The sequence below is a fragment of the Arachis ipaensis genome, chromosome B3, assembly GCF_059453495.1.
Source record: "Arachis ipaensis isolate K30076 ecotype BB chromosome B3, ASM5945349v1, whole genome shotgun sequence".
Taxonomy (NCBI): Eukaryota; Viridiplantae; Streptophyta; class Magnoliopsida; order Fabales; family Fabaceae; genus Arachis; species Arachis ipaensis.
Window position 1 is genome coordinate 33,630,649 of NC_142438.1, and position 144,179 is coordinate 33,774,827.

Consider the following 144,179-nt stretch of genomic DNA (forward strand, 5'->3'; position numbering starts at 1 on the left):
TGACCCTAAGGTACAATCAGAAGCCCATCAAAAAAATTTTTGCCACAAACGACCTCATACTAATCCGAAATGACATCGGAGTTCAAAAGTCAGGCGAAGGGAAGCTAGCTGCAAATTGGAAAGGACCCTGCAAGATCGTCGAAGTTTTAGGAAAGGGCTACTACAAAGTGTTCGACCTGCAGGGGCGGGAACTCCCGAGGTCGTGGCACGCATGCAATCTGAAGAAATTCTACAGCTAGGTAGCATAACTTGTTTCCTGGTGTCCTCTTTTTCCAACCTTAAGATTTTTTCCCCTTAAAAAATGGTTTTTTCCGAAGGGGGTTTTAACGAGGCACTATAGCAAGGGTTAAGAGTAGTAAAAAATCCTTAGTAGAAAATTTATGTAAAGGAATTCTTCGTTTATAAAAATGATTTCATTTCTTCTTCAAAATTTTCCTATAAAAACACTTTAATTTAAACTCGATAAACTACGAAAATCATTGTCCGACCTAAAATGGTCGGCAAGATGAAGCGACGAGGTACAAGTTAATGTAAGAAGTTATATAAACAACTCATGACAACTGACCTTAGAATCAAGGCGGAATAAAAGCGAAGTGTAAAAGTAACTTAGTAAAGTATGATTAAATGAAGTCAGAACTTATAAAAGGAAAAACTATATAAGCAAGTAAACAGCCTTAAAAGTTGTCGAGGTATAGTCCCCAACTAAGTAGCTATATTAGCCAAGAGCTAGTTCGGAAAATAGTTATTGGAAGAGCCAAAATCATTATCAAAGTGAAGAAAGGTTCTTTATATTCTAAAAGTGTTTGAAAAACAACTTAAAAGCAAAAGTAATTTTGTCCAGAAAACTACTAACTATTACAAGTAAAGGATTAAGGTCCTCCCCAATCACGGCATCCGTGCAGGAGGGGTCGGAGGGTGAACAGAGACCGGCACAGCAGGAATGGCACCAAGTGGTGAAGGAGGGAGCTCGGTGCTAATAACTTCAGAAGGGACCTCGGGAGTCTGAGAGGTCTGGCCGAATTGAGCACCCAAAGATTTCGGGTCAAGCAAAGCCTTCTCCTGGTCATCTTCAGGGGCCAGGAAGATCTTCTCGTCCACCACAATATTATCTTGACAAAATAGAGAAAGATCGGCCACAGGAACAAGGATTTTGACTTGAGCCTTCAGGTTAGCAAACATCTCGTCCATCCCATGGGCCACAGACTTCTCAAGAAGAGCATATATTTCTTTGGCCTTCTCTAGGGCCTCTGAAGATCAAGCTTCTCCCCGCAAGCTTGGAAATACCTCTCATCCGCCTTCTTTTGGTAGCCGTAGCTGCCTCTGCCTTCTTTATCCGAGACCGAGCTTTCTCTAGGTCGGATGTTAGGCCGTCCCTCTCCTCCTCCAACTCCTTCTTAATTCTACTAAGCCTCTCCACCTCAACCCGGGTAGCCACTAGAGAGCCGTGAGTGGCACTGAGGGGAGTCTTCTGCAACTCTTTGGCCAAGGACGTACATACTTCCGCTATCCGAATTCAATTTCAGGCCATAAGTTGGAGATGATTCAGAATAGCCACATCATCCATGCTGATGCAACTATGAGGGAGAATATTTCTCTCACTCCAGGCAAGCTCGTCAAAACTTTTATCATAAATACTCCCCATCTTCAATAGTTTTTGCCTTTTGAGAGGAGGCTCTGAAGATGAGGGAGAAGGAGGAACAACAAAACTCTCTGGAGGGGAGTCGGGAGGGATGAACCGACTTGAGGGAGTAGGAATGATTTTCTTTTGGGACGAAGTATCCGAGTCCAATTTCTTTGGAGAATATCATACCGAGGTACCCCAAGTTTCCTTCTCTTGAATGCTTCGAGCCACGACGTTTTTTCTGGTCTAACGCAGTTGTTTCATTGTTACAGACTTCGGAGCCATGTTCTCAGCAAAACAAAATAAAAGGCACTGTTCCGAGGGTTACCTGAAACTGGAGGTCGATCTCGGATGAGATCTTCTGTACTGGTCGGAGATGGCGTGTCTGGCTGGCTGGTGGCGGCCGGAGATGTTGTGTCCGACTTGTTGGACTTGCTGCACTGCTGATCCTTGGTCACCGGAGGGTGGGGGGTACCTACAAGAGACTCCGATGCTTAAGTTAGCACGGGTATTAAGCAGGTTTTTTGTAGAATCAGAGTATGAGTTATACATGGGTGCTCCAGTATATTTATAATGGTGTGATAGTGACCTTTTTAGATAAGATAAGTTAGTTATCTTATCTTATCTTTATCTTTTGAGTTGAGGTCAGCTTATGTTCAAGGGAACCGCCCTTATCCTTCTAGGCTTTGGCTGCCTTTAGATTGGGTTGTGTCCCTCTATTTGGGCCCTTATTGGGCCTCTGTAGCGTTTTGGCCGAGCTCTTTGAGAAGAGGTCGGTCATTGGCCAAGCTCTTTGAGAAGAGGTCGGTCATTGGCCGAGCTCTTTAAGAAGAGGTCGGATAGTCTGACCTGAAGAGATCGGTCGGCTTGTCGCTAAACATCCCGGGTCGGACATCTTGACCCAGAGTATAAACAGTGCCCCTGCTTGAGTTCGATCTTTCCGTGAGATTGTGCTTTCAGAGCTTCGATCTCTTTGGAAGTCGTACTCAAGCATCTGTCTGGCTTGTTTCTTCATTGCTTTGCAATCTTTTGCAGATTTTCTAGAGGTTTGGTACTTCACAGTCCAACCTCTTTTGAGTAGTAGTGTGGGTTTTCTTCCCTTGCCTTCTGGATCGCGCCTTGCTTTAAGTTTGTGTTGACAACCTTCTGCTTTGGCGAAGTTATCCCTGTGACTTGATATCTGGACTTTTAGTGACTTGTCCAATGACTTTTTAGTGTTCTTTATATAGAACCTTTTTTAGTCTTGGATGACGTTTGTAGCCCTGTTTGAGATTGTGCCTTCTTTGAGTGGAGTTGTATCCCTTTTAGCTAAACATGTTTGAGCCTTAAGCTGTTTTCCAACCTTTTGGCTTGTTCTTTTTTGAGATCGTTCTTGCGCCTCTTCTTAGTTGACATCGACCTGTACGACTTTTCCCCTGCTTGAGTTCGGAGCTTTTGATCTCTTTGGGGAAGTCGCGCTCAAGCATCCTGACTTTGGTCGATCTTAAGTAGTTTCTCCTTGTGCAAGTTTGGTGTTGCCCCTTTTTTTAGTTTGCTGAGAGGTCTTTTCAGCCTTCTTCCGACTTTTTTATCTTCACTGCTCGGGCTTTTTAGTCATAATCCAACAACTTTTTAAGTAGTGTTCCGATGGGGAACCTTTTTATAGTTTGTTTGGATGACTTTTTAGCGCCGTCTTTGAGGTCGTGCTTTTTGCTTTTTAAGTAATGTCTTTTTTCAAGAATTTATACTTTTCAGCGAAGTACTTCTAGCTTTCCTCTGGCCGTTCGTGAGATGTCTTTGTCCCCTTTGTGGATCTTTGTAGAGTGTCGGTACTTTGTTGTCTGACCTCTTTTGATCACTTCTGGTTTTGTCCACTTTCTGCTTGGTTGAGGTGGTCCTTGGGGCTAACTTGTCCGAGGACTTTTTAGTGTTCTCGTAGAACACTTTTTAGTCATTCTGAACAATTTTGATAGCCTTGTCATGGAGCCATGGCTTTTTGGGCGAAGCTATGTCCCTTTTAGCGCATGCTTTTCGTTGGTCCGACACCTCGTGTCGATCCGAGCTGTAGCTTTCGCCGGTCCGACTTCTCTTATCGGTCCGATCTGTAGCTTTCGCCGGTCCGACTTCTTCTTGTCGGTCCAAGCTGTAGCTTTCGCCGGTCCTACTTTTCTTGTCGGTCCGAGCTGTAGCTTTCGTTGGTCCGACTTCTTCTTGTTGGTCTAAGCTGTAGCTTTCGTTGGTCCGACTTCTTCTTGTCGGGCTCTTCTAAGTTACTTTTGTAATCCTCTTTCTTGGACCTTGCTCAGGTCTCTTTCAGGGATTACTTTTGTAACTTTATGTTTTGGGACGACTTCATCATGTCGGGCCCTTCTAAGTTATTTTTGTAATCCTCTTTCTTGGACCTTGTTCAGGTCTCTTTCAGGGATTACTTTTATAACTTGTTTTTGTAGGAGACCGACTTCTTTATGTTGATCTCTTCTAAGTTATTTTGTAATCCTCTTTTTTGGACCTTTGTCAGGTCTCTTTCAGGGATTACTTTTATAACTTGTTTGTAGGAGGTCGACTTCTTCATGTCGTCCTCTTCTAAGTTATTTTTGTAATCCTCTTTCTTGGACCTTTGTCAGGTCTCTTTTAGGGATTACTTTTATAACTTGTTTTTGTAGGAGACCGACTTCGTTAGGTTGATCTCTTCTAAGTTATAGCAATTCCTCTTTTATAGGGTTGGCCAGACCTCTTTCCAGGGATTTGCTGATAACTTGGGTTGACTTGGTACGACTTCTTAACGTCAGCCAGTCTTTAAGTTATTATTTAGCAATCCATAAGACCTCGTCAGGTTCTTTTTTCGGATCACTTTCGATAACTTCTTTCATTATTCTGTGTTCATCTTTGCCGATTTGTAGAGGGTGGTTTCTTTCTTTGTTTGGTCGACCTTTAGATGAATCGCGTTTTCATCTCTATTGGTCTTTATCGTGATCGTGCAGTGAATCTGTTTTTCACTTTCCGCCGATCTGTTGCTTTATAATCGGACGATGAATGCTTCAGATTAATGCGTCTTGGTATAGCAGTAAATTTTGTTTTCACTTTGTCGACCTTTGTCGAAATCAAATGATGAATTCGGATTTCATCGTGGTCGGGCGGTGAAGTTGGTTTTCACCTTGCCGACTTGTCGCTTTTGTAATCGGACGATGAATTTGGTTTTTATCTTGCCGACTTTGTTGTGATCGGGCGGTGAATTTGGTGTTCACCTTGCCAACCTACCGTAGTCAGGCGTCTTGGTAGGAAACTTTTTAGAGAATCTGCAATCTTTTAAACAATAAAATGAAGATAAGAGTGTGTACATGTTAGTACTTACCTTTCTAGGTCGGGCAATCTTTTTGGATCTCGGTCTGGCACCCTTTTTAGATTGCAGGCATGCCATGACCTTGGTAGCTGTTGCCCCTCGAGTTCGGACAGTCTGTAGTAGCCTTTCCCAAGTACTTCTATGACTCGGTAGGGTCCTTTCTAGTTTGCTGCCAGCTTTCCTTCTCCAGGTCGAGTTGTTCCGATATCATTTCAGATTAGGATGAGATCGTTGTTGCTAGATTACCTTCCGATTGTATCTTGAGGCCATTTGACATTTTAACGCTTCCTCCCTAATCCGAGCTCTTTCTCGGACTTCTGGAAGTAGGTCGAGTTCTCCCCTTTGGATTTGGGAGTTGACCTCTTCATTGTAGAGGATCATTCTGGGGGATCCTTCTTTGATCTCTATTGGGATCATTGCCTCTATTCTGTAAGCTAATCAGGAAGGTAATTCCTTCGTGGTGAAGTGTGGAGTTGTCCGATATGCCCAGAAGACTTATGGGAGTTCTTCTGGTGGGGCTATAGGGAAGTTGGCATGCTTTTGATGTAAAGCTTTGACTTTGTATTTGGGTTTTTGCTCTGAAGAACTTTGGTTCTTTCTTTTGTTTGAGAGGTGTTCGGACTGTTTGGGTATAGATTGTCGACTTCTTTTCTCTGTGTTCTTGCCTTGTTGTTGCCTCCAAAGGGTGCCCTTGGACTTTCGTGCGAGTCCTGGGGTTTCCCTTTTACTGCCACGTCTGTCATTTGACGTTCTGCTATTATTGTCCGAGTTGTTTCCTTATTTGCCCGAGTTGTTTGGTAATGATCCCATAGTCGACCTATGTCTTTGAGATGTCTACTAAGATCCCGGACAGCATGTCTGATTAGCTGGATTTCATAGTTTTAATGCATGTTACTGTGGCTGACCCTGAGTACATCCCTTATACCGCCTTCGAGATTGACTCGTTGTGGTCTTGTAATGTAGCCTGGATGAGGCTTCTGTTATTGCCCCCTAATTTGGTGTTGGCTAGTTTTGAAAATGCATCAGCTCGGGCATTCTGCTCTCGAGGTATGTGTCGGACCTCATATCCCCGAATTGTCCGAGTTGTTGGTTTTGAAAGTGCATCAGCTCGGGCATTCTATGTATCGGACTTCATTTTCCCCGATTTGTTCGAGTTGTTGGTGCTGACTGGTTTTGTCCAGGGTCCCCCGAATTGTCTGATATGTTCTTTGGTTTTGTCCAGGGTCTCCCGAATTATCCGTGCTGTCTTCTGTAGGATTCTTCCAGCTAAGCTTGTTTTCTGTAGGATGCCTTTTATGGGCTGGTTGGTCCGAACTCTGATAGTGTGAGCTTTGAAAGTATGGGTGGAGTCGTTGAGAGGTGAGTACGAGGGCGTAGGTGAACTTTTTCTATCTTTTGATAGTTTAGTTCGGCCCCTTGTAGAGCTTTGCTGATGAAGTAGATGGGTTGTTGCCCACTTTCGTCTTCTCTGACTAGTGCTGAGGCTATTGCCCAACTTCCTACTGCGAGGTATAATATGAGTTCTTCACTTTCCCGAGGTCTGGTGAGAATGGGTGGTTGCCCCAAGAATTTTTGAAATCTCGGAAGGCTTGTTCGCATTCCGTTGTCCTTTTCAAACCTCTCTCTCTTCCTTAATATACCTCTTTGAGGTATCTTTCGCAAGATGATTTGGAGATCAAACCTCCTGCGAATCCTCCATTTATCATATGAACACGTCTCTTAGGGGGGTGAGGTAGACGTTCAACTTGTCCGACCTCTTTGGTGTGAGGTGGATGTTCCACTCGTCCGACCTCTTCGGTGTGTGGCAGACCTTTAACTCGCCCGACCTCTTTGGTGTGAGGTGGACCTTCAACTCGTCCGACCTCTTTGTTGTGAGGTGGACCTTCAACTCGTCCGACCTCTTTGTTGTGAGATGGACCTTCAACTCGTCCGACCTCTTTGGTGTGAGGTGGACCTTCAACTCGTCCGACCTCTTTGTTGTGAGGTGGACCTTCAACTCGTCCGACCTCTTTGGTGTGAGGTGGACCTTCAACTCGTCCGACCTCTTTGTTGTGAGGTGGACCTTCAACTCATCCAACCTCTTTCTTGTGAGGTGAACCTTCAACTCGTCTGACCTCTTTGTTGTGAAGTGGACCTTCAACTCGTCCGACCTCTTTTGTTTTTGATTGGGCGAGGTGGTGGGATCTTCTCAGTGTTGCATATTTCTCAGTAAACCTCCACAAGAGACACCCGAAGAGGGGTGTAATTACGGTATTTTCTAGGCTTCCCAGGTTGATCTTTTTTCTTGGACTCTTTATCTTTGTCCTGTGGTGGGTTAGGAGAATTCGGTTTCTGAGCTCTCTCCTAGTCGAGAGTTCTCCTCCATGTTGATGTATTTCTCTACCCGTTTCTGTACTTCGTTTAGAGATGTTAGGTGCTTCTTAGATATTGAGTGGCTAAAAGGTCCTCCTCATAGGCCATTGATGAGACCCATGATATCTGCTTCTGTTGGCAGACTTTGTATGTTCAGGCACGCTTTGTTGAATCTTTCAATGTAGTTGCGAAGACTTTCCCGATCTCCTTGCTTGATCCCTGGCAAGATTGGAGCGTGTTCGGCTTTATCCTTCTGGATGGAGAACGTGGCCAGGAACTTTTTTAGCAAGGTCGTCAAAACTTGTGATGGATTTTAGAGGCAAACTGTCGAACCACTTTATTGCTGTCTTCGTTAGGGTAGTCGGGAGGACTTTGCATCGAATGGCATCCGAGGCACTGGTGGGATACATTATGCTTCTGAAATTGCTGAGATGATGGCTTGGATTCGATGTGACATCGTACGGCGTCATGTCGGGAGCTTTAAAGTCCTTTGGGACTTTAGCTTTCATGATCTCCTTGGTGAAGGGATCTTTGTCCTTGTGGGAGTCGTCATCGTGACTGGGTTGAATGGTTTTGGCTTTGAGATCAGTCTCAGGCTTTTAGGAGCTTGTCCTCTAGCTCTCGTCGTTGCCTAGTTTCTCTCTGGAGGTTTCTCTCAGCTTCTTGTTCCAGCTGTTTAAGGCGATTCTGTTGCTTACGGATAGCTTCCAAAATTTCTGTGTTTGGGGGTTGTTTATCTTCCCTGTTTTGAGGTGTGTCTTTGGAGGTGGCGTCCGTGTCTTTGTGCGGCGTTCTGTCCTCTAAATCTGAGTTGTGGTCATTATCCTGTTCGTCCGCCATGGTGATGGGATGACTTCCAGGTTCTCCGGCAACGGCACCAATGTTCCGAGGGTTACCTGAAACTGGAGGTCGATCTCGGATGAGATCTTCTGTACTGGTCGGAGATGGCGTGTCCGGCTGGCTGGTGGCGGCTGGAGTTGTTGTGTCCAACTTGTTGGACTTGCTGCACTGCTGATCCTTGGTCACCGGAGGGTGGGGGTACTTGCAAGAGACTCCGATGCTTAAGTTAGCACGGGTATTAAGCAGGTTTTTTGTAGAATCAGAGTATGAGTTATACCTGGGTGCTCCGGTGTATTTATAATGGTGTGATAGTGACCTTTTTAGATAAGATAAGTTAGTTATCTTATCTTATCTTTATCTTTTGAGTTGAGGTCAGCTTATCTTCAAGGGAACTGCCCTTATCCTTCTAGGCTTTGGCTGCCTTTAGATTGGGCTGTGTCCCTCTATTTGGGCCCTTATTGGGCCTCTGTAGCGTTTTGGCCGAGCTCTTTGAGAAGAGGTCGGTCATTGGCCGAGCTCTTTGAGAAGAGGTCGGATAGTCTGACCTGAAGAGGTCGGTCGGCTTGTCGCTAAACATCCCGGGTCGGACATCTTGACCTAGGGTATGAACAGGCACCTTAGTCAACAAATCACAACTAAAAGTCACAAAGCTAAAGGTTGGAAAGCTACCTATCTTGGACCGGAGATGACCAGGGTCTCCTAGGAACCTTTTCGTATCTGTTCTGAGGGTTACCTGAAACTGTAGGTCGATCTCGGATGAGATCTTCTGTGCTGTTCGGCGCTGATGTGTCTGACTTGTGGGGGGTGGCCGGAGCCACCGCGTTCGACTTGTTAGACTGGTAATGCTGCTGATCCTTTGTCACCGGAGGATGGTGGTACCTGCAAGGGACTCCGATGCTTAAGTTAGCTAGGGTATTAAGCAGGTCTTTTGTAGAATCAGAGTATGAGTTATAACTGGGTGCTCCAGTGTATTTATAATAGTAGAGGATGACCTTTCTGGGGATAAGATAGTTATCTTATCTTATCTTATCTTTGAGTGAAGTCATCTTATCTTCAAGAGAACCGCCCTTATCTCTATAGGCTTGGGCTGCCTTTGGATTTGGGTCGTGTTCCTCTATCTGGGCCTTTATTGGGCTTTTCTGGCAATTTGGCCGAGCTCTTTGAGAAGAGGTCAGTCGCCTTGTCGCTAAACATCCCGAGTCGGACAGCTCGACCCAGGGTATGAACAGTGCCCCGGCTCAAGCTCGGTCTTTCTTTTGAGGTCGAGTCTTAGTTTTAGGACTTCGATCCTTCTCTGGTGAAGCCGAACTCGAGCATTTTGTCGACTTCTTCTTTGTAGAGTTCTCCTTTGAATGCGGAACGTTTTCTTTTGAATTTTTATTCTTTTGAAAACGCGCGTCTCCTTGCTTTGGGAATGCGTGAGGGTTTAATAACCTCATTAATTCTTTTAATGCTCCGTTTCTTCGTTCATTTTGAACTTTTCACAAAAATGGTTTCTCTTCTCTGTTTCTTTGCTGTAACTTCCCCTTTTTCTTTCTCACTTTCATTTTTTGCCTGAGACTTGCATTTTCGCGTTTCTCTCTACGACGCCATTTGGTGATTGTTGGTGCTTTCTTTGCTTTGAAAGGCGATTCCGGATTTTTCCGTCTTTAATTTCTTCGAAGCTTTCTCCTCTTTCCAGGTTTGGTTCTTCTTTTCGCTTCTTTACTTCCTTCGTCGCTTTGCATTCGATTCTTAGTAAAGTTTTGATTTTGCTTGTTATGCTCGATTGTTGCTGTGATGCATGTTTTTCTAGTTTTTGGCCTTGTGTATGCTCTTGAGTGGGTTCCCTGTCAGCTGAGGATTTTGCGTGTTTGTTTTTAGTGCTCCTCTGTATGTTGTTACTGAGGCCTTTATGAACCTGTTTGCTTTCCCCAAAAGATTGCTCCTTTGATGACTTTCACTATGTTGGTAATTTTGCTGATGAATTTTGTAGAAAGTAACGATTTTTCTGGTGGCTCGTTTTGATTCTAAAAAAAGGTTGCGTCTTTTGGTGATTTTTGATCTTGTTTTGATGTTGATAGCTACTTTTGATGGATTTTTTAATTTTGTGGCTTTCTTGTCGGAGTGTCACTTTTGTTAAAAAGGGGTTATCTTTGAAAAAGGGTTATCTTCTTGTTAGGAGGTGTAGAGATGTAGGCTTGTAGATTTTCCCGAGTCCTTGTTCCATAATTACCTCCAAAGGATGCCCCTGGATCTTTGGTGTGGGTCCTGGGGTGTCCTTTTTGCTGTTTGTTTTGCTCTTAGTCATATTTGTCTGAGCTGATGGCCGAGCTGTTTATTTAGTAATTCCTCTCTTTTTTTTCTTTGTTGTAGGACTAGTTGACCATGTCTTCCTCTCGCAAAAATATTATTGAGACCTCCTCCAAAGTTCCCGAGGGCATGTTCGATTGGCTGGACTCCTTTGTTCTGATGTGTGTTTCTGTGGTAAATTCTGAATTCTGTGTGGAGCTGAGAAAACATCACAGGATTTGTAGTAATCGGAAGCAGGAGAAAAATTATGAGCTAGTAGCACCTGATTCTGATGAGAGGGTCTGTTTCCCTACTTCGGTCCAGGGGGAATGTCCTTTCTTTTATGCCTATGACTATTTCTTTAGTCAAATGAACATTACCTTTCCCTTTACTCCCTTTGAAACCAATTTATTGGGGTCATGCAATGTGTCTCCATCCAAACTTCATCCGAATTCATGGGGTTTTGTTAAGATTTTCCAGTTGTTGTGTCAGGAATTAGATGTTAAGCCTTCTCAAACTCTCTTTCTTTACCTTTTCATTTTGACCAAGCCTGGGATTTCTGCCAAAAAAAAGCTTCTTGGGTTTCTTTTCGGTCTGCCCAAGGAAATAAAGTTTTTTCGATGTATGATGAGTCTTTTAGAGACTTCAAGAATTATTTCTTTAAGGTTTGAGCTGTTGAAGGAGCTCGCCCCTTTTTTTCTAGATGAGAATGACAAGCCCACATTTCCTTTAGAGTGGCAAAAGAATATTGTAGTGTCGAGGTATACGTGGGAGATGTTGGACGAGGTCGAACAGGTATTTGTTAATGTGTTGGAGGAGAAATGGGGACAACCTCCTTATCTTGACACAAAAAGGTTTTTAGGGGATCCTTCGCTTCTCCGAACTGAGCTAGATAGTGGTTGTCTTATCTTGTTTTTCGTTTTGTTTCATTTTTGTCGAGCTGAGCCTTTTTTCTCTCAATTTGTAACTGGGTTTTTGCTGTGTTTTTTCCAGAGATGGTTAAAAATAATGATTCCATGAAGGCCTTCAAAAAAGCGAGGAAGGCGACTGCAGCCCTAAACATCTCGGCCAAGGTGGCCGGGGAAGGATCTTCTCATGCTTTGCCCAAGCCGTCGGTACCGAGCTCTCTTGGATCGAGGAGGATGATTCCTACTCTTTGGGTTCATTTGGTTGATCCTCCATAGCCTTCTACTGCCACCTCTTCTCCTACCGGTGCTTCTCCTCCGAAAAAACAGAAAACAGCTGAGCCCTTTAACCTTGATGCCCCTGATTTTGATGCTGTTGAGTTTGTGGACCAGTAAATTGGTCCTTATGGTACCATCTGGAGTTCGACCGGATGGAAGGTTTAAAGGAGGAGCTCGAGGTGAAAGTGACCAAGTTGGAGAAAGAGTTGGAGGGTGAAAAGACTAGTGCTATTGCCTTGGCAGCTTCTGCAAAGTTGGCTGAAGACACGACGTTAAAGCATAAGGAGAGCTATGTCACGACCTGTTGGAAAATGATGCGTCTCAGGGAGGATTTAGAGTCTGCCCGAGCTAATTATGCCGAGCTCCAGGGTCACCTTGTAGGCAGTGTAAATGCTGCTTAGGAGAACCTGAAGGAGCAGGTTCGAGTTCTTGCACCCGAGCTCGACCTTACTCTCTTCAGCTTGGACAATATTGTGAAGGATGGTAAAATTGTCCCTGATAACCCTGATAATGATGATGTCGAACCTCCTTCTGTGCCTGCCGCCAAAGCTTCTGTTGCGCCAACTTCTTCAACTCCTTCAGCTGAGGTTGGTCATCCTGAGTCAGATTCCGATTGTCAGGTCTTGAACCGGGATGATGGGACGGTAGATGCAGTGCCTCTTCAGACTCGTCCTCCTTCACCTCGTGATGTTGTGACTGGGAACTCTTTATGATTTTTTTTAGATGTTTTTGTATACGGTCCGGCTTGTGGGCTTTGGACTTTTTTATGTTTTGTAATTCATGGTATCTAACTGCTGGACACCTTTAGTTGCTTTTCTGTTAGCAACTTATTTTGAAAAAACAAAGTAGTTTCTCAAGCTCTTGGGGCTGACTTTTAGTGGCCTCCTGAGTTATTGTTATTATTATATCTTGTTCTTTTCATAACATGTTTGTCTACACTTGTTTGATATCTTTTAGGTTTTTGGGAGTGTTGGAGCCTTGTTGTCCGACCTCTTTTGATTGCCTTTGTATTTTCATACTTGTAGCTTGATTCTTTTGAGGTCATGAATATTTGGGTCCAACTTGTATGCCGACTTCCTCACTTCGGCCTGAAGTTATTTCTAGTAATCCATTTTCTTTGGACCTTTGTTAGGTCTCTTCCATTGATTTACCTTTAGCTTTGGCATCTTGATCGGGCCGACTTCATCACGTCTGTCCCTTCTAAGTTATTTCTAGTAATCCTCTTTTTGGACCATTGTCAGGTCTCTTTTAGGGATTACTTTTTATAACTTTGTTTGTGGGCTGATTTCATCATGTCGGTCCCTTCTAAGTTATTTCTAGTAATCCTCTTTTTGGACCTTTGTCAGGTCTCTTTTAGGGATTACTTTTTATAACTTTTGTTTGTGGGCCGACTTCATAATGTCGGTCCCTTCCAAGTTATTTCTAGTAATCCTCTTTTTGGACCTTTGTCAGGTCTCTTTTAGGGATTACTTTTTATAACTTTTGTTTGTGGGTCGACTTCATCATGTCGGTCCCTTCTAAGTTATTTCTAGTAATCCTCTTTTTTAGGGCTGGCCAGGCCTCTTTCCAAGGATTTACTTTTTATAACTTTAGTTATTGTGGTCGACTGGTCCGACTTCTATACATCGACCGGTCTTTAAGTTATTTTTAGCAACCCATTTTATTAAGACCTCGTCAAGTCCTTTCTATGGATCACTTTTGATAACTTCTTGCATTATTCTGTGTTTGTCGTTTTTTCATCTTTGCCGACTTTGTAGAAATTGGGTTTGATCCCCGTTGGTTGACTTTCTGATGAATTTGGTTTTCATCTTTGTTGGTCTTTGTCTTGATCGTGCAGTGAATTTGACTTTCACTTTCTGCCGATCTGTAGCTTTATAATCGGGCGATGAATTTTTTGGGTTTCAGATTAATGCGTCTTGATAAAGAATTTGTAGGAAATCTTGAAAAACTTTATAAAAATATGCAAATATATACATGTGGGAGTTTTACTCCTCTAAGTTGGGTATTTCATGAATCTTGGCTTGGTGCCTCATTAAAAAACCTTTTCAGGAAAAAGAGTGCACCCTTATCCTAAGATCCTTATTACCTTTAACTATAATACCTTCATAGGTTGCAGGCGTGCCATGACCTAGGAAGCTCTCGTCCTTCGAGTTCGGACAGTCTGTAGTAGCCCTTTCCAAGTATCTATATGACTCGGTAGGGTCCTTTCCAGTTTGCTGCCAGCTTTTCTTCTCCAGGTCGAGTTGTTCCGATATCATTTCGGATTAAGATGAGGTCGTTCTCGGCAAAACCTCGTGGCACTACCTTTCGATTGTATCTTGAAGCCATTCGACGTTTCAATGCCTCTTCCCTGATCTGAGCTCTTTCTCGGATTTTTGGAAGTAGGTCGAGCTCTTCCCTTTGAAGTTGGAAGTTGGCTTCTTCACTATAGTGGATCACTCTGGGTGACCCTTCTTTGACCTCCACTGGGATCATTGCCTCCATTCCGTAGGCTAATCGGAAAGGTGATTCCTTTGTAGTGGAATATGGCATTGTCCGATATGCCCATAGGACTTGTGGGAGCTCTTCAGCCCAGGCTTCCTTCGCGTCCTGTAATCTCTGTTTTAGCCCAGTCAATATGACTTTGTTGGCAGCTTCGGCTTGTCTGTTGGCCTGGGGATATTCTACGGAAGTGAATTGGTGTTTTATATTCAAGTCGGCTACTAACTTTCTGAAGCCTACATCTGTGAATTGGGTGCCATTGTCTGTGGTGATGGAATATGGAACCCCAAACCTTGTGACAATGTTTCTATATAGAATTTTTCGACTTCTTTGAGCAGTGGCATTAGCTAGGGGTTCTGACTCAATCCATTTTGTGAAATAATCTACCCCATTATGAGGAATTTGACTTGTCCTGATCCCTGAGAGAAGGGTCTGAGAAGGTCGAGTCCCCATTTTACAAATGGCCAAGGTGAGGTTACGCTGATGAGTTCCTCTGGCAGGGCGATGTGAAAGTTGGCATGTTTCTGACATGGTGGACATGTCTTTATGAACTCTGTGGCTTCTTTTTGTAGAGTTGGCCAATAAAATCTAGCCCGGAGTACTTTTTTGGTAAGTGCCTGTGCTCCGAGATGATTGCCACAGATGCCATTGTGTACTTCTTCTAAAACTTCCTTTGTGTTGGAAGTCGGCACACATTTTAACAATGGTATTGAAATCCCTCTTTTGTATAGACTATTGTTTATGATAGTGTAGTATTGTGCCTCCCGTTTTAACCTCTTTGCCTCTTTCTTGTCTGTAGGGAGTGTTTCTGTTTTGAGGTAGTTAATTATGGGAGTCATCCATCCTTGATCCAGACCTGTTATGGCTAGGACTTTTTCTTCTTCCGAGATTGACGGGTTCTGCAGCATTTCCTGGATGAGGCTTCTATTGTTTCCCCCTGGTTTGGTACTGGCTAGTTTTGAAAGTGCATCAGCTCGAGCATTCTGTTCCCGAAGTATGTGGCGGACCTCATATTTCCCGAGTTTTCCAAGCTGTTCCCTGATTTTGTAAAAGTATTTTTTTATGGTGGGATCCTTGGCTTGGTAGCTCCCTATTATTTGTGAGGTGACTACTTGTGAGTCGTTGAATATGATAAGCTTTTGAGCTCCAACCTCCTTAGCCAGCTTCAAACCAGCTAGTAGTGCTTCATATTCGGCTTGGTTATTTGAAGCAGGGAACCCAAATTTGAGGGAAAGTTCGATTTGGGTACCCTGATCGCTTTCTATTATCATGCCTGCGCCACTTCCGGTTTTGTTTGAAGAACCATCTACGTAGAGATTCCATTCTGTAGGGATTAAAGGGGTGTCCGTAAACTCTGCAATGAAGTCGGCCAGATACTGTGATTTAATGGCTGTCCGAGCCTCGTAATGAAGGTCGAATTCGGACAACTCGACTACCCATTGCAAGATTCTGCCTGCTAAGTCTGTCTTCTGCAAAATACCTTTTATGGGCTGGTTGGTCCGAACCCGGATGATGTGAGCTTGGAAATATGGTCAAAGTCGTCGAGATGTTAGTATGAGAGCATAGGCGAATTTTTCTATTTTTTGGTAGTTCAGTTCGGACCCTTGTAGTGCTTTGCTGATGAAGTATATAGGTTATTGTCCACTGTCATCTTCTCGGACCAGTGCTGAGGCTACTGCCCGATTTCCTACTGCGAGGTACAATGTAAGTGGTTCTCCTTCCCGTGGCCGAGTTAGAATAGGTGGTTGTCCCAATAATCTTTTAAAATCTTGGAAGGCTTGCTCGCACTCTGTTGTCCATTCAAACCTCTTTCCCTTCCTTAGAGTGGTGTAGAAGGGGAGAGATCTTATTGCCGATCCAGCTAGAAATCTTGACAAGGCTGCCAACCTTTCATTGAGTTGTTGTACCTCTTTGACACAAGTCGGGCTCTTCATGTCGAGTATGGCCCGGGATTTATCCGGATTTGCCTCGATTCCTCTTTGTGTGAGCATAAAACCCAAGAATTTGCCAGCTTCTACTGCGAAGGTGCATTTTGCAGGATTAAGTCATATGCCATGCCTTCTTATAGTGTCGAATACTTGGGTGAGGTCGGACAGTAACGTCTCTTCACTTTGTGTCTTTATTAACATGTCGTCCATATAGACTTCCATTATTTTCCCGATGTGGTCTGTAAAGACCTTATTCATTAATCTCTGATAAGTAGCTCCTGCGTTTTTGAGTCCAAAAGGCATCACGATGTAGCAGTAGTTTGCTTTCGGGGTTAGGAATGAAGTTTTTTCTTGGTCGGGTGAGTACATTGGGATTTGATTGTATCCCGGATAAGTGTCCATAAACGAGAGGTATTTATATCCGGAGGAGGCATCCACCAGAGCATCAATACTTGGGAGTGGATAGGGATCCTTCGAGCAGGCTTTATTGAGATCAGTGTAGTCGATGCACATCCGCCACTTCCCGTTTCATTTTTTCACCAAGACGACGTTAGCTAGCCATAGTGGGTACTTGACTTCTCTTATGAATCCTGCCTCCAGTAGAGCTTGTACCTGCTCTTCCACAGCTTGGGATCACTCTGGTCCGAGCTTTCTACGTCTCTGCTGTACTGGCCGAGATCCTGGGTAGACTGCTAGCTTATGGCACATTAACTTAAGGTCTATGCCTGGCATGTCTGCAGCCTTCCATGCAAAGAGGTCGACGTTATCTCGTAAGAACTGTACAAGTGATTCTTTTATGTCTCCTTTTAGGATTGTGCCGATATTGGTTGTTTTGTCCGGGATATCTCCAATCTGGACTTTTTCTACTTCACCTTTGGGTTGTGGACGGAGTTCTTCCCACCCTCGAACTCCACCGAGTTTGATGGTGTGGAATTCTTCTCCTCTACCTCTAAGGTTCAGACTTTCGTTATAGTAGCGGCGCGCCGTCTTCTGGTATGCTTTTATTGTCGTTATTCCTTCTGCAGTTGGGAACTTCATGCATAGATGTGGAGTTGAGACTACTGCGCCGAGCTGATTTAGTGTTGTCCGACCTATTAAGGCATTGTAGGCTGAACTTACGTCGACCACGATGTAGTCTATTTTGAGTTTCCTTGACTGGCTTCCTTTTCCAAAGGTCGTGTGTGTGAGATGTATCCGAGTGGTTGGACTAGAGTGTCTCCCAGCCCAAATAGACTATTCGGATATGCTCTGAGTTCTTTTTCTTCCAAGCCGAGTTCGTCGAAGGCAGTTTTGAACAAGATGTCGGCCAAGCTTCCTTGGTCTACCAGTGTGCGGTGGAGATTTGCATTGGCCAATATGATAGTGATGACTGTTCCGAGGGTTACCTGAAACTAGAGGTCGATCTTGGTTGAGATCCTTCTGTACAGATCGGTACCGACGTGTCTGGCTGGTGGGAGACGGCCGGAGCTGTCGTGTCCGACTTGTTGATCTAGCTACATTGCTGATCCTTCGTCACCGGAGGGTGGGGGGTACCTGCAAGAGACTCCGATGCTTAAGTTAGCATGGGTATTAAATAGGTTTTTAGTAGAATCAGAGTATGAGTTATACCTGGGTGCTCCAGTGTATTTATAGTAGTTGTAGAGTGACATTTCTAGATAAGATAAGTTAGTTATCTTATCTTATCTTTATCTTTGAGTTGAGGTCAGCTTATCTTCAAGGGAACCGCCCTTATCTCTATAGGCTTGGACAGCCTGTGGATTTGGGTCGTGTTCCTCTATTTGGGCCCTTTATTGAGCTTTCCTGTCGATTTGGCCGACCTCTTTGAGAAGAGGTCGGATAGCCTAACCTGAAGAGGTCGGTCGCTGTGTCGTCAATCATCCCAGGTCGGATAGCTCGACTCAGGGTATGAACAGTGCCCCTGCTTGAGCTCGGTCTTAAGGTCGAGTCCTTGACTTCGGTCCTTCTCGTAGCGAACCCGAACTCAAGCATTTTGTCGACTCTTTTTTGTAGCAGCTTTTGAATGTAGAACGTTTTTCTCTAAAAGCGCGCGCTTTTATATCAGCGCTTTTTTGGGAACACAAGCGGTTTTAATATCCGCATTTAATTGGCATTTAATTGCCGCCACTCTCTCTTGGATTTTATTTTGAATTTATCGATCAAAAACGGTTTCGCTTCTTCTTTGTAACTTCTCCCTTTACTTTCTCACTTTCAACTTTTCCTTTGATTTTTCTGAAGCCTCCGCCTGTAGCTTTCGTGTTTCAGCCCAGCGACGTTGCTTTGTGACTTTGCTTTTTCGTGGGGGAAGGGGAGATTCTGGATTTTGCTTTCCGCCTTTCTGCTTTTCTTTGCAGCTTTCTCTCATTTTACCAGGTTTGGTTCTTCTTTCTTCCTCCCTCTACGCCATTTTTGTGTCTGTTTTGAGAAAGTTTTTATCTTAGTTGGGAAAAGTTTGGATCTTTCTGCTTTTCGCTGTGCCTGATCACTGTGCGTCTCGTAGTTTCTTCGTCTTTTGTATGGTCTTTTTCGCTTCTCCTGTTGCTTGATACCTTTAGGGCTTTTGCATGTTGTGAAATGCTTTTGATTTTGAAGCCTTGGAATGATAATTTTGTTTGATTCTGAAAAAAGGTTGCATCTTTGACGATTTTTGCCTGGTATGTTTGATGTTCATTTCTTGCTGATAGACTGTAGGAAGATGACTTTCTGTTTTGTTTGTGTTTTATCTTTCTCCTTGCTTTGTTATTGCCTCCAAAGGATGCCTCAAGACTTTCAGTTTGAGTCTTGGGGTTTTTCCTTTTCTGTGTATTCGCCCGTTGAGATGTTTTGCCCCTTTGTCCGAGATGTTTTTGAGTAATTCGTTCTTCTTTTCTTTTGTAGGATTTAGTTGGCCTCATGTCTTCCCGAAATAACGTTGTAGAGATGCCTTCCCAGGTTCCTGAGGGTATAGCCGATTGGGTGGACTCGATGGTTCTTATGTGTGTCTCTCTGGTTGATTCTGAGTTTTGTGCGCAGCTTAGGCAGTTTCATTGTATTTGTAGTAATCTCAGTGATGAGAAGAACTATGAGCTTGTCCCTCCCTCTTCTGACGAGAGAGTCTGCTTTTCTGCTCGGGTTGTTGATGATCGCCCTTTCTTTTATGTTTATGATTTTTTCTTCGATCAGCTGGGTATCACCCTTCCTTTTACTCAATTTGAAACTGACCTGTTATGGTCCTGTAATGTTGCCCCCTCTCAACTTCACCCCAATCTCTCTTTTTCTATCTGTTTGTCTTGACTAAGCCCGGTGTGGTAAAAAAGAAGTCAACTTGGGTCTCCTTTCGTTCCACCCAGGGAAAGAAGGTCTTTTCCATGTTTGATGAGTCATTCCATGATTTTAAAAACTACTTTTTCAAGGTCCGAGCTGTTGAAGGAGCTCGGCCCTTTTTTCTGGATGAAAATGACGAACCTGCTTTTCCCTTGGAATGGCAAAAAGATGTGAGGGTCTCCAGATATGCATGGAAAATGTTGGATGAGGATGAGCGAGCTTTTGTGGCTGTCTTGGAAGAACGCTGGGGTCATCCTCCCCATCTTGACACAAAGAAATTTCTAACCAATCCTTCTCTTCTTCAAACTGAACTGGGTATCTTGTGTTTCCTTTATTATCTGTTTATGTTGCTTGTAGCTGTCTTTCCGACTTATCCGACTTGTAGCTTAATTTCTGTTTTATTTACAGAGGCAATGAAGAATAATGAATCCATGAAAGCTTTTAAGAGGGTGCAGAGGGCGACTGCTGCCAGAAATATTGCGGCCAAGGCGGCTGGGGAGGGGTCCTCCCAAGTGCGCGAGAAGCCATCAGTGCCGAGTTCTCCTGGGGTGAAGAAGGTGATCCCTACACCCCGAGTCCGTTTGGTGGATCCTCACCCCACTTCTGCCGCTCCATCTGTTGCTCCTCCCAATAAAAAACAAAAAATAGCTGAGCCCTTCGACCTCGATGCTCCTGATTTTAATGCCATTGAATTTGTGGATCAGCAAATCGGTCCCTATGGCTCCCTCTCCATGGATGATGTGTCCATCCTCCATCACTTAGAATTTATGGCCCAAAATCACGTAAAGATGGCGTATATGGCGGCTTCCATATATCGGACTGCTCAGAATCTCCCTCTCCATGCCACTAAAGCGTTTATGGAGGAGGCAAAACAAGAGTTTGATCGGATGAGGGAGTTGAAGAAGGAACTTGAGATAAAGGTAGCCAAGCTGGAGAAGGACTTAGAGAACGAGAAGGCGAGTTCTCAATCACTGGCAGCTTCTTTGAGGTTGGCTGAAGACACAACCATGATGCATAAGGATAGTTAGGTTACATCCTATCGGGAGATGATGCGCCTGAGGGGGGAGCTCGACAATATCCGGGAAGATTATTCTGAGCTCCAAAGTCATCTTGTTGGCAGCGTGACTGCTGCTTACGAGAACTTGAAGGAGCAAGTTCGGGTCATTACTCCCGAGGCCGATCTCACCCCCTTTAGCCTGGATAACATTGTCAGGGATGGCAAGATTATCCCTGATGATGAGGATGATGATGATGAGGTTGCTCCTCCCCCTGCGTCCTCTACCAAAGTGTCGACCTCTTTTGCTCCTCCGGTTGCACCTGACTCGGATTGCCAAATTCTGAACCGGGAGGATGGAACTGTGGATGCTGTGCCAATTCAGACTCGTCCTCCTTTTCCTTGTCCTGATGCTGCCAAGAAGGCTCCTGATGTCTGCTGATCTCTTTCTGGATATGTAGTTGGCCCGGCTTGTGGGTTTTTTTTTTTACTTTTTATTTAATTGCTGACATTTCCTGGTTGCTTGTTTAGCAACTTTTTATTTTGAAAAATAAAAGGTAGCTCGCTATCCCTTCATGGTAGGTTTTGGTGGCCTTCCGGGCCTTATAACTTTTGTAGAGTAAAAGAAGTAGTTTTTTGACTTGGCATCTTTTCTGTTTTCTATTGATGTTTGAAATCTTGCATCTCGACTTCCTCGGATTGTTTTGTTTTATTGTTTGTAGCTTGGATCCTTTGAGGTTGTGATTTATGGGTCCAACTTGTTTCTCGGTGGTTCTTTTGCGCTGGTCCCCTTTTTAATTTATTTATGTAATCCTCTTTTTTGGACCTTTGTCAGGTCTCTTTTTGGGGATTACTTTTGTAACTTGTTTGTAGGAGATCGACTTCGTTAGGTCGATCTCTTTCTAGGTTATTTTTGTAATCCCTTTTCTTGGACCTTTGTCAGGTCTCTTTCAGGGATTGCTTTTATAACCTTTTCATTTTGTAGGAGATCGACTTCGTTAGGTCGATCTCTTTTTAGGTTATTTTTGTAATCCTCTTTCTTGGACCTTTGTCAGGTCTCTTTCAGGGATTGCTTTTATAACCTTTTTTATTTTGTAGGAGATCGACTTCGTTAGGTCGATCTCTTTCTAGGTTATTTTTGTAATCTTCTTTCTTGGACCTTTGTCAGGTCTCTTTCAGGGATTACTTTTATAACCTTTTCTTTTTGTAGGAGATCAACTTCGTTAGGTCGATCTCTTTCTAGGTTATTTTTGTAATCCTCTTTCTTGGACCTTTGTCAGGTCTCTTTCAGGGATTACTTTTATAACCTTTTTTATTTTGTAGGAGATCGACTTCGTTAGGTCGATCTCTTTCTAGGTTATTTTTGTGATCCTCTTTCTTGGACCTTTGTCAGGTCTCTTTCAGGGATTACTTTTATAACCTTTTTATTTTGGGCTGACTTTGTTAGGTTGAGCCCTTCTAAGTTAAAGTAATCCTCTTTAATAGGGTTGGCCAGACCTCTTTCCAGGGTTTACTTATAACTTGGGTTGACTTGGTCCGACTTCTGGACGTCGGCCAGTCTTTAAGTTATTATTTTAGCTATCCGTAAGACCTCGTCAGGTTCTTTTTTGGATTGCTTTCGATAACTTCTTACATTATTCTGTGTTCATCTTTGCCAATTTGTAGAAAGTGGTTGGAATCTTTAGATCGTCCATTGGGTAAATCGCGCTTTCACCTTTATCGGACGGTTTATCTTTATCGTGGTCGTGCAGTGAAATTGTTTTTCACTTTCTGCCGACCTGTTGCTTTATAATCGGACGATGAATTCTTCAGATTAATGCATCTTGAATTCTTGTAGAATATCTAAATAAACTTTATTCAAAGTAAAAGTGCAAATATATACATGTGGGAATTTTTTCATCCCTTTAAGTCGGATAGTGTCTGGGTCTCAACTTGGTGCCTCATTAAAAAACCTTTTCAGGAAAAAGAGTGCATCCAATAATGAGATCTATTACCTTCCTAACTGTAGTACCTTCTTAGGTTGCAAGCGTGCCATGATCTGGGAAGCTCTCGTCCATCGAGATCGGACAGTCTGTAGTAGCCCTTCCCAAGTACTTCTACAACTCGGTAGGGTCCCTTCCAGTTTGCTGCCAGCTTTCCTTCTCCTGGTCGAGTTGTTCCAATATCATTTCGGATTAGGATAAGATCATTTTCTACGAAACTTCTTGGCACTACCCTTTGATTATATCTGGAAGCCATTCGGCGCTTTAGAGCTTCTTCCCTGATCCGAGCTCTTTCTTGGATTTCAGGTAGTAGGTCGAACTCTTCCCTCTGAAGTTGGGAGTTTGCTCCCTCATTGTAATGAACTACTCTAGGCAATCCTTCCTCAATTTCTACTGGAATCATTGCCTCTATTCCGTATGCTAACCGGAAGGGGGATTCCTTCGTGGTGGAGTGTGGCGTCGTTCGATATGCCCATAGGACCTGTGGAAGCTCTTCTGCCCAAGCTCCCTTTGCATCTTATAATCTCCATTTTAATCCGGCCAATATGACTTTGTTGGCAGCTTTGGCCTGTCCATTGGCTTGTGGATGTTCAACGGAGGTGTACTGATGCTTTATATTTAAGTCGGCTACTAGTTTTCTGAAGCCTGCATCTGTGAATTGAGTGCCATTGTCTGTGGTTATTGAATATGGAACCCCGAACCTTGTGACGATGTTTCTATATAGGAATTTCCGGCTTCTTTGAGCGGTGGCATTGGCTAGGGGCTCTGCCTCGATCCACTTTGTGAAATAGTCTACCCCTACTATGAGAAATTTAACTTGTCCTGATCCCTGGGAGAAGGGGCCGAGAAGGTCGAGCCCCCACCTTGCAAACGGCCAAGGCGAAGTTACGCTGATGAGCTCTTCTGGCGGGGCGACGTGAAAGTTGGCATGTTTCTGACATGGTGGGCATGTCTTTACAAATTCTGTAGCTTCTTTCTGTAGAGTTGGCCAATAAAACCCCGCCCGGAGTACTTTTTTGGCGAGAGCTCGTGCTCCGAGATGGTTGCCACAAATGCCGCCGTGTTTTTCTTCTAATACTTCCTTTGTGTGGGAGGTTGGTACGCATTTTAGTAATGGTACTGAGATCCCTCTTTTGTACAGGATGTTGTTTATAATGGTGTAATACTGTGCCTCCCTTTTTAGCCTCTTGGCCTCCTTTTCTTCCGTGGGGAGTGTTCCTGTTTTGAGGTAGTTGATTATGGGGGTCATCCATCCTTGGTCCTGGCCTGTTATGGTTAGGACTTTTTGTTCTTCCGAGATCGACGGGCTCTGTAGTATTTCCTGGATGAGACTTCTATTGTTGCCCCCCGGTTTGGTGCTGGCTAATTTCGAGAGTGCATCAGCTTGGGCATTTTGTTCTCGGGGTATGTGCTAGATCTTATATTCCCCGATTTGTCCGAGCTGTTCCTTGGTCTTATCCAAATACCTTTTCATGGTGGGATCTTTGGCTTGGTAGCTCCCTGTTATTTGTGATGTGACAACTTGCGAATCGCTGTAAATGTTGAGTTTCCGAGCTCCAACCTCTTCAGCCAGCTTCAAACCAGCTAGCAGTGCTTCGTATTCCGCCTGGTTATTTGAAGCCGGGAACCCGAACTTGAGGGAGAGCTCAACTTGGGTTCCCTGGTTGCTTTCTATTATCACTCCTGCGCCGCTTCCAGTTTTATTTGAAGAACCGTCTACATAGAGATTCCACTCTGTAAGGGTTTCCAGGGCATCTGTGAATTCTGCGATAAAGTCGGCCAGATATTGTGACTTAATGGCCGTCCGAGCTTCATATTGGAGGTCGAACTCTGACAGCTCGACTGCCCATTGTAGAATTCTACCTGCTAAATCTGTTTTCTACAATATTCCTTTCAAGGGCTGGTTAGTGCGAACTTTGATGGTGTGGGCCTGGAAGTAAGGACGGAGTCGTCGAGATGTTAGAATGAGAGTATAGGCAAATTTTTCTATTTTCTGATAGTTCAACTCGGATCCCTGCAGTGCTTTACTAATGAAGTAGACGGGTTGTTGTCCGTTTTCGTCTTCTCTGACTAGTGCTGACGCTACTGCCCGGCTTCCTACTGCGAGATATAATATGAGTGGTTCTCCTTCTCGTGGTCGAGAGAGGATAGGTGGCTGTCCTAAGAATTTCTTAAAGTCTTGGAAGGCTTGCTCACATTCTGTCGTCCATTCGAACTGCTTTCCCTTTTTTAAAGTAGCATAGAAGGGGAGAGATCTTATCGCAGCTCCTGCTAAGAATCGGGATAGGGCGGCCAATCTCCCGTTGAGTTGCTGTACTTCTTTGACACAGGTTGGGCTCTTCATGTTGAGTATGGCCTGACATTTGTCTGGATTTACTTCAATTCCTCTTTGTGTGAGCATGAAACCTAAGAATTTGCCTGCTTCTACTGCAAAGGTGCACTTCGCGGGATTGAGTCGCATGCCATGCTTCCTTATGGTGTCGAATACTTGGGCCAGGTCGGACAATAATGTCTCTTCACTTTGTGTTTTTATTAGCATGTCGTCCACGTAGACTTCCATGATCTTTCCGATGTGATCCGAGAAGACTTTATTCATTAGCCTTTGATAAGTAGCTCCTGCGTTCTTAAGACCGAAAGGCATCACAATGTAGCAGTAGTTTGCTTTCGGTGTTAGGAACGAAGTCTTTTCTTGATCTGGTGGATACATGGGGATCTGGTTGTATCCTGAGTATGCGTCCATAAACGAGAGATATTTATATCCAGAGGAAGCGTCTACCAGAGCGTCGATATTTGGGAGTGGGTAAGGATCTTTGGACAAGCCTTGTTGAGATCGGTGTAATCGGTGCACATTCGCCACTTCCCATTTGATTTTTTCACCAAGACAATGTTGGCTAGCCATAGTGGATATTTGACTTCTCTTATGAATCCTGCTTCCAGTAGTGCCTGTACTTGTTCTTCCACAGCCTGGGATCGCTTTGGCCCAAGTTTTCTTCGTCTCTGCTGTACCAGCCGAGATCCTGGATAGACCGCCAACTTATGACACATCAGCTTAGGGTCTATGCCTGGCATATCTGCGGCTTTCCACGCGAAGAGATCGACATTATCTCGCAAGAATTGTATTAGTAATTCCTTTGAATCTCCTTTTAGGATTGTGCCGATATTAGTTATTTTTTCCGAGGTGTCCCCGATCTGAATCTTTTCTATCTCACCCTCTGGCTGAGGACGAAGTTCTTCTCATCGTTGAACTCCACCCAGCTCGATTGTGTGGAACTCTTCTCCTTTGCCTCTGAGGTTTAGGCTTTCGTTGTAACAGCGACGTGCCATTTTTTGATCTGCTTTTATCGTGGCTATCCCTTTTGGTGTTGGGAATTTCATACATAGGTGTGGGGTCGAGACTATTGCGCTGAGTTGGTTGAGTGTTGTCCGACCTACGAGAGCATTGTAAACTGAACTTACATCGACCACGATGTAGTCTATTTTGAGGGTCCTAGATTGGTTCCCTTTTCCGAAGGTTGTATGTAGTGGTATGTATCCTAGTGGTCGAACCGGGGTGTCTCCTAGTCCAAACAGACTGTTTGGATATGCTTGAAGTTCTTTTTCTTCTAAGCCGAGTTTATCAAAGGCTGTTTTGAATAAGATGTCGGCAGAACTCCCTTGGTCTATTAAGGTGCGGTGTAGGTTGGCGTTTGATAATATGATGGTGATGACCATGGGATCGTCGTGTCCTGCGATGATGCCGGATACGTCCTCTTTAGTGAATGTTATTGCCGGGATGTTGAGTGCTTCCTCATCTCCTTCGATATGATATACTTCTTTGAGATATCTTTTGCGAGAGGATTTGGAGATCCCACCTGCTGTGAATCCGCCATGTATCATGTGGACATGTCTTTCTGGTGTCCGAGGTGATCGTTCTGTTCGTTCGGTATCTTCATCCTTTCGTCTCTTTCTTTGATCATCATCTCGGGTGGCCAGGAATCGATCTAACTTTCCTTCTCTCGCCAATTTTTCTATGATATTTTTTAAGTCGAAACATTCGTTTGTGGAGTGTCCTCGGACTCGATGGTATTCGCAATATTCCTTCCGGTTTCCTCCTCCCTTTTTGCCTTTGAGTGGCCGTGCTAGGGGGATTTTTTTTGTATGGCAGACTTCTTTGTATATCTCGACCAAGGATGCCCTGAGAAGAGTGTAATTATGGTATTTTTTTATTTTTTCCCCTTGTCGATCTTCTTTCCTCTTGGATTCCTTGTCTCTATCTCGGTAAGAGGCCCCCGATTTTGAGGTCTCTCCTAACCGAGCGTTTTCTTCCATGTTGATGTATTTTTCTGCTCGTTCCTGCACTTCATCCAAGGAGGTCGGGTACTTTTTTTATATAGATTGGCTGAAAGGTCCTTCTCGTAGGCCATTGATGAGTCCCATGATGGCGGCCTCTGTGGGCAAACTTTGTATGTCCATGCATGTTTTATTGAATCTCTCCATATAGTTGCGGAGGCTCTCCCGATCTCCTTGTTTGATCCCTAGTAAACTGGGGGCGTGCTTGGCTTTATCTTTCTGAATGGAGAATCTGGCTAGGAATTTTTTAGCTAGGTCATCAAAGCTTGAGATGGACTTTGGGGGTAGGTTGTCGAACCATCGAATGGCTGTCTTTATAAGAGTTGTTGGAAAGGCTTTGCAGCGAACAGCATCTGCGGCGTCGGTGAGGTACATTCTGCTTCTGAAGTTACTGAGGTGGTGGTTGGGATCCGTGGTGCCATCATACAGGGTCATATCCAGGAGTTTGAAGTCTTTTGGAATTTTGGTTTTCATGATTTCCCTGGTGAATGGGTATTGCTCTTTGCGTGAATTTTCTTCGAGATTGGCCCGAGGGGCTTTTGATTTGAGATCGGCTTCTAATTGCTGTAGTTTTTCCTCCAACTCCCGACGTCGCCGCACCTCTCTTTGTAGATCTCTTCCGATTCCCGTTGTTATTGAGTTTCTTTTTCCAGTTGTTTTAGGCGATCTAGGAGCGCTTCTATTGCCCCTGGATTTGGCGACTCTTTGTCCTTGTTGGTTTCCGGAGTATCTTGTAGCGTGACATCCGCGTTCTTGTGCGGTGTTCTCTCTTCCAGACCTGAATCGTGGTCGTTGTCATGGTTGTCCGCCATGGTGATGGGATGACTTCCAGGTCCCCGGCAACGGCGCCAATGTTCCGAGGGTTACCTGAAACTGGAGGTCGATCTTGGTTGAGATCCTTCTGTACAGATCGGTACCGACGTGTCCGGCTGGTGGGAGACGGCCGGAGCTGTCGTGTCCGACTTGTTGATCTAGCTACACTGCTGATCCTTCGTCACCGAAGGGGGGGTACCTGCAAGAGACTCTGATGCTTAAGTTAGCATGGGTATTAAACAGGTTTTTAGTAGAATCAGAGTATGAGTTATACTTGGGTACTCCAGTGTATTTATAGTAGTTGTAGAGTGACCTTTCTAGATAAGATAAGTTAGTTATCTTATCTTATCTTTATCTTTGAGTTGAGGTCAGCTTATCTTCAAGGGAACCGCCCTTATCTCTATAGGCTTGGACGGCCTGTGGATTTGGGTCGTGTTCCTCTATTTGGGCCCTTTATTAGGCTTTCCTGTCGATTTGGCCGACCTCTTTGAGAAGAGGTCGGATAGCCTGACCTGAAGAGGTCGGTCACTGTGTCGTCAATCATCCCAGGTCGGATAGCTCGACTCAGGGTATGAACAATGACCATGGGATCATCGTGTCCCGAGATGATGCCGGCTGCATCCTCTTTAGTAAAAGTGATTGTGGGGATGTCAGGTGCTTCCTCTTTTCCCGCGACATGATATACATCTTTAAGATGTCTTTTGCGTGATGATTTGGAGATCCCTCCTCCCGCAAATCCTTCGTGTATCATGTGGACATATCTCTCAGGTGTTCGAGGTGGTCGTTCAGCCCGCCCGACATCTTCGTCCCTTCTTCTTTTTCTTGGATCGTCTGCTCGGCTGGCTAAGTACCGATCTAACTTTCCCTCTCTTACCAGTTTTTCTATGATATTTTTAGGTCAAAACATTCGTTGGCAGAATGTCCATAGATTCGATGGTATTCACAATATTCGGCCCAATTTCCTCCTCCTTTTTTGCTTTTGAGTGGTCGAGGTGGGGGTATCTTTTCAGTATGGCATACTTCTCGATAGACATCTACAAGAGATACCCGAAGAGGGGTATAATTATGGTATTTCTTGATCTTTTCCCCAGGTTGATCCTCTTTTTTTCTTGGATTCTTTGTCCTTATGGGAGGAGTAGGAGAATCCGGATTTTGAGGTCTCTCCTAGTCGAGAGTTTTCCTCCATGTTGATGTACTTCTCTGCTCGTTCCTATACTTCGTTTAGAGATGTGGAATGTTTCTTCGGTATAGAGTGACTAAAAGGTCCCTCTCGCAAGCCATTAATGAGACCCATAAATGCTGCTTCTGTGGGCAGACTTTGTATGTCCAGACATGCTTTGTTGAATCTTTTCATGTAGCTGCGGAGACTTTCCCGATCTCCTTGTTTGATTCTTAGTAGACTTGGGGCGTGCTTAGTTTTGTCTTTCTGGATGGAGAATCTGGCTAGAATCTTCTTGGCTAAGTCGTCGAAGCTGGAGATGGACCTAGGGGGTAGATTGTCGAACCATTTAATTGTTGTCTTTGTTAAGGTAGTCGGGAAGGCTTTGCAGCGGACTGCATCTAAGGCGTTAGTAAGGTACATTCAACTTCTGAAATTGCTGAGATGATGACTAGGATCTGTTGTGCCATCGTATAAAGTCATGTCGGGAAGTTTGAAATCCTTTGGGATTTTGGTCCTCATGATCTCCTTGGTGAATGGGTCTTAATCCTTACGGGAGCTATCTTCGTGACCAGATCGAGTATTTTTGGCCTTGAGATCTGCTTCGAGTTTTAGGAGCTTGTCCTCTAGCTCGCAGCATCGCGTAACTTCCCTTCATAAGTCTCTCCCCGCTTCTCGTTGATGCTCCACCTCTTTTTCAAGTTGTTTTAAGCGATCTTGAAGTGCCTCCACGGCTCCCGTATTTGGTGAATTCTTGTCGTTATTAGGTTGAGGAATATCTTTTGGTGTGGTGTCCGCATTTTTGTGTGGCGTCCGGTCTTCTAGATCAGAGTCGTGATCCTTGTCATGGTCGTCCGCCATGGTGATGGGATGACTTCTAGGTTCTCCGACAACGGCGCTAATATTCCGAGGGTTACCTAAAACTGTAGGTCGATCTCGGATGAGATCTTCTGTGCTATTCAGCGCTGATGTGTCTGACTTGTGGGTGGTGGGCAGAGCCACCGCGTCCGACTTGTTAGACTGGTAATGCTGCTGATCCTTTGTCACCGGAGGGTGGTGGTACCTGCAAGGGACTCCGATGCTTAAGTTAGCAAGGGTATTAAGTAGGTTTTTTATAAAATCAGAGTATGAGTTATACCTGGGTGCTCTAGTGTATTTATAATAGTAGAGGATGACCTTTCTGGGGATAAGATAGTTATCTTATCTTAGCTTATCTTTGAGTGAAGTCATCATATCTTCAAGGGAACCGCCCTTATCTCTATAGGCTTAGGCTGCCTTTGGATTTGGGTCGTGTTCCTCTATCTGGGCCTTTATTGGGCTTTCCTGGCAATTTAGTCAAGCTCTTTGAGAAGAGGTCAGATAGTCTGACCTGAAGAGGTCGGTCGCCTTGTCGCTAAACATCCCGGGTCGGACAGCTCGACCCAAGGTATGAACAGTATCCAAGTGAGGAGACCAACCCCAACACTCTTGAAACATATCCACTACACACTTTTCAAGTTTATCTAGTTGCTCTACCCCATACCTAGCTATTACCGGCTTTTCTTCCCAATATAAAGGGAAGTCGGACTCATCATTCTCATCCAAGAAGAAAGGTCGGGCATCCTCAATAGCTCGGATTTTGAAAAAATAATTCTTGAAGTCGTGAAAAGATTCATCAAAACTGAAAAAAACCTTTTTACCCTAAACGACGCGAAAGGAAAGCAAAGAAAACTTTCCTTTTGAAGACCTGGTTTGGTCAAGACAAAAAGATAAAAGAAGACATTGAGAGAAGGTCGGACATCAAGCACCCGACATATGAGCTGGTAGATTTTCAAAAAAGCCCATGAATTCGGGTGAAGTTGGGAGGAAGCCACATTGCAAGTCCAAAGGATATTTGTCCCAAAATTAGAAAAATGGAGTTAAATGTCTAACTTTGTAAAAAAGCACTCGTACGGATAAAAAAGGGCATTTCGGTTTCTCTAAAGGAGGAAAAGAAATCCTCTCCTCGAGATCAGCCACTATTATTTCATAATTCTTTTCATCCTCTCGACTCTCACATAGCCTATGGTGTCTACGGAATACCTTAGCATATTCTTCATCGACTACGGGGACAGCAGAAAAGACAGAAGAATCTACCCAAGTTAAAAGGGAAGGAGGGATTTTCGTCGACATGTCATGAATAACAGACCAAGACATAAAAGCTACACTTACAAATACAAAGTAAACAAGTCGTCACTAAAGAGCTCGAATACTAGTAAAAGAAATCGGACAAAAGAAATCAAATGCAAAACACAATTTCAAAACATCTTTTCAAAACCAACAAAAATAGCATCTCTCCTGCGCCAATGATGCGTGAGCATCTTGTCTATATTTTCCTAGTGAATTTGCACCTAAATTGTTGAATTTAATTAAGAATTAATTATATTTTAGCCACTATGGATGCTATTTTGAGTTTTGTGCAATACTATTTATTTTAGGTAGCATTTGGCGGAATTTAATGGAGTTTCTGCAGAGAAAGAGAAGAAGCCAAGGAGATGACCAGCGAATACCGACGTGGACGCATGGTTCACGCGACCGCGCGGAATGGAGGAAATCACAATGACGCGATCGCGTGCCTGACGCGAACGCGTGGACTGGAATCTGCACAAATGACGCAAACGCGTGGACGACGCGGACGCGTCACATGCGCCACGTGCAGAAAATATAGGAAAATGCTGGGGGCGATTTCTGGGCCGTTTTAACCCAGTTCTTAGCCCAGAAATCACAGATTAGAAGCTGCAGAATGGACAAATCAAGTGGTCCCCACCCATCAGTTGAAGACTTGTTAATTAATTCGAATTTAAATTCAAATCTTAAATTAGGAAAAGATATTATTTTAAGTTTAATTTTAAATATTAGATTTTAAATTTATTAGGATTAGTTATAAAAAGGGATCTGATGCCATCAGATTGAAACTCGGTACATTTGGACCTGAATCCTTATTTTCTCTTTTCCATGAGCAACTAAACCTCCACTGTTAAGGTTAGGAGCTCTGTCTATTTCTATGGATTAATTTTATTGCTTTTACTATTTTAATTTATGTATGGATTTATAATTTAAGAATTGTTTTCGCTCTTTATTTTATGAATTTGGGTGGAACGGAAGTATGACCCTCTTTTTATTTGAGTTCTTGTAAAACTTGGAAAAGCTCTTTACCTGAACAACAGCTTGAAAACTATTTCTCCTAAATTTTAATTATCTGAATTTAATAGGATATGTGACATATAATCCTTTTACCTCTTGGATAATTAGAGTTTTTGTGGCATATAAACTAGAAATTGATTATCACCCTCTAATTGGAATTAATTGACCAAGGAATTGGCAGTTAATGAATTTTAGAGGAGACTAGGAAGGTCTAAGGAATTAGGGTCTAGTCACATACAGTTTGCCATAAATTAAATCCTGCATAATTAAATTAGTTAGTAAGAAAAGTTAATTCGAAAAAATAGATAACTCTGAAACCTTAACTATCTTCTCCATATATTATTCCCATCTTAATTACTTGCCTTTCTTCAATATTTTTGATATTGTTTAATATCTTTTATATTGCATCTCAACACTATTTTCTGTCTGTCTAACTAATCCTATCAAACGCTATTGTTGCTCAATCCATCAATCCTCGTGGGATCGACCCTTACTCACGTAAGGTATTACTTGGTACGACCTGGTGCACTTACCGGTTAGTAAGTGTGGTTATAAAAATACCGCACCAAGTTTTTGGCGCCGTTGCCGGGGATTGATTGTGATTGACAACTACTCGTTGTTTGATTGCTTAGATTAGATAATTGTTTTTCTAATTAAGTTTATTAATTTTTATTTCTCATTTTTTTTCCTTTACTTTTTTTCTTGCTTTTCGTTTCCCTTCCCAGTCCCCGTGCTTTCTTTTTTTTGTTTTACTTCCTTTTACTTTTAAAATTTTTTTTTCTTTCCAAATTCTCGTCCGTTTCGTATTTGCCTTTCTTTTTTTATTTTATTTCTTTTCAATTAATTCTTATTTTTTTTAAAAAAAATTATTTTATTTTTGTCTTTAATTTCAAAAAAACAAAAAAATTTTATTTTAGTATTAATATTTTTCTTTAATTCCTGAAATTAAGTTTGGTATTACCCAGTTAATTTTATTTTAATTTTTCTGTTTATTTTTCTTTTTAAATTTTCGAATTTTTTTTATTTATCTATTTAATATTTTTATTTTATTATTTTACACAGGTTACCTCACAGGGACTTCTCTGCACTCTGACGTAGAGAGTCCCATTTTTTCTTGTTTTCTGCTTGTGTATGCGCAGGAATAAAGACAAAGAACATCTCTTAGACTTTGATCCTGAACCTGAAAGAACTTTCAGGCGGCGTTTACAACAAGCAAGACTTTGCAAGACTGCAGAATCCACTATGGCAAATAATAATGCTAACGCCAACGTGGTAAATCCTAATGGGGATGATCAATAGAGGAGAGTGCTTGGCTCTTATTCTGCCCCTACTGCGGATCTTTATGGAAAAAGTATTGTGGTGCCTCCTATAACTGCAAACAACTTTGAGTTAAAGCCACAATTGGTCATCTTGGTGCAGCAAAACTGCCAGTATCATGGACTTCCTCATGAAGATCCAAATCAGTTCATATCTGATTTTCTGCAGATATGTGATACTGTGAAGACAAATGGAGTGAACCCAGAGGTGTACAAACTCATGCTTTTTCCATTTGCTCTGAGGGATAAAGCAAAGCTATGACTAGATTCCCAACCAAAGGAGAGTCTGAATACGTGGGAAAAGGTTGTCACGGAATTTCTCACTAAATTTTTCCCACCAAGGAAGCTGACTAAGCTTAGGTTGGAGGTTCAGACTTTCAAGCAAAAGGAGGGTGAAACTCTTTATGAAGCTTGGGAGAGATACAAGCTACTGACTAGGCAATGCCCTCCTGACATGTTCTCCAAGTGGACCCAACTGGATATCTTTTATGAAGGCTTAGGAGAGATGTCAAAGATGAGCTTAGATACCTCTGCAGGCGGTTCATTGCACAAGAAGAAGACACCAGAGGAGACTATTGAGCTGATTGAATTGGTTGCAAGCAACCAATATTTATACTCATCTAACAGGAATCCTGTGAACTCTGAGACCGCTCAGAAGAGAGGCGTGTTGGAAGTAGAAGCTGTTAATGCTCTTCTTGCTCAGAACAAGCTTATGTCTCAGCAGATAAATCTACTTACTCAACAGATGGGTGGCATGCAAGTCTCAGCTATCAACACTCAAAATCCACCCCAAGAGACCTCCTATGACATGACAGGTAACTTTATGCAAAATGATAATTATGATTATGCTCAACCCTCTTCTGAATAGGTGAATTACATAAGGAGTGGTCCTAGAAATCCCAACAATGATCCATATTCTAAGACATACAATCAGGGATGGAGAAATCACCCAAATTTTAGGTGGAGAGATCAACCTCAGAGACCTCAGAACGTCAACAATAGTTCTCAGGGTGGTTTTTAACAGAACAACCATAATAACCGCCAATTTCAGTCTCAGCAACAACAACCACCTCAGCAGGCAAATTCTAAATCCCAAGAAGATCCTAAATGGGAGTGATGATGAGTTTCATATAAGAAACCAGAGCCTCCATTAGAAACTTGGAGGTGCAAATGGGTCAAATGAGCAAGCAATTACCTGAAAGGTCTTCAAATACATTCCCTGGTGATACAGTAGTGAACCCAAGAGAAGATTGCAAGGCCATTCAATTGAGAAGTGGTAAGGTAGCTGGTTCTGAGACTAAGGTCAATGAAGATCTAGTTGAAAAGGAAGCTCCAGAGGAGAAGAAGGAAGAAGCAGAGCACGCCCCTCCTAAACGTGCAGACAACCCATTTCCTGACTCTCTTGACACTTATCCCACCTTGCCAAAGGCCCCTGAATACAAGCCAAAAATGCCATATCCTCAGAGGCTTCAGAAGGCGTCCAAAGAAAAGCAATTCTCTAAATTTTTAGATGTCTTCAAGAAGCTGCAGATCAACATCCCTTTTGCAGAGGCTCTAGAGCAAATGCCTCTCTATGCTAAATTTATGAAAGAGTTGTTGACACACAAGAGGAATTGGAAGGAGCAAGAAACTGTGGTGTTAACCAAGGAATGCAGTGCTATTATTCAACACACCCTTCCTGAGAAAATGCCAGACCCAGGGAGTTTTGTCATTCCTTGCACCATTGGAGAAGTCGGTATTCAGAGAGCTTTATGTGATCTTGGAGCTAGCATCAACCTCATGCCACTTTCAGTGATGAAAAAGCTTCAAATTGAGGAGGTAAAACCTACTCGTATTTCTCTTCAACTTGCTGATCTTTCTATTAAATTACCTGTAGGTGTGGTTGAAGATTTACTTGTTAAAGTAGGACCATTTATTTTCCCTGTTGATTTTGTGATATTAGACATGGAAGAGGAGGTAAAACCCTCTATTATACTTGGTAGACCATTTTTAGGTATAGGTAGAGCCCTGATTGATGTGCAAAAGGGTGAATTAACCCTGAGGGTCAATGAAGAACAGGTGGTCCTAAATGTTTTTGAAGCCCTCAAACATCCCAATCATTCTGAGGGGTGTATAAAAATAGATGTTATTGAACCACTTGTTCAAGAAGTACTAGAAACTGAGGTACTTGATGATGTTCTAGATCCTATTTCTGAGTGTGAATTAGTTGAAGTTGAGGATTCACCACCCCAAAAGGAGCTGATGAACACGCCTATAAGGGAGAAGGAAGCCCCCAAGCTTGAGCTCAAACCTTTACCTCCTTCTCTGAAATATGTGTTCTTGGGTGGAAATGATTCATACCCAGTGATTATTAGCTCTTCTCTGAAACCTGAAGAAGAAGAGGCGCTTATTTCAGTGCTCAGAAGCCATAAAACAGCTCTTGGGTGGACCATTAGTGACTTGAAGGGGATTAGTCCAACCAGGTGTATGCACAAGATCCTTCTTGAAGATGATGCTAAACCAGTTGTGCAACCACAAAGGAGACTCAATCCAACTATGAAAGAGGTGGTCCAAAAAGAGGTAATGAAATTATGGGAAGCAGGTATTATTTACCCTATTTCTGACAGCCCTTGGGTAAGTCCTGTGCAGGTAGTTCCCAAGAAAGGAGGGATGACAGTGATCAAGAATGACAAGAATGAGCTTATTCCTACAAGAACAGTCACAGGATGGAGAATGTGCATAGATTACAGGAGGCTCAACACTGCTACAAGGAAGGATCATTTTCCCCTCCTCTTCATTGATCATATGCTTGAGAGGTTAGCTGGTCATGCTTTTTATTGTTTTCTAGATGGATATTCTGGATATAATCAAATTGCAGTGGACCCTCAAGATCAAGAGAAGACAGCATTCACATGCCCCTTTGGAGTGTTTGCCTACAGGAGAATGCCATTTGGACTTTGCAATGCTCCAGCAACTTTTCAGAGGTATATGCTTTCAATTTTTTCTGATATGGTTGAAAAGTTTATTGAGATATTTATGGATGACTTTTCTGTTTTTGGTAATTCTTTTGAATCCTGCCTTAAACATTTATCTCTTGTCTTGAAACGGTGTCAAGAATCAAACCTTGTTTTAAATTGGGAAAAATGCCATTTTATGGTCACCGAAGGCATTGTTCTTGGGCACCGGATTTCAAGTAAGGGAATTGAGGTTGACAGAGCAAAGGTGGAGGTAATTGAAAAATTACCACCACCAACTAATGTTAAGGCAATTAGGAGTTTCTTGGGTCATGCAGGATTTTATAGAATATTTATAAAGGATTTTTCTAAAATTGCTAAACCATTGAGCAACCTGTTGGTTGTTGATGTTCCTTTTGTCTTTGATTCTGATTGTCTGCATGCTTTTGAAACTCTGAAAGCAAACCTTACTTCTGCTCCCATTATAGCTCCCCCTGACTGGGATTTACCATTTGAATTAATGTGTGATGCTAGTGATTTTGCTATAGAAGCTGTTTTAGGACAAAGGCATGGTAAGCTTGTACATGTCATTTAGTATGCCAGTCGTGTGTTAAATGATGCTCAAAAGAATTATACAACTACAGAAAAGGAATTATTAGCTGTTGTGTATGCTGTTGATAAGTTTAGGTCCTATTTACTTGGTTCTAAGGTTATTGTTTATACTGACCATGCTGCTTTGAAGTATCTTCTAACCAAGCAGGATTCTAAACCAAGATTAATCAGATGGGTGTTGCTCCTTTAGGAGTTTGATATTGAAATAAAAGACAGGAAAGGGTCAGAAAATCAAGTAGTTGACCATCTCTCCAGAATTGAGACTGAAGCAGGAATGCAACCACCCACAGCGGTAACTGAGACATTTCCGGATGAGCAATTGTTCCTCATTCAGCAGGCTCCATGGTTTGCAGACATTGCAAATTATAAGGCCATGAATTTTATCCCAAGAGAGTACAGTAGGCAACAAGTGAAGAAGCTATTGACTGATGTAAAGTACTACATTTGGGAGGAACCATACCTTTTTAAAAGGTGTTCGGATGGAATTATCCGAAGGTGTGTCCCAGATGAAGAAAAACAGCAAATTCTCTGGCACTGTCATGGTTCTGAGTATGGAGGCCACTTTGGTGGTGAGAGGACAGCTACAAAAGTCCTTCAGAGTGGGTTTTACTGGCCGACTCTCTTCAGAGACTCAAGAGCATTTGTAAAGCACTGTGACAGATGTGAAAAAGCAACGAATCTCCCTGCCAACCATGAAATGCCACGGCAGGGGATTCTTGAGGTTGAGTTGTTTGATGTGTGGGGTATTGATTTCATGGGACCTTTTCCACCCTCACATTCAAACAACTATATTCTAGTGGCAGTTGATTATGTGTCCAAGTGGGTGGAAGCTGTAGCTCTACCCACCAATGATGCCAAGGTGGTAATGAGCTTTCTTCAGAGATATATCTTCATCCGGTTTGGTGTCCCAAGGACACTCATTAGTGATGGAGGAAGTCACTTCTGTAACAGACAGCTGGACTCTCTTCTGCATAGATATGGAGTCCATCATAAAGTGGCAACCCCCTATCACCCTCAGACAAGTGGACAGGTTGAAGTTTCCAACAGGGAGCTTAAGAAGATTCTGGAAAAGACCGTCAGTATTTCAAAAAAGGACTGGTCTAGGAAGCTTGATGATGCTCTCTGGGCATACCGGATAGCATACAAGACTCCAATTGGCATGTCCCCGTATCAGTTAGTCTATGGCAAAGCCTGTCACTTGCCAGTGGAGCTGGAGCATAAGGCTTATTGGGCAATCAGGTACCTGAATCTTGATTCAGAAGCTGCAGGAATTAAGCGAATGCTTCAGTTGAATGAGCTTGATGAATTCAGATATTCAGCCTATGAGAATGCCAAGCTCTATAAGGAGAGAACCAAGCTACTGCATGATAAGAAGATTGCCATCAGAGTCTTTGAGTCAGGACAAAGAGTGCTTCTGTATAATTCAAGGCTCAAATTCTTTCCCGGGAAGCTGAAATCCCGATGGTCAGGACCATTTATGGTTACCAGAGCCTCGCCATATGGTCATGTGGAAATACAGGAAGAAAATTCTGACAGGAAATTTACAGTGAATGGCCAGAGGTTGAAGCACTATCTTGGAGGCGAGATTGACCGCCAGAGGTCCACTCATCTGCTGAACTAGCAGAACTGACCGTCAAGCTAGTGACGTTAAAGAAGCGCTTGTCGGGAGGCAACCCGATAATTTCGTATCCTTCGCCATTTTTCGTAGTAGTTTTTCTTAGTTATTTTGTTTTTATCGAGTTCTTACTAATTCTCTGATCATGCAGCTATGTTCTTCCAGGAACCGACCAGCTCAAGCTAAAAAAAAATAAAAAAATAAAAATAAAAATAAAAAAAATTGCTACGCGACGCGACCGCATCAGCGACGCGTCCGCGTCGCAAGGGGAGGAGAGAAAAACAAAAAACGAACAGAGAGTCACGCTGGAGCGTGGCTGGAGGCGTGACAATGGCACAATTCGTCCCACGCGACCGCGTCGCTGACGCGTCCGCGTCGTATGGGCGTAATGGCCTCCCACGCGACCGCGTGACCCACGCGGCCGCGTGCCCTGATTTTCGACGTAAAACAGGTGCACAGCTGAAAGTTGTGCTAGAGTGGTGCTGGACTGGCGCTGGACGCGCAATTCCCTTTAAGCGACCGCATGCCCCACGCGGCCGCGTCGTACCCCATTAACTACCCACTCGCGCGATCGCATGCCCCATGCGATCGCGTCACCCCAATTTTGGCAATCATATCAATTTGAACAGAGAGTTGTGCTGGCGCGAGGCTGCACTCGCGCCAGAAGCACAAACTGGGTCACGCGACTGCGTGACCGACGCGATCGCGTCAATCAGTATAAGAGCAATGCGCGCGACCGCATGCCCCACGCGGCCGCGTCGCTTGCGCCGCCCAGTTTTCTCTCCCTCCCAATCCTAATTCTCTTTTATTCTCTTATCCTTTTATTTTTTTTCTTTCATTTAAATATTTGTCTCTTCTATTTTCAGTTCTTCTTTGCTTGAGGACAAGCAAACCCTTAAGTTTGGTGTTGACGCTGCGCTTATAGGTTTTCTAGTACAAAAGGGAGGCGAATCATCTTCACGGAGGAACACAACCTGAAGAATAAAACGACCGCTAGGATAATTAAGGTGGTTGAGTTCCTTTCATTTTTATTCCTTCCCTCTTTTCTATATTATGTTCCGGTTTCCTGTTATTTTTCTTTGTTTGTTGCATGATCCTTTATTAGTTAGAATCTTAGGACTAGTTTAGTTCTCCCTATTTCTTTAATTCTGAAAAGATGTCTCATGTATTACTCACTGAGCTTAAATTCAAAAAAAAAAATAATACAGGAGTGATATATTGCATGAGAAAGTGGGTCTATATTGAATAATAGTCTTATTTACTTAATTGTGGTGGTATTTTCTGTGATTCTGAATGCATGACATGAACAGTGCATAATTTTTGATAGTGAAGTTTATGAATGTTAAAATTGTTGGCTCTTGAAAGAATGATGACAAAGAGAAATGTTATTGATAATCTGAAAAATCATAAAATTGATTCTTGAAGCAAGAAAAAGCAGTGAAAAACACACAGCTTGCGAAAAAAAATAAAAAAAATAAAAAAAGAAGCAAGCAGAAAAAGCCAATAACCCTTTAAACTAAAAGGCAAAGGGTAAAAAGGATCCAAGACTTTGAGCATTAATGGATAGGAGGGCCCAAGGGAATAAAATCCTGGCCTAAGCGGCTAAATCAAGCTGTCCCTAACCATGTGCTTGTGGCGTGAAGGTGCCAAGTGAAAAGCTTGAGACTGAGCGGTTAAAGTCGTGGTCCAAAGCAAAAAGAGTGTGCTTAAGAGCTCTGGGCACCTCTAACTGGGGACTCTAGCAAAGCTGAGTCACAATATGAAAAGGTTCACTCAGTTATGTGTCTGTGGCATTTATGTATCCGGTGGTAATACTGGAAAACAAAATGCTTAGAGTCACAGCCAAGACTCATAAAGTAGCTGTGTTCAAGAATCAACATACTGAACTAGGAGAGTCAATAACACTATCTGAATTCTGAGTTCCTATGGATGTCAATCATTCTGAACTTCAAAGGATAAAGTGAGATGCCAAAACTGTTCAGGATTGCAGTTGTAAACCCCACTATAAGAGAAGACATGGGCTTAATTGAACTCTCATTCTCATGCAAATTCACATCCTAAGCTTATATTAGTTTTGGTTGCTTGAGGACAAGCAACAGTTTAAGTTTGGTGTTGTGATGCGTGAGCATCTTATCTATATTTTCCTAGTGAATTTGCACCTAAATTGTTGAATTTAATTAAGAATTAATTATATTTTAGCCACTATGGATGCTATTTTGAGTTTTGTACAATACTGTTTATTTTAGGTAGCATTTGGCGGAATTTGATGGAGTTTCTGCAGAGAAAGAGAAGAAGCCAAGGAGATGACCAGCGAATACCGACGCGGACGCATGGCTCACGCGACCGCGGAATGGAGGAAATCACAATGACGTGATCGCGTGCCTGACGCGAACGCGTGGACTGGAATCTGCACAAATGACGCAAACGCGTAGACGACGCGGACGCGTCACATGCGCCACGTGCAGAAAATATAGAAAAACGCTGGGGGCGATTCCTGGGCCGTTTTAACCCAGTTCTTAGCCCAGAAATCATAGATTAGAAGCTGCAGAATGGACAAATCAAGTGGTCCTCACCCATCAGTTGAAGACTTGTTAATTAATTCGAATTTAAATTCAAATCTTAAATTAGGAAAAGATATTATTTTAAGTTTAATTTTAAATATTAGATTTTAAATTTATTAGGATTAGTTATAAAAAGGGATCTGATGCCATCAGATTGAAACTCGGTACATTTGGACCTGAATCCTTATTTTCTCTTTTCCATGAGCAACTAAACCTCCACTGTTTTAAGGTTAGTAGCTCTGTCTATTTCTATGGATTAATTTTATTGCTTTTACTATTTTAATTTATGTATGGATTTATAATTTAAGAATTGTTTTCGCTCTTTATTTTATGAATTTGGGTGGAATGGAAGTATGACCCTCTTTTTATTTGAGTTCTTGTAAAACTTGGAAAAGCTCTTTACCTGAACAACAGCTTGAAAACTATTTCTCCTAAATTTTAATTATCTGAATTTAATAGGATACGTGACATATAATCCTTTTACCTCTTGGATAATTAGAGTTTTTGTGGCATATAAACTAGAAATTGATTATCACCCTCTAATTGGAATTAATTGACCAAGGAATTGGCAGTTAATGAATTTTAGAGGAGACTGGGAAGGTCTAAGGAATTAGGGTCTAGTCACATACAGTTTGCCATAAATTAAATCCTGCATAATTAAATTAGTTAGTAAGAAAAGTTAATTCGGAAAAATAGATAACTCTGAAACCTTAACTATCTTCTCCATATATTATTCCCATCTTAATTACTTGCCTTTCTTCAATATTTTTGATATTGTTTAATGTCTTTTATATTGCATCTCAACATTATTTTCTGTCTGTCTAACTAATCCTATCAAACACTATTGTTGCTCAATCCATCAATTCTCGTGGGATAGACCCTTACTCACGTAAGGTATTACTTGGTACGACCCGGTACACTTGCCGGTTAGTAAGTGTGGTTATAAAAATACCGCACCAGCCAACAACAGTGACGCTATTGGGGGCAACAGAAACACATTCAACAGTCACAAACGGCTACAGTCCCTTAAAACTCCAAAAACACGATTCAAACAACAAAACTTTTCAAAACTATTTTGAAAAAGGTTTCGTAATAGATAAAAGAAAATCCAAAACTCCTATCAATAATAAACACTCCTAATTATTTTCAAATACCATTCAAAACAACCTCAAGGAACATAAAAATAGCCAAGACTACAAACGAAAGCTCATAAAAACACCAACCTTGATGAAATTCGAAGAAGGAAAGGGCATGTCAAACAGCAAAGTCACGAACGATCCTCTTCACTAAGAACTCTTTTGAACAAATCAAGATAAAGAAAATTTTGAAAAAACAAAAAACGGTTGTCAAACAAAAAAAGAAAGGAAATAAGGGAGTCTTCGTGATGAAGGGAGCAAAGGAAGCATTTTGGAAATGAGAAAAGGAGAAGAGGAAGAGCGCGAAGCATTTTATAAGAGAGAAGGGGAAAAATAGTCATTTTACACTCCTCTTTAAAGACATGTGCGGATCCCAAAGAAACTGCCGAGTAACGTTTGCCCCTCATTTAAAGAGGCAACGTTAAAAATTTCAAAACAAGTCGAGTACCCGACCTTTTGAAGGTGGTGTACCCGACGTCGTAACTGAAGTCATAAAATGCTTGAACCCGACCTCATGAAAGCTTAGACTCAAGCAGGGGCACTGTTCATACCCTGACCCAAAACATAAAAGCCAGACCCAATAAGGATGAAAGGTCCACCCAAGAGGCTAGTCTCTATTGCATATCCGACTTCTTTAAAGAGGTCGGATACAATGAAAGGGACCGGGTTATACTTATTCAAATAAGTAACTGCCTCTCCGAATCTCTCCAACTATCTCTATCTTCCCTGAAAGATAGACCCCAACAAACTCTCAAGATTAAGAGAATTATTACCCATCAATAAAGGTGGAACTACTTCAACAAAGGTGGTCAAACAACTCTATTATAAATACACTGACACCCCTTAAGTATATTCACGTTTTATTCTACAAAACCCTGCCTAAAACCCCCACTTTCTCACAGAGAACTCGGACGGCGACACCTCGGCGTAAGGACAAGTCGGGTGCTGCCTCACAAAGAGTATAGACCTCACGTTCAAACCCAAACCAACGTTTCAGGTAACCCTTGGAACAAAAGTCATCACAAAAATATCTATTGCAATAGTTGGTTTAGTTATGGTTATACATATATGCCATTAGTTCGTTGTTCAAAATTGCCGTAAAACAATATTTTCACCTCGACAGGAGGCCGTTCTGGTAGTGCCACTAATAATAATTAAAAATAGATTAGTGAAAAGGTAATTTTAACAATTGTAATAAAAGCATGCAATATAATTTACGATTACCAATATTATTTCTTTAAATATCAATATGAATTACAATTGTTTGCTTGATTAATATAATTATCCGTTACAAGATACTCGTATTATACCTTGTTAAACAAATTACTAAAGTGAAAAGTCACTTGCGCTGTTGCGCTTCTCCGCCAGTCGAACCCTAATTATTGTTATAAATAAGTAAAGCCGACTGCTCTGCTTTGGTGGCTATAGCTAATCATAATGACATGATGATATGATGATTCCATGACCAGTTTAACTTGAATGGATGTTACCATGCGATCTGATTATATTGGACATCATTTATTCAATGAATGGTTGAACTGTTACAACTTTGAACCTTCCCACAATTCAAGGACGAATCATTACACAAACAATGAAGTCAAGTTTCAAACCTTCATTATCATTCATGTAATTATCCAGGCTTTCGAAGCTGCAAGTTACCAAAAAGTATGTATTACGTTCGTTAGCTTTTGCAGTACAGAGAAGTAAATGCATTAACGTCTTAAGGGGATAAAAAAACACCATAAATGTTATTCATATAAAAATTTGGCTTAAACAAATTTTGCTAGTTTTAAAATATATATATTATGGTCTTATTTTCTATATTTTTTTTCAATTATGCTACGTGACCAAATTATTTTGATAATTAAGTTTAATAAGTTGATCCGATAATTTATTAGCACAAAAAAAATCAATTAAAAAAAAAGAACACATAAAAATAAAAAAAATTGGTTGAATTTAATTATAAAAATAATTTATTTACCTAGTATTTCTCAGTTCTCTAGGTTTAGTAGTTACTAAATTTAAATTTTGCTATCTACTGCTAATTCGTGCCATCAAATACTTTAAATATTTAATTTTATAAGTTTAATAACAAAAAAAGAAAAGAATTTTTCATTTGTGTTTTTCACTTTTTTGTTTGGGTAAACCATTAAAATTGTTTTAATTTTTAATACGTTGACAAAAATATCTTTTACTATTGATAACGATAAAAATATTATTAAAATATTATAAAATATAATAAAAATAATAATAAATTATTTTTTAATAAATGACAAATGACATTTATGTTTGACAAACCATTTATTTACTTAATCTAAAATTTTGTAAGAATATTTGGATAACTATTTAGTGTAAAAAAAATGAGCTGTAGAAGTATTTTTCATTTTCTTTTTGTCCATTAATAAACAAATAAATCGCAGAAAAAATATACTTAACATAAAATTATCAAATTTTAAGAATAAAAATGGTTTATTTTTTTAATATGTTTAAAAAGATAGCATCAAAATTAAATCTTTAACACATTTTTTATGAATATATTTAAAATTGAGTATTTTTGTAATGTTTAAAATGTGTTGTTGATATTTTTGTCTTTAATAAAAGTGAGGGATATTTTTTGTCAACGTTCAGTGAAAGGTGGCAAGCCTCAGAAAGAAGAATTCAGAGAGAGGAGAAAAAGACGAATGGGGCTGAAAGCATGTGTATATTGCACTGAAGCAAAAAACTGAAAACTGTACATGTACATGAGTATTAGGGTGTGTTTGGCAATCACGTTGAAAGAGGAAAAACACATTATAGTTTCTTGAACGTTTTCATTTTTAGTTTGGCTAATTTTTTTATCTATAAAAGCAGAAGTGATTTTGGTTACAAACCACGTTTGCAAGAAGTAAGAATTTTTAACTTCTGCGTTGCACTAACTGGTTTTTACCGTTGACATTTAACCTTTATTTTTCTTTTACCAACTTTATCCTTTATACATATTATTGTATTATTTATAGAATTCTTATTATTTTTCTTTACATGAGCTCTTTTTTCTATTATTTATTATTTATATTTTTTACTAATTTTTTATTTGACATTATATATTTTTATAATGGTAATTTTTGTGCATTATATTATTATTATCTTTTTATAATATAATTTATTGATCCCATTAGGTAAAATAAATTAAACAAAAAAATTAACCATAAATAATAATAATAATAGTAAAAAATTATAGCGTACTAAAAAAGAGTACTAAAAATACTAAAAATATACTATATAAAAATATATAAAAAATTAAATATATATATAAAAATAACATTATAATTTAATGTCATGTCCTTTTTAGTAATTATCTATCTAAAAGTGATTTTAACTAATATTATCCAAACAATATTTATTTTATAAAAATCAATTTTAATATAGAGTTTCTAAATATAAATCATGTTGACACAAACTTACTTCTACCCAAAATCAATTTTATAAAATCACTTTTATTCAAACTCCAGTTTACCCAACCACAATCCAAACACACACTTAGCATTTATTATAGACACAACTGAACTTTCTAGCAACTAACTTGATCTATGACAGCTAGCAGCTAATTGTAACTGACTGAATAACTGAATATTGACCTAGAAGCTTCTGCTGAGTCAACAGGTCCACTAAATCTTAAAAAAAACTGAATCACAGCTTACTAGACTAACAAACTAACTGAATAGAATAGAAATAGAGTACGCGGCAGAACAAGCTATTTGCTCAACCTCTAACATTCAGAAATTAGAAATCATTTTGATAGTTTATCTTTTATTTTTATGTTTTATATTTTCTGTTATTAAAATTTTATGAAATAAAAATTAAAAACAGAAGTTTATTATTATTTTGGTAGTTCTCTTTCTTATTCATAAAATTTAAAAAGTAGAACATACTAAAAATATAAACCGAAACCAGGGGTGAATATTTTCAATACTTTTCTATTAATCAGTGAAACTGGTTTAAAAGATATAAAATATTATATGATTTGAGGTAAGGATCACAAGAAATAAAATCACTTTCCAACAGGAAAAGAAAGATCAACTTTTTTTTTATTGACAGCAAACAAAACTGCATCATTTTATAGTGATTATAGGTTTGATATTTTTGCAATGACTGTTATATTTTGTTTAAATTTTTTATAAATTAAGTTGAGATTTATAAATCTTTTAGAAACTAAATTTCTTTTTAATAATTTAACAGAAACTAAAATATCTAAATTTATAATCCTATCAATACTTAAAACAATCAGTCGAGAAAAGAAGTGATGAGAATCTAATTCTCTGATACCTAGTATACAAGGGGATCATCATTATCAAATCAAGGAAACAATGATGAAGATCTAATTCTATATGTCTAAATTTTTAATTGTTATATAAGTATAACAAAATGAGAAAATCAATAGAATAAGTTACAAGAAAATAAAATAAAATAAAAGGTGAAACAAGAATAGCAAACTAAAGAAAAAGCATATATTAAATTGACAAAGTACTCATGTGAAAGCATACTAAAATAGTCACACTTAATACCTTAAGAAGCTGAAGTCTAAATAGAATATGAACTGAAATAGAGTTTTATCAAAATACAAAATAAAAATACTTTAATAGATTTCTTGATTCAATATTCATAGGAATAAAAATTTAGACAATTTAGTGCCCATTAAATTATTAAAAGGATAAGGAAATTCCTACAAAAATTTAAAATTCTCAACTTAGTCCCTAAGTTAATATGAAAAAGAATAAATTAAATTATTAAAATTGTTTCCGATTTTCGGAGGATTAACAAAAATATCCTCCACTTTTGATAATGACAAAAATGTCCTTAAAATATTTTAAAATACGATATAAATGCTCAATGTTAAGTATACACTCTCAAAAAATATTTTGGAGACTAAATTTTGATGTGATTTTTTGTAAGTAGGGGTGTTCAAATCTAAAACAATTCAAATTAAATCGCTCATCTAATCCAATCCAAACCAAAAATCCATTAAAATCGCATTAATTGAGATTTGATTGTATTCTATTTTTTACAAACCGCTGGATCGGATCGATAGTTTTCATAACCGATCCAATCCAATTCAAACCGCACAATATGCTATAATATTATTATTTTATTATTATATTTATAATATACTTATAACATGTTCAATTTGTTATATATTTTTATATTATTCATGTATTATTATTATTTAACAAATATTTTATTTTTAAAATGTTATTTATTTATTTATTTTAACTAACCTATAATTTTTTTCTATTGTTATGTTATCGTTGACTTTTTAAAATATTATTAAGACTCGTTATGTCATTGTTGATTATTTAAAATTTGATGTTGAGACTTGTTATATGTATTTATTTTTCTAATTTACAAAATCGCAAATCCAATTCAATCCGCCAAACCGCTTGAAATTGGATCGGATCAAATTAATTTTTTTTTAAATTATCCAATCCAAACTGCACCACAAGTAAAATTAGTATTCGAATTGGATGTGTTTTTAACTCAAAACCGATCCAAATCTTACCGCAACCCCTATTTGCAAGTATATGATTAGAAAATCAATATATTTTTATTCTTAAAATTTGATGATTTACGTTGAGTAAATTTTCTTTTGTGATTTTTTTGTTAATTACTAAGAATACTTTCAAAAAATAAAAAATTTAGAGATCGAATTTTTATTTGGTCTTTTATATATACTTTTTAAATAATTATCCAAATATTTTTATAAAATTTTAAATAAAATGCATAAACAATTTGTCAAATATAAAAATTATTTGTTACTTATATAAAATAATGTCTTTTTTAATTGTTTTTATTATATTTTTTAATATTTTAAGAATATTTTTTACGTTATAAAAAATGCGTATAATTTTGTCAGTGTATTAAAAAATTAGAGACAATTTTAATAATTTATCATATAAAAAAAATATAAATAAATATATGTAGTTTTTTGTGGTGCAAGAAGCTAATTTTGTCACCTGACATTTAATAATCATGCGGCGACTTAACGCTTTATATAACAAAAATTGACAACAAAATTAACGTTCGGATGTGTATTGTATAACAAAGATAATCGTCAGGCACTGATTTTTGAAATTAATTTTTTTTAGGCTAAATTATCATATTAAAAAAATAATTAACGAGTAATTTGACGTATTACTCAAATTTAATTTATCAATGCAATATTTCTTTCATTTCAAAATAATTTACTAAATAAAACTATTAGTTAAATAATGTTATTTATTTATTATTGGTACTGGTATTTCTTTTGTCGATGTCATTGTTTTAAAATTAAAAAAGAATACTAAAAAATTATCAAATTTTATTAAGTTTTTATTATTTAATTATCCACTCAATTATCATATTTTATTTTATCTTATACTTAAATTCTGATCATCTTCGGCATCCTTCTAAAATTAATTTGGCAATGTGTATTTGTGTTGAGGTTTTCAAGTTTTTGTGTTTTTTTTTTTGTCACTTTAATTTGCAACACATTATACATACCTTGCTCAGTAATCTTCCAATCACGATCAAAGCCAGCAGCCCAGAAGAAATATCCACGAAGCCCCAGAGCCTGAGCAAACCCAATCTTCACGGTCACTGTCATTGGGTCATCGTACCCGACCCATGACGTTCCCGCGTACGAATACGCCGACACCGTATCTGGATCGTACACGACGGTGGCATCACTTTCCTTATTAAACGCCTCAATCTGAAAATAAGGCACATCCCCACCGGATTCGGGTTTTATCCCAATAGCTGCTGCTCCGATTTCAGTCACATTCGGGTCAAGTAGGGTCCACTTCTTCCCATAAAGGGGTAAACCCATAACCACCTTCTTCGGGCAGATCCCTGCCCGAATCCATGACCGAAGCCCGTAAACAGCATTTACGTTCCCTTTCGGGTCAAATAACGCTGCTGGAGCTCCGGTATCGTTGTTCCACGCTCCGTGAAGGTCGTAGCTCATGACGTTGATAAAGTCAAGGGTCTTATTCATAGCGATCACCGGGTACGACGGCGCCGGAGCGGCAGCGAGGATGAAGTCACTGGCGAAGTAGACGGCGGCTGTTAGGAGAAGCGGCGGACGGCCGGTAAGCTCAGACTCGGCAAGGATCGCAATACGCCAGTGTCGGAGGAGGACGGCGAGGTCGCTCATCTCCGCCGCAGTGCGCGGGAACTCCCAGTCGAGGTCGAGGCCATCAAAGCCGAAACGGCGCGCGACGACTATGGAGGAGCCGATGAAGGTGGCTCGCGCATCTGCGTTTCCGGCGATGCGAGCGAAGAGAGCAGCGTCGCTGGCGGCGCCGCCGATGGAGACTAAGGTTTTGACGGGAGGGTACTTGGAGCGGAGGGTGGTGGTGAATTTCAAGAGGCTGGTGGCGTTGGAAGCGGTGATTTCGAGGGTGTAGGTCGTGTTGCTGGGTAAGAGGAACGCGTAGAAGATGTGTGTGAGATAGGTTGTGTTTATGGCGGAAACTGGAAATGTTTCTTGATCGAACCAGTATGAACCTTTGATGGGTGAAGAAGAAGCAGTGACGGTGGTGCGGACGGTGGTTATGGCTGTGGCTATTGCCATGAGCAGTGTTGTGAAAGTGACGGAATGTAGTAGACAGTGCATTGACATGATATGTGGCTGACTGGCTGTTGATTTTTTATCTGGCTCTAAGGACAAGAACTTTGTGGGATCTTAAGAGGTATTTATAAGTTACTAGAGAACTGGAGCACGATATGACATGCATTATTATGTTTTTATTGTTAGAGAAATATTACTTACGCTATTTTTTTTAAATTCTTTTTTTAAGAATCAATAAAAAGTAACTTATATTTTGATGTAGGGACGAAAAGAGCAAAGCAAAAAATGTTAGGTCAAAATGTTGTACAGGTTTTCACTTTTTCTTGCATGAATAGGCGAAATTGTCTGTCAACATACACAAGTCAAAATATCGTTTTCTGGTTGTTGCCAAAGGGTGAGAGATTCTGTAAGTTGCCGTCCTAGGTTTAAGTATTTTAAGTCCTTTGGAGCGGCAGAATGCATGGTTTCTGATATGGATTATGCGGTTTGGAATTGTATTTATGTCTAGTTTCGGCAATCGGCACGGAATAATATAAAAAAAAAAAATTTCAAATTTTGACTTCCAAGACTTTTCCAAGTTTGTTGTTAAGCTGGCTGGAAATAATGATAAATGTAAGTTGTTCAGAACTAGAGAGTGTTGAGACGTACCAAGTTAATAATAATTTATGTCGTGTTGTGATAAGGATCATTTTTGGAAATGGCATCATCTCCAATTTTTTTTAACACTTGATAAAATTCAGTGTAATCTCTCACTTTTAATTCTATAAGTGAGACTAAAAATAAATAATAGAGAGAATAATAAATAGTTAGATTAAACACTGCACACTATTTAATTTTTTTTTTCACTGGAGAGAATCCACTCCTATCACTTCATAGGTGAATGTCCATTCCCAAGAAAAAATGAATTTAATGAAAGTTGAAAAGTGATAACAATTTGTGTATAAATAGAAGAAGTATCAATTTAAATAAAAACACACAACAATAATAAAACACTCTTTCTTTCCTCCATACATTATAATTCTCTCTTTTCTCTATCTATCCTGAAGGCCTTAAGTTTATAATATATTAGTAAATATAATAATCATCTTGATTATATTAAGATAGTAATTGTGGCGAATATTACTACTAGATTTTTATATTTATATTTCTCTATCTTATATTTACATCTTTCTTATTTATTTATTAATTTATTTTATAACACGTTATCAACACGAGAATCTAATCAAATTTGAGGAAGACTCAGGTAACAAATTTTTATTATGTCAAAACTTTCTCATCTTGAATTTAATGCTCTTGATATATCTGGAAATAATTATTTATCATGGATACTAGATGTTAAAATCCATCTTGATTCAATGGATCTTGGAGATACCATTAAGGCAAAAAATAATACATCCCAGAAGGATAAAGACAAGGCCATGATTTTTCTTCGTTGTCATCTTGATGAAAGATTGAAAAATGAATATCTCACATTAAAAGATCCTGCAAATCTGTGGAAAGACCTTGAAGAAAGGTATAATCATCAAAAGACGGTGATACTTCCTCACGCCCGATATGAATGGACGCACTTGCGTCTACAGGATTTTAAATCTATAAATGAATATAATTCAGCAATGTTTCGAATCACCTCACAAATGAAATTATGTGGGGAAAAGATAATTGATAATGATATGTTAGAGAAAATTTTCTCGACCTTCCATGCCTCGAATGTGCTCCTGCAACAGCAGTATCGAGAAAAAGGATTTAAAAAATATTCTGAATTAATTTCTTGCCTTCTTATTGCTGAACGCAACAATAAATTACTTTTAAGGAATCATGAAGCACGCCCAGTTGGTGATGCCCCATTTCCTGAAGTAAATGCAACAAATCATTACTCCAGAAGAGGTAAATGGTAAGGTTTTGGTAACAAAAGAAATTATGGAAGGAAAAGGAATTATGTTCACAAGAGAGGATCTCACCAGAAGTGGGATAAAGAAAGAAATATTGGGTAAGATAAATTAACAGAGAATAAGTGTTTCCATTGTGGTGGAAAGGGCCATTGGTCGCGTACATGTCGTATCCCAATGCACCTAGTCGATCTTTATCAAGCATCATTGAAAAAGGATGACAAAGGAAAGGAAACGAATTTTGTTTCAAATGATGCTGAAAATTCTACCATTCATTATGATGTATCTTATTTCTTTGAGGATCCTAAAGGAAATATTGGTCATTTGATCAATGATGGAATAGTTTAATATGTGAGATTGTTAAGTATTCATGTAAATAAATAATGTATAAAACTTATTGTTAAGTTTTATTTTCTATATATTTAATTTTTAAATATGATGTATATAAATAATGAAATATTAATATTTATGCTTTGAAATCATTAAATGTGTCAAGTTTTAATAATAATAATAATGATAATAATAAAATTTTAGTGTATAACATTATGTACAGTTTTTTTTAAAAAAAATATATATTTCCAATCAAGAATTCATTTTGACTGTGTATGTATTACTATTCATTTTATTATTATTTATCTTTGAAGAAAATGACAAGGACATATAGTGAAGATGTTTGTCTTGCGGATAGTGCAAGTTCGCACACTATTCTTAAAAGTGATATATATTTTACCCATCTTGTGCCAAAAGAAGAATATGTTAATACTATTATTGGCTCGAGCAATGTGATAGAAGGCTCCGAAAGAGCTATAATTTTGTTTCCTGGAGGAACAAAATTCATAATAACTAATGCACTATTGTCTACCAAATCTCTAAGAAACTTGTTGAGTTTTAAAGATATTCGCCGAAATGGATATCACATTGAAACAATGAATGAGGAAAATCATGAGTACTTATGTATCACAACTCATGATTCAAATAAAAAGGTTATATTAGAAAAGTTACCCTCACTTTCATATGAGTTATACTATACCAAGATTAGTACAATTGAATCACATGCCATTGTAAACCAGAAGTTTACTAGCCCAAATGAATTCATAACTTGGCACGACCGATTGGGTCATCCAGGAACAACTATGATGTGGAGAATTATTGAAAACTTCCATGGACATTTACTAAAGAACAAGAAGATTCTTAAATTTAGGGAATTTTGTTGTGCTGCATGTTCTCAAGGAAAGTTAATTTTAAGGCCATCACCAGTAAAGGTTGGATTTGAGTCCCCTGAATTCCTAGAAAGGATTCAAGGCGATATATGTGGACCTATTCATCCATCATGTGGATCTTTTAGATATTTTATGGTCCTAATAGACGCATCTTCGAGATGGTTACATATGTGCTTATTGTCTTCTCGTAACCTGGCGTTTGCGAGATTACTGGCTCAAATTATTCGATTAAAAGCACAGTTTCCAGAAATCCAATCAAGGCAATTCGTCTTGATAATGCTGGTGAATTTACTTCCCAAGCTTTTAATGCTTATTGTACGGCTAATGGAATAAGTGTTGAACATCCAGTAGCTCATGTTCACACACAAAATGGGTTAGCAGAATCACTTATTAAACGCCTCCAATTAATTGCTAGACCTTTACTTATGAGAACAAATCTCCCAACCTCGATTTGGGAGCATGCTATTTTACATGCCGCAGCACTTATTCGTTTGAGGCCAACGAGTTACCATCAGTTCTCTCCTATGCAATTAGCTTTTGGCCAGCAGCCAAATGTTTCCCATTTAAGAATATTCGGATGTGCGATATATGTTTCCATTGCACCAACTAATTGCACCAAAATGGGACCCCAGAGAAAATTAGGGATATATGTTGGATATGATTCTCCCTCTATAATGAGGTATATATCTTGAGATACAAACTGAAGATGTATTTAAACCCCGGTTTGCCGATTGTCATTTTGATGAATCAAAATTTCTAACATTAGGGGGAGAGAATAAGCTTCCTAAAAAGAAACTTAATTGGAATGCATTATCGTTGATGCATTTAGATCCTCGATCAGGGCAATGTGAACTAGAAGTTCAAAATATTATACATTTGCAAAGAATAGCAAATGAATTGCCTGATGCATTTTTCGATACAAAGAGGATAACCAAATCTTATATACCAGCAGAAAATGCCCCAATTTGAATTGATGTCCCAATTGGACAAATTACTACCGAAACAAATACACGCCAGAAACGTGGCAGGCCTGTCGGTTCCAAAGACAAAAATGCTCGAAAGCAAAAAGAGGTAAATACTATTCCTGTTGAAAAAGACATAGTAAAGACACTTGCAGTTATCAAAAATTCTGATATAATTTTAATGCTAGAAGACATTCAGTTTCAGGTACCTGAAAATTGTGAAAATAACGAGATCTCGATAAATTATATCTTTACAGGAGAGAAATGGGACCAAAATAAGACAATTGTCAATGAAATATTTGCATATAATGTGGCATTAAATATCATGCATGAAAGAAAGGATCTCTTGGGCCAAAATCAGTCGAAGAATATCGACAAAGAAATGATTGGCCAAAATAGGAAGAAGCCATGAAGGTTGAGTTAGACTCACTTGCAAAACGTGAAGTCTTTGGACCTGTAGTCCGTACACTAGAAGATGTAAAACCTGTTAGATACCGATGGGTATTTGTGAGAAAACGAAATGAGAAAAATGAAGTTGTACGTTACAAAGCTCGACTTGTAGCACAATGTTTTTCACAAAGGTTCGGTATAGATTATAAAGAAACGTATTCCCCAGTAGTGGATGCAATAATATTGCGTTATTTGGTCAGCTTATCAGCATATCATAAACTACATATGCATTTAATGGATGTGGTAATAGCCTACTTATACGGATCATTAGATCGTGATATCTATATGAAAGTCCCTGAAGGACTAAAGATATCTAAACCATCTAATTAATATTCGCAAGGGTTATACTCAGTTAAATTGCAAAGATCTTTATGTGGTCTAAAGCAATCTGGACGAATGTGGTATAATCGTCTTACTAAGTATCTAGCAAAAAACGGATTTAAGAATGATGATATCTGCCCGTGTATTTTCATAAAGAAATCTACATCTGGATTCATTATAATTGCTGTGTACATTGATGATTTAAATATCATTGAAACTCCTAAAAAGATTCCAACAATTATAAAAGCTTTAAAAGAAGAGTTTGAAATGAAAGATCTTGGAAAGACTAAATTTTGTTTCGGCCTGCAGATCGAGCATACAAAAAATGGGATCTTTATTCATCAAACAACATACAGAGAAAAGATCTTAAAGAGATTTTATATGGATAAGTCACATCTATTAAGTACCCCAATGATCGTAAGATCTTTGGATGTGAAAAAGGATCAATTCCGTCCTAAAGAAAAAAATGAAGATATCATTGGTCCTGAAGTACCATATCTTAGTGCCATTGGAGCGCTAATGTATTTTGCTAATAATACACGACCCGATATATCATTTGCTGTGAATTTATTAGCAAGGTATAGTTCTTCTCCAACCAGAAAACATTGGAGTAGAATTAAACAAATCTTTTGATATCTTCATGGAACGGTTGATATGGGATTGTTTTATCCCTATGGATCCAAGTCACAATTAGTTGGCTATGCAGATGTTGGATACTTGTCTGATCCACATAAAGAGATATCTCAAACAGGATACCTATTCACATATGGTGGTACAACTATATCATGGAGGTCCACAAAACATACGATTGCGGCAACATCCTTTAATCATGCTGAAATACTAGCGATACATGAAGCTAGTCGCGAGTGTTTTTGGCTCAGAAGTTTGATTTAATATATTCTGTCATCATGTGGACTGATTGATCATAAGATAGCTCTAACTGTCCTGTTTGAAGATAATACAGCATGTATTGCTCAACTTAAAGGCGGATATATCAAAGGTGATAAAACAAAGCATATTTCTCCTAAATTCTTCTTCACTCATGATCTTCAAAATCAAGGGATAATTGATATCCAACAGATCTGCTCAAGTGACAATCTGGCAGATTTATTTACAAAGTCACTCCCAAAATCCTCCTTTGAAAGATTGGTACATGAGATTGGGATGCGCCGATTTTGAGACATTAAATGATGTCGACAAGAGGGGGAGACTGTACTCTTTTTTCTTTGGTCAGGTTTTTTTCTCATTGGATTTTTCTTGACAAGGTTTTTAATGAGGCAGTCCCCATCACAAAGGATATTGTACTCTTTTTCCTTCACTAAAGTTTTTTCCATTGGGTTTTTTTAGTAAGGTTTTAACGAGGCATAATCCTAAATAGACATCTAAGGGGGAGTGTTGTGATAAGGATCACTTCATACGTGGATGTCCATTCTCAAGAGAGAATGAATTTAAAGAGGGTTAAAAAGTGATAAAAATTTGTGTGTATAAATAGAGAAAGCATCAATCTGAATAAAAACATACAACAATAATAAAACACTTTTTCCTTCCTCCATACATTATAATTCTCTCTTTTCTCTATCTATCCGAAAGCCTTAAGTTTATAATATATTAGTAAATATAATAATCATCTCGATTATATTAAAATAGTATTGTGGTGAATATTACTGTACTACTAGAATTCTATATTTATATTTCTCTATCTTATATTTACATCTTCCTTATTTATTTATTTATTTATTTTATAACATGTCGAACTATATATATATGCGAACTGTTATGTGAATGGGTCAATGGGGGTGGGTGTGTATCTCCCTTCTATTATGGTGTAAATATGCTTGTTGGAACTTGGATTTTCTTTCTGACTTTTATGATTGACGAATCCTTTATTATCTATTCATTTAATTTAGAATAGTTGGTCCCAAAAAAATTAGATTGAAAATTATAGTACCTAAAAATGTTTATTTTCTAAGAGTCTTTTAAAATTATTTTAGTTGAATAAATTAATTTTTTATAATTTTTAATTAATTTTTTAAGCCGTTCGCGTCACCGTTGCTAAGCTGCATGCCACTGTCATTCTGAATGGACTTAGAAGAGTTAAATCTCAGAGTGGTCCCTGAACTTGCATTCGAGCCTCAAAGTCGTCCCTAAACTTGCATTGGCCCCAATATTATCCCCGAATTTAACAACGGTGACTCACAGTCGTCCCTGAAGCATTTTCCGGAGAATATTTCCAAACGGCGTGATGACGTGTATGGAGAGGCGCCACGTTGGATATCTGACGTGGCTGTTATCATTTTTTAACTCAATTTAGTCCCTGAATTATTTTATAACCCTAATCCCCAATTTATTATCAGAAACCACTCTGTTTCTTCTTCTCTGCTCTCCTTCGTCTTCTCTGCCATTGTTGAGCTGCCATTGTTGAACGTGATTTGAGTGGGTTATAATGGGTGGAGGCAGCAAATTGAGGTTATGATGAAGGTCCGAATGTTGGAGGTTATGATGCTCATGATGAATATCATGATGAGTCAGATGAGGCAAATTCTTGGCATTCCGAAGAAATGAAGACACCCCTAACTCAGAGGATGACGACGCATTTCCTGTTTTCAGAGAAGAAACAAGGTTTAGGAAACTCCGATTAGAGGTAGGGATGAAATTCAACACAGAGATGGATTTTAAGGAGGCTGTGAGGGAGTATTGCATCCAGGAAGGTAGAAGAGTTAGATTCAAGAAAAATGATAATGTACAATGTAGGGCTTTATATAGGGGTGAGGAATGTCCATGGGTTCTCTATGTCTCTAAGGATAGTGAGAGTGTTGCTGGCAAGTTAAAACCTTCAATGATGATCATACCTGCCCAAGGGAGACAAAAAATAAATTAGCTAACAGAGGGTGGTTAGCAAACAAGTTGGTGAAGAAGCTTAGAAAATTTCCAAATCTAAAGCGCACTCTGAAGCTTTAACATACTTCAAAAGCAAATGTGACTTGGACTTGAACAAGTCTTCCCTGACAAAAGCACTTGGAGATGCAAGGCACATTGTGTATGGTGATGCTGCTGCACAATATGGGATAGTGAGAGACTATGGTGAAACTCTCCTGAAGTGCAGCCCTGGTTCTACTGTGCGCATCACAACAATTTCTCATCCCAACCCCGCAGAAGATCCCACTTTTGACAAGATGTATATTTGTCTATATGGATGCAAAAATGGGTTTAGGATGGGATGCAGACCTCTAATAGGGCTTGATGGAGCATTCCTGAAAACCAGATTTAGTGGACAAATCTTGGCAGCCATTTACGTCATTGCATATGCCATTGTACCAGTAGAGAACACGAATAATTGGAGGTGGTTTCTTGAGCTGCTGCATAAGGATCTAAGGAGCTACACCCAAAATGGGTGGTGTTTTATTTTAGACATGCAAAAGGTAACGATGTCTTTGCTACACCCAAAGTGGGGATAAATTTGCTGTCACTTATACATGTGTAAGGATTAATTTGATGTCACTTATGTATGTGTAGGGACTATTTTGATGTCACTTATGTAAGGTGAGGGACCATTTTGAGTCCCGATATTGTAAGTTATTAATTTCAATGGTTTTGTGCAGGGGCTAATCACAGCTGTGCAGGAGGTCTTCCCTTATGTCCACCACAGATTTTGTGTATGGCACTTGCGGAGAAACTTCAAAAAGCAGTGGAAAGACAATGAACTTAAAGGATTACTGTGGAAGTGTGTAAGATCTACTACTCAAGAGGGATTCATTGAGGGGATGATGACAATCCAGAGCACTAAAAAGGAAGCATGAAAGTACCTTTTCAAATGACGAAGAGATGCATGGAGTCGGGCCTTCTTCCCCTCCCAACCAAAATGTGACAACATATGTAACAATTCTTGCGAAGTATTCAATGCCAGAATCAAGGAAGCAAGGGCCAAACCAATTATCACACCACCAGATACGTCAACTATTACTCCACCCATCATGACCCACTCAAATCACGTTTAACAATGGCAGAAAAGACGAAGGAGAGCAGAGAAGAAGAAACAGAGTGGTTTTTGATAATAAATTGGGGATTAGGGTTATAAAATAATTCAGGAACTAAATTGAGTTAAAAAATGATAACAGCCACATCAGATATCCAACGTGGCGTCTCTCCATACACGTCATCACGCCGTTTGGAAATATTTCCCGAAAAATGCTTCAGGGACGACTGTGAGTCATAGTTGTTAAATTCGGGGACAATATTGGGGCCAATACAAATTTAGGGACTACTTTAAGGCTCGAGTGCAAGTCCAGGGACCACTCTGAGATTTAACTCGACTTAGAATGGAAAAAAGGATTAATTGTGAAGATTGGGCCAAGTGACATGCTTTTCATGTTAACGCCACACTTTTCTTATGCACTGCCACGCTTTGCATGAAGGAGTAACACGCTTTCCTGGGTTCATCTATGTTGGCGTGAAAGGTCACTCTTGGGCGTGTGACATGCCCAGCTTTTTCCATTGGCGTGTTACACACCATGTGTGGCGTTAAACGCCCATTCTCTTGGTCCTTAGAACTTAAAATATGAGTCTTTAAAACAACATTCTAGAAACTTGGCCCAGCGTGCAACGCCGGACCTTGGCGTGCGACACGCCACTCACTTTAAACAAGGTTCTGGGAGGTGAACAATGGCATGCGAAACGCCCAACATATGGTGTTACACGCCCATTCAAATTGCCAAAGAGGGGTCTTCATTAAACCATCGAAGGCATGCTGAACTCACACGTCCATTCTTTTATGGCGTGCTGCACGCCCACTATTTACCATGTCATGCGTACGCATGAGGCCCGCATAAGCATGGTTCTGACGAAAATCCTCAATCGCGTACGTATGTGGTATGCGAAATTGTTACTCTGAGGTTGTAAAATTTGTTGCTCGTTCTCTCCCTGGGAATGGCGCCAATAACTGGTGCACAATACCATGGTCCAAACATAACTTCACAACTTCGCACAACTAACCAGCAAGTGCACTGGGTCGTCCAAGTAATAAAACCTTACGTGAGTAAGGGTCGATCCCACGGAGATTGTCGGTATGAAGCAAGCTATGGTCACCTTGTAAATCTCAGTCAGGCGGATATCAAATGGTTATAGAGTTTTCGAATAATAATAATAAATAAACAGAAAGTAAAGATAAAAATACTTATGTAATTCATTGGTGAGAATTTCAGATAAGCGTATAGAGATGCTTTCGTTCCTCTGAATCTCTACTTTTCCGCTGTCTTCATCTAATCAGTCTTACTCCTTTCCATGGTAAGCTTTCTGTAAGGGCATCACCGTTGTTAATGGCTACATCCCATCCTCTCTATGAAAATGGTCCAAATGCTCTGTCACAGCATGGCTAATCATCTGGAGGTTCTCGATCATACTGGAATAGGATTTACTATCCTTTTGCGTCTGTCACTACGCCCAGCACTCGCGAGTTTGAAGTTTGTCACAGTCATTCAATCCCTGAATCCTACTCGGAATACCACAGACAAGGTTTAGACTTTCCGGATTCTCATGAATGCCACCATCAATCTAGCTTATACCACGAAGATTCTGATTAAGAGATCCAAGAGATATTCATTCAATCTAAGGTGGAACGGAAGTGGTTGTCAGGCACGCGTTCGTAAGGGAATGATGATGATTGTCACGTTCATCACATTCATATTGAAGTGTGAATGAATATCTTAGAAGCGGAATAAGTTGAATTGAATAAAGAAACAGTATTACTTTGCATTAATTCATGAGGAACAGCAGAGCTCCACACCTTAATCTATGGAGTGTAGAAACTCTACCGTTGAAAAACACATAAGTGAAAGGTTCAGGCATGGTCGAATGGCCAGCCCCCATGAAGGTCTAAGATAGCATAAAACTGATCAAAGATGATCCGAAGATGTAAATACAATAGTAAAAAGTCCTATTTATAAAAACTAGTTACTAGGGTTTACAGAGATAAGTAATTGATGCAGAAATCCACTTCCGGGCCCACTTGGTGTGTGCTTGGGCTGAGCTTGAAGTTTACACGTGGAGAGGTCATTCTTGGAGTTGAACACCAGTTTGTAACGTGTTTCTGGCGTTCAACTCTGGCTTGTGACGTGTTTCTGGCGTTTAACTCCAGACTGCAGCGTAGAACTAGCGTTCAACGCCCTTTTGCGTCGTCTAAACTCGGCCAAAGTATGGACTATTATATATTGCTGGAAAGCCCTGGATGTCTACTTTCCAACTCAATTGAAAGTGCGCCATTTTAAGTTCTGTAGCTCCAGAAAATCTACTTTGAGTGCAGGAAGGTCAGAATCCAACAGAATCAGCAGTCCTTCTTCTACCTCTGAATCTGATTTTTGCTCAAGTCCCTCAATTTCAGCCAGAAAATACCTGAAATCACAGAAAAATACACAAACTCATAGTAAAGTCCAGAAATGTGAATTTAACATAAAAACTAATGAAAACACCCCTAAAAGTAACTAGATCCTACTAAAAACATACTAAAAACAATGCCAAAAAGCGTATAAATTATCTGCTCATCACAACACCAAACTTAAATTGTTACTTGTCCCCAAGCAACTGAAAATCAAATAGGATAAAAATAAGAGAATATACTATAAATTCCAAACTATCAATGAAACATAGCTCCAATCAGATGAGCGGGACTTGTAGCTTTTTGCCTCTTGAATAGTTTTGGCATCTCACTTTATCTATTGAGGTTCAGAATGATTGGCATCTATAGGAACTCAGAGTTCAGATAGTGTTATTGATTCTCCTAGTTCAGTATGTTGATTTTTGAACACAGCTACTTTATGAGTCTTGGCCGTGGCCCTAAGCACTTTGTTTTCCAGTATTACCACCGGATACATAAATGCCACAGACACATAATTGGGTGAACCTTTTCAGATTGTGACTCAGCTTTGCTAAAGTCCCCAATTAGAGGTGTCCAGGGTTCTTAAGCACACTCTTCTTTTGCTTTGGACCTTGACTTTAACCGCTCAGTCTCAAGTTTTCACTTGACACCTTCACGCCACAAGCACATGGTTAGGGACAGCTTGGTTTAGCCGCTTAGGCCAGGATTTTATTCCTTTAGGCCCTCCTATCCACTGATGCTCAAAGCCTTGGGATCCTTTTTATTTACCCTTGCCTTTTGGTTTTAAGGGTTATTGGCTTTTTGCTCTTGCCTTTTGGTTTTAAGAGCTTTTGGCTTTTTCTGCTTGCTTTTTCTTTTTCTTTCTATATTTTTTTTCGCCATTTTTCTTTTCTATTTTTTTTCTGCAAGCTTTTGTATTCACTGCTTTTTCTTGCTTCAAGAATCATTTTTATGATTTTCCAGATTATCAAATAACATGTCTCCTTGTCATCATTCTTTCAAGAGCCAACATATTTAACATTCTTAAACAACAACTTCAAAAGACATATGCATTGTTCAAGCATTCATTCAGAAAACAAAAAGTATTGTCACCACATCAATATAATTAAACTAAGTTTAAGGATAAATTCAAAACTCATGTACTTCTTGTTCTTTTGAATTAAAAACATTTTTCATTTAAGAGAGGTGATGGATTCATATTCACTACTTTAAGGCATAGACACTTAGACATTAATGATCATGTAATAAAGACACAAACATAGATAAACATTTAACATAAGAAAATGAAAAACAGAAAGTTTAAGAACAAGGAATGAGTCCACCTTAGTGATGGTGGTGTTTTCTCCTTGAGGAACCAATGATGTCCTTGAGCTCTTCTATATCTCTTCCTTGTCTCTGTTGCTTGATCCCTAGTGATTTTGGTGCTCCTATCCTTAGTTGCTCCCAATAATTGTGTGGGGAAAAATGTATCCCCTGAGGTATCTCAGGGATCTCTTGATTTGCAGTCAAATATTCTACCATTGAGCTATAGATCCTTTACATGAATCTCTCCATCTCCCATGACTTGGAGGTGGAAGCTTTTGTCTTCTTTTTTCTCTTCTCTTTTTTTTTTTTGAGGTTTCTCTGGCCTTAGGTGCCATCAATGGTTATGGAAAAGCAAAATAAGCAATGCTTTTACCACACCAAACTTAGAATGTTGCTCGCCCTCGAGCAGGAGAAAAAAGAATAGATGAAGAAGAAGATGTGGAAGAAACTAGGATTATGAGGAGGGAAGGTGGGGATCCTGTGGGATCCACAGATCCTGAGATGATCCTGTGAGATTCACAGATCTTGAGGTGTCAAGGATTTACATCCCTGCACCAATTAGGCATGTAAAATGCCTTTGCATGCAATTCTGGCGTTTAAACGCCGAACTGATGCTTGTTCTGGGCGTTCAACGCCCAGATGCAGCATATTTCTGGCGTTGAACGCCAGCCAGATGCTCCTTACTGGCGTTTGAACGCCAGTGAACTTCTCCTCCAGGGTGTGCTATTTTTAATACTGTTTTTGATTTTTCTTCAATTTTTTCAGTTGTTTTTGTGACTCCACATGATTATGAACCTATGAAGACATATAACTAATAAAAATATAATTAAATAAAAATTGGGTTGCCTCCCAACAAGCGCTTCTTTAATGTCAATAGCTTGACAGTAGGCTCTCATGGAGCCTCACAGATGTTCAGAGCATTGTTGAGACTCCCCAACACCAAACTTAGAGTTTGGATATGGGAGTTCAACACCAAACTTAGAGTTTGGTTGTGGTCTCCCAACACCAAACTTAGAATTTGACTGTGGGAGCTCTGGTTGACTCTGTTTTGAGAGAAGCTTACTGTGCCTCTTTTCCATGTTTACAGAAGGATGTCCTTGAGTTTTAAACTCAAGGGAGTCCTCATTCAATTGAAGGACTAGTTCACCTCTGTTAACATCAATCACAGCTCTTGCTGTGGCTAGAAAGGGTCTTCCAAGGATGATGGATTCATCCTCATCCTTCCCAGTATCTAGGATTATGAAATCAACAGGGATGTAAAGGCCTTCAACCTTTACTAGTACGTCCTCTACTTGTCCATAAGCCTCTTTTCTGGAATTGTCTGCCATCTCTAATGAGATTTTAGCAGTTTGTACCTCAAAGATTCCTAATTTCTCCATTACAGAGAGTGGCATGAGGTTTATTCCTGACCCAAGGTCACATAGAGCCTTCTCAAAGGTCATGGTGACTATGGTACAAGGTATTAGGAATTTTCCAGGATCCTGTTTCTTCTGAGGCAATCTCAGTTGATCTAATGCATTTAGTTCATTGGTGAACAGGGGAGGTTCATCTCCCCAAGTCTCATGACCAAATAAATTGGCATTTAGCTTCATGATTGCACCAAGGAACTTGGCAACTTGTTCTTCAGTGACATCCTCATTCTCTTCAGAAGAAGAATACTCATAAGAACTCATGAATGGCATAAGGAGGTTCAATGGAATCTCTATGGTCTCTAGATGAGTCTCGGATTCCTTTGGTTCCTTAGAAGGAAACTCCTTATTGATCACTGGATGTCCCAGGGGGTCTTCCTCCTTGGGATTCACGTCCTATCCTTCCTTCTTGGATTCGGCCATGATGGTTATATCAATGGTCTTGCACTCTCCTTTTGGATTTTCTTCTGTATTACTAGGGAGAGTACTAGGAGGGATTTCAGTGATCCTTTTACTCAGCTGGCCCACTTGTTCTTCCAAATTTCTAATGGAGGACCTTGTTTCATTCATGAAACTCACAGTGGCCTTAGATAGATCAGAGACTAAGTTTGCTAGATTAGAAGTATTTTGTTCAGAGTTCTCTGTCTGTTGCTGAGTGGATGATGGAAAAGGCTTGCTATTGCTAAACCTGTTTCTTCCACCATTATTAAAGCCTTGTTGAGGCTTTTGTTGATCCTTCCATGAGAGATTTGGGTGATTTCTCCATGAGAGATTATAGGTGTTTCCATAAGGTTCACCCATGTAATTCACCTCTGCTATTGCAGGATTCTCAGGATCATAAGCTTCTTCTTCAGAAGATGCCTCTTGAGTACTGTTAGATGCAGCTTGCATTCCATTCAGACTCTGAGAAATCATATTGACTTGCTGAGTCAATATTTTATTTTGAGCCAATATGGCATTCAGAGTATCAATTTCAAGAACTCCCTTCTTCTGAGGCGTCCCATTACTCACAGGATTCCTCTCAGAAGTATACATAAACTGGTTGTTAGCAACCATGTCAATGAGTTCTTGAGCTTTTGTAGGCGTTTTCTTTAAGTGAATGGATCCACCTGCAGAAGTATCCAATGACATCGTAGCTAATTCAGACAGACCATCATAGAATATATCCAGGATGGTCCATTCTGAAAGCATGTCAGAAGGACACTTTTTGGTCAGTTCCTTGTATCTCTCCCAAGCTTCATAGAGGGATTCACCTTCTTTTTGTCTGAAGGTTTGAACATCCACTCTAAGCTTACTCAGCTTTTGAGGAGGAAAGAACTTGGCTAAGAAAGCCTTGACCAGCTTATCCCAAGAGTTCAGGCTATCTTTAGGTTGAGAGTCCAACCATATTCTAGCTCTGTCTCTCACAGCAAAAGGAAAAAGCATGAGACTGTAGACTTCAGGATATACTCCATTAGTCTTAGCAGTATCACAAATCTGCAAGAATTCAGTTAAGAACTGAAAGGGATCTTCAGATGGAAGTCCATGAAACTTGCAGTTTTGTTGCATCAGAGAAACTAATTGAGGTTTAAGCTCAAAATTGTTTGCTCCAATGGTGGGAATAGAGATGCTTCTTCCATGTAAATTGGAATTAGGTGCAGTAAAGTCACCAAGCATCCTCCTTGCATTATTGTTATTTTCGGCTGCCATCTCCTCTTCTTGTTCGAAAATTCCTGTAAAGTTGTCTCTAGATTGTTGTATTTTAACTTCTCTTAGTTTCCTCTTCAGAGTCCTTTCAGGTTCAGGGTCTGCTTCAACAAGAATGTTCTTGTCCTTACTCCTGCTCATATGAAAAAGAAGGGAACAGAAAAATAATAATAATATGGATCCTTTTTACCCAGGTATAGAGGTTTCCCTATGTGAGTAGAAGAAGAAAAGAATGTAATGTAAAGAAGGGAAGAAGAGGGAGGAGAATCCAAACACAAGGGTGAGGATAACAGAGATATGAGATGAAGAGAAGTATTAGTAAGTAATAAATAAATAGAAGAAGATGAGAGGAAGAAGTTTTCGAAAATAAATTTTGAAAAGGGGTTAGTTATTTTCGAAAATTAGATAAGAAATAAGGTTAGAATTAAAATTTGAAATAATTAATTAATTAAAAAGAATTTTTGAAAAAGAGGGAGGTATTTTCGAAAATTAGAGAGGGATAGTTAGTTAGGTAGTTTTGAAAGAGATAAGAAACAAACAAAAAGTCAATTAGTTAGTTGAAATAAATTTTAAAAATCAATTTTTTTAAAAGATAAGAAGATAAGAAGTTAGAAAAGGTATTTGAAAAAAGATATGATTAAAAAGATATAATTTTGAAAAAGATAAGATAAAAAAGATATTTTTGAAAAGATATGATTAGAATTAGTTTTGAAAAAGATTTGATTTTTAAAATCATAATTAATGACTTGACTCACAAGAAATCACAAGATATGATTCTAGAATTTAAAGTTTGAATCTTTCTTAACAAGTAAGTAACAAACTCGAAATTTTTGAATCAAAACATTAATTGATGATGTGATTTTCGAAAATATGATATAAATTTAAGAAAAAGATTTTTGAAAAATATTTTTAAAATTTTCGAAAATAAATAAGAAAAATGAAAAAGATATGATTTTTGAAAATGATTTTGAAAAAGATAAGATTTTCAAATTGAAAATTTGATTTGACTCATAAGAAACAACTAGATTTTTAAAAAGTTTTGAAAAAGTCAACTCAAATTTTTGAAATTTATGAGAGAAAAAGGGAAAGATAATTTTTTTGATTTTTTTGAATTTTTAACGATGAAAGAGAAAAACATGAAAAAGACTCAATGCATGAGAATTTTTAGATCAAAACAATGAATGCATGCAAGAACACTATGAATGTCAAGATGAACACCAAGAACACTTTGAATGTCAAGATGAACACCAAGAACTTATTTTTGTAAAATTTTCAAGAAAAGAAAATATGCAAGACACCAAACTTAGAAAATTTTCATGTATAGACACTATGAATGCAATAATGCATATGAAAAATAAGAAAAGACACAAAACAAGAAAATATGAAGATCAAACAAGAAGATTGGCCAAGAACAACTTGAAGATCATGAAGAACACTATGAATGCATGAATTTTCGAAAAATGCATAAATTTTTAGAAAAAAATGCAATTGACACCAAACTTAAAATTGACTCAAGACTCAAACAAGAAACACAAAATATTTTTTTTTATTTTATGATTTTATGATTTTTTTTGGATTTTTTGAAAATTAATGTGAAAAAGAAAAATAAGGATTCCAAAATTTTTAGTATGAATTCTAGGAATCTTGTACTCTTAGTCTAAAGCTCCAATCTGAGGGTTAGGCATGGCTTACTAGCCAGCCAAGCTTTAGAAGATACAAATCAGGCATATAACAGCTGATATTATTCCAATTAACTTGCCTCTATGCTGATGGTGGGAAGCCCCTATTTAAAAGAATTAGACTTGGCTTTACAGCCAGCCAGGCTTCAACATGCTTCATGAAACACTAGAATTTATTCTTAAAAATTTAGAAAAATTTTCGAAAACAGATGAGAAATTTTTGAAAGATTTTTGAAAAAATTTTGAAAATAAAACAAAAGAAAATTACCTAATCTGAGCAACAAGATGAACCGTCAGTTATCCAAAGTCGAACAATCCCCGGCAACGGCGCCAAAAACTTGGTATGCGAAATTGTTACTCTGAGGTTGTAAAATTTGTTGCTCGTTCTCTCCCTGGGAATGGCGCCAATAACAGGTGCACAATACCATGGTCCAAACATAACTTCACAACTTCGCACAACTAACCAGCAAGTGCACTGGGTCGTCCAAGTAATAAAACCTTACGTGAGTAAGGGTCGATCCCACGGAGATTGTTGGTATGAAGCAACCTATGGTCACCTTGTAAATCTCAGTCAGGCGGATATCAAATGGTTATAGAGTTTTCGAATAATAATAATAATAAATAAACAGAAAGTAAAGATAAAAATATTTATGTAATTCATTGGTGAGAATTTCAGATAAGCGTATAGAGATGCTTTCGTTCCTCTGAATCTCTGCTTTCCCGCTGTCTTCATCCAATCAGTCTTACTCCTTTCCATGGCAAGCTTTCTGTAAGGGCATCACCGTTGTCAATGGCTACATCCCATCCTCTCTGTGAAAATGGTCCAAATGCTCTGTCACGGCATGGCTAATCATCTGGAGGTTCTCGATCATACTGGAATAGGATTTACTATCCTTTTGCGTCTGTCACTACGCCTAGCACTCGCAAGTTTGAAGTTCGTCACAGTCATTCAATCCCTGAATCCTACTCGGAATACCACAGACAAGGTTTAGACTTTCTGGATTCTCATGAATGCCGTCATCAATCTAGCTTATACCACGAAGATTCTAATTAAGAGATCCAAGAGATATTAATTCAATCTAAGGTGGAACGGAAGTGGTTGTCAGGCACGCGTTCGTAAGGGAATGATGATGATTGTCACGTTCATCACATTCATATTAAGTGCAAATGAATATCTTAGAAGTGGAATAAGTTGAATTGAATAAAGAAACAGTAGTACTTTGCATTAATTCATGAGGAACAGCAGAGCTCCACACCTTAAACTATGGTGTGTAGAAACTCTACCGTTGAAAAACACATAAGTGAAAGGTTTAGGCATGGCCGAATGGCCAGCCCCATGAAGGTCTAAGATAGCATAAAACTGATCAAAGATGATCCGAAGATGTAAATACAATAGTAAAAAGTCCTATTTATAAAAACTAGTTACTAGGGTTTACAGAGATAAGTAATTGATGCAGAAATCCACTTCCGGGGGCCCACTTGGTATGTGCTTGGGCTGAGCTTGAAGTTTACACATGGAGAGGTCATTCTTGGAGTTGAACGCCAGTTTATAACGTGTTTCTGGCGTTCAACTCTGGCTTGTGACGTGTTTCTGGCGTTTAACTCCAGACTGCAGCGTAGAACTGGCGTTCAACGCCCTTTTGCGTCGTCTAAACTCAGCCAAAGTATGGACTATTATATATTGATGGAAAGCCCTAGATGTCTACTTTCCAACGCAATTAGAAGCACACCATTTTGAGTTCTGTAGCTCCAGAAAATTCACTTTGAGTGCAGGGAGGTCAGAATCCAACAGCATCAGCAGTCCTTCTTCTACCTCTGAATATGATTTTTGCTCAAGTCCCTCAATTTCAGCCAGAAAATACCTGAAATCACAGAAAAATACACAAACTCATAGTAAAGTCCAGAAATGTAAATTTAACATAAAAACGAATGAAAACATCCCTAAAAGTAACTAGATCCTACTAAAAACATACTAAAAACAATGCCAAAAAGCGTATAAATTATCCGCTCATCAGTATGCAGCATGCATGAGTCCTCATTCTTCCAGCTTTTGCATGAACGCATGCAGCATGCGTACGCATAAATCTTCAACTTTTCATATCTTGCACGTACGCATGTGGCATGTGTACGCATGAACCCTTTTTCTCAGGTGTTGTGCGTACGCTTGAGGCATGCGCATGTACGAGTCCCGTGTCGAAGGCGTTTCAAAATGGCACGCTCATTGTTCCTGGCGTGTTGCACGCGGTGCATGCAACGTCCCTGGAGGCAGTGGCCGAACTTGAAACAAAATTTTGGGGGGCCAAATAGAAGATAATTGTCAAGATGCTTTTGATATGGACCCATTTAAGATAAGTTCGTCTAACCTCATCTCTCTGATTTTGGTGATATGCTAAATTTGAGGCTGTTTTCAGGGTCTCTTTCCAAAGAATTAAGGTCAAACTCAACAAATGCAACTCTTTAAACTTTTGAAGGTTGTATCTCACTTTCTTCGTGATTCATTAAAGTAGAAGAACTATCTACAGGTGTTAATATTGTAAAAGTTATATGTTCTCCTTCTTGAATATTAGCCTTCCTCTTAAGAAATGCATCAATTCTTTGATTTTTTATGATTATTTTATATTAAAATTTGAATATATATCCTGTAAAATATGTAAAAAAGAAGTTAGAAGGACAAATATTAAAATTTATAATATTTATTGAATTTTTTAATCAATTTATACAAATACAATAATATCAATACTTATTGAATATTCTAATATTTTTTATCATATAAAAAATTAAAGTAAATAAACAGTAAAATATAAAATAATATTAAATTACATAAATAAAAAATACCTAATTTTTTATATTTGAACTCAAAGGTAGAATGAGTGTTGCTTATATGAAGATTGAACTTTAGTATTTTAAGTCATAGTAAAGTATTTGAGCCAACTGAACTATTTTTTATTTTTTAAAGAAGTATTACTAATTTTTTAATAAAAGTTTGGGGGGTCATGGTCCCCTTGTCTGAACTAAGCTCCGCCCTTGCTTGGAGGTGTCTTTCTTATGGCGTGCGACACACCACTTCCTTGGCGTATTGCACGCTCGTTTCTAGCTCAAATGGCCTTGAATCAAATCCTCTAAAAAGCTGGCTAGCGTGCAACACTGTGTCTTGGCGTGTTGCACGCCAAGTTTTTCACTGGGCGTTTGAAACGCTGATTTCTTGGCGTGTCACACGCCACCAAAAAGTCATCTTGGGCATGGTTTTGAGGGTGTGTTGAACGCCTAATGTGTGGCGTGCAACGCCAAGCATGCTATGCACTCTTTTCTTCTCTGGTTTCTGGCTTGGCATGCAACGCCCCTCTGTGGCATGTGACACCCCAGGTCTCTGTTTCTGTATCTTGGGGCGTGTTGCACGCCCCCTGTCTAGCGTGTGACATACCATCCCACTGCCTCTTGGTGGATGCTTTTCTGGTTACTTTCTTTTGTTTGTACTTTGCTCCTTTTTTACCTTCATTTTCCTGTTATCAATTCACAAAATAAAGGACTCAAAATATTAATAAAATTTCATATAAAAGCATATGATAAACAAGAAACAATCAGTGAATTCTATTAAAAAAATACCTAAGAAAAGTACTTAAGATGCTCATGCATCAAATACCCATGGACACAACCAGAACACACCTACCCCAAACCTGAGCTACCATAAGTAGATCCAACCCAGGTTCAAACACTGGAAAAACATAGAATTTTATCAAATCAAACCAAAATTAACACAACTCATCAGTAGGAAAATTGGGTGGAAAGCGCCATTTTCAACGTTGATCAGGACAGTGGTGTGGAGATCACCCATCACCCATGAAAGAGAAGAGGTTCTGCCGGAGCCAAAACCATAACCAAGTGAAGAAAGACCCCCTGAATTTGGGTCGGGAAACTCGTTACAACTCGTGGCAGCAATGTTTTCTTCAAAGAAAATGTGGAGAATATGGTGGAGATGGAGAATGTGGATGTCATGGAGAATGAAGGAGCAGCTCAAATGCAGACCGCTATTCCTTAGGAAGATGACATACACTGTGCTTAAGGCATACTGGTTAGAAAATTCCCCTTCTCAATTTTATTACCTCTGCTATGATTATATTTGCTTGGAATGTGAGAGGTGTTGTGAATAAACCTACAACTTGCACACTTAGAGAATTTAATAATATGAATAAGATAGATATAGCCTTACTCTTTGAGACTAGGTATAGTAGAAGTAGAGCTTAGGAAACGATCAGCGCTTTGGGGTACAAATATTCTTACATTGAAGAAACTGTTAGTTTTCAGGAGGAATTTGGGTCATGTGGGATTGTGATGACCTTGGTATTACTGTGTTGGAATCAAACAAGCAATATGTTTTGTTAAATATCAAAACTGTAGGGGAGCAGGATTAGTGGTTAACTACTGTATATGCTAGTCTACAAGAACAAGAAAGAAGAGAAATGTGGAGAAATCTATGCAACATAGCAAATAGAGTTTAGAATCCCTAGATGCTAGTAGGAGACTTCAACGACGTAAAGGAAGAATATGAAAAGAAGGGTGGTGCAAGGACAGATGCGAGAGCTTGCAAAAGATTCTATGATAATATAGAAAGTTGTAATTTGATTGATTTAGGCTTCCTGGGGTCCAGATTCACTTGGAGAGGAGGTGCGATGGATAAGAGGGACAGAGTCTTTAAATAGCTTGATAGGGCTTTGGCCAATGTTGACTGGAGGATGAGGTTTTCAGAGGCTAAAATAGAGGTTCTCACATGAATTCATTCTGATCATCATCCGTTGCTTGCTACTTTGAACCCAAGAAGAGTTGACGGAGGAGAAAAACCTTTCCGTTTTGAAGCAATGTGGGAAACACATCCAAGTTTCAAGGAATTTCTAAATGAATCGTGGAAAAACTAAGAACAATTACCAGAGGCGCTGGAGGATATGGCGCATTGTTTGTGAAAATGAAACAAAGATATCTTTGGAGATGTTCTAAAGAAAAAAAAGGAGACTCATGAACCAGTTAAGAGGAATCCAGGTAGCTCTATCTTATGGTTGGAACAAATTTTTTGAGAGATTGGAAAAGGAGTTGAGTCAAGAATTGGAAATCGTGTTAGATCAAAAAGAAATTCTATGGCTCCAGAAATCCCGACAGCAGTGGCTAATTAAAGGGGACTGAAATACTAGATTTTACCACACAAAAACCTTCATACGAAGAAGAAAATATAAAATTCTGAAGCTGAGGAAAGGAGATGGATCTTGGTGCGGAGAACAAGAGGAACTGAAGATGATGGTTGATGAGAAGACTTTTGCGTGGTCTAGAAATTTACAGATAAATCCTCGTTGCAAGTATAGTTTCTAAACCAACAAAAGTCCTTTCATACAAACGTTTGGTTGTCACAAGTAACAAACCCAATAAAATTTATAAACTGAAGTATTTAAACCTCGGGTCGTCTTCTCAAGGAATTGCAGGAAAGTATAATTTATTATTGGTTATGGAAAACAGTATTTTTGGGTTTTGAAAAGGTTTGAACAAGAGAAATAAATTGCAGGAATTAGTAATTCAATAACTAAGAAAACTCTTGGCAAGGTATGAAAATTAGAAGTCATATCCTAGTTATCCTTATCAATGGTGATGAGAATTATATTTTGCTCCCCACTAAGTCAACCTCTAACTATGAAGGTAAGTCAAGTAGATAAATCAATTTATCACCTAAAGTCCTAGTCAACTCCTAAGGAAAGACTAGAGTTATAGGAATTTAAATCAATCAGCAAAGATAACAATTATCAATCACGATGAGTTTGACAACTCAAGAGTTACCAATTAATCAACCAAAACCAAAAGGGAAAAATCTAAATTATTTATATAAATAAAGGAAAGCAATCATAATTCTGAAATACCTCAAATTATATTAAATAGAAAATCAATCTAAACATAAACAGTTTATAAACTGAATTGAGAAAATAAATAAAAGGAACATTGAATCTGAGAAGAAGTTGAAATCCTAAATCCTTTAAGAGGAATCCTAATCCTAAAACCTAAGAGAGATGAGAGAACCTCTCTCTCTAAAAACTACATCTTAATTATGAAAAGTGAATAATGGAAGACCTCCCTCATCAATGGATGCATTCCCCCACTTTATAGCCTCTAATCTGAGTTTTCTGGGCCGAAAACTGGGTCAAAAACAGCCTAGAAATTGCCTCCAGCAATTTCTGTTACGTTCAGGTCGCGGCAAAGTGACGTGGAGGCATCGTCCACACGTTTGCGTGGATTGTATTTTTGCCAGGTCACGCGTCCGTGTGATCCACGCATTCGTGTCGCCTGGCATTGTGGCAGATATGGAAAATTATACATCGTTGTGAAGCCCCGAACGTTAGCTTTTCAATGCAACTGGAACCACGTCATTTGGACCTCTGTAACTAAAGTTATAACCGTTTGAATGCGAAGAGGTCAGGCTGGACAGCTGTAGCAGTTCCTTCAGTTTCTTGTATTCCTTCCACTTTTGCATGCTTCCTTTCTATCCTCTGAGCCATTCCTGCCCTGTAATCTCTGAAATCACTTAACACACATATCAAGGCATCGAATGGTAATAAGAGAATTAATATTAGCAAATATAAGTCCAAAGAAGCTTGTTTTCAATCATAGCACAAAATCAGGAAGGAGAATGTAAAACATGCATTTTGTATGAACAAGTGTATGAAAGATTGATAAAATCCACTCAATTGAGCATAAGATAAACCATAAAATAGTGGTTTATCAACCTCCCCACACTTAAACAATAGCATGTCCTCATGCTAAGCTCAAGAGAAGCTATAAGGGAGTGAAGAGGAATGGTAGGATGTATGAAATACAACCTATCTATATGAATGCAACTACATGCTAAGATGTTTCTATCTACTTGGTTAAAAGTAAATAAGCTCTTCAAGACAAACATAAATCAGATTTCACTAATTCAAATTATACAATAAAAGACAAGTAAACTTGTAAGAAGATAGCTCATGAAAGCAGGGAACATAGAATCAAGCACTGAACCCTTACTGGTAGTGTATATCACTCTAACTCTCAAGTGTCTAGGGTCAATCACTCTATTCTTCCCTAGTCATGCTTTCTCAACCTTGTTCTTCATCTAACCAATCAACAAATATTTAGTATACCAATGCAAACATCATGAAGTGTTTTCAGGGTTGTAATGGGGCTGAGGTAAAGGTAAGGATATATATATATAAGGCTAAGTGAGCTAACAAAGTGAATCCTTGATTAGTCTAAGATCTCACCTAACATATACATACTTTATATAATTTAAAATACTTTACCTAGCTACCCAAATTTTTCCTACTTTTGTATTACATGCTCATGTATCAAACTTCTTTTTGAATTTTGTCCCATGTGCATTGATCCTTTTTATTTTGCATTTGGGGTAATTCATATATAATTTTTTGTATCCCCTTATTTAATTACTTAAATTTTTTTTCAATGCACATGATAATTTAATTATTTTGATTTCACATGAGCATGCTTCCCAAATTTTCAAATAACTTATTCAATTTAATTCCCCCCTTTTTTCTATCATCCCATGTTTCCATAAAATTCCCCATACTTAAATTATATACAATATCTATCTTAAGCTAACCAAGGATTCAACTTGGGATTTTTAATTTGTTTTTCTGCTTAAGGCTAGTAATGTGGTTATAAAACAGAAGGGGATTAAAAAGCTCGAAGTGGCTAACAAGGGTGACATAAAAGGGTAGGCTTATTTGGGATAAGTGAGTAAAAACAAGTAATGGCCTCAATCATATGTAAGCATGTAAATACACTAAATAATGGACATATAGAGTGGAACAAAGTAAAGATTGTAATTATAGAGAAGAAAACACACAAGAATAAAATATTTATGGTTAACTAATGTAACCATGTAATTAATCTCAAAATTTCACAGGTTGTGTGTTCTTTGGCTCAAAAACCATGTTCCAAATACAACTTCAAACAAATTTAACACATAGAAAATTTTAATTTTTTTTAATTTAAATTAGTGAACTGGTTTTTCAAAAATAGGGTCTTAAAAAGAAACTTATTATTTTTCAATCAAGTAGTACTTAAATGCAAACAATCAACTACACATGCAATCTATTATGCAATGCAACATTGAACAAACAAAGAAAATAGAGTATTGGTGTTGAAAAGAAGGTAACTAACCCCTGGAAGTCGGTATCGACCTCCCCACACTTAAAGATTGCACCGTCCTCGGTGCATGCTAAGATGTACAAGTGGACGGGCTGCTCCAACTGATGCCTTTCTCTATAGATTGTGTAGATTGACTTGTCTGTCTCCCCATATAGAAGTTCTTCCTTTTTCCTTCCTCGGTGGCCATCCTGAAAGAAGAGGAAAAGGGAGAAAAGTAACCCAGAAATAAAGATAAGAAAAATAAATAAAATATGGGTTGGTAATGCCAAATAATAAAGGTCTCAATTACATGGAAGCTACAACATGCAGTGAGAAAATAGTAGAAGCATACGACATATCAATAGTGCAAGAATTGCAACAATGGGAAAGAGGGTGTGGGTAATGCAAAATAGTGTAAGTGCATATCAATGCAAAAGGAATATCAGTATTATAAAAATTAGCATTGACTTATGAATAATAATACCCAATTAGAATAAAACAAGTCATGAAGCACTAGAGTAATTCAAAAAGATGTAACAGTTGAATGAGAAAATTTTAACACCAATGAAAAAAAAATAATTTTAGAAAAGAAAATAAAAATATACCCAAAATTAAAATGCAATGGATGAAAGTATGCAAATAAATTAAATAAAATAGAATGAAAGTGAAGAGGGATGAGAAGTTAAAAAGATGAAGTAAGAAAGAAAGAAGAAAGAAGAAAAGATAGAAAAAAATTAGGATTAGAAAAGAAAAGATAAGATAACTGGCACTGATCAGGATAAGTTGTGCGACGCGGGCGACGCGAGCGCGTGGGTTACGCGTTCGCGCGGATAGCGCCTCTATGAAGTGACGCGGACGCGTGGGTCACGTGTTCGCGTGGAGTGATTTGTGCCATTAGCGCGAGGGCAGCCTCGCGGTCGCGCAACTCTCTGTTTTAAATGCATTTTGCCAAAAATCTGGGTGACGCGGTAGCGTGGTTGACGCGATCGCGTGAATGGCCATACTTTTGAAAAACGACACGGATGCGTGGGGCACACGTTCGCGTGATGGGGCTTGTGCTTCTAGCGCAGTTTCAGGCCCACTCCATCACAACTTGCTGCCATACACCCGTTTTACGTTGATTTTTAGGGTCATGCGTTCGCGTGGGTGACGCAGACGCGTGGGAGGCGTAATTTCCAAATGACGCGGCCGCGTGGTTGATGCAGACGCGTGGGCATGTTTGTGCCAAAGGCACGCCTCCAGCCACGCTCTCGCGTGACTCTCTGTTCAATTCTCTTTTCTTCAAAACGCACTGGTGACGCAAACGCGTCAGCGACGCTGCCGCATTGCGTGCGTGCTTTTTTTTATGCAATTATGTAGTATGCAATATGCATTGCTAATGTAGATGCTATGAATACTTCCAGGTTCAATGAAAATAAAATAAAATAAAAACAAACAACAGGAAATAAAATTGAAAAAGAAACGATCATACCATCGTGGGTTGTCTCCCACCTAGCACTTTTAGTTAGAGTCCTTAAGTTGGACATTTGGTGAGCTCCCTATTATGGTGGCTTATGCTTGTATTCATCTAGGAATCCCCACTAGTGTTTGTACTTCCAGTAACCTCCGGGATCCCAAACTAGGCGCAGAAAGCCTTCAAGTAAGTTAAAGCAAGTGACAAGGTCCCAAGAGTGTTGATTGCCAGAATGAATTCCGGGGTCCCAAATCTTGCTTTTGCACCCGTCTTCTTGTTGAGCAATATTGTTCCAACCGGGTGGCAGGCAATCTGAATTCTCACTAAAGTGGCCAAACAACTTCCTAAACCCATTCAGTTGAGCTTTACACCAACCTTTGTATTTAAACTTTGAGCTTTCCACCATATTGAACCTTTCATGACGACTCATACCACTAACCATCTCTCTCTTACTCTTAAAGCCACAAAGAGCTCTAAGCTGACCATCTGTTTCAAGCAAAGCATATTCAAGTGAGCTAATTAAGCTTAGAGATGAGAGATTTACCCACTTGAATGAAGGGATGGATGGTGATGGCTTTGGGGGAGAGGTCTCCAACAACTTTGGCAAGGTAATTTCCAGCTCCATTCCCTTGAGCTCTTCCTTGACAAATTCCACCTCTTTGCAAGCTTCTTCAATTTCAACCTCTTCCTCTTGGTAGATTTCTTCCAATTCAGTCTCTTCTTCATTACTTACCAAGGGCATAGGAGGTTGTGCTTCGTCTTCTTGAATCTCCATCTCATGTCCAATGGGAGAGGATTCAATTGTAGATAAGAATTCATTAATGATTGAATCCATCTCTTGATCATCCCCTTCAAAGTCTTCAACCATGATATGCTTTGGAGGTTGTACACCCTCCTCAACATCAATTTCAAACTCCTTAGAAGGGGGCTTTATGACTTGAGTTTCCCATGGAGGTTCCGCATCTCCCAAATCTTCAATCATTTCTTCCTCTGCAACTATTATGGCTTCCTCCACTTGTTCCAATACAAAGCCATGTTCCTCATTGTCCACCGAAGTTTCTAGTATCTCCTTCATGCTACGCTCTTCTTTTGATTCTCCACATGCAGCCATGGGAGTACTTTGAGTGCTCATATGTTGAGAAGCTAATTTATTTACTACCTCGATTAAGGCAGTCGCGAGTTCCAGCACGTCCCTTTGCATCTTCGCTTGCCCTTGAAGAAGAACACGAAGTTTGTCACCCATTGGAGATTGGGGTGGATATGAGGGTTCATTATTTTGGAGAAAGGGTTCATAATAGGAAGGTGGTTCTTCTTGATAAGGATATGGAAATGGTGAATATTGAGGTGGTGGTTCTGGGTGTGGTTCATATGGTGGTTGGTGTGGTGGATATAGGTTAGGGTCATATGGTGGTGTTTGGTGGTAAGGGGCTTGTGAGTATGGTGGTCCAGAGTTGTGTTGAGGAGATGGTTCATAAGCATATGGCGGGACTTGTTGGTAACTATAAGGGAGTCCACCATAGTCATCATTTTGGTATGCATCACAGAATGGTTGTTGGTTATAGTGCATTGGAGGGGGTTGTTACCAAGAGGGTTGATCAAATCCTTGTGGCTCCTCCCATCTTTGATTCTTCCAACCTTGATGCCTATTTTCATTATAGTTTCCATTCCTTACAACAACATTGGAACCAAACTTAAAGCAATGGGGGTGAGAACTCATAATAGCAAATAAAAATTAAAAACGAAAATAAAAACAAATTTAAATTAAAAGGTTATTGAAATTTAAATTTTGAATTTGAAAATTAAATTTTGAATTTTGAATTTTTAAATTTTGAATTTTTAAAATTTGAATTTTGAATTTTTGAATTTTGAAATTTAAAATTTGAAATTTAAATATTGAAATTTGAAATTTGATTTTGAAATAAGATAAGGTTTTGAAAAAGATATAATTTTTGAAAAAGATTTGAATTTTGAAATTTAAAACTAAGATAAGATAAGATAAAAATTTTAAAATAGAAATCTGAAATTTTTTTTATGCAAATTTCGAAAATTCAATTAAAATAAAGAGAAAAGATATTTTTGAATTAAATGAGGAAAGAGAAAAACAATAAAATGACACCAAACTTAAAATTTTAAGATCAAAACGAAGAGAACAACTAAGAACAACTTGAAGGTCAAGATGAACACGAAGAACAAATTTTGGAAAAATTTTTTAATAACTAAATAAAAACCAATAACCTCTTAATTTATGAAAAAGTAAAAAATAAAAACAAAAATAAAAACAAATAAACAAGCAAAAAGCAAATATTTACAATAACCAATAATAAGGCACACGTTTGCAATTCCCCAGCAACGGCGCCATTTTGATGAGAAGACTTTTGCGTGGTCTAGAAATTCACAGATAAATCCTCGTTGCAAGTATAGTTTCTAAACCAACAAAAGTCCTTTCATACAAACGTTTGGTTGTCACAAGTAACAAACCCAATAAAATTTATAAACCGATGTATTTAAACATCGGGTCGTCTTCTCAAGGAATTGTAGGGAAGTATAATTTATTATTGGTTATGGAAAACATTATTTTTGGGTTTTGAAAAGGTTTGAATAAGAGAAATAAATTGCAGGAATTAGTAATTCAATAACTAAGAAAACTATTGGCAAGGTATGAAAATTAGAAGTCCTATCCTAGTTATCCTTATCAATGGTGATGAGAATTATATTTTGCTCCCCACTAAGTCAACTTCTAACTATGAAGGTAAGTCAAGTAGATAAATCAATTTATCACCTAAAGTCCTAGTCAACTTCTAAGGAAAGACTAGAGTTATAGGAATTTAAATCAATCAGCAAAGATAACAATTATCAATCACGATGAGTTTGACAACTCAAGAGTTACCAATTAATCAACCAAAGCCAAAAGGAAAAAATCTAAATTATTTATATAAATAAAGGAAAGCAATCATAATTCTGAAACACCTCAAATTATATTAAATAGAAAATCAATCTAAACATAAAGAGTTCATAAACTGAATTGAGAAAATAAATAAAAGGAACATTGAACCTGAGAAGAAGTTGAAATCCTAAATTCTTTAAGAGGAATCCTAATCCTAAAACCTAAGAGAGATGAGAGAACCTCTCTCTCTAAAAACTACATCTAAATTATGAAAAGTGAATAATGGAAGACCTCCCTCATCAATGGATGCATTCCCCCACCTTATAGCCTCTAATATGAGTTTTCTGGGCCGAAAACTGGGTCAAAAACAGCCCAGAAATCGCCTATAACGATTTCTGTTACGTTTAGGTCGCAGCAAAGTGACGCGGAGGCATCGTCCACGCGTTTGCGTGGATTGTATTTTTGCCAGGTCACGCGTCCGCGTGATCTACGCGTTCGCGTCGCTTGGCGTCGAGGCAGCTATGACGAATTATACATCGTTGCGAAGCCCCGGACGTTAGCTTTCCAACGCAACTGGAACCACATCATTTGGATCTTTGTAGCTAAATTTATAACCGTTTGAGTGCGAAGAGGTCAGGCTGGACAACTTTAGCAGTTCCTTCAGTTTCTTGTATTCCTTCCAATTTTGCATGCTTCCTTTCCATCCTCTGAGCCATTCCTGCCCTGTAATTTCTGAAATCACTTAACACACATATCAAGGCATCGAATGGCAATAAGAGATGATTAATATTAGCAAATATAAGTGCAAAGAAGCATATTTTCAATAATAGCACAAAATCAGGAAGGAGAATGTAAAATATGCATTTTGTATAAACAAGTGTATGAAAGATTGATAAAATCCACTCAATTGAGTACAAGATAAACCATAAAATAGTGGTTTATCAATGGTACAAAATTTCTTCAAAGAATTGTATGCACAAAATGATTATAATAGGCCGCTTTTAAATTATCCAAGTAATGTACCGATGCTGGAAGAACATATCAGGGAGGACTTGGAAAAGCTTCTCACTAAAGAAGAGGTAAGATATTCTATTTTCACCATAGGATCTTTGAAGGCTCCCGAGGAAGATGGATTCCTAGCTTTCTTTTTTAACGAAAATTAGGGACTAGTAAAAGATTTAGTTTTTTCTTTTATAAAGGAAATCTGGAAGAATTCGAAGATAATAAGAGGAATAAACCAAACTTTGATTGCTTTGATATCTAAGATACAAAACCCAAAATTTATCAACCAGTTCTATCCCATTGCCTTGTGCAATATGATCTACAAATATTTGACAAAGATCCTGGTTGCAACACTTAAGCCACTGCTCCTAGAAAGAATTTTTCCTTTTCAATCTAGTTTCATAACAGGAAGAATCATCCACGATAACATAATAATTGCAAAGGAGATGGTGCATGATATGAGATAGATTAAATGGAAGAAAGGATTCCTTACGATTAAGATCGACTTTAAAATGGCATATAATAGAGAAGTTGGGAGTTTGTTAAACAGAGCCTGCAGGAGTTTGGACTTCCAAATCAGTTGTGTTACTACCGTGTCATATAAAATTCTGTGGAATGGCTGCAAAACTGAAAAATTTGATCCTTCGAGGGGTATATGATAAAGGGACCCTCTCTCTCTCTCTTTATCTTTTTGTCATAGCTATGAACAAACTTTTAAATCTAATTGAACAACAAGTTGAAGGAGGGTAATGGTATCCGATGAGGGTAGGAAGATAGAGGCCTTTGATCTCTTATTTGCTTTTCGCCGATGATCTTCTTCTCTTTGTGGAAGCCACAGTGGGCCAAATCAAGAAGATAAAGATGATCATGGAAGAATTTGGAAAAGCTTCAGGCTTTACTATCAATGCGAAAAAGACCTCAATTTATTTCTCAAAAAATCTCCATAGAAATTTGCGAGATGAGATAACCAACGAGTGTGGATTCAAAGAAGTTCCTTGCATAGGGATATATCTGAGAGCCTACTTTTCCAATAGCTGAAAAGAAAAAGAAATATACAAAGGTGCAATTGACAGAGTTAGAAACAAACTAAAGGGGTGGAAAGCAAAGTGCTTATCATTGGCCGGAAGGATTATACTAGCAAAAATAGTTGTAAGTCTTACACTCAACTTTGACATGATGTATTTCAAAATTCCAAAAAAAAATTGTAATGAAATAGAAAGGATGAAAATGAGCTTTATTTGGGGGTGAGAAAGGAGGAAGCAGAAAAATTCATGCTATCAAATGGGAGGTCATATATAGCCCAAAGAAGGTAGGAGGTCTGGGATTTAGAAGATTGCACACTATGAATGACGCTTTCATCCTCAAGCTTCTGTGGAGGTTAGTCAGTGAAAAAGGAACATTATGGACAAAAATCATAAAGCATAAATATGCAAGACAACAAAATCTATTGCAGGCTATGAATTCAACATCAATTGATACACCCTTTTAGAAAAACTTAAGGAAGATGTGGGACACATTCAAACAAAACATTGCTCTTTCACCTGAAAACAGCACTAGGATACTTCTCTGGAAAAAGTCGTGGTTAAGGGATGAACTACCACTTACAGCAGCTATTATTAAAAGGGGCTGAATTGAACCTGAAAATGAAACTGAAATATACGGTTATGGAGAGTGGAGGATGAGACTTTTCTCTCTCTTCAATGACAATCTCCAAGACAACATAGTCCAAAAAATAAGGGCCTTGCATCCACCATGTGAAGATCTAGGAGAAGATAGATTAATGTGGAAAAGAACACGTGACTTGCTTATCAAGCTTTATGTCATCTATAAGAGGCAAACGATTAGGTTTGGAATATAATATGGAAGTGGCAAGGACCCCAAAAGATCAGAGCTTTCATGTGGCTGCTAGTGCACAAGAAACTTGTAACTTCCCAAAGGCCCAGTACGGCAGTAGGATATTTGGTGCTTCCCCTCACTGTCATATATAGACTAATGTAAAGGAATCCTTGATGCATGTTGTCCGAGACTGTCCGAAGGTAAGCAGAACTTTGCAAAAAATAGTTGCACCAAGTCATCTATCTAACTTTTATAGATCTCTCTTTGATGTATGGATCCGTTGAAATCTTACTACGGAACTTGGAATCACCAAACAAGTACGATAGATCACACAGTTCATAGTCACATGTTGGACTTGGAATTGGAAGAACAGAGAAATATTCTCCCTTTCAAGAGACCAAAAGAGACTAAAGTGGTTATATACTACTATGTAAACTCCATCATCTTAGCTTTTCGAAAAGCGAAGCTGCTGGAATCAGGCCCAAAAAGAAGGGAGGCAAATATCAAATGGAAGTGTCCACTAAAAGAATGGATCAAACTAAATACAGATGGAGCAGTGACAGGAGATATGGAAGCAGCAGGGTACGGCGGCAGGGACGGATGTATGTATATGGGTGTGGGGCAATCGCCCCCACTACGATTTGAAATTTTTTTGAGTAGTATATGATAATAATATTTATTTGCCCCCACTAAATTATTAAATTTGACCACACAATAATTTTTTACTTAACTTTTGGTACTTCATAGTCAATTTAAAAATTTTATATTAGATGTCATTAGAATGATCAATTCTCAATTTAAATAAAATTTGTGTTTTTTCTTAGAAATCAACTCGAAAGAGTGTTATTTATCTTTTTTTTATATTAGTTTTAATTTTTTTTGTAACTACATTAATTGAAAGAACTTTTTTAACTATGAATCTCAATAAGAATTGACTTCTAATTGTATAAGAAGTAATTTTCTAAATAAGTATTTACTTATATATGTAAAAGAAATACTACACATCCAAGTCTTTTTATGAACTAAGTCTAACCAAGTTAAACAATAAAATTTAAAATAATATCAGTCATAACTGATTTTTGTTGTCTTAGATAAATTTGATTGGACTTGGTTAACAAAAAAATATGAATATGTAGCATTATCCTATATAAAAGACAGATATTTATAAGGGTAAAGTATATTTTTTGTCCTTGAAGTTTGGCAAAAGTTTTAAAAATATCCCTAAGTTTTATATTGTTTCAATTTTATTCCAGAAATTTTTTATTTGCATCAAATATACCTTCGAAGGCTAAATTTTCAAAAAATTTAAGACCAATATAACAATAATACATGAAAATTATGCTTGATTTGCTTGTATTGAGGGGTTGTTCTTATGAAATTATTGTTGAATCGATCTTAAATTTTTTGAAAAATTAGCCGTCAGGAGTATATTTGATGCAAATCGAAAACTTCTGAGACAAAATTGAAACAAAATAAAACTTAAGGATATTTTTAAAATTTTTGTCAAACTTTAAGGACAAAAAATATACTTTATCCTATTTATAAATGATTATTTTAGTGTTTTAATTTGTAAAATTAGATATTATAAAAACTAATCATGTTATATATACATCGAAAATAACTACCTGTGTATATATATTGAAATAAAAAATACATATTAAAAATAAATTAAATAATATATATATATTTATATATAAATATATAATGATTAATAAATAATTTGATAACTAATTTTTATGTATACATAATATTTTTATTATAAAAATTATATATATATATATATATATATATATTTTTTTTTTTTTCCCCACTATCCAAAATTTTTGGATCCGTCGGCGGCCTTTTTAGAACTAAAGATGGAAGATGTATCGCGGGATATATGGTTAATATGGGAAGGTGTATCGCCTTCCAAGCTGAGCTTTGGGGTGTTTTGCATGGTTTAAAGATAGTCTGAGACTTGGGCTTTAAAAGAGTTATTATTGAAGCTGATTTCGAAACGGTTGGACGAGTGATAAATCACGAAAATAAGCTAAAGGCACATTCGGACAATATAGCTAGAGCAATAGCAACACTCAAAGAAAGGAAATGAAAAGTAAAGTTTGTTCACAACTATCGAGAAGAAAATCGGTGCGCGGACTGATTAGCAAAGAAGAGCTTGAGAACCCATCCTGGAGTTCACTTCACAGATTAACCTGCAACAGAACTTAGACAGATTTTGCTTGATGATTGTAGAAGGGCAATCTTACCCCAAAACATTGTAGATGTGTAATCTTAGGCGTTAGCCCCGTTTTCTTACCAATAAAAAATAACGAAATATTTTAAAAGTGTTTGGACTAGAAAAAAAAAATGTTTCAAAACTCAAAATATTTATTAAAACCCAAACCCAAAGCTTATTTAAGATTTTTTTTAATTGATGAAAATGAAGGTAAATGGTCCTATCTATTCCCACCACAACAATAGCTCCAACAATGAAGCCGCTTAAATAGGGTATACTTACTTTTTTGGTTTTCTTCGATTACCTTCCTCCTTTGCTTTCACATTTTACACTTGCATTCCATTTAGAATCTCAATACAGATAACTCATTTCCATCATTGTAACCCACCACAAACGAATCATTTCAACAACAACAAAAAAGTGGCACACCGTTTTTTCTCATTTTTGTCATTAGCACATGATGATAGAATCAAATAGAGTGAGACTAAGATAATATATCCTTGAAAATCTAATCAACATTATTATAGAACATGCATATTGGAGTTACGACAATATAACCCTATAAATGGGAAATGTAGCTTCAAGATTTGCATTTTATCCTCCAACCCCACCAACGTATGAAGTGCTAGAGGAGAAGGATGGGATGAAGCTCATATTCTCGCCGCTTCCCAAAGAGAAGAATGTGGAAGTGCATCGTCTAGAGACGAAGAGTGGGAACAAGATCATTGCTATATTTTGGAAACACCCTTTTGCCAGGTTTACATTCCTATACTCGCATGGCAATGCCGCTGACTTGGGTCAGATGATCGACCTTTTCATGTACCTCAGAGCTCAACTTCGCGTCAATATTATGAGGTTCCTTTCTTATTCTTCTTCTTTTTCTTCTTCTATTCACATCCATATTTATAGCTTGATCTCAATATTGTTATTCTTTGTATTTGCAATTGGTTTTATTTTCTAGAGGGATGAATATATTATACCTATATATAACGTGATCGTTGAAGTGGGAAATTTCATTATATTATTGAATTAGTGGAGATAAAATGGACAACAAAATTTTAATAGATTCATATGTAAAAGAATGCTAAAACCCTTAATTGTTAAAATCAAGTTTCAGACTTATTAATTATTCTTTTATTTTATCGTTATAAATATTATGAATTTTAATTGGTAAATATGATAATTGTGTTTCTAGCATTATATATATATATATATATATATACACTATTTTAATACCTTATTATTAGGCCAATTATAGTGCCTTAACAGCAACGTCTTAATCTATATAATAACTTCATTATGATATAACACAATATTTGGTTTTAGTTCTTGGAATCTTGACGAATTATTAGTTGTTGAGAGTTAAAAGTACCTTGAATAATAATTAAACCAAACTATCATTATTTTTAATATTGATTTAAAAGAAACATATTAATTTTATATAGTATCCAAATCTAACGAAAAGGTAGTATTTTTAAAATGTTTTTAAAAAATAATGATAACGTACGTTTAGTTTGATTGAACTTCATCCCAATAATAAAATCAATTTTAGTTGTCTTTACCATTAATTTTATATCATCAATAAGTGTTTTTTTTTTTTTAATTTTACTCATTGATATATTATCATCATCTTTACTATCATCCCATCATTTTCCCTCTTTATCATCATCAACAACAACAACAACAACAACAACAACAACAACAACAACAACAACATCATCATCTTTATTATCATCACCATTCCTCTTCCGACTCCAGGATCCCACCTTCACTGTACCCTTATCTCCACCCCACTCCTTTTATTAATTTTTGACTTCGCATTTCGATAGACCATTCGTCTCGTGGCATTAGTGAATATGGTGTTGCTCATTCACCCATTACAAGAATGTTAAGTATTATCGATAGTCTTACGATTTATAGTCCAGGCGCGTAATAAATTTTATAGATGGTCGGGACAATGATAAAAGTGTGACAAGTCATAACCCTATTGATAAAATTTGATGATTTTTACCAATGCCTCGTGGCTGTTAGTAAAACTGTCGCTAAAATATAAAAAATTACTATTAAAATAGCTATACTGATGCGAGGGGCATCTATAAATAATAAAAATGACTATTTTTATCTTTTTCTTAGAAATAGCCTAATGATCAATTAAGGTTTTCTTTTTTCCTTACCTGTTGTATATATAATATAAACAAATAAATTCAATAAAAATATCAATTGTGAATAATGTCATAAAATAATGTTCACAGGTAGTCCTCGATGAGGAATTCGTTGTCATCGGCATCATCGTCAGTGTGGGTGGATCTTCGTTTTAGATCTTGCGTGTGTTACCATTACCGGTCATAAAGGGAGTTGGATGGGTTAGTTGTACACTGTTAGAAGAGCTGCTCTACATTGCGCGACTACATGAGCGTTTACAATTGGCTGACTATGCTTTTCAGGTCAGTCACCTTTGTATCGACTTAATGTGGTGCTCCCAATGGTAGCTAGCATGCCTTTAACTCCATGCACCACATCCTCATTGGTCTTGCTAACCCGTAGTAGTATGGTCCCCTAGCATCTTAGCATCATTAAATCGAGGCGCATTGCTGGTGTTGATGCACCCAATGCCATACCCCTCCCACATTTGCGACCACCAACTGTTTGTGTCCTTCTCATCCTCCAAAGTCAAAAGAGGTTTGGGCTTCTTGCAGCGATTTGGGTAGCATGCTCTTCTTCGACTTTTCTCATGTTTTTTCTCTGTCATAGATTTCATACATAGAATCAATAGATAGAAAATTATATATAAATAATGTCTAATAGGAAAAGAGAAAGTATAAGTAACAATATTTTTTCTGAACAACCTAAATAATAGGTTAAAAGAGAAAAATTAATTTTATAATAATTTTAAATTTTTTTTATTTTTGAATTATTTTTTTTTAAACGATGTGTCTGTTTGCACTGTCCTTCTGTTTTTGCTAACCGTCTGCCGTTCAGACCTCCACTGCTAGGCATCGACAGTGCGTTGTCGATCCGCCTACATAGATCTTTGTCGCCGTCAGAAGGAGAGCCGTCGCGAGGTGCCCGTCTATCCGTGAGTTGCGCACCTGGCCACGAGTGCCGTTGTATTGCATTACACGTGCATCCGCAACCGCTTTCTCGTAATCCTGTTCTACCATCGTTCTGCTGTATCGCGACCTCGGTGCCTGCAGTTACTGTCTCGTTACTTGTTTCTTATCAACTAAGTCGGATGTTCATTTTACTATGTATGCAGATGGTTCTTTTCTTTCTAAAGTGGATGTTTAGTTAGGTATACCATTGATATTTTACTTGATTTGCTTGATTATGCATGCACATGCTCTGCAGGTTTCTTTTGTGATGTGGTTTGGATTAGATTTAGTTAGTTTTTCCTGATTTCAAGTTGGGTTTAAGTTACGCCATTTAAACATGATACACGGGTGGTATTTTAGTCAACATGTTAGTTGTTTCTTATCAACTATGGCGGATGTTTATTTTACTATGTATGTGAATGGTTATTTATACTAAGATGTGGATGTCTATTTGGGTCATACCAATTGGTGAATAAAGCAAAGCGGTATGACGCAGCAGTGTGGAAGCAAGGCCAGAGGTGCAACGTTGAAGTAGCAATAGAACAAGGCCTCTAGCTCAGCAACAGTGTGACATCACTTTGTAGGCTTCAAAATGGGTAGAGCAACGGTGCATGAAGGATGGGGAGAAGACGCGACTGCGCGGTGGTAACATAGCGGCAGTGGTACAGCGTCCTAGCAACAGGAGAACTGCGATTCGTCTCGGCTGGTTAGCGACAGCGGACGAGGGCGGCGTTGGGAAGTTTCGTTTCTGGTGATAGGAGGTGGCAGTAAGGTGATGCGGTGAAAAAATAGGATTGACGTTAGGGCCTAGGGGTAGGTGAAAACAAGATTTAGGTTAATAAAAAAGGTAAAATGGGAAAGTGAAATTAGAAACACGATGGGGTAATTACATTGGATGTTATTTTCATATTTAGTAAGCTTGGAATATAGTCCATTATTTACGTTGTTCATAATTTCTGTTGTCTACCTAGCAGAATTGATAGATTCAGGTTGTGATGATTGTTTAGATCAACCATATTTACACCGTACCAATGAAAGTTGAGATATTAGTAAATCAATAATTTTATTATAGTTCGAAATAAGAAAACCAAACAGAAAAAAGAATCCAGAATTTGTTCAATGAAAAAAAGAGCTAATTTCATTTTCTATTATAATTTAGACTTAAACAATCTTTTTTCACTTCAAATACTCTGAATAATATAAAGAAGAATGCTAGGGAGCAGCAACTTTTGTGATTTGTAGCCATCAAATATCCATCAATGATGGTTTTAATAGTGTGAGATTAGTGTGAGATTTCATCCAATGGTTCACTTTTCTTTGTTGGTTATATGCTGGCCAGAATTTAACAAAGTTGCTGGCCCTCTAGACTTTTTCTAATATAAATTGTTAAAATTCGTGTAAATAATAAAGATGACAAGAAATTTAATTTTTAATTGTTAAATTGAATAAGATTAAATTTCATGAAAAATTTGTAGAGGTGGCATGAAAGTGTCTATTCTTATAATACCGTATAGTGGATGGCTGCTCCTTTTGTTCATATAGATACATCATTTTGAAGTTAAAGAATAATAGGGAAGTCTTTTTTATTTGTTTTCCTAAAATATACTACGTTTTGATTAAATTGCAGTTATGACTACTCAGGATATGGTGCTTCTACAGGTAAGGTAAGTATTATAAGATTTGATCTCTCTCAAATTTTCATTTTTATTTTTTTGTCACTTCATTGGATTATTTTTAAGAGTTTAATTTTTATAACCCTATGAAATGATAAAAAGACAAAAATAAAAATTTGAAAGAGATAACTTTTTATTACAAAGCTATTTTATAGTGATATCTAATTAATTAAATAAATTTTATGAACACCACAAAATGAACCACTATTGGTTGCTCGATATATACATAAGAAATCGACTTACAATATTAAAAAGTACAAATTAGATTTACATTTGTCATAAATTTCATAAATAATAAAATCAAATCAGATATGCAATTATAATCAAATTTTAAGACCATATATAGTCAATCAAATTTACATTTATAATAAATAAAATTTATGATTATGATGAGAATGGATATGTATATTATATACATACATTATATGAATATATACATATTGAAATACAAAATACATATTAAAAATAAATTAAACAATATATATATTTATACAAAAATATTTAATAGTTAATTTTTTATCCGCATAATATTTTTTTAATGTATTTTCATATTTTGTGATTGAATTTTGTATTCACAAAATATTTTTATATCTAATTAAATGTTGTCGTATAGGTAAAAGAAGCTAACTTTCAAATTTTCTATCATCCGAGTTCTTTATCTTTTACCAAACTTTTATATTGGCCTATCTAATTGGACAATCTTTGCATGAACACCTCTCTAACTATAATAGCCAACCGAGTTGAACACATACTATGACGTAGAAGCAGTGTATGATTGTTTGAAGAGTCAATATGGGATTAAGGAAGAAGAACTAATTTTGTATGGTCAATCAGTTGGAAGTGGCCCCACAGTACACTTGGCTTCTAAGTTAGTAAACTTGAGAGCTGTTGTTATCCACAGTGGCATCCTCTCAGGGATAAGGGTCTTATACCCTATCAAGATGACATTTTGGTTTGACATATTCAAAGTATGATTTTCTAATTATTCCTCGATTTTGATTCTAAAATTTGTTGAAATTTTGTTCTTCTTTTATGTTAACAAAACCTTTTTTTTTTGTTTCAGAATATAGACAAAATAAAGCATGTCAACAGCCCAGTGTTAATTCTGCATGTATATATACCTACATCTTTTCATATCATCTATATTTTTTTACTTTAATTCTGTTTTATTTTTCTTTTAGTATCTATCTGTTTTATATATACCTATATATATGCTAAAAGTCAACCACTAATTAGCCATTGCATATAAAAATACGTATTTAGCATCTCACAAATTTTTTTTATTATATTATTTACACAAATTTAATTATTCATTTATAGCAAGTTTGATTATATACTATGGCTTGTTTGATTATTTTGATGGTTGATTATTTAGTTAAAAAATATATAAATTAATATATATAAATATTAATCATATTATGTGTATATTAAAAATCAACTACTAAATCAATTATTGATACAAAATATATGTTAAAATATAAAATACATATTAAAAATAAGTTTAACCACATATAAATATATGTTGGCTGATTTTTGGTGTGAACATTAACATCTTTGTTTAAATATACACAAATATATAGTAGTTGACAATTTGGTGGTTGACTTTTAGTATATATAGAACATTTTTTTATAGTTTTTAATGTGATATTTGTTAGAGATATTTTTTATAATTCCTATTTGTCAATGAGATATTTCATTTTGCGGTTTGGCTGAATGAAAAGCATGGAAACTAAGATTTATTAAAATTTTGAATTGATTATTTTTTAAAATTTAAATTTATATTCATTGCTAAAAAATAGAAAAAAGTGTGTTTATATAAAAAAGTTATATAGTATTTGTCGATTTAAGCATGATATTTTTTGTTAGTTTGTGTGTCACATATAGTTATTATTTGAATAAATATTCTGTTTATTTTATTCATTGCTTGTGAGATATATAAACCCCTTTCGATAAAAAAAATTAAAAAAAATTATATTCAGTCCCTGAAAACGTTATGAATCATTTTGTAATTTTATTTTATACGGGGTTGCAGTACAAAACAAATAAAAATCGATTGGATATTTGTTCTCGTTATTTTCAAGTTATATAATTTCATCTGTTTGAAACAAAAGAATCTTCGCATCTTGTCCGTAAAGTTAAAACTGGAGTTAATCTTTATCTTCTTATGTTTGGAGGAAAAACTAAAATGACAAACTAAACATTGGATAGATACAACTTAAACAACATTTCTTAAGAGTATTTCTCAAACTTTGTTTTCTAAAATGATGTTGTACATAATCTATGATTCAAATTCAAATTTAAAATCTATACTTTGTAACATATAATGAGCTAGTTCATAGGGGTTTGATACTCTAGTTGTTAAAATCTATTCTTAATTGACAGAAAACATAAAAGTGAGGGTGAGAAAGAAGCTAAACGAGCAGAGTTTCATTGAGTTTCAAAAATGAGTTCCAACTTTAGAGTGATGAATCTTAGTGTTCTTGTGATACAATCTACCTTTAAATACTACTTTACACTGAGATCAAGTCTAACTACTTACACAAGTGTCTGACTAACAAATTCTTCTCTCTAACGTCTAACTAACTTGACATACCAACTAGCAGCTAGCTTCCACTCCTTGGCAGCTAAGTTATCCATCAACATTCCTCTTTAAGCTTGGCATCTAGAAATCTACCATACCAAGCTTGGAGTGTAATTGAGAGAACAATCTAGGATCAAGTGACTTTGTGAGGACATCAACCACCTGATTAGAAGGAGCTTTACCTTCCACTATATGACAATTAATGTCTATATCACTACAAGAAATACCCTGCTTACCAATGTCTATACATAAATATGGAGTGTTGTCTGATTGTCATAGTATAGTGTGATAGGTTGTTCCCTCATTATTTTGCTCCACATGTGGTTGAAACAGTTTGTCAACTATTTAACAGTTTAGCAATTACTGGTGGGATCTTTCTTTGGATTTGGAAAAATTTTAAAGAGAATGATACATGAACAGCTACTCTTGTGTCCAGAATCCACTTATTAGAAAAATTTGAGTGTATATAAGTGGAAAGGATTTGGAGTACACATGATGGATGAGTAGGAAACTATGCATGATGGTGGAAAAATGCAACCAAGGCCTTCTTTTGATCTTCTGAAAACAGGTTCTCAAAATCTTGACTTCCCTTTTGCTGAATTAAAATCTTGTTGCAACTAACATTGTTCTCAGCAACCTCAAAGCTATTTATGCTTGCTGTTTTTTGGGCTCTTTCCATATCATGTGTGAACCCATGTTTATGGGAACATGAGTCAGTGAGGTGTCTATTTTTGCTGTAGTGAGCACAAATCTTTGGAGAATTTTGTCCCCTATATCTACCAAATATTCCACGACCTATGCCTCTTCCTTTATTCCCAAAGTTCGAACTCCCAACTGCTCTATCTCTATAGCCAATTCTTGAATTATTTACTACTGCATTGATTAAAACCTTTGAGTTCAGCCCTCCTACTTGGCTCGACTGTCTTTCTTGTTGCAGAAGCAATGAATATGCTGCTACCACTTCAGGAAGAGGTTTTATTAACATTATTTGGTAATTTGGGATTTTACTGTGAAATATTGATCATTGAGTCCCCTTAGAAAGTATACGACGTTTTTTGCTTCTGTATTCTCTAACAACTCCAAGTCCGCAAGAACATTGGACAAAGCAATCACATGCTGGGATCAGTCTAAACTCTTCAATTTCTTCCCGAACTCATTTAAGTTTTACAAAATAAGATGTAATTGACATCTCTCTTTGTCTCGAGAATATTTCTTCCTACAATTCAGTAACTCTAAATACATCTTCTTCAAAATATCTTTGCCCCATCTCCTCCCACTAATCACATGCATTATCATACAACAGCACATTTCATAAGATTTCTTGATTTAGTGAGGCATGTAGCCGAGAAATCACAAGGGTGTTGCATCTATCCCAAGCACTGAATGTGATATAATTCTCGTCTAGTTTCGGTAATGAAGCATAGATAAATTTGAGCTTGTTTTTTAACTTGATGGAAATGCAAGCAGATCTTGCCCTTAGAGTGATAGTTATGAGTTGACAAAGCAATTGTTGTTAACATTGTTCCTGGATTCTCGTTAGGGTGCAAGAAATAGTAATTGAAAGATCTTGGTACAAATTTTGGTTTGCTTTTGGGAGAGCTTCAAATGATGAAATTTGTGAATTCATCTTTGTGAATTTTTGGAGCATGCCATGGAGAACTCTTGGTTCATCGTTCTTTTCTTTGTAACAAAATTGGGCTTAAACCACAAGAATTAGAACTCACAAAACTCGAATTAATCATTTCTTATATAAGGTACTCATAGATCTCTGCAAATACATGCTCATCATACCATGTTAAAATATGTTCTTAGTTGACACAGAATATGAGAGTGGGGGCGAGAGAATAGCTACAGGGGGTAGAGTTTTATTGAGTTTCAAAAATGAGTTTCAAGTTCAGAGTGATGAATCTTAGTTTTTTGTGATACATTCTACCATTAAATACTACTTTACAATGAGCTCAAATTTAACTAACTTTTTACACACATTTATCTGACTAACTAATTCTTCTCTCTAACGTCTAACTAACTTAACATGCCAGTTGGCAACTAGCTTCCTCTCTCTGCTAGATGAGTTATCCACTAATCGCAGTAACATCAATGTGGATTCCTATTCATTTTTAATGGTTATATTTGGTATACAAATTGATATTTCTATTATTTTGCAACTTTGAGTCAATTTTAGCATAGGAATAAAATGTGTCATTTTTCCAAAAGATTTGCCCATTAAGCTTTTTCTATATTAATTTTGATTTTGTAATATCTCAATTATTCTAATAGAGTATATGTTTTACAAATATTTAGTTCCTTTTCTAAGCAGTAACGGAGGAAAGTCCAAATAATTAATAGAGTTGTAACTATAATGGGAATTATGGTTTTGTTTTCTTACTGTAATATCCATAGTTAGAATGCAACAATATAAGTGATGCTTAGATTTAGAAGACTACAAGTGTATACCTATATTTTATTACCCAAATATAAAAAATAAAAAATATCTATTTCAAATATTAGGAATATAGTATAAGTAGCACAATCAAAATATTATTGTGAATTTGGTTTTTTTTTTTTTTTTTTTTTTTTTTTTTTTTTTTTTTTTGCAACTGTTTGTGAATTGATGATGACCCCATACAAATACTTTACGACACACATGGATATTTGTCAATGTGGGATATTTCAATCTTTGATAAAGTTGTTTAAAGTCATGTTACTAATGGTAGTTTTGTTTGTGTGCTTATGTATTCTACGTAGGGAACTAGTGATGAAGTCGTTGATTGCACCCATGGAAAGCAATTATGGGAAAATTGTAAGGAAAAATATGAACCTTTGTGGGTTAAGGGTGGGGGACATTGTGACCTTGAAGCTTATCCCGAATACCTCAAGCACATGCGCAAGTTTCTAAATGCCATGGAGAAGCCCACTACCAAAGGAGAGACAAACGAACAAGTTACCCAAAATCCTATTGATAATGAATCTAAACGAAACAAATGTTTAGGATTTGGTTAAAGTTAGCTTGGTTTCTGTGATTTGGATGTGTGAAATGTATGTGAACCAGGTTTAAAAGAAAGTTAGATCCAATGTAGGATTTTTCTTCTTTAGAAAAGGTATAAAACTCTCACTTTTGTATATAATATGTAACTTTAATATACTTTCTAGTATACACTACTATAGAACTATCTTCATGTATGGGTAAGTATTAATATGAAGAATTTACTTTATCTATTATTTTGCCTTCTTATTTTTCTTTCATCAATTCTTTTTTTAATGGTGAATTAAGAAGAAGAACTTCGTTGATTTGTTTTTCATTAAACTAACTTCCATCAAGTTGTTACTTTTAAACAAGGATTAATTACCAATTTGATATTCAAATGATTCAGTCCTTGACAAAATGGTCCCTGAAAAATGTTATCGACAAAACAACCCCTGAATGATTTGAAAATACGACAAAAAGAATTCATAAATATTATATTTTTTGTAAGTAACAAAAAAATCACATTTAGCAAATGGTTTATCCATTAAATCTAAATTTCTATGATAACATTTGAATAAATATTTAGAAGGTGCACAAAAAAAATTGGAAACAAAATTTGATCTCTAGATTTTTCTTTTTATTTTTCAAAAAATGTGGTCATTTATAATAACTTTTTTTTAAAAAAATTTCACTTGACAAAAAATTATCAAATTTTAAGAATGAAAAGATCCTATTTTTCTAATCATGGTTGTAAAAATTTATATCAAAATTTGATCTCTAAAATTATTTTTTAGAATATATATTTAATATCTAGTTCTTTTTGTCGCCTTTTTGAATTTTTCGAGAGCTTATTTGTTGTTGGCATCTTTCGGGATTTGTTTTATTAGCGATGCAAACTTTTGGGTACCATTTTAGTAGTTTACTCTTCAAACAACTATGTAACTTTCTTTTTACTTTATTACTTAATTCAATATTTATTAAACTAATAAAATAAAAAATATCACACATGAGACCGCTAAGTGGAGTGCCCATCTAGGGTTTTCTAGTGCTTTGCTAGGGCTTTCACTGGTGTTTGATTTGGAGTTACATTTCTTTGAAGAAAAAAAAACATAATTTGGTCATTCTGAACTTTCTTTTTTGTGTGCTTCTATCAACTTCTTTATTTCATTTCAACGGATCTAATTCATTGACTATGATCCAGAAGAGGGTGGTGAGGCTAATAGAACAGGGAGAACTGATCAAGATTTGGAAGAATTGGTGCAGTACAAGAATTTACCAAAATAGCGATAGATTTAGCGACTGATTTAGTGATTGATTTTGGTGGTCGCCATATCCTTGGATGCTAAATTAAAAAATAGCGACTGACTTCGATCGATGACTGTTAGCGATCGATTTTCAACCAAGGCCACCAAACTAGAACCAAGCAATATCGGTCACTAACAAAATCAGTTGTTGATTGGCTGATGCATGAGCATCTTTAGTAATTTTCCTTGGCATTTCTTAAAGAGAATTGATAACTTTTGCTTAATAATTATATGCTTTTGTGCCTTATTCAATTGGTACTTTGAGTTATTTGATTTCTTGATATTTGCAGGAGAATAATAGAAAAAGAGAAGCAAAGCATAAGCAAAGAAAATTATGAAGGAAAAGCACTTCCTAAGAGGACGAAAAGTGGGCGTGCAACATGCCAAAGGAAGGCGTGCAACACACCCTCATACCTAAAATAGAGAAGGTGGCATGCAACACGCCAATACAAGGGTGTGGCGTGCTGGACCAACTTTCCAGAGACTCCCAAAATCAAGGTGGTGCGCGGAATTACACTTCGCACAACTGAACCAACAACTGCACTGGGTCATCCAAGTAATACCTGAGTGAGTCAGGGTCGATCCCACGAGGATTGCGATTTGAAGCAAGCTATGGTTATCTTGTAGATCTTAGTCAGGCGGATAGAAAAGTTGGTTGGTTGTTTAAAGCGCATAAAAGGAAAATAAAGAAAACGTTACTCGATTGATGGTGAATGCAATGATAAGAAGATGGTTAAGGCTTGGAGATGCTTTGTTCTTCTGGATCAATTTGGTTTCACTGTCTCCTCCAACTGTGAATAATTTCTTCTATGGCAGGCTGTATGTGATCAACGCCTTTCTTGAGAGGTCGCCAATTCTCCTCCAGAGCTGAACCCCAGGGTTAGTGCGGATCCAGTTTGATTGAGGGTGAAGCTCCTGCAGTTCATTCCCCTTAGTGATCCTACTCAAAATGCCACAGACAAGGTCGAATCTTCTGGATCAGAGAATGCTGCGCCTTTGGTTCTAGCCTCTACCACAAAGACTCTAATCTCCCCATACCTCGGCTGAACTGGTGTCTCGAGAAGTCCCCAACGAAGTCGTGGATTAGCTGTCTAAGAGATGTATAATCAATCTAGTGGTTCATCATTGTCCGATGAAAGACTCACTCTGAACCCATGTAGAATGAGATAACCTTGTGCCAGTTCAACGCTTTCATAAGGATGAAGAACGAAGATACATCTTAGAATAGAGAATCAAACACGAATTGAAGTAGAACAATAATACTTTATTAATCCATAAAACTCAGTAGAGCTCCTCCCCTCAACCTAGGAGGTTTAGAGACTCATACTGATACAAAATACAATGTGAAATACGAAAATATGCTAGAAGTGTTCGGAGAAATTAGTTCCTCCCTAAAAGTATAAAAGTTCTCAAATAAATACTAGACTAATGACTAAGGATTACATAAGAAGGGAAAAACAGTCTTTTAGTGTAAAAATCCACTTCCGGGGCCCACTTGGTGAGTGTTTGGGCTGAGTCTTGAGTGTCTCCACAAGCTAGGGTGGCTCCTTGGTGTTGAACGCCTGCTTGGGGGGGTTCTTTTTGGGCGTTGGAATGCTGGCTACTCCTTTGTGGGCGTTGGATGCCTGAACTGGGGCAGATAGCTGGCGTTGAACGCCAGTTTTGGGCCTTCAATTCTGAAGCAAAGTATGAACTATTATACATTGCTGGAAAGCTCTGTATGTTAGCTTCCCATAGCCATTGAGAACGCTCCATTTAGACTTCTGTAGCTCCAGAAAATCTCCTTCGAGTGTAAGGAGGTCAGATCCTGACAACATCTGCAGTGCTTTCTCTGCCTCTGAATCAGACTTTTGCTCCAGCTCCTCAATTTCAGCCAAAAATACCTGAAATTGCATAAAAGCACACAAACTCAAAGTAGAATCCAAAAATGTGAATTTTACACTAAAACCTATGAAAACTTAATAAAACTTAAATAAAACATACTAAAAACTATATGAAAATGATACCAAAAAGCGTATAAAATATCCGCTCATCACAATACCAAACTTAAACTATTGCTTGTCCCAAAGCAACTAAAAACAAAGTAGGATAAAAAGAAGAATAAGATACAATAAATCTCATAATTTTCAATAAAGCTCAGTGTCAATTAGATGAGCGGAACTTAGTAGCTTTTTGCTTCTGAATAGTTTTGGCATCTCACTATCCATTGAAACTCAGAAGTGTTGGCATCCTTAGGAACTTAGAATCCAGATGATATTATTGACTCTCCTAGTTCAGTTCTTTTTTATTCTTGAACAAAGCTTTTTAGAGTCTTGGCCGTGGCCCTAAGCACTTTGTTTTTCAGTATTACCACCGGATACATAAATGCAACAGACACTTAACTGGGTGAACCCTTTCGGATTGTGATTCAGCTTTGCTAGAATCCCTAGATAGAGGTGTCTAGATTTATTAAGCACACTCTTTTTTGCTTTGGATCAAGACTTTAACTGCTCAGTCTCAAGCTTTTTACTTGACACCTTCACACCACAAGCATATAGTTAGGACACTTTCCATTTGGAGTGCTTAGGCCAAGATTTTATTCTTTTTAGGCCCTTCTAACCATTGATGCTCAAAGCCTTGGATCCTTTTACCCTTGTCTTTTGGTTTAAAGGGTTATTGGCTTTTTGCTCTTGCCTTTTAGTTTAAAGAGCTATTGGCTTTTATTTCATTTTCAGCTTACTTTTTTTTTCTTCGTATAAGCATATATATATTTTTTCTTTTATTGCTTTTTTGCTGCTTTTTCTTGCTTCAAGAATCAATTTTTTTGAATTTTTTAGATTACCAATAATACTTCTCCTTTTTCATCATTCTTTTAAGAGCCAACATTCTTAATTCCAATTTTAAATATGCACTGTTCATTCATACATTCAGAAAACTAAAGCAATGCCACCACATCAAGATAATTGAACTATTTTTAAGATAAACTCGAAATTCATGCAACTTAATCTCTCTATCAAATAAAATTTTCTTTTAAGTAGGTGAGAGATATATGGAACATTTTATAACTTTAAGACATAGATAGAAATGATCATGCAATAAGAACAAGAGAACAGATAATAAAATATAACAGAAAACAGAAAAATAACATAAGAAAAGGGGATTAAGAGAACGAATCCACCTTAGTGATGGCGGCTACTACTCCTCCTTGAGGATCCAATGTAGTGCTTGATCTCTTTAATGTCACGCCCTTGTCTCTGTTGTTCTTTCCTTATAGCTCTTTGATCTTCTTTTACTTTATTGAGGATGGTAGAATGCTCCTGATGCTTTAACCTCAATTGCTCCATATTAGTGTTTAATTCTCCAAAAGAGAATTATGCAATTGGTCCCAATAGCCTTGAGGAGGAAATTGCATCCCTTGAGGTATCCCAGGAATTTCTTGCTGAGGCGGTTGCACAGGCTCATGTGCATGCTCTCTAGTTTGCTCCATCCTCTTCTTAGTAATGGCTTGTCCTCCTCAATGAAGATGTCTCCCTCTATGATAATTCTGGCTGAATTGCATAGGTGACATATGAGGTGAGGGAATGCCAACCTTGTATAATTCTTGAGGTATCACCTCATGTAATTCCATCTCACTCCCAATCATGATGCAATGGATCATGATGGCTCAGTCTATGGTCACTTTTGACCGATCGCTAGTAGCGATGATAGAGCATTGATGCGCGGAAAACTTGTCTGATAACAAATTTCCTTCGGCAAGTGTACCGAATTTGTCGTCAAGTAATAACTCACAAAAGAGTGAGGTCGAATCCCACAGAGATTAACAGATTAAGCAATCAATAGTTGATTGATTATCCTAGTTAGACGATTCAGATTTGGATGATGAGTAAAAAGGGAATGTAAATTGCATGAATGTAAAGAAAGCAATAAAGTGCAGAAAAGTAAAATGGCAAGAAAAGTAAATGTAAGAACTAAAAAATAAAATGAACATTGGGATCAAGAGATATTGCAATCCTCCGGATCAAGTTCATTCTCATCTCTTCCTCAATCAATGCATTCATTGATCTCCTTGGCAATCTTAATTGATCGAATTCCAATTTCTTGGAATTCAATCTCTCAAATCTTGATCAATAGCCAATTCCTTGGTCAATTGCTCATGAGAAGAGATGAAGTATGATCACTGATTATACCACATGCATTTCCCAAATCAAGTGTTGGTAGGATTATAGTCACATATCCTTCCAAACCCAATTTGGTCCAGCATGAGAAAGTATTTCTAGCATGATCTCTTCATTCCTCTTTCAAGGTTCAGAAGAGATCCAAGTATGAATAGCTTCTTTTCCAAGATAACTACCCAATTGGATGAAGATCGAAAGCTTTCAAGCAAAATCAAGAGAAAAGATAGAAGAAGAAGAAGAATAAGAACTACACTTAATCTATTGAATCACAATAGAGCTCTCTAACCCAATGAAAAGAGTTAGTTGATCATTGCTCGACCAAAATAGAAAAGAAAGAAAGTGCAGAAAAATAAAGATGAAAATTGAAACTAAAATTGAAACTTCAAAGTTCATAAATGAAAAATACAAACTAGAATTAAACTACTACTAAGGAAAGAAAAAGAAGAGAAAAGGAAGAAGAGTGTAGGAGGGGAGGGGTCCGAAGACCCACTCCCCTTGGAGTGTGCCAATTCACAGAAGTTCGAATTGGTCTTCACTCTCTCCCCCTTCCTTCAATTTCCAGAATGCTTTCAATGTAAAAACTAAGGCCTTTATATAGGCTCTCCTAAATTACAAAATAAAATTAAAAGCAAATTATAATTAAATGAAAATTCCTATTCTAGATGCTTCTTGTGGTCTTGATTGGTTGATAATTGTGGGCTTGCTTGCTTAAGCTTTGAAGTAGACTTGAGGGAGAAGTGAGTCAAGTTGAGGTCCAGGTGCTAAAGTTAGTGCTAAAGTTAGCCACACTAACGCTACAAGTGTGGCGTTAGTGCTAAAGTTATTGTGGCTAACGTTGCACTTGCTGCCCAGTTGGTGTTTTTGGGGCTTAAAAGATGCCTCTTGTTTGTGCTCCAATTTCATGCCCACTATAGAGTATTATATATCGTTGGAAAGCTCTAAATGTCAGCTTTCTAATGCAACTAGAATCACCTCAATTAGATCTCTATAACTCAAGTTATGCTCCTTTGAAGTGGACATGGTCGCTGGCATAGTCGCTAGCATTAATGGAAAACGTGAGTCCCGATAACGCTAGCGACCAGGGGCTTAATATTTCCAGGTTCTGGAGCTCAAAATCAATGTCCACCCCATACTATTATATATTTTTGGAAAGATCTGGATGTCTACTTTCCAACGCCTTTGGAAGCGCATCATTTGGAGCTCTACAACTCGAGTTACACTTCTTGGAAGGTGAAGAGGTCAGTTGGCCTTAATACAGGTTGATACCATGTTCATCATTGCATTTTCGGGGCAGGTTTTCTCCCTCAAATTTAGTGTCAACCATGTAGTGCCATATATTCTTGGAAAGCTCTAGAATCCTATTTTCCAATGCTACTGGAATCACCTCATTTAGAGCTTTGTGGCTCAAGTTATGCGTGTTTGAAGAATGCATGGTTAGGCTGCCAGGTGGGACTTTTGCCCACGTTAACTACCACGTTAACTTAGTTAACGTGGAAGTTAACGTGGGTCTTTTTGCTTCGCCAATGTTAGTGGAACTCACCTTTTCCACTAACGTTGGCGTTCCCCTTTCCTTCCACGTTAGTTCCCACGTTAATCTCACTAATGTGGGTCTTCTAGCCTTCGCAAACGTTAGTGGCACTCTCTTTTTCCACTAACGTTGGCATATACCCCTTTTGCAAGCGTTATTGGGGCTCACCTTCCCCATTAACGTTGCTTGGTGCCTTTTGTCCCTACGTTAGAGTTCACGTTAGTGTAGCTAACGTGACTCTTAACGTGGGCCTTCCTTGCTATCGTTCCATGCTCTCCTTCTTCAAAGTTAATGCCACTAACTTTTCTCCCTAATGTTGGGGCTTTCCTTCCTTCCACGTTAGTGCCCACGTTAGTGTAACTAACGTAGCCACTAACGTGGCTCTTCTCTTCTTTTTTTGGCCTGAAATCAATCAAACAAAGTGCATCAAAGTCTTTCTCTTAATCATGGGATCATGCATCATCCAATTTATCATATAATTCATGCAAAATTCTCATGAAATCATGTAAAGTGCACAATGTATGCTTGAATCAAGATGTAAGTGAATATCTACCCAAAACTCGCTTATTTTCTAAGAAAATGCATGAAACTACCTTAAAAACAGTAAAGAAAAGGTCAGTGAAACTGGCCAAAATGCCCTGGCATCAAGCGTTGGATGAATTCCAACCATCCTCTAGCTAAGGATTTGAGGTCAAGCCTTCTTAGTTGAATGGGCTTGCCTTGGGAATCCCTTTTCCATTGTGCTCCTTCCACACAGATGTCTGAGAGCACTTGATCCAGTCTTTGATCAAAGTTGACTTTTCTAGTGTAAGGATGTAGGTCTCCTTGCATCAAAGGCAAGTTGAACGCCAACCTCACACTTTCCGGACTAAAGTCCAAGATTCTCCCTCAGACCATGGTGCTCCAATTCTTGGGATTTGGATTCACACTAATGTCATGATTTTTTGTGACCCATGCATTAGCATAGAACTCTTGCACCATTAAGATCCCAACCTTTTGGATGGGATTGGTTAGGACTTCCCAACCTCTTCTCTGAATCTTTCTTTGGATTTCCGGATACTCGTTCTTCTTAAGCCTAAAAGGGATCTCAAGGATCACCTTCTTCTCTGCCACTACTTCATAGAAGTGGTCCCAGTGGGCTTTGGTGATGAATCTCCCCATCTCCCAAGATTTGGAGGTGGCGGCTATGGCCTTTTCTTTCCTCTTTCTAGAGGGTTCTCCAACCTTGGGTCCCATAAGTGGTAATGGAAAGTAAAAAGTAATGCTTTTCCCACACCAAACTTAAAACCTTTGCTCATCCTCGAGCAAAAATAAATAAAAGAGAAGAATGGAGTAAAAGAAGAAGAAAATAGATGGAGATAGAGGGAGAGAAGGAATTCGGCCAAGGGGGCTTTAGAGTGTATGAAGTGTGAGTATGAAGGGTTAGTAAGAGGGGGTATTTATAGAAGTGGGCTAGGTTAGGGTTCAGTCATGGGTGGGGTAATTGGGAGGAAAATTTTATTTTGAAGTGGGTGGGGGTTGGTTAGAGTTATGATGGTTTTGAAAAAGTGATATGGATGTGATTGGGCTAGGGTTTATAGGAAAGAGTGTATGGGGAAGTGTGAAAAAGAAGAGTGAATAAGTGGGGTAGGTAAAGATGCTGTGGGACCCACTGGTCCTGAAAGGCTAGGGAATTCAGATTCCCTGCCCTTCTTCATGGGCGTTGAACGCCCAGCACTATGCTATTGGCTGGTGTTCAACGCCAGCAAGTCTACCAATTTAGGCGTTGAACGCCCAACCAGTGCTCCCAGGCTGGCGTTCAACGCCAGCAAGACACTCTATCCAGAGTGGTCTGTTTTCATTGCTGAACCTTTCTGTCTCTGTTCTAATTGCTTCACATGATCATGAACCTAAAGAAATAACTAAAGAAAAACAAAGTTAAAAAATTAGAGGAAATAACTAAATAGGGTTGGGTTGCCTCCCAACAAGCGCTTCTTTAACGTCACTAGCTTGACGGTTAGCTCCTTACGGAGAATCATATGAGCTCAGAATTTCACCTCTTACAATGAACTTTCTTCCTGTCTTCTCATGAATGAGCTCCACATGCTCTAGAGACAGGACACGACTCACTGTATGTGGTATGACTGATTTTTTGGTGAAGACAACTCTCATGCCAGGTGAGAGGCCTTCAGTGGGGACTTTCTTGTCCGTCCAGCCTTTAGGTACTTTCTTTTTAGTACCTTTGCTCACAGTGCTTGTTGATGGCTGCCCAACTCTAAACTTAGAATTGATGTTTGGGGGATCAGTAAAGCTTTGCACTGAAAGAGAAGGTTGGAACACTAAGTATTGCACAGTTATCTCTCTTTTTTCAGAGGGAGAGTTGGGGTGAGGCATCTTGAATAAGATGTGATCCTCCCCTAGTTGTAAAATCAGTTCTCCCTTAGCTACATCAATGATAGCATTGGCAGTGGCTAGGAAAGGTCTTCCAAGGATGATGGATTCATCCTCATCTTCCCCAGTATCTAGGATTATAAAATTTACAAGGATGTAAAGGTCTTCAACCTTTACCAACACATCCTCTACTAAGCCATATGCTTTCTTCATTGATTTGTCTGCCATCTCCAGTGAGATATTTGCAGCCTGTACCTCAAAGATTCCCAAATTCTCCATCACGGAGAGTGGCATGAGATTTATACTTGACCCTAGGTCACACAGAGCCTTCTCAAAGGTCAGGGTGCCTATGGTGCAAGGAATTAGGAAGCGTCCGGGATCCGGAAGCTTCTGAGGTAGCTTCTGCTGAACCAAAGCATTGAGTTCTTTGGTAAGCACTGGAGGTTCTTTCTCTAAAGATTTTGTGCCAAATAGCTTGGCATTAAGCTTCATGAGAGCTCTTAGGTACCGAGCAACTTGCTCTTCCCTAGTGTTTTCATCCTCATCAGAGGATGAGTATTCATCAGAACTCATGCACTGCAAGAGTGCATGCAAGGGAATCTCTATAGTCTCTACATGAGCCTTGGCTTCCTTTAATTCTTGGATAGGAATTTCTTCAGTGGGTGCTAAACACTCAGTAGGTAAGCCATTACTGGCGTTAAATGCCAGTTCTGGTGGTTGTTTAGGCATTGAACGCCCATCATGCATCCCTTCACTGGCGTTCAACGCCAGTTCCTTTGCCAAGTTGGGCGTTGAACGCGCAATAAGACCTTCCTTACTGGCATTCAACGTTAGATTCCCTGCCAGTTTGGGCGTTGAACGCCCAGTGAGGGATTTCTCACTGGCATTCAATGCCAGCTTTGATGCCCGTTTGGGCGTTGAACGCCCAGTGAGGTATTCCTCACTAGCGTTCAACGCCATCTGAGTTTCTCTAGATTTGGCCTCATCCTCAGTGGTGATGGCCTTGCACTCTTCTCTTGGGTTTACTTCAGTGTTACTAGGAAGAGTATCAGGAGGAGTCTCAGGGATTCTCTTGCTCAGTTGACTAACTTGTACCTCCAAATTTCTAATGGAGGACCTTGTTTCAGTTATGAAACTATGAGTGGTCTTAGAGAGGTTGGAGACTATAGTTACTAAGTCAGAAAGGCTCTGCTTAGGAGTCTCTATATTCCCTTGAGAAGATGGGAATGGTGGCCTGTTGTTGAACCTATTCTGGGTTCTTCCACCTTGATTATTATTGAAGCCTTGCTGAGGCTTCTATTGATCCTTCCATGAAAGGTTAGGATAGTTCCTCTATGAGGGATTGTAGGTGTTTTCATAGGATTTTCCCATGTAATTCACCTCTTCCATGGTGGGTTGGTCAGGATCATAAGCTTCTACTTCAGATGAAGCTTCTTGAGTGCTGTCAGCTGCAGCTTGCATTCCAGTCAAATGCTGAGAGATCATATTGACCTGCTGGGTCAAGATCTTGTTCTGAGCCAATATGGCATTCAGAGTGTCAACTTCAAGAACTCCTTTCTTTTGAGTTGCCCCATTATTCACAGGATTTCTCTCAGAAGTGTACATGAATTGGTTGTTTGTAACCATCTCAATGAGTTTTCTTGCTTCTGCAAGCGTTTTTTTCAAGTGGGATGATCCACCTGCAGAGCTGTCCAATGATATTTTGGACATCTCAGAGAGACCATCATAGAAGATACCTAGGATAGACTATTCTGAAAGCATGTTAGAATGACATCTCCTGATCAGTTGCTTGTATCTTTTCCAAGCTTCATAGAGGGATTCACTTTCTCTTTGTCTGAAGTTTTGAACTTCCACTCTGATTTTGCTCATCTTTTGAGAAGGAAAGAACTTGGCTAAAAAAGCATTGACCAACTTTTTCCAAGAGTCTAAGCTTTCTTTAGATTGAGAATCCAACCATATTTTAGCTTTATCTCTAACAACAAAGGGAAAGAGCATAGGTCTGCAGACCTCAGGATCCACTCCATTGGTCTTGACAATGTCACAGATTTGCAAGAATTCTGATAGGAATTGGTGTGGATCTTCCAGTGGAAGAGAGAGTAATTGAGGCTTAAGCTCAAAGTTGTTAGCTCTAATGAAAGGTATGGAGATACTTCTTCCATAGAAATCAGAGGTTGGTATGGTGTAGTCACTAAGAACCTTTCTTGCATCTCCTCCATTTTTAGCATTGTTTGCCATGTCTTCAGCTTCTTGTTCGAAATTTTCTGAGAGGTTTCTTCTGGAGTGTTGTACTTTAGCTTGTTGTAAATGTCTCCTTAGAGTTTTCTCAGGTTCAGGATCAAGTTTAAAGAGAGTTTCTTTATCTCTATTCCTATTCATAAACAAGAAAAGAAGATAAGAAAGAAGAAGAATGGGAGCTCTATGTTCAAGAACAGAGGACTCCTTGTGAGATGTGAAGAAGAAAGAAGAATGATGATAGAGAGAAGAGAGAAAGAATTCAGCTTTGAGGAGATAAGAATTCGAAAATTAGAAGTAAAAAGAGAAAATATTTTTGTTCTTATTTTTATTTATTAATTAAATTTGAAAATAAAACTAATTAACTAAAAAGATTTAAAAATTAAATAATGAATTTTCGAAAAAGAAGAGAGAGAAAGAGAGAAGATATTTTCGAAAATTAGAAGAGAGAAGAATTAGTTAGGAAGTTTTGAAAAAGAAGAAAAAGAAAACAAGTAACTAATTAAGAAAAGATTTGAAAACAAGATAGGATATAAGATTAGAAAATATTTGAATTTAAAATTTAAAATTTGAAAAAATCTGAAAAATATTTGATTTTGAAAATTGAAATTGGAAAAGATAAGATAAGAATTTGAAAAGATTTGAAAAAGATAAGATTTAAAATTTGATTTTTGAAAAGATTTGATTTTGAAATAAGATAAGTTAAGATTTTTTAATTTTAAAGAAAGATAGAAAGATAGGACATTAATTTGAAAAAGATATCATTTTTGAAAAGATTTGAATTTGAAATTTAAAACTAAGATAAGATAAGATAATGATTTTGAAATCAAAATTTGAAAAATTTGTTGCTTTTTTCAAAAATTGAGATAAAGATAAGAAAAGATATTTTATTTTTTTGATTTTTGAATTTAATGAAGAAAGAGAAAAATAACAAAAAGACACCAAACTTAAAATTTTTAGATCTAAGACACCTAGAATTCGAAAATTGCAAAGAAAAATACAAAGAGACACCAAACTTAAAAATTTTAAAATCAAAACAAGAAGAAAAACAAGAATACTTTGATGATCAAGAAGAACTCCAAGAACAAAACTTAAAGAATTCAAAGAAAATAAAAAACATGCAAAGGACACCAAACTTAAAAATTTTGAAAACCAAAGACACCAATTTCGAAAATTTTAAAAGAAAAGACACAAGAAGACACCAAACTTAAAGATTGATACAAGATTTAAACAAAAGACACTAATTTTGAAAATTTTTGGAAAGAAAGACAAGAAATTCGAAAATTCAACAAGAACAAGAATAAAAGACTCAAACTCAAGATCAAGATTAATAAAGAAAAGAAAAAAATTTTGATTTTTTCATTTTTTCGAAAAAGAAAAATAAAAGACTCAAACAAAATTAAAAACAGTACCTAATCTAAGCAACAAGACAATCTGTTAGTTGTCCAAACTCAAACAATCCCCGGCAACGGCGCCAAAAACTTGGTGCGCGGAATTACACTTCGCACAACTGAATCAGCAAGTGCACTGAGTCGTCCAAGTAATACCTGAGTGAGTTAGGGTCGATCCCACGAGGATTGTGATTTGAAGCAAGATATTATTATCTTGTAGATCTTAGTTTGGCGGATAGAAAAGTTAGTTGGTTATTTAAAGCGCATACAAGAAAAATAAAGAAAACGTTACTCGGTTGATGGTGAATGCAATGATAAGAAGATGGTTAAGGCTTGGAGATGCTCTGTTCTTCTGGATTAATTCGGTTTCACTGTCTCCTCCAACTGTGAATGATTTTTCTATGGCAGGCTGTATATGATCAACGCCTTTCTTGAGAGGTCGCCAATTCTCCTCTAGAGCTAAACCCCAGGGTTAGTGTTGATCCAGTCTGATTGAGGGTGAAGCTCCTGCAGTTTATTCCCCTTAGTGATCCTACTCAAAACGCAACAGACAAGGTCGAATCTTCTGGATCAAAGAATGCTGCGCCTTTGGTTCTAGCCTCTACCACAAAGACTCTAATCTCCCCATACCTCGGCTGAACTGGTGTCTCGAGAAGTCCCCAACGAAGTCGTGGATTAGCTGTCTAAGAGATGTATAATCAATCTAGTGGTTCATCATTGTCCGATGAAAGACTCACTCTGAACCCATGTAGAATGAGATAACCTTGTGCCAGTTCAACGCTTTCATAAGGATGAAGAACGAAGATACATCTTAGAATAGAGAATCAAACACGAATTGAAGTAGAACAATAATACTTTATTAATCCATAAAACTCAGTAGAGCTCCTCCCCTCAACCTAGGAGGTTTAGAGACTCATACTGATACAAAATACAATGTGAAATACGAAAATATGCTAGAAGTGTTCGGAGAAATTAGTTCCTCCCTAAAAGTATAAAAGTTCTCAAATAAATACTAGACTAATGACTAAGGATTACATAAGAAGGGAAAAACAGTCTTTTAGTGTAAAAATCCACTTCCGGGGCCCACTTGGTGAGTGTTTGGGCTGAGCCTTGAGTGTCTCCACGAGCTAGGGTGGCTCTTTGGCGTTGAACACCTGCTTGGGGGTCCTTTTTGGGCGTTGGAACGCTGGCTACTCCCTTGTGGGCATTGGACGCCTGAACTGGGGCAGATGGCTGGCTTTAAATGCAAGTTTTTGGCCTTCAATTCTGAAGCAAAGTATGGAATATTATATATTTCTAGAAAGCCCTAGATGTTAGCTTTCCATAGCCATTGAGAACGCTCCATTTGGACTTTTGTAGCTCCAGAAAAGCTCCTTCGAGTGCAAGGAGGTCAGATCCTGACAGCATCTGCAGTGCTTTCTCTGCCTCTGGATCAGACTTTTGCTTTAGCTCCTCAATTTCAGCCAGAAAATACCTGAAATTGCATAAAAATATACAAACTCAAAGTAGAATCCAAAAATATGAAATTTACTCTAAAACCTATGAAAACTTAATAAAATGTAAATAAAACATACTAAAAACTATATGAAAATGATGCCAAAAAGCGTATAAAATATCTACTCATCACAAGGCTAGAAGAAGCGTGCAACACGTTAGTGAAGGGCGTGCTGCATGCCAAGGAAGAGCAACCCTAGGTCCAAGCCAAAAGTGGGCATGCAGCATGCCGATGCTGGGCGTGCCACACGCCCAAGAAGGACACTTCCAGGGGCCAACTTTGTAGTGGCGTGCTACACACCAATGCTGGGCATGCCACACGCCAAGGTTGCACACTCTCAGGGATTGAAATTTGGTAGCGTGTCACACGCTAATCTTAAAGGGAGTGCCATTCCTATACACCTTCGAAGCCTCCTCCAAGACATGAATAAAGAGCGTGCAACACGCTAATTCTGGGTGTGCCACATGCCCAAGAAGAATACTCCCAGGGATTAGCTTCAGGGTGGTGTGCAACACGCCAGTGAAGGGCGTGCCAAACGCCTTCGAAGACTCCTCCAAGCTAAAAGTTGGCATGCAACACGCTAGGCTTGGGCATGCCACATGCCAAGATAAAATGCCCCAAGGTTGAAACTTTTGGTGACGTGCCACACGCCCATATCCACAAGCCCAATCACCAAGTGACAAACCCATGATGCTGAAGAAGTGAACCACCAAGTTTTGAACAGGAATTACAAGGAGAATTGAAGATTAATTGAGGAAGTTTTGGTTTGATTTTGTTTTAATGAAGTTTGAATTTAAATTCTAGGTTTTTGTTTTAGGATTTAGTATAAAAGGTTCCTGAAAACACTTGTTCGGGGCTTTCGGTCATTTTTCAATTATTAATTTTGTTTATAGCACATCATGAGCGACTAATCTCTTTTGTTAAGATTAGAAGTTTTGTTGATTCTTATAGATTAATGTTATCGCTTTTCTATTCTTGATTTATGCATTGATGTTTTCTTAAGAAATAAGTTTTCGTTCTTCATCACAAGGATTTGAATATATTGGAAAATAGTTTGAATTTGAATAAAATTCTATATTCATCTTGGAAAAGTTGTTTGTTATAATTAAGCTTGAAAACTTCTTCTCATGATTCTCTGAGTTTTGAAACTAGCTTGATAAGTGACATCAAATCAACTAGGGTTAAGGGTTAAGAATTGTGTGGTTTTTAAATCAGTAAACGGGATTAATCTCATTTCTTAAATAATTGACTAAGAAATTATTAATTAATTAGGTTAAAGATAAATTGAATCACCAAAGAATTAGGATTTGTTAACTAAGATTCACCGTAAAATACATCTTTGCGTAATTAAGGTAGAAAGTGAAAAGTATTTATCTTGAAAGTCTCAGCATCTCTTAAACCTTAACATTTTACTTTTATGACTTTCTCTACTCATTCACCGCTACCTTTATTTATATTTTTGTTTTAGTATTTAATTCATCACAATTCATGCTTTTGATTGTCTAACTAGAATTATTAATTAACCAGTGCTTACTTAGTCCGTTAATCCTCGTGGGAATGATAACCTACTTACTGTGGTATTACTTGATACAATTCGATGCACTTGCCGAGTTGTGGTGTTGAAAAACTCTGCATCATGTTTTTGTGCTGTTGCTGGAGATTATTTAAGATTAATAACAAACTAGTTAATTGCTTACCTAGATTAGACCTTTTTCTTCTTTTTGATATTTACCTCATTGGAAATTCCCTTCACGTTGACATAGGGAATTCCCCTTTGTTCTTGGTGTTTTAGTGTTTATGTAGGACAACCAAGAGCAAGAGCCTCTCCAGTTCGATCCTAAAATTGAACTAACCCTCTGGTGATTGAGAAAGCAAGCTAGAAACAAGAGAGTTGTAGAAGAAATTGAAGAAGATTTAGAGAGAAACATGGTAGACAATAAAAATAACAATTCTAATACCAATTCTAGGAGGACTGTAGGGTATTCACTAAGCCCACTTCTGGGAATTGTGGGAGCAGTATAGTAGCACCCACTATAGAGGCAAACAACTTTGAATTGAACCCTCAACTCATCACCTTAGTGCAATAAAATTGCCTATTCAATAGGAGTCCTCAAGAAGATCCTAATTTGTTCATCTTCAGTTTCTTGCAAATTTATGACACAGTCAAATCTAATAGCATCTCTGCTGAAGCTTATCGATTGAGGTTGTTCCCATTCACTATAAGGGATCGAGCCAAGCAGTGGCTGAAAACTCAACCAAAGGAGAGCATAGCAACATGAGATGATTTAGTCAATAAGTTCTTGACCAAATTTTTTCTACCGTAGAGGTTGGCAAAGCTGAGACATGACATCCAAACTTACGTGCAGAAAGATAGAGAACCCCTTTATGAACCTTGAGAGAGGTATAAAGAGATGTTGAGAAAGTGTTCCTGGATATGTTTGCTAATTGGGTTCAACTCCAAAATTTTTATGATGGGATCACTCTTACTTCAAGGAATTCATTGGACTCCTCATCTAGAGAATCTTTGCACATGAAGACAACTGAAGAAGCCTTGAAATTAATTGAGATAGTGGCCAACAATCAATATTTATATTCCTCTGAAAGAGCCATGAAGAGAGGAGTGATGGAATTCGACACATTGGACACTATTCTAGCACAAAACAAGGCTATGTCTTTGTAAATCAGTACACTCACTAAGCAACTTGGACACATGCAAGTCTTCGTAGTGGGAACACAGGGTATCACCTATAACATGGGAGGAGAAGTCCATCAAAGTAAAGTTTCTGAGTTACTTAATCATGATCAACCCTCTGTTGAACAAGTGAATTACATGGAAAACTCTTCTAGGCTACACAATGACCCATTCTCTAAGACTTACAACCCTGGATGGCAGAACCACCCTAATCTTGGATGAAAAAATCAAAATCAAAGAACCAGTAACTTCAACAACTTCAATAATTCTCACCAACTACAAACACCTCCCACACAACCCTCTCAAAACCCACAAAAGATCACCCTGCTAGAGAATGCCTTAGAAAAACTCACTCAACACACCTCTATATTCATCCAACAAACCTCCAGCTTCATGCAAGAAACTAGAGCCAAATTAAAAAATAAAAAAGCTTCCATCTAAAATTTAGAAGTGCAAGTGGGCCAACTTGCTAAATAATTTGCTGAGAAATCCACAACTTATTTTCCCAGTGACACCATTCTAAATCCAAGAGAAGAATGTAAGGTCATTAACTTGAGAAGTAAAAAGGTGGTGGGTAAAGAAGCCAACAACAGTGACAAGCAAATTGAGAAAGACATGGAGGAATCCCATCATGAGGAAACACATGTCCCTGTCTCTCTAATTCCAACTCCACAAAAAAAGCTCCTAAGAAGCCAAAAGTACAAGAATACAAGCCTAGAATCCAATTTCCTCAAAGGCTACAAAAAAAGACTAAGGACAAGCAATTCTCTAAGTTCTTAGAAGTTTTTAAAAAGTTACAAATCAATATTCCCTTTGCTGAGGAATTTGAACAAATTCCATTGTATGCTAAATTTATAAATGAGTTAATGGCAAAGAAGAGAAACCGGAAAGAGGATGAAATGGTGGTTCTCACAAAAGAATGTAGTGCAATAATACAAAAAAATTTGTCCCAGAAATTGAAAGATCTTGGGAGTTTTTTCATACCTTGCACAATTGGTGAAATAACTATTGAAAGTGCTCCCTATGACTTGGGAGCTAGCATTAATTTGATGCATCTCTCTCTCTCTAATGAAAAAGATGCAAATTGAGGACGTCAAACCCACAAGAATATCACTCCAACTTACTGATCGTTCCATCAAATTTCCACACAGAGTTGTTGAAAACTTGTTGGTTAAAGTGGAAAAATTCATCTTTTCTACTGACTTTATTATTCTTGACATGAAGGAGGATACCAATGCTTCTATAATCTTGGAAAGGCCATTCCTTTCTACTGGGAGATCACTAACTGATGTGGAAAAAGGAGAGCTAACTTTGAGAGTTCATAATGAGCACATGGTGTTTTCAAAGCATACAACATCCTAGTGATTCAGAGAATTGCATGAAGATTGACTTACTTGATCCATTAATACATGAAGTTCTTGAGGAGGAGTGGTGCGCAGAAATTGTGATTACACTTTAATTATGTAAAATTCATCGCTCTTTCTTTCCCTGGTAATGGCGCCAAAAAACATGATGCCAATACCATGGTTCACAACTTCGCACAACTAACCAGCAAGTGCACTGGGTCGTCCAAGTAATACCTTACATGAGTAAGGGTCGAATCCCACGGAGATTGTTGGTATGAAGCAAGCTATGGTCACCTTGTAAATCTCAGTCAGGCAGATATAAATTGATAATGGTGTTTTCGAAAACAATTAATAAAACAGGGATAGAAATACTTATGTAAATCATTGGTGAGAATTTCAGATAAGCGAATAGAGATGCTTTCGTTCCTCTGAACCTCTGCTTTCCTGCTATCTTCATCCAATCAGTCTTACTCCTTTCCATGGCTGGCTTTATGTGATACATCACCACTGTCAATGGCTACTTTCGGTCTTCTCTCGGGAAAATGATCCAAATGCCCTGTCACGGCACGGCTAATTGTCTGGAGGCATCACCCTTGTCAATGGTTTCATCTTATCCTCTCAGTGAAAATGGTCAACGCACCCTGTCACGGCACGGCTATTCATCTGTCGGTTCTCGATCCTGCTGGAATAGGATTTACTATCCTTTTGCGTCTGTCACTACGCCCGGCAATCGTGAGTTTGAAGCTCGTCACAGTCATTCAATCATTGAATCCTACTCGGAATACCACAGAAAAGGTTTAGACCTTCCGGATTCTCTTGAATGCCGCCATCATTCTAGCTTACACCACGAAGATTCCGATTAAGAGATCTAAGAGATACTCATTCAATCTAATGTAGAACGGAAGTGGTTGTCAGGCACGCGTTCATAGGGAATGATGATGATTGTCACGTTCATCACATTCAGGTTGAAGTGCGAATGAATATCTTAGAAGCGAAATAAGATGAATTGAATAGAAAATAGTAGTACTTTGCATTAATCTTTGAGGAACAGCAGAGCTCCACACCTTAATCTATGGAGTGTAGAAACTCTACCGTTAAAATTACATAAGTGAAAAGTCCAGGCATGGCCGAATGGCCAGCCCCTCTGATCTAAGAACCAGGCGTCCAAAGATGACTAATACAATAGTAAAAAGTCATATTTATAATAAACTAGTCACTAGGATTTACAGAAGTAAGTAATTGATGCATAAATCTACTTCCGGGGCCCACTTGGTGTGTGCTTGGGTTGAGCTTTAACTTTCCATGTGCAGAGGCCATTTGTGGATTTGAACGCCAGGTTTTGATCCATTTCTGGCGTTCAACTCTGGTTTTTGATCCCTTTCTGGCGCTGAACTCTAGAATTGGGCAGAGAGCTGGCGTTGAACGCCAGTTTGCGTCATCTAAACTTGGGCAAAGTATAGACTATTATATATTGATGGAAATCCCTGGATGTCTACTTTCCAACGCAATTGGAAGCGCGCCATTTTAAGTTCTGTAACTCCAGAAAATCCATTTTGAGTGCAGGGAGGTCAGAATCCAACAGCATCAGCAGTCCTTCTTCAACCTTTGAATCTGATTTCTGCTCAAGTCCCTCAATTTCAGCCAGAAAATACCTGAAATCACAGAAAAATACACAAACTCATAGTAAAGTCCAGAAATGTGAATTTAACATAAAAACTAATGAAAACATCCCTAAAAGTAACTAGATTCTACTGAAAACATACTAAAAACAATGCCAAAAAGCGTATAAATTATCCGCTCATCACAACACCAAACTTAAATTGTTGCTTGTCCCCAAGCAACTGAAAATCAAATAGGATAAAAAGAAGAGAATATACTATAAATTCTAAACTATCAATGAAACATAGCTCCAATCAGATGAGCGGGACTTATAGCTTTTTACCTCTTGAATAGTTTTGGCATCTCACTCTATCCATTGAGGTTCAGAATGATTGGCTTCTATAGGAACTCAGAGTTCAGATAGTGTTATTGGTTCTCCTAGTTCAGTATGATGATTCTTGAAAACAGCTTCTTTATGAGTCTTGGCCGTGGCCCTAAGCACTTTGTTTTCCAGTATTACCACCGGATACATAAATGCCACAGACACATAACTGGGTGAACCTTTTCAGATTGTGACTCAGCTTTGCTAAAGTCCCCAATTAGAGGTGTCCAGGGTTCTTAAGCACACTCTTTTTTTGCTTTGGACCTTGACTTTAACTGCTCAGTCTCAAGTTTTCACTTGACACCTACACGCCACAAGCACATGGTTAGGGACAGCTTGGTTTAGCCGCTTAGACCAGGATTTTATTCCTTTAGGCCCTCCTATCCACTGATGCTCAAAGCCTTGGGATCCTTTTTATTTGCCCTTGCCTTTTGGTTTTAAGGGTTATTGGCTTTTTGCTCTTGCCTCTTGGTTTTAAGAGCTTTTGGCTTTTTCTGCTTGCTTTTTCTTTTTCTTTCTATTTTTTTTTCGCTATTTTTTTTCTGCAAGCTTTGTTCTTTGCTGCTTTTTCTTGCTTCAAGAATCATTTTTATGATTTTTCAGATTATCAAATAACATGTCTCCTAGTCATCATTCTTTCAAGAGCCAACATATTTAACATTCTTAAACAACAACTTCAAAAGACATATGCACTGTTCAAGCATTCATTCAGAAAACAAGAAGCATTGTCACCACATCAATATAATTAAACTAAGTTCAAGGATAAATTCGAAACTCATGTACTTCTTGTTCTTTTGAATTAAAACATTTTTCATTTAAGAGAGGTGATGGATTCATAGGACATTCATAACTTTAAGGCATAGTTTCTAACTACTAATGATCATGTAATGAAGACACAAACATAGATAAGCACATCACATAGAAAACGAAAAACAAAAGAAATAAGAACAAGGAATGAATCTACCTTAGTGATGGTAGCGTTTCCTTCTTGAGGAACCAATGATGTCCTTGAGCTCTTCTATGTCTCTTCCTTGTCTTTGTTGCTCCTCCCTCATTGCTTTTTGATCTTCTCTTATTTCATGAAGGATGATGGAGTGCTCTTGATGTTCTACCCTTAGTTGTCCCATGTTGGGACTTAATTCTCCTAGGGAGGTGTTGATTTGCTCCCAATATTTATGTGGAGGGAAGTCCATCCCCTGAGGTATCTCAGGGATCTCTTGATTTGCAGCCACATATTCTACCACTGAGCTATAGTCCCTTGAGATGAATCTTTCCATCTCCCATGACTCAGAGGTGGAAGCAATTGTCTTCTCTTTCCTCTTTCTTGAGGTTTCTCTGGCCTTAGGTGCCATTAATGGTTATGAAAAAACAAAAAAGCTATGCTTTTACCACACCAAACTTAGAATGTTGCTCGCCCTCGAGCAAAAGAAGAAAGAATAGAAGAAGAAGAAGAAGATATGGAGGAGATGGAGGGATGTGTATATTCGGCCATATGGGTGGGATTGGGTGGGAAAGAGATGTTTAATTTTGAAGATAAGTGGGTGTATGGATGTGAGTGGTAAATGGAAAACAGAAGGGATGACCATGAATGGAGAGAGAGAGGGTGAGAAGAAGTGAGTGGAAGTAGGTGGGGATCCTGTGGGGTCCACAGATCCTGAGGTGATCCTGTGAGGTCCACAGATCTTGAGGTGTCAAGGCATTTACATCCCTGCACCAATTTAGGCATGCAAAATGCCCTTGCACACAACTCTGGGCGTTCAGCGCCAGGTTGGTACCCATTTTGGGCGTTCAACGCCCATTTGTTGCCATTTCTGGCGTTGAACGCCAGAACCATGCTTGTTCTGGGCGTTCAGCGCCAGGATGCTGCCCATTTTGGGCGTTCAGCGCCAGAACCATGCTCTATTCTGGCGTTGAACGCCAGACAGATGCTCCTCCAGGGTGTGATTTTTCTTCTGCTGTTTTTGATTCCGTTTTTGATTTTTTTGTTTATTTTGTGACTCCACATGATCATGAACCTATAAAGACATATAACTAAGAAAAATATAGTTAGATAAATAGAAATTGGGTTGCCTCCCAACAAGCGCTTCTTTAATGTCAATAGCTTGACAGTGGGCTCTCATGGAGCCTCACAGATGTTCAGAGCATTGTTGAGACTCTCCAACACCAAACTTAGAGTTTGGATATGGGAGTTCAACACCAAACTTAGAGTTTGGTTGTGGCCTCCCAACACCAAACTTAGAGTTTGACTGTGGGGGCTTTGTTTGACTCTGCTTTGAGAGAAGCTTTTTCTGCTTCCTCTCCATGGATGCAGAGAGAGATCCTTGAGTTGTAAACACAAGGTTGTCCTCATTCAATTGAAGGATTAATTCTCCTCTGTCCACATCAATCACAGCTCTTGCTGTGGCTAGGAAAGGTCTTCCTAGGATGATGGATTCATCCTCTTCCTTCCCAGTATCCAGGACTATGAAATCAACAGGGATGTAAAGGTCTTCAACCTTTACTAACACGTCCTCTACTTGTCCATATGCCTGTTTTCTTGAATTGTCTGCCATCTCTAATGAGATTTTAGCAGCTTGCACCCCATAGATTCCCAGTTTTTCTATTACAGAGAGGGGCATGAGGTTTATTCCTGAACCAAGGTCACACAGAGCCTTAAAGATCATGGTGCCTATGGTACAAGGTATTATGAACTTTCCAGGATCCTGTCTCTTCTGAGGCAATGTCAGTTGATTCAGATCACTTAGTTCATTGATGAACAAGGGAGGTTCATCTTCCCAAGTCTCATTACCAAATAATTTGGCATTCAGCTTCATGATTGCACCAAGAAACTTGGCAGTTTGCTCTTCAGTAACATCCTCATTCTCTTCAGAAGAGGAATACTCATCAGAGCTCATGAAGGGCATAAGGAGGTTCAATGGAATCTCTATGGTCTCTAGATGAGCCTCAGAGTCCTTTGGTTCCTCAGAGGGAAGCTCCTTATTGGTCACTAGACGTCCCAGGAGGTCTTCCTCCTTGGGATTCATGTCCTCTCCTTCCCTTACAGGTTCGGCCATGGTGCTTATGTCAATGGCCTTGCACTCTCCTTTTGGATTCTCTTTTGTATTGCTTGGGAGAGTACTAGGAGGGATTTCAGTGATCCTTTTACTCAGCTGGCCCACTTGTGCTTCTAAATTTCTAATGGAAGACCTTGTTTTATTCATGAAACTCACAGTGGCCTTAGATAGATCAGAGACTAAGTTTGCTAAGCTAGATGGATTCTGCTCAGCATTCTCTGTCTGTTGCTGAGTGGATGATGGAAAAGGCTTGCTATTGCTAAACCTGTTTCTTCCACCATTATTAAAGCCTTGTTGAGGCTTTTGATCCTTCCATGAGAAATTTGGATGATTTCTCCATGATGAGTTATAGGTGTTTCCATAAGGTTCACCTAAGTAATTCACCTCTGCTATTGCAGGGTTCTCAGGATCATAAGCTTCTCCTTCAGAAGATGCCTCTTGAGTACTGTTGGATGCAGCTTGCATTCCATTCAGACTCTGAGAAATCATATTGACTTGCTGAGTCAATATTTTGTTCTGAGCCAATATGGCATTCAGAGTATCAATCTCAAGAACTCCCTTTTTCATAGGCGTCCCATTATTCACAGGATTTCTTTCAGAAGTGTACATGAACTGGTTATTTGCAACCATGTCAATGAGTTCTTGAGCTTCTGCAGGCGTTTTCTTTAGGTAAATGGATCCACCTGTAGAGGTATCCAATGACATCTTAGATAACTCAGACAGATCATCATAGAATATTTCTAGGATGGTCCATTCTAAAAGCATGTCAGAAGGACACTTTTTTGTCAGTCCTTTGTATCTCTCCCAAGCTTCATAGAGGGATTCACCTTCTTTCTGTCTGAAGGTTTGAACATCCACTCTAAGCTTGCTCAGCTTTTGAGGAGGAAAGAACTTGGCTAGGAAAGCCTTGACCAGCTTATCCCAAGAGTTCAGGCTATCCTTAGGTTGAGAGTCCAACCATACTCTAGCTCTGTCTCTTACAGCAAAAGGGAAAAGCATGAGCCTGTAGACTTCAGGATCTACTCCATTAGTCTTAACAGTATCACATATCTGCAAGAATTCAGTTAAGAACTGAAAAGGATCTTCAGATGGAAGTCCATGAAACTTGCAGTTCTGTTGCATCAGAGAAACTAGCTGAGGTTTTAGCTCAAAATTGTTTGCTCCAATGGTAGGGATGGAGATGCTTCTTCCATGTAAATTGGAATTAGGTGCAGTAAAGTCACCAAGCATCCTCCTTGCATTATTATTATTTTCGGCTGCAATCTCCTCTTCTTGTTTGAAAATTCCTAACAGGTGCTTACTGGTTTGTTGTAATTCAGAGTCCTTTCAGGTTTTGGATCTGCTTCAACAAGAATATTCTTGTCTTTGCTCCTGCTCATATGAAAAAGAGGAAACAGAAAATAATAATAATAATAATAATAATAGGGATCCTTTTTACCACAGTATAGATGTCCCTGTGTGAGTAGAAGAAAAGAAGGAGATGAGAGAGAAAGAGAATTTTCGAAAATGATTTTTGAAAAAGAGTTAGTGATTTTCGAAAATAGTTTTTGAAAAGTGTTAGAAATTTTTCGAAAATTAAAATAAAAAATAATTAGTTAATAAAAAAAAGAATTTTTGAAAAAGGGGGAGATATTTTTTCGAAAATTAGAGAGATAGAGAGTTAGTTAGGTAGTTTTGAAAAAGATAAGAAACAAACAAAAAGTTAGTTAGTTAGTTGAAACAAATTTTGAAAATCAATTTTGAAAAGATAAGGAGTTAGGAAGTTAGAAAAGATATTTTGAAATCATATTTTTGAAAATGATAAGATAAGAAGATATTTTTGAAAAGATATGATTGAAATTAGTTTTTGAAAAAGATTTGATTTTTAAAATCACAATTAATGACTTGATTCACAAGAAATCACAAGATATGATTCTAGAACTTAAAGTTTGAAACTTTCTTAACAAGTAAGTAACAAACTTGAAATTTTTGAATCAAAACATTAATTGGTTTTCGAAAATTTGATATAAAAATAAGAAAAAAATTTTTTAAAAAATATTTTTATAATTTTTGAAAATAACTAAGAAAAATGAAAAAAGATTTGATTTTTGAAAAAGATTTTGAAAAAGATAAGATTTTCAAATTGAAAATTTGATTTGACTCATAAGAAACAACTTGATTTTAAAAATTTTGAAAAAGTCAATCCAAATTTTCGAATTTGATGAGAGAAAAAGGGAAAGATATTTTTTTGATTTTTGAATTTTTTTTATGAGAGAGAGAAACATGAAAATGATGCAATGCATGAGAATTTTAGATCAAAACATGTGATGCATGCAAGAATGCTATGAATGTCAAGATGAACACCAAGAACACTATGAAGATCATGATGAACATCAAGAACACATTTTTGAAAAATTTTTTTAATGCAAAGAAAACATGCAAGACACCAAACTTAGAATTCTTTAATGCTTAGACATAAAGAATTCAGGAATGCATATGAAAAACAAGAAAAGACACAAAACATGCAAATGCAAAGATCAAACAAGAAGACTTACCAAGAACAACTTGAAGATCATGAAGAACACTATGAATGCATGAATTTTCGAAAAAAATGCAAGATGCACATGCAATTGACACCAAACTTATAATATAACTCAAGACTCAAACAAGAAACAGAAAAATATTTTTGATTTTTATGATTTTCTAATTTTTTTTGGATTTTTTTTTCGAAAATTATTTGTAAAAGAAAAAATAAGGATTCCAAAATTTTTAATATGAATTCCAGGAATCTTGCCATGTTAGTCTAAAGCTTCAGTCCAGGAATTAGACATGGCTCACTAGCCACCCAAGCTTTCAATGAAAGCTCCGGTCCAAAACACTAGACATGGCCAATGGCCAGCCAAGCTTTAGCATGTAAATCAGGAACAACAGCAGGTGGATTAACAACAACTAGCTTGCTCTTGATAACAAATTGCAAACCTCAGTCCAAATGAATTTAGACATGGCTTTACAGCCAGCCAGGCTTCGCATGCTTCGTGAAACACTAGAATTCATTCTTAAAAATTTTGAATAAAAATATATATATTTTTTTGAAAACATTTTTATTTTTTTCGAAAACAGGTGAGAAAATTATGAAATATTTTTGAAAAATTTTTGAAAAGAAAACAAAAAGAAAATTACCTAATCTGAGCAACAAGATGAACCGTCAGTTGTCCAAACTCGAACAATCCCCGGCAACGGCGCCAAAAACTTGGTGCGCAGAAATTGTGATTACACTTTAATTATGTAAAATTCATCGCTCTTTCTTTCCCTGGTAATGGCGCCAAAAAACATGATGCCAATACCATGGTTCACAACTTCGCACAACTAACCAGCAAGTGCACTGGGTCGTCCAAGTAATACCTTACGTGAGTAAGGGTCGAATCCCACGGAGATTGTTGGTATGAAGCAAGCTATGGTCACCTTGTAAATCTCAGTCAGGCAGATATAAATTGATAATGGTGTTTTCGAAAACAATTAATAAAACAGGGATAGAAATACTTATGTAAATCATTGGTGAGAATTTCAGATAAGCGAATAGAGATGCTTTTGTTCCTCTGAACCTCTGCTTTCCTGCTATCTTCATCCAATCAGTCTTACTCCTTTCCATGGCTGGCTTTATGTGATATATCACCACTGTCAATGGCTACTTTCGGTCTTCTCTCAGGAAAATGATCCAAATGCCTTGTCACGGCACGGCTAATCGTCTGGAGGCATCACCCTTGTCAATGGTTTCATCTTATCCTCTCAGTGAAAATGGTCAACGCACCCTGTCACGGCACGGCTATTCATCTGTCGGTTCTCGATCCTGCTGGAATAGGATTTACTATCCTTTTGCGTCTGTCACTACGCCCGGCAATCGCGAGTTTGAAGCTCGTCACAGTCATTCAATCATTGAATTCTACTCGGAATACCACAGACAAGGTTTAGACCTTCCGGATTCTCTTGAATGCCGCCATCATTCTAGCTTATACCACGAAGATTCCGATTAAGAGATCTAAGAGATACTCATTCAATCTAATGTAGAACGGAAGTGGTTGTCAGGCACGCGTTCATAGGGAATGATGATGATTGTCACGTTCATCACATTTAGGTTGAAGTGCGAATGAATATCTTAGAAGTGAAATAAGATGAGTTGAATAGAAAACAGTAGTACTTTGCGTTAATCTTTGAGGAACAGCAGAGCTCCACACCTTAATCTATGGAGTGTAGAAACTCTACCGTTAAAATTACATAAGTAAAAGGTCCAGGCATGGCCAAATGGCCAGCCCCTCTGATCTAAGAACCAGGCGTCCAAAGATGACTAATACAATAGTAAAAAGTCCTATTTATAATAAACTAGTCACTAGGGTTTACAGAAGTAAGTAATTGATGCATAAATCTACTTCCGGGGCCCATTTGGTGTGTGCTTGGACTGAGCTTTAACTTTCCATGTGCAGAGGCCATTTGTGGAGTTGAACGCCAGGTTTTGATCCATTTCTGGCGTTCAACTCTGGTTTTTGATCCCTTTCTGGCGCTGAACTCCAGAATTGGGCAGAGAGCTGGCGTTGAATGCCAGTTTGCGTCATCTAAACTTGAGCAAAGTATGGACTATTATATATTGATGGAAATCCCTGGATGTCTACTTTCCAATGCAATTGGAAGCGCACCATTTTGAGTTCTGTAGCTCCAGAAAATCCATTTTGAGTGCAGGGAGGTCAGAATCCAACAGCATCAGCAGTCCTTCTTCAACCTCTGAATCTGATTTCTGCTCAAGTCCCTCAATTTCAGCCAGAAAATACCTGAAATCATAGAAAAATACACAAACTCATAGTAAAGTCCAGAAATGTGAATTTAACATAAAAATTAATGAAAACATCCCTAAAAGTAACTAGATTCTACTGAAAACATACTAAAAATAATGCCAAAAAGCGTATAAATTATCCGCTCATCAAGGAGCCACTTGACAATGTATTAGATAGCTCTCAACCTCCACACATGGAAGGGAGAGGAGACCTAACAACTTGCATGCACGTCATAGAGGAGGAGGGAATTAATCACCCTCCAACACCTCCATGCATGCAAGTTTCTTCACCTGAGAAGGAGGCAAAGGACGAATCACCAAAAGTTTGAATTAAATCCCTTGCCTCCAACCCTCAAAGATGCATTCTTTGGTCCCAAGGACACACTTTCAGTGATCATTAGTGCCTCTTTAAGTAAGTTGAAAGAGGAGGAATTGATCAAAGTGCTACAAGCTCATAAGACAGCCTTAGGATAGACCATCCATGATCTTAAGGGGATAATTCCTACTATGTGCATGCATAAAATCTTGCTTGAAGAAGGCTCTAAACTAGTGGTGCAAGCACAGAAGGGGCTTAATCCTGTCATAAAGGAGGTGGTTTAAAACGAAGTCATGAAGTTGTGGGAAGCGGAAATATTTTATCCAATTTCCGATAATCCATGGGTAAGTCCAGTTTAAGTTGTTCCCAAGAAAGATGGAGTTACAATGATCACCAATGAAAAGAATGAGCTCATCCCCACAAGAACAGTCACAGGATGGTGCATGTGCATTGACTATAGGAAGCTCAACACCGCCACTAGGAAAGATCATTTCTCCTTGCCTTTCATTGATCAGATGCTTGAGAGATTGGTGGGACATGCACTCTATTATTTTTTGGATGGCTATTTGGGGTACAATCAAATTGCGGTAGACCCTGCGAATCAAGAGAAGATGGCATTCACTTGTCCGTTTGGTGTCTTTGCCTACCGTCGCATGCCTTTTGGACTTTGCAATGCTCCTGCCACTTTTCAAAGGTGCATGCTTTCTATTTTTTTAACATGGATGAGAAATTTATTGAGGTATTTATGGATGACTTCTCTATTTTTGGTGATTCTTTTTATGCATGTTTACAACATCTCGCCTTAGTTTTGAAACGGTGTCAAGAAATAAACCTTATTTTGAATTGGGAGAAATGTCATTTTATGGTTACCGAAGGTATTATTCTTGGGAACCAGATTTCAAACAAAGGCATAGAAGTTAACAAAGTTAAAGTGGAGGTAATTGATAAGTTACCACCACCAGTGAGTATGAAAGCCATAAGAAGTTTTCTAGGTCATGCTGGATTTTATAAAAGATTAATAAATGACTTCTCAAAGATTGCAAAGCCTCTGAGCAATCTCTTAGTTAGTGATATTCCTTTTGTTTTTGATAAAGCTTGTATGCATGCCTTTGAAACTCTTAAGTCTAAGCTTGTCTCTACACTAATCATTACTCCACCCAATTGGACCTTATCTTTTGAACTTATGTGTGATGCAAGTGATTTTACAATAGGTGCAGTGTTAGGAAAAGACAAGATAAGGTCTTACATGTTATTTACTATGCTAGCTGTTTCCTAAATGGTGCACAAAAGAATTACATCACCGCAGAAAAGGAACTTTTAGCGGCAGTTTTCGCTTTTAATAAATTTAGATACTATTTAATTGGTTCAAAAGTAATTATCTACACTGAACACTCTGCTCTTAAGTTTCCTTTGACCAAACAAGATGCTAAACCAAGGCTTATTAGGTAGGTACTCCTCCTACAAGAATTTGACATTGAAATAAGAGACAGGAAGGGTTCTAAGAATCAAGTGGCTAACCACCTTTCAAGGATTGAGCCTTTAGAAGTCCTAGATGAACAAATCCCAGGGAATGAAAGCTTCTTTGATGAGCAATTACTTGTCATACACAAGGCACCTTGGTTTGCGGATATAGCAAACTATAAGGCCGGAAAGATCACTTCCGAGGAATTCAATTGGCACTAAAGGAAGAAGCTGCAGCATGGTGCTTGTTACTTCTTATGGGATAATCCTTATTTGTTCAAGTGGTGCCCGGACGGCATAATCCGGAGGTGCTTCCTAGATGAAGAGACTCAAGAGGTCCTTTGGTACTATCATGGCTCCAAATATGGTGGCCACTTTGGTGGAAATAGAACTGCAGTAAAGGTTCTCCAATGTGGCTTAAATTGGCTAACCATCTTCAAGGATGCAAGAGAATTTGTTGAGAAGTGCGATCATTGTCAAAGAACAGGGACCCTCTCCAAGCGAAATGAAATGCCACAAGACTTTATTCTAGAGGTGGAATTGTTTGATGTATGGAGGATTGACTTCATGGGACTTTTCCAACCCTCATACTCAAATAATTACATCTTAGTGGCTGTGGATTATGTTTCTAATTGGGTGGAGACCATGGCATTACCAACTAATGATGCTAAAGTGGTTCTTAACTTTCTCAAGAAAAATATATTCAACAGGTTTGGTGTTCCTAGAACCTTGATCAGTGATGGAGGAAATCACTTTTGCAATAAGCAGCTAAATACTCTTTTCCTAAAATATGGAGTGGAGCACAAGGTGGCTACTCCATACCATTCTCAGACAAGTGGCCAAGTGGAAATCTCCAACAGAGAGCTTAAGAGAATTCTGGAGAAAACTGTGGGAGTTTCAAGGAAATACTAGGCCAAAAAGTTAGATGATGCCCTATGGGCATATAGAACGGCTGTCAAAACCCCCATTGGCATGTCACCTTACCAGCTTGTTTATGGAAAATCTTGTCACCTGCCCGTTAAATTGGAACATAAAGCATATTGGGACCAAGTTCCTGAATTTTCATGCTAAAGCTGTGGGAGAGAAGAGGTTGCTTCAGCTTAATGAACTTGATGAGTTTAAAGTTGAAGCTTATGAGAATGCTAAACTCTACAAGGAGAAAACAAAGAGGTGGCATGATAAGAGGATCTCAGTAAGAACCTTTGAACATGGCCAAAGAGTCGTTCTATTTAATTCAAGACTCAAGCTTTTCCCAAGAAAGCTCAAATCTAGATGGTCTGGACCGTTGACTATCACCACAGTCTCTTCCTATGGTCACCTTGAAATCATGGAAGAAAATTCCGAGAGAACATTCACTGTCAATAGACAAAGGTTGAAGCATTACTTTGGAGGTGAGATTGATCACCAAAGAATAGTTCACTGCCTCACTTAAAAGGAGTCGTGCCGTCAAGCTAATGACGTTAAAGAAGTTCTTGTTGGGAGGCAACCCAACGTTAGGTAACTTCTCTTTTCATGTTTTTTTTTGCTTAGATTAATTTTTTGTATATATTTTATGGATTAAGTTTGGTGTTGCTACACCATAATTGAGCCTACATATCACTGAAAATTTGGCCCAGTGATGCGGATTTTGAATACCACAAACTAACCGGCAAGTACACTGGGTCGTACCAAGTAATAACTCAAGTGAGTGAGTGTCGATCCCACGAGGATTAATGGATTAAGCAACAATAGCTGAGTGATTAGGCTAGTTAGACAAGCTAAATTGAGTGGTTTCGGGTTCAAATTGCAAAAAAATAGTAAATCAATGAGTTCAAGAGAGCAAATAGTAAATCATTGGTGAAAATAGTATGAGAAAACGATTAAGGCTTTGGAGATGTTTAGATTTTCGGATTAACAATTCTTATTAACTACTTTAATCGAACAAAGATTCAATTCATGGCAAACCTTAAGTGATTAACCCCTAATTCCTTAGTAATTTAATCTCATCTAACTCAATCAATCGCCAATTCCTTTGTCACTTAATTTAAATTAGAAGATGAAGTCAAATTCTAGTTTATGAGCCACACAAACCTTATACGTCACGTATCCCGTTAATTCTAGTGATATAACTTTTAAATCCAGATAATTAGAGAGTTGTGAGGAATTGATTCCAAGCTTTAATTCTAGTGATATAACTTTTCCAAGATTCAATAAGAATTCAAATAGAAAAAGAGTTATCTTCTAATATACTCTAATTTCTAGGATGAAGAATGAAATCAATCCTTGAATTTAAAAATAGTGCATAGATTAAGAATAGAATGACAATATGTTAATCCATTAAAATAAATAGAGATCCTAACCTTAACAAGGGAGATTTAGTTGCTCATGACTCGGAGAAAAACCTTGAGTTCTCAAAGTATAAATTGCGAAATGAGGAAGAAGAAGAAGAAGAGAAGAGAGCCCCGAAGGGCTAAATCTTTTCTCCTAATTGATATAAAATAAAAATTATACAAACTCTAAAAATTCTAAAATTCCTTGGGACACCAAACCGAGTGAAAATATATCTCTGAAGAAAGCTCATCACCACCTTGGCATCATTAGAGGGCAAAGCCACTACTTCCACCCACTTGGACACGTAATCCACTACCATTGGAATGTAGTTATTTGAGTATGAGGGAGGAAAAGGTCCCATGAAGTCAATGCCCTACACATCAAACAACTCAATCTCTAATATTCCCTGTTGTGGCATCCTATTATGGTTGGGAATATTTCTAGCTCTCTGGCACTTTCCACAATTCCTCACAAAATCTCGAGCATCTCTAAAGAGAGTTGGCCAATAAAAAATGCTCTAGAGGACCTTAGTTGCTATCCTCTCACCACCAAAGTGGCCACCGTACTCGGAACCATGACAATGCCAAAAGATCTACTGTGCCTCCTCATCCGGAATACATCATCAGATGATACCATCTGAGTATCTCTTGGAAAGATAAGGCTCCTCCCATAAGAAATACTTGGCATCATTGAACAGCTTGTTCACCTGCTGTTTAGTATATTCTTTTAAGATGAACCTCATAGCCTTGTAATTTGTAATATCTACAAACTACAGGGATCTCTGTATAGCAAAGAGTTGCTCATCAGGAAAAATCTCATTCACAGGAATAGGATGTTGCACGACATCTTCAGGCTCAATCCTGAAAAGGTGGTCAGCCACTTGATTCTCTGACCCTTTCCCGTCTCTAATCTCAATATCAAACTCCTAAAGAAGGAGCACCTACCTGATCAATCTTGATTTAGCATCATGTTCGGTTAGAAGGTACTTAAGAGCAGCATGGTCAGTATAAACAATAACTTTAGAACCGATAAAATAGGACCTAAACTTATCAAAAGTAAAAACTAAAGCTAATAATTCTTTTTTTGTAGTTGTGTAATTCTTTTGTGCGTTATTTAACACACGGCTAGTATAGTAAATGACGTGCATAAGCTTGTCTTGTCTCTATCCCAAGACAACCCTTATAACATGGTCACTAGTATCACACATCAATTCAAATGGTAAATCTCAGTTAGGAGGAGCTATGATGGGTGCGGAGATAACCTGAGCTTTCAGAGTCTCAAAAGCATGCAAACAATCATCATTAAAGCAAAAAGGAATGTCTACAACTGAGAGGTTGCTCAAAGGTTTAATAATTTTAGAAAAATTCTTTATAAACCTTCTATAAAAACCTGCATGTCCTAAGAAACTCTGGATTGCCTTTACATTAGTGGGTGGTGGTAATTTTTCAATCATCTCCACCTTAGCTTTATCAACCTCTATTCCTTTACTTGAAATTTGGTGCCCAATAACAATACCTTCAGTCACCATAAAATGGTATTTTTTTCAGCTCAAAACAAGGTTTATTTTTTGACATTGCTTCAAGACTAAGGAAAGATGTCTCAGGAAAGAATAAAAAGAATTACGAAATACAGAAAAATTATCCATAAATATCTCAATGAACTTTTCAACTATGTCAGAAAATATGAAAAGCATACATCTCTAAAATGTTGCTGGGGCATTGCATAATCCAAGTGGCATCCTCCAGTAAGCAAATACACCAAAAGGACAAGTGAATGTCATCTTCTCCTGATCTTGAGGCTCCACTACAATCTGATTATATCCAGAATAACTATCTAGAAAATAATAAAATGCATGTCCAGCTAACCTCTCAAGTATCTGATCAATAAAAAGTAAGGGAAAGTAGTCCTTCCTAGTTGCAGTGTTGAGCCTCCTATAGTTAATGCACACACGTCATCCGGTAATTATCTGTGTAGGAATCAGCTCATTCTTCTCATTTTTGACCACTATCACACCTCCCTTCTTGGGAACAACTTGCACGGGACTCACCTATGGACTGTCAGAAATTGGGTAAATTATTCCGGCTTCCTAGAGCTTCATAACCTTTTTCTGAACCACACTTTCATAGTTAGATTTAGCCGCCTTTGTGGTTACACTACGGGTTTAGTATCATCCTCAAGTAGAATCTTGTGCATACACATAGTCAGACTTATCCCTTTCAAGTCACTAATGTTCCACCCAAGAGCTGTTTGGTGACTTCTAAGCACCTGTATCAATGCCTCCTCTTCATCATGACTCAGAGAGGAGCTAATAATCACTGATTAGAAATCCTTCTTGCCTAGAAAGGCATACTTAAGAGAGGGAGATAAGGGCTTCAACTCAAGCTTGGGTGGCCCCTCCTCCTTAGTATGTGTGTTTAGTTCCCCCTTTTGTGGTGGTGAATCATCAATCTCTAGCAAACCATCCTCTGAAGGGGGTTTCAAAACACTATCAAGCTCTTCTGCTTCAAGGACCTCTTAAATCAATGGCTTAATTAAGTCAATTCTCATACATCCTTTAGAATCACTAAGATGAAAAGCCTCAAGCACATTAAGAATGACTTCTTCATCATTGACTCTCAGAGTCAACTTACTCTTTTGCACATCAATAAGGGCTCTTTCTGTAGCTAGAAAAGGTCTTTCCAAAATAATAGAAGCATTCATATCTTCTTCCATATCTAGTATCACAAAAGCAGTAGAAAAAATAAAGGGTCCTACTTTCACTAGTAAATTCTCAACAACTCCAAGATGAAATTTAATTGAACGGTCAGCAAGTTGAAGAGATATTCTAGTGGGTTTTACCTCATCAATTTGGAGCTTTCTCATCAAGGAAATGGCATGAGATTGATGCTTGATCTAAGATCACATAATGCCCTTTGAATAGTAATGTCTCTAATGGTGCAATAAATTAAAAAGCTTCCCGGATCTTGCATCTTCTCAGGGAGATCCTGTTGGATAATTGCACTGCATTTCTTGGTGAGCACCACGGTTTCACTCTCTTTTCAATTCCTCTTGTTGGTCAATAATTCCTTCGTAAATTTAGCTTAGAGAGTCATTTGCTCCAAAGCCTCTACAAAGAAAATGTTGATCTGAAGCTTCCTAAAGTCTTCTAGGAATCTTAAAAAGTGCTTGTCTTTGGATGCCTTCTGAAGCCTCTAAGGATATGAGATTTTTGGCTTGTACTCAGGCACTAGAGATTTTACCTTGTATTGCTCAACATCAATCGAGAAAAGGTTGTTTGGATGCCTCTCAGGGGCGTGTGATGAGCGGATAATTTATACTCTTTTTGGCATTGTTTTTAGGTAGTTTTTAGTATGTTTTAGTTACTTTTTATTATATTTTTATTAGTTTTTATGCAAAAATCATATTTCTGGACTTTAATATGAGTTTGTGTATTTTTCTGTAATTTCAGGTATTTTCTGGCTGAAATTGAGGGACCTAAGCAAAAATCTGATTCAGAGGCTGAGAAAGGACTGCAGATGCTGTTGGATTCTAACCCTCCTGCACTCTAAGCGGCTTTTCTGGAGCTACAGAAGCCCAATTGGCGCGCTCTTAATTGCGTTGGAAAGTAGACATTTTGGGCTTTCCAACAATATATAATAGTCTATACTTTTCTCGATATTTGATGGCCCAAACTGGCGTTTAACGCCAGCCAAAGACCCTTTTCTGGCGTAAAACGCCCAAACTGGCACCAGAACTGGAGTTATACACCCAAACTGGCATCTAAGCTAGCGTTTAACTCCAGAAAAGGCCTATGCACGTGTAAAGATCAATGCTCAGCCCAAGCACACACCAAGTGGGCCCCGAAAATGCTGCACTCTCTGCACTTAGTTACTCAATTTCTGTAATCCTTAGTAACTAGTTTAGAATAAATACTAGTCTTTCCTATTGTATTCACATCTTTTGGACTTTTAGGCTTATGCCATTTTTCACATTTGGGAGGCTGGCCATTCGGCTATGCCTAGACCTTTTTCTCTTATGTATTTTTCAACGGTGGAGTTTCTATACCTCATAGATTAAGGTGCGGAGCTCTGCTGTTCTTCATGAATTAATGTAAGTACTATTGTTTTTCTTTCAATTCACGCTTACTTCTTCTCCAAGATATACTCTTGTACTTAATTCAGTTATGTCAGAATGAAGGGGTGACCCGTGACAATCACCCACTATCTTCGTTACTCGCTTAGCCAAGATCCGCGTGCCTGACAACCACAAGCGGTCTACATGATGTTCAACGTAGTCATTGGACGATAGCCGGAGTATAGTCTCTTGGATCTCTGATCCACGGATTTGACTTGCCTCTCCTGACAATAGAGCATTCGAATCCGTGAGATTAGAACCTTTGTGGTAGAGGCTAGAACTAATTGGCAGAATTCCTGAGATCCGAAAAGTCTAAACCTTGTCTGTGGTATTCCGAGTAGGATCTGGGACGGGATGACTGTGACAAGCTTCAAACTCACGAATGTTGGGCGCAGTGACAGTGTGCAAAAGGATAGAGAGATCCTATTCCGACACAAGTGAGAACCGACAGATGATTAGCCGTGCGGTAGCTGTGCCTGGTATTTTTCATCCGAGACGAGAGATCTGACAGTTGATTATCCATACAGAAATCGTGCCTGGACCATTTTCACTGAGAGGACAGATGGTAGCCATTGACAACGGTGATCCACCAACATACAGCTTGCCATGGAAGGGAGCACGCATGATTGGATGAAGACAATAGGAAAGCAGAGGTTCAGAAGCAACAAAGCATCTCCAAACGCTTATCTGAAATTCCCACCAATGAATTACATAAGTATCTTTATTTTATTTTATGTTTTATTTATCTTTCAATTATCAAAACTCATAACCAATTGAATCCGCCTGACAAAGATTTACAGGATGACCATAGCTTGCTTCAAGCCGGCAATCTTTGTGGGATCGACCCTTACTTGCGTAAGGTTTTATTACTTGGACGACTCAGTGCACTTGCTGGTTAGTTGTACCGGAGTTGTGAAAAGTGTGATCACAATTCCGTGCACCAAGTTTTTGGTGCCGTTGCCGGGGATTGTTCGAGTTTGGACAACTGACGGTTCATCTTGTTGCTTAGATTAGGTAACCTTCTTTCTTGTTTCAACCTTTATTTTCTTTTCAAAAAGTTTTTAAAAATATTTCAAAAAAAAAAAAGAGTTTTCGAAAAAAATGTTCTTCAGAATCTTTAAGAATGAATTCCACCTTAAAGCTCCATGATAATATGTTGAAGCTTGGCTGGCTATTAAGCTATGTCTAATCTTTTGGACTGAAGTTTCCACTTATCATTGCAGCTATTGGAGGAGCCTTTGGATTCTCATTTATAATTCTGTGCTAAAGCTTGGCTGGCCATTTGGTCATGTCTAATTCTTTTGGACCAAAGCTTTAGACTAACATTGCATGAATCTTGGACTTCTTATTAAAAATTTTGAATTCCTTTATTTTCTTTTTCCAAAATAATTTCGAAAAAAATACAAAACAAAAATTTAATAAAGTCATAAAAACCAAAAAAAAATTGTGTTTCTTGTTTGAGTCTTGTGTCAAATTTTAAGTTTGGTGTCAATTGCATTTTTTTAATTTTCTTAAAATTTTTGAAAATTCATGCATTATGTTCTTCATGATCTTCAAGTTGTTCTTGATGATTTTCTTTGTTTGATTTTTACATTTTCTTGTTTTGTGTCTTTTCTTGTTTTTCATATGCATTTTCGAATTATTAGTGTCTAAAGTTTAAAATTTTTTTAAGTTTGGTGTCTTGCATGCCTTTCTTTTGTTAAAAATTTTCAAAAATATGTTCTTGATGTTCATCTTGATCTTCAAAGTATTCTTGGTGTTTATCTTGACATTCAAAGTATTCTTGCATGCATTATTTGTTTTGATCTTAAATTTTTATGTTTTGTTTCATTTTGTTGTTTTTCTCTCTCCTCATTAAAAATTCAAAAGTCAAAAAAATATCTTTTCCTTATTCTTCTCATAATTTTTGAAATTTTGAGTTGACTTGGTCAAAAATTTTTAAAAATTTAGTTGTTTCTTGTTAGTCAAGTCAAAATTTCAATTTAAAAACTTTATCTTTTTTAATCTTTTTCAAAATCAATTCTTTTTCATTTTTTTATGATTTTCGAATTTCATTCTTAAAATTTTTCAAAATCTTTTTCACTTTTCTTTTAATGTTTTCGAAAATTTTAAAACTAATTTTTCAAAATCTTTTTCTTAATTTCATTTCATATTTTCGAAAATCCTTGCTAACAATTAATGTTTTGATTCAGAAATTTCACGTTTGTTACTTTCTTGTTAAGAAAGGTTCAATCTTTAAATTCTAGAATCATATCTTTTAGTTTCTTGTTAGTCAAGTCATCAACTTTAATTTTAAAAATCACATCTTTTTAATTCCTTTTTCAATTCTTTTTCAAAATAAATTTCAATCATATCTTTTGAAAATTTTAATTTCAAAATCTTTTTCTAACTTCTTATCTTTTCAAAATTTATTTTCAAACCTCTTTCAACTAACTACTTGACTTGTTTATTTTAATTTTAAAAATTTACTATTTCTTATCTTTTTCAAAACCACCTAACTACTTTTTCACTTCTCATTTTTGAAAATCACTAACCACTTTTTAAAAATTCTTTTTAATTAACTAATTATTTTAAATTCTAATTTTATTTTATTTCTTTTAATATTTTCAAACACTAACTAAATAATTAAAATAAAAACAAAAATATTTTTCTTTTATTTTACTTAAAAAAATTTGAATACTCTCTCTCATCTCTTTCTATTTATTTTATTTAATTACTAACACTTCTCTTCTACTTATAATTCGAACCCCTCTCTTCTCTCTGTTCGAATTACTCATCTCCTCTCTTTTCTCATTCTTCTATTCTTCTATTCTTATACTCACATAAAGGAATCTCTATATTGTGACATAGAGGATTCCCATTCTCTCGTTGTTCTCTTCTTTTTCATATGAGCAGGAACAATGATAATGACATTCTTGTTGAAGCTGATCCTGAACCTGAAAGGACTCTGAAGAGGAAGCTAAAAGAAGCTAAAGCACAACACTCCGGAGAGGACCTTACAGAAAATTTTGAAAAAGAAGCAGACATGGTAGCCGAACCCAACAACAATGCTAGAGATGCAAGGAAGATGCTTGGTGACTTTACTGCACCAACTTCCAACTTCTATGGAAGAAGCATCTCAATTCCTGCAATTGGAGCAAACAACTTTGAGCTTAAGCCTCAATTAGTTTCTCTAATGCAGCAGACTTACAAGTTTTATGGACTTCCATTAGAAGATCCTCATCAGTTCTTAGCTGAATTCTCGCAAATCTGTGACACTGTTGAGACCAATAGGGTTGATCCCGAGGTCTATAGACTTATGCTTTTCCCCTTTGTTGTAAGAGACAGAGCTAGGATATGGTTGGACTCACAACCTAGAGAAAGCCTAAACTCTTGGAAAAAGTTGGTCAATGCTTTCTTGGCTAAATTTTTTCCACCTCAAAAGATGAGCAAGCTTAGAGTGAAAGTCCAAACCTTCAGACAGAATGAAGATGAATCCCTCTATGAAGCTTGGAAAAGATACAAGCAATTGATTAGAAGGTGTCCTTCTGACATGCTTTCAGAATGGAGCATCTTAGGTATATTCTATGATGGTCTGTCTGAATTGTCCAAGATATCATTGGACCACTCTGCTGGTGGATCTCTTCGTCTGAAGAAAACACCTGTAGAAGCCCAGGAACTCATTAAAATGGTTGCAAATAACCAGTTCATGTATACTTCTGAAAGAAATCCTATGAATAATGGGATGACTCAGAAGAAAGGAGTTCTTGAGATTGATACTCTGAGTGCCATATTGGCTCAGAATAAAATATTAACTCAGCAAGTCAATATAATTTCTCAGAATCTGATTGGAATGCAAGCTGCATCCGGCAGTACTAAAGAAGCTTCCTCTGAAGGAGAAGCTTATGACCCTGAGAATCCTGCAATGGAAGAGGTGAATTACATGGGAGAATCCCATGGAAACACCTATAATCCTTCATGGAGAAATCATCCAAATTTCTCATAGAAGGATCAACAGAAGCCTCAACAGGGCTGCAATAATAATAATGGTGGGAGAAATAGGTTTGGCAATAGCAAGCCTTTTCCATCATCTTCTCAGCAACAGACAGAGAATTCTAAGCAGAGCCTCTCTGACTTAACAACCATAGTCTCTAATCTATCTAAGACCACTATCATTTTCATGACTGAAACAAGGTCCTCCATCAGAAATTTGGAGGCACAAGTGGGTCAGCTGAGTAAAAGAGTTACTGAAACTCCTCCTCGTACTCTCCCAAGCAGTACAGAAGAGAATCCTAAAAGAGAGTTGATAAACCACTATTTCATGGTTTATCTTGTGCTTAATTGAGTGGTCTTTATCAACTCTTTACCTACTTATTCATACTATTTGCATGGTTTTACTTTTTCCTTCCTGATTTTGTGCTATGATTGAAATTGTGCTTCTTTGGCCTTATATTTGCTAATATTAATCCTCTCTTATTACCATTCGATACCGTGATATGTGCGTTAAGTGATTTCAGGGATTACAGAGCAGGAATGGCTTAGAGGATAGAAAGGAAGCATGCAAAAGTGGAAGGAATACAAGAAGTTGAAGAAATTGCTAAGTTGTCCAGCCTGACCTCTTCGCATTCAAACGCTCATAACTTGAGCTACAGAGGTCCAATTAACGCGGTTTTAGTTGCGTTGGAAAGCTAACGTCCGGGGCTTCGATTTGATACATAATTTGCCATAGTATCCGTACATCTAGGCGATGCGAATGCGTAATCTACACGGACGCGTCGCAGTGACGAAAATCAGCGTGGCAGATTTCGCCCCCAGCGATTTCTGGGCTGTTTCTGGCCCAGTTTTCGGCCCAGAAAACACATATTAGAGGCTATAAAGTGGGGGAATGCATCCATTCATTCATACAACATTCATAATTCATAATTTTAGGTTTTAGATGTAGTTTTTAGAGAGAGAGGTTCTCTCCTCTCTCTTAGGATTTAGGATTAGGATTCCTCTTAAAGGTTAGGTTTATTTCTTCTTCAATCACAGGTTCAATATTTCTTTAATTTATTTTCTACTTTTATTTATTCCATTACTTTAATTGTCATTTATCTTTTCATTATTGATTTACAAACTTTCCATGTTAGGATTTGAATTTATGTTTAAATGCAATTTGAGGTATTTCAGATTAATGATTGTTCTATTTATGATGCTTTCAATTCAAATTAGAATTATTTTCCCCTTTTGGCTTTGGTTAAGTAATTAGCAACACTTGAGTTATCAAACTTAGCTGTTGATTGAAATTGGAATTCTCTGTTGGTTAATTGGTACTCCAATAACTCTAGTCTTTCCATTGGAGTTGACTAGGACTTGAGGATCAAATTAATTAGTCCACTTGACTCTCCTTCGTTTAGCAAGGGTTAATTTAAGTGGAAAAAAAATCCAATTCTCATCACACCTGATAAGGATAACGAGGATAGGACTTCAATTTCTCATACCTTTTCAAGAGATTTTATTATTATTAATTTATTTTTCTTGTCATTTAAATTATTTGTTCCTTATTTTAAAAAACCCAAAAACATATCTTTTTACATAACCAATAATAAATCATACCTCCCTGCAATTCCTTGAGAAGACGGCCCGAGGTTTAAATACTTCGGTTATAAATTTTATTGGGTTTTTTTACTTGTGACAATTAAACTTTTGTAAGAAAGGAATTCTTGTCGGTCTAGAAGCTATACTTACAATGCGAATTTATTTGTGAAAATTCTAGATCGCGCGAGAGTTTCGTTCTTCAAGAGTGCAAGGCCATAACTATATCCAAAGTGGCCGAACCTGGAGAGAGTAAAAAGGTAGTGATTTCCAGTAGGAAGACCTTGCTGGACGTCCACTGACTAATAAGGAGCTCCCTATTGAGGAACCAAAGGAATCTGAGGCTCATATAGAGGCCATAGAGATTCCATGGAACTTAATGCTGCAGTTCATGAGATCTGATGAAGATTCTTCCTCTGATGAGGATGAAGATCTTGTTGAAGAGTAAGTTGCTCGGTATCTTGGAGCAATCATGAAGCTGAATGCCAAGCTATTTGGTAATGAGACTTGGGAGGATGGACCTCCATTGCTCATTAAGGAACTGAATACCTTGGTTCAGCAGAAATTACCTCAAAAGAAATCGGATCCCGAAAGGTTCTTAATTCCTTGCACCATATGCACCATGACCTTTGAGAAGGCTCTGTGTGACCTTGGTTCAATTATTAACCTCATACCACTCTCTGTAATGGAGAAACTGGAGATCTTTGAGGTACAAGCTGCAAAAATCTCACTAAAGATGGCAGACAAATCAATGAAACAGGCTTATGGACTTGTAGAGGATGTCTTAGTGAAGGTTGAAGGCCTTTACATCCCTGCTGACTTCATAATCCTAGACACTGGGAAGGATGAGGATGAATGCATCATCCTGGAAGGCCCTTTCTAGCCACAGCAAGAGCTGTGATTGATGTGGACAAAGGAGAGTTAGTCCTGTAACTGAATGAGGACTACCTTATGTTTAAGGCTCAAGGATCTTCCTCTGTAAACATGGAGAGGAAGCATGAAAAGCTTCTCTCAATACAGAGTCAAGCAGAGCCCCCACATTCAAACTCTAAGTTTGGTGTTGGGAGGCCACCATCATACTCTGAGAGTCTATGAAGCTCTATAAGAGCTCACTATCAAGCTATTGACATTAAAGAAGCGCTTATTGAGAGGCAACCCAATCTTATTTATCTATGTTAATTACTTTTTCATTTCATTTCATTTTCCATTGTTATTTTATGTTTTCTTTAGGTTGATGATCATGTGGAGTTATAAAAACAGCTGCAGAATTAAAGCAGAATCAAAAACAGCATCAAAAATAGCACACCCTGGAGGACAAGCTTACTGGCATTTAAACGCCAGTAAGGATAGCAGAATGGGCGTTTAACACCCAGTCTGGCAGCATTCTGGGCGTTAAACGCCAGAATTGGCAGACAGACTAGCATTTAACGCCAGAAAAGGGTGTCTGGCTAGCGTTAAATGCCAGAAAGGGGCATCAGTCTGGCGTTTAACGCCAGGAAAGGTAGCAGACTGGCGTTTAAACGCCAGAAAGGGCTGTCCAGGGGCGTTTAAATGCCAGAAAGGTGCAGGGACCGGAATTCCTTGACACCTCAGGATCTGTGACCCCACAGGATCCCCACCTACCCCAACTCTTTTTTTCTCCTTTCATACCTTTCCATAACACTCTTCCCCAAAATAACTTCCACCAATCACCTCCATTTCTCCTCCAAAACCATCATACAACCCACCTACCTCCACCCATTCAAATTCAAACCATCTCCCTCCCAAACCCAACCCCTATTACAAGAATTCCCTATCTACTCCACTCCTATATAAGCCCCTCATCACTCCTTCATTTTCACACATCATAACCACCTAAACCCCCCTTGGCCGAACCATTCACAAACCTCCATCTCCTCCATCTATTCTTCTTCTAATCCTTTCTTTCTTCTTTTGCTCGAGGACGAGCAAACCTTTTAAGTTTGGTGTGAAAAAATGCTCTACTTTTTGTTTTTTCCATAATCATTAATGGCACCTAAGGCCGGAGAAACCTCTAGGAAGAGGAAAGGGAAGGCAGTTGCTTTCAACTTTGAGTCATGGGAGATAGAGATATTCATCTCAAAAGCCCATCACTAAAAAGAGGATGGAGCAAACAAGAGAGTCCACTCATGGACCTCAACAAGAGCATGAGGAAGTCCCTCATCAAGAAATCCCTGAGATGTCTCAAGGGATGCATTTCCCTCTACACAACTATTGGGAGCAACTCAACACCTCTTTAGGAGAATTGAGTTCCAACATGGAGCAACTAAGAGTGGAGTACCAAGAGCACTCCATCATCCTCCATGAAATCAGAGAGGACCAAAAGGCCATGAGAGAGGAGCAACAAAGGCAAGGAAGAGACATAGAGGAGCTCAAGAACTCCATTGGCTCTTTAAGAGGAAGAAGAAGCCACCATCACTAAGGTGGACCCGTTCTTTAATCTCCTTGTTTATTTTCTTTTCTGTTTTCGGTTTTTATGCTTTATGTTTTGACTATATTTGTGTCTTCATTACATGATCATTAGTGTTTAGTGTCTATGTCTTAAAGCTATGAATGTTCCATGAATCTTTCACCTTTCTTAAATGAAAAATGTTTTCTAAAAAAGAAAAAGAAGTACATGAATTTTGAATTCTATCTTGAAAATAGTTTAATTATTTTGATGTGGTGGCAATACTTTTTGTTTTCTGAATGAATGCTTGAACAGTGCATATTTCTGATAGTGAAGTTTATGAATGTTAAAATTGTTGGCTCTTGAAAGAATAATGAAAAAGGAGACATGTTATTGATAATCTGAAAAATCATAAAATTGATTCTTGAAGCAAGAAAAAGCAGTGAAAAACACAAAGCTTGCGAAAAAAAATGGCGAAAAATAAAGAAAAAGAAAGAAAAAGAAAAAGCAAGTAGAAAAAGCCAATAATCCTTTAAACTAAAAGGCAAGGGTAAAAAGGATCCAAGGCTTTGAGCATTAATGGATAGGAGGGTCCAAAGAAATAAAATCCTGGCCTAAGCGGCTAAATCAAGCTGTCTCTAACCATGTGCTTGTGGCATGAAGGTCCAAGTGAAAAGCTTGGGATTGAGTGGTTAAAGTCGTGATCCAAAGCAAAAGAGTGTGCTTAAGAACTCTGGGCACCTCTAACTGGGGACTCTAGCAAAGCTAAGTCACAATCTGAAAAGGTTCACCCAGTTATGTGTCTGTGGCATTTATGTATCCGGTGGTAATACGGGAGAACAAAATGCTTAGGGTCACGGCAAATACTCATAAATTAGCTGTGTTCAAGAATCAACATACTAAACTAGGAGAATCAATAACACTATCTGAATTTTGAGTTCCTATGGATGCCAATCATTCTGAACTTCAAAGGATAAAGTGAGATGCCAAAACTGTTCAGAAACAAAAAGCTACTAGTCCCGCTCATCTAATTGGAACTAAGCTTCATTGATATTTTGAAATTTATTATATTTTCTCTTCTTTTTATCCTATTTTGTTTTTAGTTGCTTGTGGACAAGCAACAATTTAAGTTTGGTGTTGTGATGAGCGGATAATTTATACTCTTTTTGGCATTATTTTTAGGTAGTTTTTAGTATGTTTTAGTTACTTTTTATTATATTTTTATTAGTTTTTATGCAAAAATCATATTTCTGGACTTTACTATGAGTTTGTGTATTTTTCTGTAATTTCATGTATTTTCTGGCTGAAATTGAGGGACCTGAGCAAAAATCTTATTCAGAGGCTAAGAAAAGACTGCAGATGCTATTGGATTCTGACCCTCCTGCACTCGAAGTGGATTTTCTTGAGCTATAGAAGCTCAATTGGCGCGCTCTCAATTGCGTTGGAACGTAGACATCTTGGGCTTTCCAAAAATATATAATAGTTCATACTTTGCCCGAGATTTGATGGCCCAAACTAGCGTTCAACGCCAGCCAAATACTCTTTTCTGGCATAAAACGCCCAAACTGGCACCAGAACTGGAGTTAAACGCCAAAACTGGCATCCAAGCTGGCGTTTAACTCCAAAAAAGGCCTATGCACGTGTAAATCTCAATGCTCAGCCCAAGCACACACCAAGTGGGCCCCAGAAATGGATTTATGCACTCTCTGCACTTAGTTACTCATTTTCTGTAATCCTTAGTAACTAGTTTAGTATAAATACTAGTCTTTCCTATTGTATTTGCATCTTTTGGACTTTTAGGCTTATGCCATTTTTCACATTTGGGAGGCTGGCCATTCGGCCATGCCTAGACCTTTTTCTCTTATGTATTTTCCAACGGTGGAGTTTCTACACCTCATAGATTAAGGTGCAGAGCTTTGCTGTTCTTCATGAATTAATGCAAGTACTATTGTTTCTCTTTCAATTCACGCTTACTTCTTCTCCAAGATATACTCTCGTACTTAATTTAGTTAAGTCAGAATGAAGGGGTGACCCGTGACAATCACCCATTATCTTTGTTACTCGCTTAGCCAAGATCCGCGTGCCTGACAACCACAAGTGGTCTACATGATGTTCAACGTAGTCATTGGATGACAGACGGAGTATAGTCTCTTGGGTCTCTGATTCACGGATTTGACTTGCCTCTTCTGACAACAGAGCATTCGAATCCGTGAGATTAGAATATTCGTGGTAGAGGCTAGAACCAATTGGCAGAATTCCTGAAATTTGGAAAGTCTAAACCTTGTCTGTGGTATTCCGAGTAGGATCTGGGATGGGATGACTGTGACGAGCTTCAAACTCACGAATGTTGGGCGCAGTGACAGTGTGCAAAAGGATAGACAGATCCTATTCCGACACAAGTAAGAATCGACAGATGATTAGCCGTGCGGTAGCTGTGCCTGGTATTTTTCATCCGAGGCGAGAGATCTGACAGTTGATTAGCCGTACAGAAACCGTGCCTAGACCATTTTCACTGAGAGGACAGATGGTAGCCATTGACAACGGTGATCCACGAACATACAGCTTGCCATGGAAGGGAGCACGCATGATTGGATAAAGACAATAGGAAAGCAGAGGTTCAGAAGCAACAAAGCATCTCCAAACGCTTATCTGAAATTCCCACCAATGAATTACATAAGTATCTTTATTTTATTTTATGTTTTATTTATCTTTCAATTATCAAAACTCATAACCAATTGAATCCGCCTGACAAAGATTTACAGGATGACCATAGCTTGCTTCAAGCCGGCAATCTCTGTGGGATCGACCCTTACTTGCGTAAGGTTTTATTACTTGGACGAATCAGTGCACTTGCTGGTTAGTTGTACCGGAGTTGTGAAAAGTATGATCACAATTCCGTGCACCAGCATGCTCTACTTTGTTTTGAGCCTCTTCCGGAGCTTCCTTTTAAATCGGCTCCTCACTAACCTGTGCCTCTGTACCGGCTACCTTACCACTTCTCAAATGTATGGCCTTACACTCTTCCCTTGGGTTGGGCACTATATAACTGGGGAAGGTGTGAGGAGTCTTCAAAGCTACGTTTTTGTTTAACTGACCCATTTGAACCTCCAAGTTTCTAATTAAAGCTTTGATTTCCTGCATGAAACTATTAATATTCTTGGAGAGTTCTGCAACTAAAGATTTTAAGTCAGAAGGTTTTAGAGAATGAGAAGGTGCATGGTATGATTGAGAGGACTGAAACTGACGGTTGTTGTTGAAATTACTCTGATGGAAATTACCCTGATTGATTTTCTGATCCAAAATTTTGGTGATTTCTCCACCTCAGATTGTAAGTCTTGGAAAAAGGATAATTATTGGGAGGTCTGGAGGAATTATCCATGTAATTAACCTGTTTAGAGAGAAATTGACCATAATCATAATTCTCACCTTGAAAAAATCCGCCACTCATGTCATAAGGAGCATCTTAGGTATTAATAGCTGAAACTTGTAATCTAGCCAAGTGTTGAGTAATGGCATTTATTTGTTGAGGCATGGCTTTATTTTGAGTAAGAATAGTATCCAAAGCATCTAGTTTCATGACTCCCTTTCTCATGGCGGTTCTCTCAGAAGAGTATAAATATTGGTTATTAGCAACCATCTCAATCAACTCTAGAGCCTCTTCAGTGGTCTTTTTCATGTGAAGAGATCCTCCTACAGAATTATTCAAAGAAGTCCTAGCGGCCTGAGTAATCCCATCATAAAAGATTTGCAATTGTATCCAGTCCAGAAACATATCGAGAGGGCACTTTTTGAGCATAACCTTATATCTCTCCCAAGCATCATAAAGAGATTCACCCCTTGTTGCCTGAAGGTCTGAACATTGATCTTCAGCTTGGTCAGCCTCTGAGGTAGAAAGAATTTAGTAAAAAATCTGCTAACCACATTGTCCCATGTATCCAGGCTCCCCTTAGGTTATGTATCAAGCCACTGCTTAGTTTGGTCCCGTACAACAAACAAAAAGAGAAATAACCGATAAATATCAGAATAGACTCCATTAGTCTTCACCGTATTACAATTCTACAGGAAATTAGAGATGAACAAGTTTGGGTCTTTCTACGAAAGTCCATGAAACTGACAGTTTTGTTGCACCAAAGTAATGAGTTGAGGCTTCAACTTAAAATTATTAGCATTCACAGGGGCACAACAATGCTATTATCATAGAAAGTGAAATTTGGAGCAGTGTGAGAGCCAAGAGTTCTCCAAGGTTGCTCAGGAGCATTAGGAGCAACAATGTTATTGTTATTTGACTCCATAGTAATTTTTTCAGCTTCTTCCTCAAAATTGTCCTTGAGACTTCCAGCAGCTCTATAAGCTTTAGCCTACTATTGATGTCTTCTAATAGTCCTTTTAATCTCAGGATCAAACTTGAGAAGAGGTTCCTTATCCTTGTTCCTACTCATAAACATATAGAAAACAAGAAAAAGTGAAAATCTCTACGTCAGAGTGAAGAGAATTCTCAATGAGGTAACTGGGTAAAAGAAATAAAATAAAATGAATAAAAGAAAGAAAAATTTTCAAAACTAAGAAAGGAAAAATAAGAAAATAAATTGAATAAAACTAAAGAAAATTAACACAGAAATTACGAAAATTAAGGAAGAAAAAGAAGAAAATTAAAACAAGAAAATGTCCAATCTAGGTAATCAAACAACGGGTAGTTATCAATCACAGTTAATCCCCGGCAATAACGCCAAAAACTTTATGCGGATTTTGAATACCACAAACTAACCGGCAAGTGCACCGGGTCATATCATATTAATAACTCAGGTGAGTGAGTGTCGATCCTACGAGGATTAATGGATTAAGCAACAATGGTTGAGTGATTAGACTAGTTAGACACGCTAAACTGAGTGGTTTCAAGTTCAAGTAGCATAAAACAGTAAAAAAATGCAAGAAAGCAAACAGTGAATGGTTGGTGAAAATAGTATGAGAAAATAGTTAAGGCTTTGGAGATGTTTAAATTTCGGGATTAACAATTCATATCAACTACTTTAATCAAGCAAAGA

General features: G+C 38.0%; 3 protein-coding genes, 3 non-coding genes and 1 pseudogene across 6 annotated transcripts; 5 read left to right on the forward strand and 2 right to left on the reverse strand.

The window, feature by feature from the left end:
* Positions 1-33,403: 33,403 nt before the first annotated feature.
* On the reverse strand, positions 33,404-33,507 carry LOC148570261 (small nucleolar RNA R71). The gene has a single exon (XR_015908392.1). It is a non-coding gene; the product is annotated as a small nucleolar RNA R71 (small nucleolar RNA).
* Positions 33,508-43,097: 9,590 nt separating this feature from the next.
* Positions 43,098-49,581, reverse strand: LOC107632894 (nod factor hydrolase protein 1-like). The gene is made up of 2 exons (XM_016336533.3): positions 48,422-49,581; positions 43,098-43,556 (listed from the first exon to the last, which is right to left on the reverse strand). Exons 1-2 carry the CDS (start codon positions 49,539-49,541, stop codon positions 43,531-43,533), a joined length of 1,146 nt encoding a protein of 381 aa, XP_016192019.2. The 5' UTR covers positions 49,542-49,581; the 3' UTR covers positions 43,098-43,530.
* Positions 49,582-50,749: 1,168 nt separating this feature from the next.
* On the forward strand, positions 50,750-51,724 carry LOC148570262 (uncharacterized; annotated as a pseudogene).
* Positions 51,725-56,994: 5,270 nt separating this feature from the next.
* LOC107632893 (uncharacterized) lies at positions 56,995-58,126 on the forward strand. The gene is made up of 3 exons (XM_016336532.1): positions 56,995-57,152; positions 57,301-57,748; positions 57,929-58,126. Exons 1-3 carry the CDS (start codon positions 56,995-56,997, stop codon positions 58,124-58,126), a joined length of 804 nt encoding a protein of 267 aa, XP_016192018.1.
* Positions 58,127-64,595: 6,469 nt separating this feature from the next.
* LOC148570263 (small nucleolar RNA R71) lies at positions 64,596-64,703 on the forward strand. Its single transcript, XR_015880359.1, has one exon. It is a non-coding gene; the product is annotated as a small nucleolar RNA R71 (small nucleolar RNA).
* A 20,181-nt stretch (positions 64,704-84,884) lies between these two features.
* Positions 84,885-94,884, forward strand: LOC107634355 (uncharacterized). Its single transcript, XM_016337876.3, has 5 exons — positions 84,885-85,174; positions 89,039-89,075; positions 89,816-90,052; positions 90,148-90,195; positions 94,411-94,884. The coding sequence occupies exons 1-5, from the start codon at positions 84,885-84,887 to the stop codon at positions 94,663-94,665; spliced, it is 867 nt and encodes a 288-aa protein (XP_016193362.1). The 3' UTR covers positions 94,666-94,884.
* A 24,051-nt stretch (positions 94,885-118,935) lies between these two features.
* Positions 118,936-119,043, forward strand: LOC148570264 (small nucleolar RNA R71). Its single transcript, XR_015880427.1, has one exon. It is a non-coding gene; the product is annotated as a small nucleolar RNA R71 (small nucleolar RNA).
* Positions 119,044-144,179: the final 25,136 nt, after the last annotated feature.

Coding starts and splice junctions, on each gene's coding strand:
- LOC107632894 (XM_016336533.3), bottom strand. CDS start 49,541: ATGTCAATGCACTGTCTACTACATTCCGTCACTTTCACAACACTGCTC. Junction 43,557..48,421: donor TTGGAAGATTACTGAGCAAG/GTATGTATAATG, acceptor GGTAACTTGCAG/CTTCGAAAGCCTGGATAATT.
- LOC107634355 (XM_016337876.3), top strand. CDS start 84,885: ATGGGAAATGTAGCTTCAAGATTTGCATTTTATCCTCCAACCCCACCA. Junction 90,053..90,147: donor TTTGGTTTGACATATTCAAA/GTATGATTTTCT, acceptor TTTTTGTTTCAG/AATATAGACAAAATAAAGCA. Junction 90,196..94,410: donor GCCCAGTGTTAATTCTGCAT/GTATATATACCT, acceptor TATTCTACGTAG/GGAACTAGTGATGAAGTCGT.
- LOC107632893 (XM_016336532.1), top strand. CDS start 56,995: ATGGATTTTAAGGAGGCTGTGAGGGAGTATTGCATCCAGGAAGGTAGA. Junction 57,153..57,300: donor AGTGAGAGTGTTGCTGGCAA/GTTAAAACCTTC, acceptor ATACTTCAAAAG/CAAATGTGACTTGGACTTGA. Junction 57,749..57,928: donor TTATTTTAGACATGCAAAAG/GTAACGATGTCT, acceptor GGTTTTGTGCAG/GGGCTAATCACAGCTGTGCA.